The sequence below is a fragment of the Carettochelys insculpta genome, chromosome 4 (genome assembly GCF_033958435.1).
Source record: "Carettochelys insculpta isolate YL-2023 chromosome 4, ASM3395843v1, whole genome shotgun sequence".
Lineage (NCBI taxonomy): Eukaryota > Metazoa > Chordata > Testudines > Carettochelyidae > Carettochelys > Carettochelys insculpta.
The window spans coordinates 7,528,189-7,666,186 of NC_134140.1; the positions used below are offsets into that span (position 1 = coordinate 7,528,189).

Genomic DNA, 137,998 nt, shown 5'->3' on the forward strand with positions numbered 1-137,998 from the left:
TATCCTGCAACTCTTGGAGCACTCCTGTGGCGCAATGGGTGTGTCTACACTGCACATGTGTGATCCAGTGTGCATCCCGCTCCTGCTGCGATAGGGCGAACGAGGCTAACTGGATTACCTGGAGTCATCTGAGAGGAGGAGGGCCTGGGGTGACTCAGAGTGAAGCCCAGCTAGGGGAAGGGCTGAGCCAGCACCACAAAGGCAGGAGGCTGACAGCAGGAGAAGGCTGCAGGTGGAGGAGGCTGCCCTCACTCCCTGGGGGCAAGGAGGTTTTCAGGGGCAATGAAGACGTCGGGCAGAGGAAGCCCTGTGATCTCACCCTGGAGTAAGGAGTCTAGCAGAGCTAGAAAGGGGTGTAGTAGCCATGGAGAGCACAGCAGACTCGCTGGGTAACCCCAGAGAGAGGCAGGAGAAGAGGGAGAGGGTGAGGAGGAAGGAGGCCATTGAAACAGCAACAGGCAGGGGCCAGAGTGGAACTGGATTACTGGTTGTGGGGATCCCTGGGTGGGAATCTGGTATAGTGGGTGGACTCATGTTCTCTTAACAGCCACTGGTGCTGGGGCTGAACTCTGTCCAGACAAGGCTTTTGCTCAGTGTCCTCTTGGATTTTGTAACCCTGGCAAAGTGGGCCGAACAATCACCTGGCAAGGGGGCTGGAGGGCAGAGAACTTCAGAGTGAGCTGAAGAGATGTTGCCAGAGCTACTTGCCCAGCTGTAGACATGGGGAGACTCACAAGCGGGGAAAAGGGGGTCAGACAGGGGGGCCCGACTGTCGTACAGTGACAGTTTTGCAGCCAGGCCACTGCAGTGCCACAGAGTAGGCTCCTTCTACAGCGACACAAGGAGTTTGACCACGGGTGTAGGTAGTTCACCCCTCTGAGCGGTGGTTGCGAGCTTGATGGCAGAATTCTTCCATCACTATAGCTGTGACTACACCAGGGGTTAGTCCACTTAACTACAGCCCTCAATACTGCAGCTATGTCAGCCTGACTTTTAAGAAGACCAGGCCTAAATTTTGCATAGTGTTCCTAAAATACACTGACTAGAACCGCATGTAAAGGTCAAGGGTATCTTGGTGTGGGAAGGACTCCGGATGGGGAATCAGTAGGTAAGAGTCCTATTCCCACCACTGACCTGCTGGATGAATGCAGCAAAACCACTTCCTCTCTCTGGGCCTCTTTCTGCTCCTGGTTTGGAAGTTGCAGTCTCTTACTACGTGTTTCTATAGTACTTATCACAGTACTTTGAGGTATCAATCTACTGGAATAACAACAAAAAAATACATAGTTTGGAACTGTTTCTTCTCTTGTTTTAACTCTGGGCCACATGATGGGAGTTGCCCTGAGATGAATTTGATCTTTGACCCCCCCACCTGCATCTGAGAACAGGTAGTCAGGCCCCTGTCACTATTTCTGGAGTGGAGCTTTATGGATGTCTATCGTATCAGGGGTACTCAAGCAGCTATGAGCTTCTTTTGTTTTTCAGACACCTTCTAAAAGTGCTGTTTGGAAAAAAATGAAAGGCAGAAAAAGAAATAATACCAGCCTTTGTGCAACACATCACAGCTAAGGATGCTGAAAATGGCTCTCTTTTTTTTCATAGCAGCAGCGTAGGCAAAGAAAGGTTCAGAGGAAAACAATTAAAAAAATTATGAGGATGGAAAGATTGAAGTACTGCAGGAGGAAAGATGAAAAGGACTGATATGTGCAGGCTGGGGAAGCACTGGTCTATGGTGAACTGGCTGTACATAACTAACATGCCAGGGAGCAGCGCTGTTTAAAGGGCTCTAGCCAATGGGGACATAAAGGCTACGTCTACACGTGCAGCCAACATCGAAATAGTCTATTTCGATGAATAACGTCTACACGTCCTCCAGGGCCGGCAACGTCGATGTTCAACTTCGACGTTGCTCAGCCCAACATCGAAATAGGCGCAGCGAGGGAACGTCTACACGTCAAAGTAGCACACATCGAAATAGGGATGCCAGGCACAGCTGCAGACAGGGTCACAGGGCGGACTCAACAGCAAGCCGCTCCCTTAAAGGGCCCCTCCCAGACACAGTTGCACTAAACAACACAAGATCCACAGAGCTGACAACTGGTTGCAGACCCTGTGCCTGCAGCATAGATCCCCAGCTGCCGCAGAAGCAGCCAGAAGCCCTGGGCTAAGGGCTGCTGCCCACGGTGACCATAGAGCCCCGCAGGGGCTGGAGAGAGAGCATCTCTCAACCCCCCAGCTGATGGCCGCCATGGAGGACCCAGCAATTTCGACGTTGCGGGACGCGGATCGTCTACACGGTCCTTACTTCGACGTTGAACGTCGAAGTAGGGCGCTATTCCTATCTCCTCATGAGGTTAGCGACTTCGACGTCTCGCCGCCTAACGTCGAAGTTAACTTCGAAATAGCGCCCGACGTGTGTAGACGCAACGGGCGCTATTTCGAAGTTGGTGCCGCTACTTCGAAGTAGCGTGCACGTGTAGACGCAGCTAAAGTGAAATAATGAAGTGGAATTAAGATGGAGCATTTAAGATGTGGCTGGGGAGCATAATGTGGATGATAAGAGCTACCCCAGGACAGAATAGCCACCCACAGGAAGGAGAGTGGTATTGCTTGATTTGGAGCTGGCTTTTTATCAGCAGGGTGTGGGGGTCAAAATTCAGACTGGGATTGTGTTCTGTGGCATCACCTCTGCCTCCTGTCTACACTGCAAGTTGGGGTTGTGATTCCCGTGCTCAAGTAGAGACATAGACTCACACCATCTCTGTTCATGCAAAGAGCAGCATACCTGCAATAGCAGCGCCGTGTCTAGTGCAGACCCTTGGCATCTGGCAAAACCCCTGCTGCATTGTTATTTCAAGCACACTGTTGTTTCATGCAAGGGAATCATGCCCCAGCTCATAGTACCATTGGTACCTTCCTTTACCACAGTAACTGCCAATTTCTACTGTTCAGTCACACTGAATGCCTATTAGGGAAGGGCAGTCCCATTATCCCCATTTTACGGGGGGGGGAGTGAGGCCAAGAGAGAGTAGATGAGTTGCCCAAGGTCACACAGGAAGCCTGTGTCAGAGCACAGAATTGAACCTGTTTTTTCTGAGTCCTAAGCTATCACCCTATCACAGGACCATCCTTATTCCTATAATGAAATGTGTAGGAGGGAAGCCCAGGACTCTGTAACTTGCCCCTCTTTGAAGTCATGGATGTCTTATGGTGCAGGAAGTGAAATTCCCATCATACCCTTCCTGGGTGCAGCAGTTTAGTTCACAGACTGAAGCGAGAAGGTGGAAACAAAGGACAGTCCAGGGTCCTGCCTTCACAGCTCCCTGTCAGGCCTTTCCCTGCCAAGTGGAAGCCCCCCAGAGCACACCCATTCTCCTGGGATGACATCAAACATTGAAGCACTGGAATAGGTTATTGAGAGAACTGGTGGAATCACCATCCCTAGACATTTTCAAGTCCTGGCTTGACAGAGCCCTGACTAGTATGATTTAGTTGGGATTGGACCTGCTTTGAGCAGGAGGTTGGACTTGATAACCTCCTGAGATCTCTTCCAGCATTTTGATTCTATGATGTCAACAGCTCTGCCCCAACACTATGAATGAGTGATGTGCAAAGCAGGAACAAACACGGTGTAGTTGTACAGTGAGCTCAGAATACTGGTATACAATTCACAAAATCAAACCACTCTTCGAAAACAACATGCAAGCTCCACAAATGCACAAGACCTGGGCTCCCCATGTAGAGACAGTTACAGGGCCCTTTCCGGAGTTTGATTCTCCCTTTCCATCTCCAAAAATGCATATTTATTCTAATTCTCTACTGCCTGAATAGATCCTTCCGTGGGCAGGACTCCTGCTGAAGTTATTAGGAATTTAGGCCTCTGCAAGAATGGGCCTTAAACCTTCTGCTAAGATTGGGGGATTAGGACCTTGAAACTAAACTGGACCAAACAATTGAAATTAAACTGCAGTTGAGCATCGGCAGGAGTACTGACTAAATGACCCAACAGCTCTCCAACTCTAAGTCTGATGATTTTTATGAGTATTCAAATTAATGAGAGCAAAGCAAAAGGTTAGCAGTTGGCAGGAAAGATGAACTGGCTGGACTTATTCTGTCTTGCCTCTGGCTGGAGGAAGTGTTTTCAAAAGCAGCTGTTGCAGCAAATTTACTGTAAGGAGTGTATTAGTTACGGGCAGCATTGCTTTGCTAGTCAGAATGTGGAGAATAAGACTGGCCATACTGAGTCAGACCAAAGGGCAGTCTAGTCAGGAATTCCGTCTTCTGACAGTGGCCAATGCCAGATGCCCAGAGGAATGCACAGAACAATCTCTCTCCTGTCACCCATTCCCAACTTCTGACAGAGGCTTCGCACACCATTCCTACCCAGCCTGGCTCACAGCCATAGAGAGACTTGTCCTCTGTGAAGTTATCTAGCTCTTGTTTGAACCTTGTTTAAGTCCTGATGTTCATAACATCGTCTGACAAAGAGTTCCACAGGTTGACTGTTTGTTGTGTGAAAAAATACCTCCTTTTCTGTCTTTTAAACCTGTTACCCATTAATTTACCATGAATTAATTAATGGTAACCCCCTAATACTTGTGTTATGGGAACAAGTAAATAACTTTTTCTTGTTTTCTTTCTCCATGCCAGTCATGATTTTACAGACCTCTGTTATACACCCTCTTAGACTCCTCTTTTCTAGGTTGAAGAATCACAGTCTTTTTAATCTCACCTCATAAGGCACATGTTCCAAACGCCTAACAATTTTTGCTGACCTTTTCTGAACTTCTTCCAATGCCAAGATATATTTATTTTTAGATGAGGTGACTACATCTGTACACGGTATTAAAGCTGTGGGCATACCAGGGATTTATATAGAGGTGTCATGAATGAATGCCTGTAAAGGGTTAAACCCAGGGGCTGTTTCTACACATGCCACTTTCGGAGAAACAGCCAGGAGGGGAGAGGTTTCTGTGGGGGGCAGCCAGATAAGTCAATGGGAAGAGAGGGATCATTTTAGAATGGGAACAATTACAGGCTAAGGGGTTTTGGTTCTGCAGTTGGAGCAGGAATAGCCCAAAAATGCTGATGAACCCAGTAAATATTCTTACCACATTATAATCAGAGCATAGATAAGTAAATAGAAAGGAAATGTTTAGTTAGACATGATCAAGTTATTTCTCCTTGTAGACCTCACAATCTCTTAATCAGAATCTGGCTGTGCATGCAATTAGACTTAGAGTATGTCTACACTTACTGGGTTGAAGGGTCGATCTCTTGGAGTTCAATTTCATGCATAGGGTAAAGATGCACAAAATTGATCTTTCTGGGGTTCACAGTCAACCCCCTGTATCCTGCTCTTGCAAGCAGTAAGCAAGATTGATGGGAGAAATGCTCCTATTGACCTCCCTCAATGAGGACAAATCTTACAGCTGACTGCAGATATGTTGATTCTACCTATGCAATTGCATAACTAGAATTGCGTATCTGCAGTTGACTGGAAGGTCTAGTGTAGACCAAGCCTTTGGGTATGTCTACACAGCAAAATTATTTCAGGATAACCTACACAAGGCAACTGCTATTTTGAAATAATTTCAAACCAGTGGTTGGCTTATTTCAAAATAGGTAAACCTCATCGCATGAGGAATAGCACTGTTTCAAAATAGCTCTTTCAAAATGTGGGCTGTGTAGACAGGGAATAGAGCCTCTTTCATGATTAGCCATTGTGCATCCAATGGCTCCCAAAAGCCCACAGGGTTGAGGAGCTGTGATAGGGTGGACTAAGCTCTGAAGACTCCTGCTGAAGGCTTGTGGTCTTGCCAGTCCCTATCCCAGTAAACTATAGATAAGTGCTCCAATGGAAGCTGGAATATCCACAGGAGGAAGCAGCCAATCCAGTGCCAGGAAGGCCTATAAAAAGGAGCTGCAGGACAAGAGCCCGCTCAGTGCCTCTGGAGATCTCAAAGAGAGAGGACCAGGATGTGGCTGGCTGCCTGAGGGAGTGGTAGCACCACGGAGAGCTCCCAATGGAGGGCTGGTGAGAGACTGAGGACTCTAGAGATGGATACTGATTGACTGGGATAGAGCCCTGAGGAAAGGGTGAGGAAGCCGTGGAGTTACCACTCCCTGTCCAAGGGGGAACAGACTGAGACTATAGAGAGGTCACGGAAAGAGGCCCTGGGAAATGTGCGCCCCGGAAGGAGGTTTGTGCAGTTCACACAGAGTGTGCCTCAGCTGGAGGGCTGAGTAGCCGAAGAGGCCTTTGAACTGAGGTAACGCGGGCGCACACTGAACTAGATGGAGGAATGCGTGGAAAGTGAGTGCCACCCTGTTACTGGATGGAGCACAATCTTTCCAGCAGAGGGCAGTGGAGCACCCACACACCTGGGGTTGTAGACAAGCGCCTGGCATTAACACCAGAAGCAACAAATGGTCTGCCCATCACAGTCAGTGTTTTCACACACAGCCCGTCCTGCGTTAGTGATTGCAGGACGCACGCTGATTCAATTGGTCCAAGCTATAAGTGGGCTTCCTTCAGGGATACTCTTAAATCAAAACCATTCTGCGTTCCTCCCCTCGTGGGCAGAAACGTGCCATAGACACTGCCACCTCGCATGCATTCTAGCTGTTGTGGGTGACGCGTGCAGCCGCCTGCCTCTTATGAGCACTAACTGGAGTCTTGTCACATTTTTCTTTCTTCTCCTGCCTCACCGTATTTCTGAGCTCATCTGGGAGCAATAGAAACAGAACACAGTGAGAGCGTCTGCTCTCAGGGTACCTCTCGTCTGGGCAGCCATGGAAGTGGCCCGATCATTTCATTTACATAAGAGATTCACGCAGGCACTGGGAGTGGACTTCCAGATATTTCTGACTGTGAGGCTCATCAATACGAACCAGCTTTGATTCCTATGAATACTATTTGAGCACATGATCATCTTTAAAGTATTTATCCACACAACACCCTGTGAGTTAGGGCAGTGCTGTTATTCCCATTTTACAGGAAGGGAGCTGAGTCACAGAGAGATCAGATGAATTGCCAAAGGTCTTCTGAGTCCCAGCTTTCACCCAAATCACCGGACCCATCTTCCTCTCCTTATCTCGGATACATTGATTTCCAGCTGTCCAGCAGAGGGCATTCCACTGATAAACAGTGCAGTCCTACAACGAAGAGAACCACTTTCCTCAATCACAGAACAATAGAGCTGGAAGAGACCTAAAAAAGCCATCGAGTCCAGCCCCCTGCTCTAAGCAGGACCAAACCCATAAGATCAGCCCCACCAGGGCTTTGTTGAGCCAACACTTAAACACCTCCAGGGATGAAGACTCAACTACTTCCCTGGGTAGACCATTCCAATGCTTCACCACCCTCCAAGTGAAAAAGTTTTTCCTAATGTTCAACCTGGACCTTTCCAACCGCAACTTGAGACCATTGTTCAAGATCATATGAATCTATAAGGCTCTAGGCCAACAGTTTTGTAGGGAGTAGAACTAGTCAGGAATACTCAGAGGCTATGTCTACACAAGAAGCCACCATCAACACATGTCACTGTTGGAAGGGATTTCCCGGAAAGACTTTTGTTGACAGATTGCGTCTGCACATAAAAGCAGATTGAAAGAGCAATCTGGTCTGTCAACAGAGCAGCCAGACTGTCTGGCCCTCTCTGAACATTGGTAGCTATGCAGACAGGGCTGTTGGGTGAACCAGAAGCCATGCCTGTTGACAAAAAGGCCCCGGAGCGGCTACACAGCTGTTTTCTCAACACAACACTGTTGAGAGAGGTTTTGTCGACAAACTGTTGCCAAAGCACATTTTGCATGTAGACGCTCCGTAGTTTTTCTCAACAAAAGCCCAAGTTTTCTGGGAAAAGCCTCTTGTGCAGACATAGCCAGATTGATTGCTTTCTATAAGAACATGTAAAATCATCAAAAGCAAAATATTTTGGCAATATCTTGTCCATTTTGATTAAACTTTTCTGGGGAGAAAAAGGGAATAGGGGTGTATGATTTTCTCCATTTCAGAAAGTCTTTTTATTTTGCATTGTATAGACTATAATGTAAAATTAAAATAAAAATTGGCAGGAAATGTCATGACTTTGTCAAAATGAAACATTTTGGTTGACCCCAAATGAGGTTTCTTTCCCCAGAACTTTTTTATGGGAAATAAATTCTTTTGTTTCCTTCTGAACATGCAAGTTTTTCCAGTTGTGAACTTTCCCACAAAAATGGAAAATCCAGTTCTTGCCTTGCTCTAACAGAGATCTTAGCTGTACAACCATCACTAAACATTACTGGCAAATTAATCTATGGCATAATATGCTACAGTCAGTGGAATTACACCAGGCATGAAGTAAAAATCCAACAGCATGTTTCTGGAATTTTCTGACACCTGTCCAATGTAATTGTACATCTGGAGAACTGATGAGCATTTTAAGTGGAGAGAAGGCAGACAGAAAGGAGACTGAAATAAAGCTGCAGACTTGGAGCTGCAGAAGTGTGGCTGTCACACTGCGAAGAGGGACTCCTCATCTGATAGCAGGGCTAATAAAGGTGTATTGTGATTGAACTACTAGGAGGAGGCATAATAAAGGAAGACAATTTGTGTGTATTTGTAAAGGTTGCCTTTTCAATAAGTTTCTGGTTTTTTTCCCACTGACAAAACAGTTCAATTTACTGAGCAAAGATAAGAGTCTTCTTTTTATAATGAACTAATCACAAAGGGCCCAATCCTGCTCTTATTTGAGGCAATAACAAATGTCCCATAGATGTGACTGAGAGCAGGACCCAGACCTGACACATGAATATGTGTCTTAACTGAATGGATCATGCATAGTGCTCAAAATGACTAGCTAATTACAATTGGCGGTGATTTTCTTTGTATGTTGCCTCTAGTTAGCTGTACCATTCATACAGTGCCACTGGAGAGCCATTTATTAACCTATCAAATTTGGTTTTCCTCTTTTCCATTTTGGAAGAATGGGCCACATTTCCTCAGTTATAAGTGTGAAGGTTTTTTTTTTGTTTTGGTTAGGTTTTCATTTTTAACCCCCCTGACCTAGGAGAATGCCCAGTGAAAACTCAGACATGGGCCAGCTCTAGAACAATTTACATCAGTCTCTCATCTAAAACCTCTCCTAAATTGCAGGTAAGAATCTGAGATGTGGTGGAGTCCTGGAGTCTGTGGTCCTGGATTCCCGTAGCAAAAGCCAATGTTATGCAAGCAAAGCAGCTGTAGCTCCCTCTGCATTCGTGCCTGAGCGGGTGGAGTGTATTGATTGGTGGTTGCATCTGATGAAGCGGGTCGTTGCCCACAAAAGCTCATGCTCCAAAATATCTGTTAGTCTATAAGGTGCCACAAGGCTTCTTGTTGTTCTCGAAGCTACAGACTAACACAGCCACCTCTCTGATACGCAACACGTTGTTCTCTGCTCTTCAGGAGCAATCTTTGCTCTGGGTTTCTAAAAGGATGCTGGCGCAGATGCAGGGAGAGGGAAAGCAGAAGGAACATTGCTGGGGCCAGACGCAGCACTTGTAACATCAGTGCAAAGCCCCCTTCATTGTCACAACCATTGGGGTGACTCAAAGGAGGGATACAAAGGGGGTTGCCAGCTAAATGGGGGCACGTGACCTCCCCACGCTGCCCCATCTTCAACCAATGGTCTCTTCACTATCACCATCCCTTCCCTATCCCATGTTACTGGGGGAGGGGATCTGTCCTCCAGCTGCACCAGGTCCCCCTGCGTGTTTGGGGGCTCTTCCTGACAACCAGGCCCTGGAGCCAATCCCGGATGCTGCCCGGTGCAGCACAGCAGATGCCTGGGAGAATGCCAGGCATGCAGCTGGAAGAGGAGAAGCTCTGTCCCTGTCGCTGGCCCCACCTCTGCCTTCACCCAGGCCAGCAGGGACACTTGACTCTGTAGAGGTCACTTAACCTTTTGTGTCCTTTCTCACAGGGAATTCCTCTGTTTTGTTCATTTTTCTTTTTCTTTTTTGTTTTGTTTTATTTTGATCTTTTTCCCCCCACTCCCTGTGGCTCAATGCCAGCTGCTTCAGGGTCTGCTCAGCTGATAGCAAAGAGTGTCTCCTGTTACCTAGATTTGCACTAGTGAGCCCACGCCAGGGATATCCTCAGATGCATGTTGTGAAATGCCGCTGCTGGATTGAAGGAAAAAGGGGAACTAGCTTTGGAGCACACACCCCTCCCTGCCTGCACTCCTACGCGTACACAGGTGAACTCACGCCGGTGAAGAATTGCATAAGGACAGCAGAGGAAGCCAAGGCACGGCGGGTCCAGTGTGTCCGACTGCAGTCATGAATCTGGGGTGGTGAGTTGATGGTATGACCCCCACCCCCCATGTCAGCTTGTGCTCTCTTGTCAGTGTAGTACTCAGGAGCAGTCAGCACCAACCCTTCTGGGGAGAGGGGGAGGTGCCCAGGGCCTGGGTCTCCTTCTCCCTCCCCAGCCAGCCAAAACTAACTCCTGCAGAGAGGCGATGGCAAGTAGAACTCCCCTGTAGCTTTTGCACCCAACTATTTTATGTTTCAGTCTATAGTCCTTGTCCTGCCCTCCTGTTCCAGGACCCTGTATGACCAAGAGTCATCAGCTAACAGTGATGGGGCTTTTTGGTCTTGATGGGGCCTCTGTCCCTTTCTCGGGTGGGTTCTTTTGCAGGGCTCAGCTCCTATTATTCTCTGGCCATCAAGGTGCTGCTGGCACCTGATTGTCCAGACAGGCTGGCTTCAGGAACTGATTCCATTGCACAGGCACACACATTCATATGTCTAAATACACACCTCACCTTCTAACAGCCAAGATTTCTTCCAGACTTATGGTATCTATAGTAGGTAGTCTGTCGTGTCCGACGATGATGTCTTGAGCTTGCACAGGCTCATCGGTTGCATGTGGCTGAGGAGTCCAAGCTTTGAACTGTATGGGCGTGCAGAGTGGGGGCAAGGAAAATGTCCTGGCTCTGTTGGTGCAGCTACTGCTGTTGCTTTCTTCCTCTCACAAGCATCAATGAGGTGTACACGTCGCAGCTCTTCAAAGTTGCTATAGCGTGTCGTACGAGAGCACTCCAGCCTGTTAGGTCTTTTGCATGCTGCTCTAGCTGATCTGGTTTTAAACCAGCATGAGCAATGTTGGCCTTCACACCGTCTTTATATCCGTTGCCCCCATTAGCTGCGTCTACACGTGCACGCTACTTCGAAGTAGCGGCAGTAACTTCGAAATAGCGCCCGTCACGTCTACACGTGTTGGGCGCTATTTCGAAGTTGAAATCGACGTTAGGCGGCGAGACGTCGAAGTCGCTAACCCCATGAGGGGATGGGAATAGCGCCCTACTTCGACGTTCAACATCGAAGTAGGGACGTGTAGACGATCCGCGTCCCGCAACATCGAAATAGCGGGGTCCTCCATGGCGGCCATCAGCTGGGGGGTTGAGAGATACTCTCTCTCCAGCCCTTGCGGGGCTCTGTGGTCACCGTGGGCAGCAGCCCTTAGCCCAGGGCTTCTGGCTGCTGCTGCTGCAGCTGGGGGTCCGTGCTGCATATACAGGGTCTGCAACTAGTTGTTGGCTCTGTGTATCTTGCACTGTTTAATGAAAGTGTGTCTGGGAGGGGCCCTTTAAGGGAGCGACTTGCTGTTGAGTCCGCCCCGTGACCCTGTCTGCAGCTGTGCCTGGCACCCTTATTTCGATGTGTGCTACTTTGCCGTGTAGACGTTCCCTCGCTGTGCCTATTTCGATGTTGGGCTGAGCAACGTCGAAGTTGAACATCGACGTTGCCAGCCCTGGAGGACGTGTAGACGTTATTCATCGAAATAGCCTATTTCGATGTCGCAACATCGAAATAAGCTATTTCGAAGTTGGGTGCACGTGTAGACGTAGCCATTGTGGCCGCCCATGCCATTCAAAGCTTGGACTCCTCAGCCACATGCAAGTCCACAACCGATGAGCCTGTGCAAGCTCAAGACATCATCGTCGGACACGACAGACTACCTACTATAGATACCATAAGTCTGGGAGAAATCCTGACTGCTAGAAAGTGAGGTGTGTCTGCAATTGCATTTAGACATATGAATTTGTGTGTCTGTGTGATGGAATCAGTTCCTGAAGCCAGTCCTCACTTTCTAACAGCCAGGATTTCTTCCAGACTTCTGGTATCTATAAACAATTGCTTACTAACTTGAAATACTTTATATAGACCTAGCAGCTGCTACAAAACAAAAAGTATGAAACAAAATATTACCATATAGAACAAAGCTACATCTACAAAACAAAGCCACTGTTCCAAAGTTTCTAGAAAGTTACAAGACTTAACACCAATGGTGACTGAAAGTGACAGAACTTACATCTGCATTGTACTGGACTAAGCAGCAGGTTTATACAGCCTCTCCTGTCCAGGACCAGCTGACCTAGCCCCAGGCTGGCTGCAGCTCCCTCCACCCTTAGTATAATTGACAGGGTGGGAGTTGGAACCAACTCAATTAAGCAGCTGTCTGACTTTCAGTTACAGAACAGAGTCATTATCAGCAACTGCCAAGGATGGCTAATGACATTGGAATTTCTTAGCATTCAGAAAGTTGAACTATTTTACCTACCACTCCTGGGTTAGACACTGATGGTGCTTTCAAACCACAAGTCATATTGAAGCTGTGTAGGCTATTTATTATGCCGGCATGGGTCACTGTAGGTCCCACACATTGTTTGGGGGCGGGTGTGATCCAAAGTGCTCCCTGGTGCCAACTGGCAAAGAGTGAACCTCATGGATGGTTGTCAGAATAGCTATCAGAGTTTTGTAAGGTGTCCGATCAGAGTGGGTGATATGCTGGTTATTTACATTCCTGTGTGACCTATGTACAGATGGGGTGTGAACAGTTACTTGAATGTGCTGGGAATGCGTTCCTGAAATTTGTATTTGGGAGCTATCTTGATAAACAACTTTGTCCTAGACAAAGCAGCGTTATTCTGCCCAGTCACCCAGGTCTCCAGTGTAAACTGAGCAAAGTGACATCAGAGACTATGGACATTCAATTTGTGTGCAACTCAACAGGGTAGAGGAAGTTAACAGGAAGGGTCACACCATGGGGGCAAAGTATTCTGTCTGGGGATACACTTTAGAAGAACGCCTTTCAATGGTCCACCGGATTATAAAAAACCGGGAGAGAACCCTGACCTGACCATCACTGAGGGGCCTGATTCTGTGCATTATGGACCCTCCTGCTGGCAGGACTGGCCATGCTGGTAGCCTGATGAAAGAGAATTTTATAGGCAAAGACTCGCTTGCTAACATTAAATCTTCAATGTTAGAAAGGCTGTTTTGTTGGCAACCATTTTTCTGTTTCTTTCTCTTGACTTACTTGACTTACACCCTTGAACTCTGGGTGAAGCACAGGTCGTCTACAAGTCTCCTCCACTTCACTCTGTTTCATCTCCACGTTGTCCGAGGTCTTCCTCTTTTGTGTTTTCATTGCGGGTTTCATTTGAAAGCTTGACAGACTCTGCTGGATGATGGTTTTCTGAGAGTGTGGCCCAGCCATCCCCACTCTCTTCTCTTGATTTGAACGTCAAATGGTTCTTGTCCTGCCTTGTTCCAAAGCTCCTCATTTCTGACCAAGTCTTGCCATTTGATGTGAGGGATGTACCTCAGGCATCTGTTTCTGAATACCTGTACTTGTGATTTGAAGATTCTTTAGTATTCCAGGTCACACATCCATACAAGAGCACACTCTTCCCATTTGTGCTGAAGATCTGCAGTTTCATCTTCGCAGATATTATTTGTGAACTCAATCAAGGACGTTTAAATCTTTGCTTTTTATTAATAAATGAATCTTAGTTCTGCTATCCGATAATCTCAGTGCTACGTATGAAAATAAAGTGTGAATCCTCCATTAAACTGCTGTACTAATGAAAGCACTGTCTCTTTGAGGACAGTGGACATGATTTCTGTAACTGTCCAGCAACAGGGAGCAAGCAATGCAGCGGTGGCTCTGGAGAGCTTGGGAGCTGGAGTTCCCTGAATGTTACCAGCCAGGCAAAATTAAGACTGGCAATGCCTCAGAGAGTTTGCTAATGAGGCTGACAGAACAGGTGTGGTAAGGAGCGGCTACAATTCAAGGCCCAGCAAAGGTCCCCTTGCTGAGGCAGAGATAACAATAGCCTATAGCTCTGGGTGCCTCCCAAAATTTAGTGTCAGCACAGCCAGCTCCCATGACTAGACAATGCCCGTCCTGCTCTCTGGAGACCCCTTTGTTCCCTTGCCTCTGCAGATGGCCAGTCTTGTCTGCTGAGTAACTGGGTCAGCTATAAATAGGACATCACAGCCCAGCACAGAAAGGTTGTGGCTCAGCAGAGCCAGCGTGTAGCTGGCTATGACACTACCTGTCCTTTCACCAGAGGTGCCCGCCAGGCCCTGGAGCAAGGGGAGCGTGGGGGGCCTGGGTCCACGCCCAGAAAGGGCAGGGCCAAGAGCAGAAGGGGTGGGGTGAAGGTCAGTCAGCCCTCAGTGCCACCAATAGTCTATCATGCCCACCCTCATCCTGCTGACAGCCATGGGCAGCTGGTGCAGCACAGCCACAGCATTTCAAAGGGGCCTGGAGCTCCAGCCACCACCACTGCTGAAGTAGCTTGTGTGACTGCCCCCTTTGTCACCCCCCATCCTTGGGCCTGGGAACCATCGTAATAATGCTGTAGCTCCTGTTGTGCAGGACACTAGAGCTACGTCTACACGTGCACCCTACATCGAAGTAGCTTATTTCGATGTTGCGACATCGAAATAGGCTATTTCGATGAATAACGTCTACACGTCCTCCAGGGCCGGCGACGTCGACGTTCAACTTCGACGTTGCGCAGCCCGACATCAAAATAGGCGCAGCGAGGGAACGTCTACACGCCAAAGTAGCACACATCGAAATAAGGGTGCCAGGCACAGCTGCAGACAGGGTCAACGGGCGGACTAGCGCTTCCGGGGCAACAGCTAGTCGCTCCTTTAAAGGGCCCCTCCCACATACACTCAGCCTGCACAGCACGCGGTCTGACGAGCCATATAGGCACACAGACCCCGAGCGCCGCAGTCATGGACCCCCAGCAGCAGCAGCAGCAGCAGCAGCTAGAGGTCCACCCAGCCCTCCCGGCAGGAGCAGGGCTTGCCCTGGCTCTTGCCATGTTGGGGGCAGCTGAGCACCTTCTTGCCCCAGGGGAGGACATGCCCCCAGGGCAGCAGGGCTCAGCCCCTACCCTTGCAGCACCCCGCTCCACCCCCCGCCTCACACGCCGGCGGCTGTGGAGCTACCCCACCAGCACCGACTGGTGGGAGCGGCTGGTGCTTGGGGAGTGGGATGACAACCACTGGGTCCGCCACTTCAGGATGACCCGACAGACATTCCTGGAGCTGTGCCAGTGGCTCAGCCCCGCACTCAGGCACCGGGACACTGCCATGCGGCGTGCCCTCCCTGTGGAGAAACGGGTCGGCATCGCTGTCTGGAAGCTGGCCACTCCGGACAGCTACCGATCCGTGGGCCAGCAGTTTGGTGTCGGAAAGGCCACCGTCGGGGCTGTCTTCATGGAGGTAAGAGAACCCACAGGGGCAGGCCAGGGGGGCCAGGGCAGAGCAGGGGGGCCAGGGCAGGGCAGGGCAGGGCAGGGTAGGGGAGCCAGGGCAGGGGAGCCAGGCCAGGGGGGCCAGGGCAGAGCAGGGGGGCCAGGGCAGGGCAGGGCAGGGCTGGGCAGGGCAGAGCAGGCCAGGGGGGCCAGGGCAGGGGAGCCAGGGCAGGGGGGCCAGGGCAGAGCAGGGCAGGGGGGCCAGGGCAGGGCAGGGCAGGGCAGGGGAGCCAGGGCAGGGCAGGCCAGGGGGGCCAGGGCAGGGCAGGGGAGGGTAGGGGGGCCAGGGCAGGGCAGGGCAGGGCAGAGCAGGCCAGGGGGGCCAGGGCAGAGCAGGCCAGGGGGGCCAGGGCAGGGCAGGGCAGGGCCATGCACACCCTGCTCACCCCTCATTGGGGCTGTCCCATGTGCTTTCTCTGCAGGTCGTGCGTGCCATCAACTCCATGCTCCTGCACAGGCTCGTGAGGCTGGGGGACCCACGTGCCACTGTCGCCGCCTTTGCCACCCTGGGCTTCCCCAACTGCTTCGGGGCTCTGGATGGGACTCACATCCCCATCCGCGCCCCGGACCACAGTGGAGGCCGATACGTCAATCGGAAGGGCTACCATTCAGTCGTCCTGCAGGCCTTGGTGGACAGCCGGGGACGGTTCCAGGACATTTACGTGGGCTGGCCTGGCAGCACCCACGACGCCCGGGTGTTCCGCAACTCGGGCCTGTGCCGCTGGCTGGAGGCGGGGACCTACATCCCCCAGCAGGAGATCCCTCTGGGGGACACCACCATGCCCTTCTGCATCATCGCGGATGCGGCCTACCCCCTCCGGCCGTGGCTCATGCGCCCCTACACGGGCCACCTCTCCGCCAGCCAGGAGCGCTTCAACCAGCGCCTGAACCGTGCGCGCCAGGTGGTGGAGCGCTCATTTGGCCGCCTCAAGGGACGATGGCGATGTCTCCTCACCCGCCTGGATGCCAGCCCCAACAACATCCCCCCAGATTGTGGGTGCCTGCTGCGCCCTGCACAACCTCGTGGAGAGCAAGGGGGAGAGCTTTCTTCAGGGCTGGGCCGCCGAGGCCGGCAGGGCACACCTCCAGCCACCTGCTGCCCCCAGTCGGCAGGTGGACCCAGAGGGGACCCGGGTCCGGGAGGCCCTGCGGGCCCACTTCGACAACCAGGCCGCGGGGTGAACTGTGCCCAGGCCCCCTACTGCCCGCCCCTTCCTCCCCCACACTCCTGCCCCAACGCCCACACCACCATGGAGCACCCCACCGCCCCCCACCACTTGTCCAGGAGAAATGACAGCACGAACTTGTGGGTGAACGTAAATGTTTTTTTTGTCCTCATGATTTTTTTTTTTTTTAAATAAAAAAAAATATATATGTGAGACAGAAACCAAAAAGGAGGGACAAACATTCAACAAAACCAAGATGGGCACAAATAAAACTATGTACAACAATAAAAATGAAAGCACTGTGCGCCATCAAAAGAAAAACAAAAAGCAGGGAGGAGAACGGGGAGAACTATGTACAGGGGGGGACGGGGCAAACAGGGGAAACACCCACACCACCCACCCAGTCCCCAAAGTCTGTCCCACAACGGGGGGGGCCACGTCCCGGGCCCCTCGCCCCTACAGCCCAGCAGTGGGCGTGCCCGGCCGGGAGCTCCGCCGGGCCTGCAGTCTGGTGCGCGGCTGGGTGGGAGCGGGCTCCACCGGAAGGTAGCGGCGCCGGCGAGTCGCGGGTGGCTCCAGGGGTCACTCGGCGCGGTGGCCCTCGCGGGGAGGTGGTGGGGCGACGGCGGACGGCCCGGCGACGGCTGGAGCAGCCGGTGGTGGGGCTGCAGGAGCGGGCATGGCGGGCGGTGGCACAGCCGGCGCGGCATGGGGGGGCCAGGGAATCAATCAGCCGATTGATGGTATCCAGAAAGGCCCCCCATGCCTCTCTGCGCCAGGCCAGCGCCTGCTCCTGCAGCCGGAGGTGCTGCTCCGACACCTCCAGCTGCCGGCGGTGGATGGCCAGCAGCTGGGGGTCTGTGGCCGCCGCCGGTAGCAGGCGCGGGGTCCGCTGTCTGGCCCTCCGCGGGGCCAGTCGTTCCTCGGCCGAGGGGCTGCCCTGGAGCGAGGGTCCCGGAGGGGTCTCCGGGACGACCGATGCCTTGCCGGCGCTCTCTTCCGGTCCTTCGGATGGTGCAGGTGCAGGTGCAGGACACAGGAGAGGAGGGGGGAAAGAAGAATGGAGACAGGCGTTAGTGTGGGCCCCGAGCCGTGGCCTTTGTCCCCCCCGCCCTGTGCTGCAGGTTCCCCATCTCCGTCCCCGGGAGATGCTGCTGTGATGGATGGGGTTCAGGGGTCCCCCTGCCCTGCAGCCCGTCCCCTGGTGGGAGCGACTCTCACTTCACCCCGCAGGGTCTGAGAGCAGGAGAGCTTTCTTAGGCCACAGATGGCCAGTTTCTGGCAGGAGTGACAACACCAGCTGTCGGAAGAGACAGTCCTTCCAACCCGTCGTGGGGAGAAGACCCCAAGGGGGGCCCCTCTGGGATGCAGCTTTCCCCCTCCTCTGGCTGGCTGCCTACCAGCTCTCCCTTCCCCTAGCCTCTACCTGTGGCCCCCGTCCTCGCCCCCCAATTCCAAGCCAGCTCGGCTCCTCCCTCCTGTTTGTTCAGGGCAGAGGTGTTACCTGCCAGCTGTAGCGCCAGGATCCTCCTTTGGCCCTGGGAGCTCCTCGGCTCGGGTGGCTCATATGTAGCCTGAGTCTCCCTTTGGCACTCCCCCCACTCCATCGCATGCTGCTGCTGCGGGGTGTCCGACCCCCTCCGCCCGGGGGCCCCTCGAGGTTCCGCTCCCCCCTGGCCCGGGGATGGGGCATGGCACTGTCATGCAGGGTGGCGGGGGTCAGGGGCTGATGGCTGCAGTGCTGTGAGGACAATGGCCCTGGTGTCCTTGGGGCCATGGCCATGTGAGCGTGTGGGGGGCCCTGGACACATCTCTGTTCCCCCCGCCCCTCAAGCCCCGGGGTGTCCACCAGAGAGGGGTACCTATCTGTGGGTCCGCTCCCATGGTCCGGAGATCCCCGGGGGTCGGAGGCCCTGCTGCTGCTCCGGGATGGCAGGAGGAGGATCTGCAGGCTGGAATCGGTGGAGGAGGAGCCCCCCTCCTCCTCCTCCTCCTCCTCCTGCCGCGATGTCCCGGGGATGGCCTCCGGGGGGGGCCCCCGGGGTGCGGGGCTTACCTCCGGGGCGGAGCCCGGCTGCAGGGCCTGCTCGGGCTCGTCAGCCGAGGTGTCAAGGGTGGCCGGAGGGGAGGAGGTGTGCCGGGAGCCCAGGATGTCCCTGAGCTCCCTGTAAAAGGGGCAAGTGACGGGGGCGGCCCCAGATCGGCTGGCCGCATCCCGGGCCCGGGCATAACCCTGCCGCAGCTCCTTGACCTTACTCCGGACATGGTCCGGAGTGCGGGCAGGGTGACCCCGGGCAGCCAGGCCATCGGCCAGCCGAGCGAACGCATCCGCATTCCACCTCTTGCTCCCCATTACCTGGAGTACCTCCTCCTCGCTCCAGAGCCCCAGCAGGTCCCGCATCTCGGCCTCCGTCCAAGAGGGGCCCCGCTGCTGCTTCCCAGACTGCGTGGTCCTCTGGCTGCCCTGGCTGCTGTGGCTCCTCTTGGGGGGGGTCCCCTGGGGGCGCTGGGGGGGCTGCTGGGCAGCCATGGCTGCTGTCAGGGGCTGAGGGCTGTGCAGGCTCGCCGCCGCGTGTACAGGCAGGAGCCTGCACGTTGTCTCAGCCTCCTGCAGTCAGGGCGGGGGAGGGGACCTTTAAGGGGCCGCTCCACACGGCCACCAGTGAGCTGCGGGGCTGGAGAGAGCGTCTCTCAACCCCCCAGCTGATGGCCGCCATGGAGGACCCGTCAATTTCGACGTTGCGGGACGCGGATCATCTACACTGTCCCTACTTCGACGTTGAACGTCGAAGTAGGGCGCTATTCCTATCTCCTCATGAGGTTAGCGACTTCGACGTCTCGCCGCCTAACGTCGAAGTTAACTTCGAAATAGCGCCCGACGCGTGTAGACGTGACAGGCGCTATTTCGAAGTTGGTGCCGCTACTTCGAAGTAGCGTGCACGTGTAGACGCAGCTTGTGTGTGCCCATAGTAACGGACAGTCACTACCTGGGAGAGGTCACAAATGAGGTAGATGGGAGAGATTCAAAAGGTGTGAAGAAAGATATATTAGTCGCCACATTTTACAGATGGGGAACTGAGGCATAGAGATTAAGACAGTCAGAGATATTAAGGCCTGTTTTACACTTAAAAACTCAATTGACCTAACCATGTCATTTGGGGCTACGAAAAATTTCATGCCGAGTGCATGATTAGGTCAGCAAAACCCCAGGTGCACAGGTAGCAAGGTTGACAAAAGAATTCTTTTATCGGAGATTAACTATATCAGCAATGCCCCCATCCCCCGCCCTCATACAACTGCCACGTGTCTATATCGGAAGTACCTACACTATGGTATTACACTGAGATGTTTCAGCTACCAAAAAACTGAGTAAATGAAAAGTGTTGGGAATAGTTTCCAAAAAGAAAAGATAACAAATTTTTAAAAACCTGCTGCTTTCTCACTACTTTTAATGGAAAAAAAATCTAGCTTTTGGGCACAGCGTGAGAAGAGGAAAAGATACCTTTCAGCGATAAAATATTTGGGCAAAAAATAGACAGCCAGCAGAGCACCAAATCCATCCACTCATCATAGGAGAATACTTTGTATGAACAGAATGAAGCAGAAGAATGAAGGCTGGACAACACCAGGGTTAGAGAGTAAGGGGAAAAAATGTTGCTCCAAGAGGGGATATCTGCTCACTCTGGGCACTCTGTGGCAATTTTTACCTGAATTCTGCATCCAGATTCTGATGCAGCAGCTTCTGTCTATTAAACATTGGTGTTTCATCAAAGAAAAAGTATATAACTAGGATTGAAAAGGTGAGGGTTTATTTTTATCAGTAAATGTCAATTTCACCCTGCAAACAAAAACTGACCAAAAATATTTTGATCAATCATGATCACCTTTACAATAGGGAAAGTAAGAAAAGTGTGCTGGAGAACAGCTTGATTTGAGGATATTTACTTTGTGTATTTTGAGAGATTATGTTGACAGTTTCTGTTTCAATGATTATTATAAAGCTCTAACTTTTTGTATCTCAATGCCCACTGTCATTAAATAATAATTTGATCTCACCCCCACCATGATTTCCTGCAATTGTGAAGGTATAAATAGATCATAATAAAAACTTTTAAAATAAAACTTTGATGTTATCCACTGAAATTATAAAAAAATTGAATTCTACCAAACCCATATATAAAGTGATTCCCCAGGCTAGGTTAGTGGTAGCCAGGATTGAATTCCAGATCCCTTGATTTAAAATCATGAGCCTCTATTACCTGAGCTAAGAGCTTCACCTCTGTTAATTGTGGGCAGAAGAGCCATTCAGAAACCTCTATATCATCCAGAATTGTCACCTCATATAACCGTGGGTTCTAAGTTGCAATCAAATAGATCACTAAATTTTGAAGACCCTTTGTCTTATTTGCTGTTGAATTCAATTTATTGTACCTTATCCCAACCTTTTCAGGTTCTTGGTATGTTGTGCATTTTGTATCAGTGCATAAATGTATTTTAGATGTTGCTAGGAAGTGAATGCTTCAAGATTTAATAGCTGATTTAGAGATGGTTTTCAGCTTCTAGGAAGAGATTGGAGACGCTTGGGGGTTGTGGAATATATGCTATGGCTGAATGTTTCCAGTATAAGGATCAGCACAGAAACAGTCAATGGTGTTGACATATAAACTGCCCTGCTTAGGTTCCAGAGTTATCAACCAATGCAATAAAAAATACAGTTCTATTTTTTCAGGCTCTTGACAAACTCATGGAGACAACACTGTATTAGTAACATAGGAGTAACATTTTCAAGTTTTATTCACAACCATAGGAACAGATTTTTTTTAAAAAAAGTAAAGATAATTCTGAGTCAAAGGGTAGATTCTATGGCTACCGAATGCACAGGGTCTTTATTTTGGCTAGTGCAGCATGATTAAGTCAGTGACCTACAGACAGTCAATCATCTGCTTAGTAATTGGTTTTCTTTTCAGATATGAGGGAGGGAAAAAAACTCTTTGTACAAATGATTGTTTGGAGAAAGGTCACAGCAATTTGTACATGCTAATCAGCATGCACACATCAGTCATATTTTCTTTTTAATAGTTTCTGTGTCTAGCAAATGCACCGAAGCTGAGAGGACACCCCCAGAGAAATCATAAGCCAAGCTGGATTTGTCTTTTGGGATGACTCTGCCCAACAATTTTTCCTGGAACTTTGCCAGCACTGGTCAAAACAACACAAATCTCTGGGAATCTCTCTGGGTCATTTTGAATCTGTTTATAATTTTCTTGGGGTATCTGATAAGTCCATCTGTATGAGGGTGTGCTAGGTCAGGAGCTGACTTAGCACCCCGTCACTCAAGTCCCCCGGTGGACCTTAACTGGGATCATGCAAATGGCCATTTCGAAGTTTACTAATGAAGAGCTGAAACACATATTCAGCACCTCATTAGAATGCGGACGGCCATGGCACTTCAAAATTGACACGGCTTGTCCAGATGGGGCTCCTTTTCAAAAGGACCCCGGGAACTTCGAAATCCCCTTATTCCTATCTGCTCAGAGGAATAAGGGGATTTCAAAGTTCCTGGGGTCCTTTTAAAAAGGAGCCCCGTCTGGAAGAGCCGCGCGGTGGCAAGCCACGTCAATTTCAAAGTGCCACGGCCACCCGCATTCTAATGAGGCGCTGAATATGTATTTCAGCGCTTCATTAGTAAACTTGAAAATGGCCATTTGCATGGCCATTTCAAAGTTTTGGCTTGAGTAGATGTAGCCTTAGTTAATGACAATTAACTGCATAGACATGCAGCTGAGGAGCTAACTGGATGCAAGGAAGTTCACTGCTGTGACTACATGAGCAGACAGGAAAGAGGTGCAAGGGATTAGGGTGTCCTGGAAAGAAGTGTGGCTGGAAAAGACTCTTGGGGACCACAACCTGGTGTTTGCTGCACCAGTGTGAAAACAAAAAATAAGTTTTTATCTGCCTCAGGATATGAAATACCTTTGAGCACCATCTGTAATGTGGCTCTGACCATACAAGTGGCCACAAGTCATATCAAGGGAGAAGGGCCCCAATTTTCAGCTGTGGGCTCTGATTTTGGTGGCTTAGTTCTTCAGTGCTCATCCTGGGATGCACTCAATGAGACTGATCTGCGAGAACACTGGCATTTCCAGCTGACTTCCACGGCCTGTCCTGATGCCTCTGAATCCAGCCCCCAGGCTGACAAGTTGAAGAAACTGAGAAAATTCTTGGATTCTTCTGGGCCACAGGTGGGGCTACCTGACAGTTTCCCCTGATGGCTAGTGCATTTTCCTAGTAGTTTCACTAGGAGTTGAGCTGGCTGCTGCAGCACTGACCCACAGCTCAAGACAGGAAGTGAAAGAAACAGAGGACCCTTTGCAGAAGTTAGTGGTGTCAGTGCTGCTGCCCATGTGGAGTCCTTGCGTCCCATTCCAACCACGGGCCATCCATGTGCAGGGGGCAAAACACAGAGAGGGGTGCCAGGCCCCTTTTTCTCCTTTCCATGGAGGAGATACAATCCGGCTGTTAATCTTCATTGGAACCAAAACAGTGGTCTAGGTTCGGTGTCCTGTTCTAAACTGGACACGGCAGCTGAACCAAAAGAAATGAGATGGAACCAGATATTTTCACCTGAATGTTTTACGTGGTCTGTATCTGACAGCTGACCTCCTCATGGGCCTTTCCAAGCTAATATTTCTCATGGGAAGCCAGGCAGGCAGTGTGAGATTCCCCTAGATTTCACCTGTGGGATGAAAACCATGGGAAACATTTGTTTACTAATTCAGAACCAGATCAGAGAGCTCATTGAAGGATTCGGGAGCCAGGTCTGGCTTTGCAGGGACGGCAGGCGGTGAAAAACATACGGGGAATCAGGAAAGATGGCTGGAGTTGAAAAAAGAAGGATATTTAAGGAATGTTTCAGAGGCCATGGAGTTCAGAAGGGTAAGCACGGGCCTGACGTTCTATACCTTGAGGGAGCCCTTGTACCCCGTTTATTCCTCACCTGCATATAACTGTGCCAGGTTAGGTATCCGGAAAAAGGTTATGATTGGCTGAAGGCAGTGTTCCCTGTAAGCTGGGTATTTGTGTGGCTGCTCAGGAGAGATTCAAATGCTGCCCAGTTGGTTAGCAGAATGCCCATGGCTAGTTTTTTTTTTTGTCTCTCTGGGTGGTGCACATTGGCACACACCTTGGTGCACATAAAACTTATTCTGCACATGGATGTTAAAAATCCACCCCATGATGGAAAAGAGTAAAGGCAACATTGGCTGAAGGTCACTGTTCTTTCTAAATATGTCTTTTTAGTGCATATGAAGTTATGAGATAGTGTTTTGGTTGTCAGTAAAATATTCGGTAAATTGGAAAACCAGCCAGATGTTAGCTTCTCAGAGACAACAGCAAGGAAAGTGACTGGTGCCTGGTGAGGTGTAAAACAACCATCAAGAGCTATTGTTCAGCTAGAGAGTTGCCATTCAGTGATTCACCTCCATAAAGCCACCACTGAGGAATTGCTGAGCCAAGCCTGGATCTGTGATTTACGGCCAGATGGTACTGAGAGTATAAAACAGAACCTGGAGGGGCTGCTTGGCCTTTCTCCTGCCCCCACCTAGGCTGCAAGGAACAAGGATGCTGAGAAGATTGAAGACTCCAATAGAGGAGACTGACCCTGGCTTAAGGGATAAACCTGCACATTAAGGGCTGGGATATCCAGTGTGCTGGGAAAATCTGCTTAGCTCAGTTGTTGCCCTGTTTAATAGGGCTGAGAAGTTAGACTGTGTGCTTGCATATAGCTTCTTTTGATAACTAACTCTGACTTTTAACCTATTGTTTATGGTTACTGAAAATCTGTGGTTTTTGGTTTTTTTTTTTGTAGTCAAGACCTTTAACTGTTTATCTTTACCAGTGAGTTTGCCTGATAAATTTATAAGTTTATAAGATAAGTTTATCTGGTAAATTGCTCGGGTTTGCACGGGCTGGTGTGTATTTACTTTCCTCTGATGAAAAGGTGAAACAATGAATACATTTGCCCTGATCATCGTATGTGCTTGAGGTACAGTGATGGGCGCTGGGAGGCGGGATTTGGCTGGTGCCTTTCTCTGAGTGATTCAGGAGTGGCTCTGGGAGCTTTCAAGCAATCTAGCTGGGTCTGTCACTCAACATGCTGTTGTGTTGAGTGATCACAGTGCCTGGAAGGGGTTGCTGCTTCTCACTGGTGATGCACTGTGAGAGACAGCCCAGGATGGAGAGTTAAGGGGACCCAGTGGTCTGACAGTCCCAGGCTGTCCCTTGGGGATTCTGTCACAATGGGTTGAGCAGCCAGGAGCTTATCTTGTTATCTACAGCCATGGTGTCCAACCCCTTCTGAAGTAGTGCCACTATTGTGGCGCAGTCATTCAGAAGTCACCACAGTGTGGTGTCCGGACAGGTATCCTGCTCCATCAGTGGGGATAACCTTTCATTCGTGTGCGTATGTGGATCTGGATGTGGATACCTGTGGATGTAAAGTGGCTAGCAGCAAATCTGTAGAGTTCTAGATATAAAATTATTATTTCCATCCCTGTCTGGAAAAAAAAAAACAACCAAAAACGAGCTGTAGAGATCCCCATTGACATCCATGCAGATTTGCAGGGCTCTATCTATAACATGTCATGACATTTGTAAAAGTGCTGAAGAACTTGCCCTGGTTCGAGCAAGGGAGCCACTGGGATCTAGCTCTCTGGCACGGTAGGCTTCCTGCAGATATTTACGAACAGCTCGATCAACTTTTCAGGGATGTCGTACATTCTCATAACTTGCAGTATATCACACCAGCCCTGCTCCGATGGCTACTGCGATAGGCTTCAAGAGAGCCCCCAAAGACCACGAAATCAGATAAGGATGAAGGTGCCCAAGCCAGGTTGATTGTGGAATGAGATACAGTAACAGTTGTCAGCAGCCTCCACTGAACCACTTCACATATGTACCCCAACAATGGTCCAGCTCAGTCAGGGCCAGGATAGGGACACGGCCTCCAAGCCCAGACAAAGAATTGAGCTGAGGTACCCCGACGTTTCAAGACTGAGACAAGCAATCTGCTCCGTGCCTGGCGTATCACTTTACACATTAATGACACGTTTGTTGCCTCCCTTCATCCTTTCCTCCTGGCGTTTCAGACGAATTGATCCTATTCACCACCTGTTCTTGAGCTTTCAGGCCTGATGTTTTAGACACTGTCACTCTTGTCAAACTGTTACCGTGTGCTAGGTAGGGATGTCCCTTATACCCTGTGTCTACACGATGAGCGTGTTCGAAAGATGCTAACACCAGGTAGGAAGAAGAGGCTGGGGGGTCCTTTCGGAAGGTCCCCGTCTCCACGAGCGGCGCGCTATTCTAAAAGCCGCACTTTCGAATCGCCGCAGCTGCAATAATGCTAATGAGGCACTGCATATTCATGGCAGCACCTCATTAGCATCTTTTGAACCCACTCCTTAACATGCCCCTTCCGAAAGGAGGGGGCTTGTGTAGACCCAGCCGTACTGACCTGGTGGGAGGTATTGACATGTTCCATATCTTTTAGCGCTGCTAGTAGTTCATGTCCTGGACACTGACTTGCAGGCAACCATCTGCTATTGACAGGGCCTGCTTGTTCCTCACAGTACAATCTTTCTACCTTTGTTTCAGGCCTCCAGACTTCCACCAGGCCCAGGCTTCTGGTTCTGTCTCCAAGTGGCTACTGTTCAAGTGTACTAGCCACATTATTCTGAAAAGATATTTATTAGCCAAGCCAATGACCCACGCTCCACCAGCCAAATAGCCACAGAGCTGCTGGGAGATATGTAGGGGTAGAGAGATGCAGGCTAGCTGAATCCAGCTAGCATGCTAAAAATCACAGCATGGCCCAGGCAGCAGTGGCTTGGGCTACCTATGCGAGCACAGTGCTACCCAATGCTCTGAATACATATTTGTGCAGCAAGCCTGTTCTGTCACTCCTGCCACCGCACCCCAGGGCTGATTTTAGGGTTAGCTGAAGCAGCCTTAACCCACCTCTGTCTACACCTCCCAGCTACTCTCTAGAAGTTCCGTAAGTGACCCTCTGTGTCATGCTGGGCAAATCTCTCTACTTTTTGCTTTCCTCAGTTCCCCCTTGCTGTAAAACAGGAGTAAATGCTGCCTACTCCCCTGACCAGGGTGCAGCAAGGGGTTGTGAGCCATATCCTGTGAGCTGCTGAGTCTTACACTGAGATCAATGGAAGCTGGTGGTGCTCAGCTCCAGGTGCCCAGCATGAGGGCTTGGGCCTGGATCTGACCAGTGACTGTAAAGCAAGCTGCAGCAGTGCTCGTGTGTATGAGAACTACCCCACTAGTGTCTGCAAAGAGCTTTGATACCTTCTTTTGGTGTCCCAGATTTATTAGCCTTGGTAGGCATTTGCATTACCGTTTGCAATAGGAAAGGGCGTGGGCAATGAATGTGCACATTGGTATTGTTAATGTTCGATCCTGTTCCAGCAGCACCTTTCTGTGAGTGTCAGGCATTGTCTGCTCTGCAGCTAGGGACTGTTTGCATTCTACAGCTCCTCTGCACCAGCACCCACCACACCCCAGGCTGTTTTTGTCACATCGACAAGCTGGAGTTGTCATCAGCTGATCACACCATCAGCGAAAGACTATGAGAATTCCCCCCGAGAGAGCAAGCAAGGGGAAATTATGCTCAAGTAATTGTGCTCTGCTACATCTGGAGATGGTCTAAGGAGGCAGTTAGAATGATAATGCCAATACTTACTGACGGGATGAATAAATTTCATCACATTTCCTTGCCATTATCTCCTGTGTGAGTATCACAGAAGAATAGACAATTTATTGTCAAATGCCTAACTGTACACATAACGTAAAGCTATACGGATGTCTATTTGTGGTGGGCAAAGCACTGGGCTGGTTGACCTCTCTCCACCCGAAAGGAAGAGGGCAATGTGACCTCCCAGGAGAGTCTGAGGGATTTGGGTTTGTTTAGTTTGCAGAAGAGAAGTGAGAGGTGATTTGATAGCAGCCTTCAACTTCCTGAAGGTGGAGCTCTGAAGAGGATGGAGAGGGGCTGTTCTCAGTAGGGATGGATGGCAGAACAAGGAGCAATGGTCTCAAGTTACAGAGCAGGAGGTGTAGGTTGGATACTAGGAAAAACTGTTTCACCAGGAGAGTGGTGAAGCACTGGACTGAGTTACCTAGAGAGGTAGTGGAGTCTCCATGCCTAGAAGTTTTTAAGTCCTGGCTTGACAAAGTCCTGGCTGGGATGATTTAGTTGGGGTTGATCCAGCTTTGGGCAGGGAGCTGGACTTAATGACCTCCTGAGGTCTGTTCCAGCCCTAGGCTTCTATTAAAATTCCCACAGCTCAGCCCAGTCAGGAGCTAGCAGTGGGTGACATCAAGAGGCTGTCTTGAGAGGCAGACAGGTGTTCTGATCTCCAGCTGAAATAGTTTGGTCAGGAAAACAGACCATTAAACACTCAGGTGATGTGCAGAACTGTGAGATAGGAGAGCTCAGTTGAGGAACTCTTCCAGGGAAAGCTTCCTTAGAAGACGAGCAATGAGATCTTAATGGTTCCTTCCCCACCAGAAGTAGCCAGCAACACAGTAGCATCCTCTCAGGTAATCTTTTGGTTTTTTCCATACAACTTTGCCTGTAGCAGAGAGTCACTATGGTGCCAGTCCTAAAGGCTGTTGACATGCAGAGGCTCTCCTTTAGCTCAAGTAGTAAACTCCAGTGTGGAGCTGAAGACCTATAGTGCCAGTTCTGACTGCCCAGTCGTACATGTGCATCTGATTTATCCACCGTATAGTGCAGCCTGTGACTTTACTGTGCTTTGGGAAATTTAGGCCATGATTTTGCTTCCTCAAACCTGACAGCTGTTTAATGAGGGTCCTATATAGCACAACTGAAATATTTGGGTCATCTTTGTGTAGGCCAGAGGCACTGAGCTCACTAACAAGGGAGAGTAAGAGCCAGGTGGCTTTTAGCTCACATTATAGAGGAATATGTATTTAAACCCTAAGGTCACAGGGTCAGTTCCTCCTGCTGGTGATGAGGGTCTGTCAGCCTTTCATTTGGAAAAAGTTGGTTTTTGCCTTGACCTTTCTGATTTTGTCCCTACCCATTTGTGTTTTTGTCTATATTCATTCTTTGTAATTGGACCTTGTTTCCACTGTTTGTAACACTCTGATGTTGAGTTTCAGATCACAGAAGATCTCCTGGATAAGCCAGCGTGGTCTCTCGCCATACTTGCTATCTTTCCTGCGCAATGAGAGAGTTTGCTCTTGTACCCTTAATAATGTCTCTGAAGAACTGCTGATTCTCTTTAACTATTTTCCCCCTTAGTCTTGCTTCCCATGAGACCCTACCTAGCAACTCAGGCTACGTCTACACTTACCGGGAATGTGGACAGCTGCTAATACAATTTTAGGTACGACAATTACGTACATAAAATTGATTTTGCAGCCATCGACATTGGTCTCTGTCCTCACTGCAGAATGTCGATGGGATTGCTCCTCCCACCGACACTTCTTAATCCTTGCAGCTCGCAAGGAGTTAAGGGGTCAACGTCGACCCCGGAATGTGCTGTTTGACACCTGCGTGAAACGGTGCCCCGGAAGATCGAACCTAAGTGTTCAATCTTCCACGGCCAGTGCAGACCTAGCCAGAGCTGGCTGAAGTTTGACTTTTTAAAATCCATTATCTTTATCATGCTGTTTGTTCACTACCACTCCTCAGAATCACAAATTCTACCATTACAGGATCACTTTCGCCTAAGCTGCCGTCCATTTTCAATCCGTTCCCCACCATTTGTCAAAATCAAATCTAGAACAGCCTCTCTCTCTACTAGCTTTCTCCATTTTCTAAACTAAGAAGTGTCTCCAATACACTCCAAGAGCACGTTGGATAATCTGCACCCTGCTGTGTGGTTTTCCCCAACAAATGTCTGGTTTGGTTGACCTAGTTACCATCGCTTGAGAAGGTGGTGTTCCTACACCAAGAGGGAAAACCCCTTCTGTCTGCACTAACGGCACTATGGCAGAATATCTATGGGACGGTCACTATGCAGCTGTGAAGCCACGGTGTAGACATGGCCTTAGGTGATAAATGCCTAGTTTGATGTGATTTCTCTGTGTGTCAGTTTCCTCATCTGAAATACAGGGATAATAATTCCTGCCATACAGGAGATGGTGTGCAAACCAAGAGATAGTAGGAGCCTTTTAAATGAAAGGTGCTATAGGAGAAAGATGCATTCTTTCTCATTATTCCAGGTTTCAGCCGTTCTACATAAGCCCCACATGGCCAAAAATAACTGCAAATCTCCCATCCAGGATGCTTTGCTTGCCAGAGAAAGGTTAGCTTGTCAGATAAAGCCTGGTTTGCTGCTGGAAAAGTCTGCCACAATGCTTCTGCGAAGGATAATAATCTGGCTTTGTGTGTCCCTGGCCTGACAGAATGCTCGGAACTGAGGGAAGTGGGACCAGTGAGAAAAAGGAGGTGCCCCGGGGAAGTTATTTGTATTGCTCATCAGATAGCAGCAGCCACACAAAAGACACATTTCTGTCCCTTGGAGAACAGAAGGAAAGAAAAAAGCAAGAGACTGTAGCAACCTGTGAGCCAACCTGCATCTGAAAGAGAGAGCAGACAGAAGGGAAGGGCTGCTTGATTTTGTAGTTTGCTACTGGGGACCACAGAGCCCGATCTGGGAGGAAAGCAGTATACCGCTTCAGGCAGGGACAGAGTGAAATGCAGAGGTGGAAAAAGTACTCAGAAAGTTCCTGGAGTAAAAGTGCACCTGCTTTCACTTCTGGATGCTTGAGTATAATCAAGATACAAGGGTGTGTGTAGTTTGATTCAAGTAGTTTTCCAGAGAGATGCTGGTGACTTGTACTTACGTACATCCCCCAAGTATCTGTACTTTTTAAAATTCAAGTACTTTTACTTTTGGGTACATTTTCCACCTCTGGAATCACACCAAGGAGACAAGTCAGATGCTCTTCTCTGGCATCTGTAAGGCCAAGGCCGCATGTCTCAAGCTTTGTCCCACAGATGCGCTAGGCAGCAGGCTTCTCCATGCTGCTACCCAGCAGCGCTCTAATCAGGTTGCAGTCCACTACCCACAACCCACAGGAAGTTCCGCCTCAAAGGGTCTGACAGGCAGGAGCAGCCTCATGGCTCCTGATTGGCTGTCTGCCCCTGTTACTCTTCTTGAACTTCTGGCTTTGGTCTCAACTTGATTTGGACTTTTCCTACTGACCCAGATCCCCAAACCTGCCTTGAATTCTGATCTTTTGTACTGGCCCTGGCCTGGCACTTGACTACAAACTCCGCTGCCATGCTCAGCTGCAGGCTTGACCACTATCTTACCACAAACAGAGCTTAGATGTTTCATGCATTTATCCTCATTTTAGCAAGGTTGGAGGCTGCCTATAGATCAAAGCCAAAGCCATACTTGCTGTTTGACCCAGCTCCACTGGCAGAAGAGTATGAGTCTTGCCACATCCTTGTTTTCATTCTCTGGGCAATATTTGCAATTGTGCATTCCACAAGGGTATCTGGGAAAAGTACTTGAGTGGGGAGAAGGTTTCTGTTAGCAGAGGGGTGGGGCAGGGGGGGGTTGGCATGCAAGAGGGTGCTCCTGGCTGGGACGGAGGGGGTTGAAGGAAGAGAGGGGGATCAGGGCTGTGGTGTGAGGGTTCCAGCAGGAGGAGGGGCTGGAGCTGAAGGGTGTGGGATGCAGGAGGGAGCTATGGACTGGGATCAAAGGGTCTGGAGGGCGGGGCGGGGGGGTTAAGGCTGGGATGGAAGATATGCAGTGGTGCAGGTTTGGGGCAACTCTTACATCAAAAGCTCCTGGAAGCAGCAGCATGTCCAGTTCCAAGGTGGGGGTGTAGCCAGGTGGCTCTGCATGTTGCCCCAGCTGCAGGTGCTGCCCCGGCAGCTCCCATTGGCTGCAGTTCCCAGCCAATGGGAACTGCAGAGCTGGCACTTGGGGTGGCAGCAGCGGAGTCCCCTGGCTGTCCCTATGCCTAGGAGCCACAGAGAGGACATGTCTCAGCTACTGCTAGCTAGATGGTGGTGTGGACCAGAGCTGCCAGGGTCCCTTTTCCAGACAGGCTGGTCAAAAACCTGACACTTGGCAGCCAGTATTCCCTGGAAGCTGGGCACTTGTGCGGGTGCCCAGGAGAGATTCAAAAGCTGCCCGGCTGCTTAGCACAGCACCACCTCTAGGTTTTGTGTTTCTACTGGTCATGCCGTGGTGCACATAACAAAATTGATTCCGAACATGGTCAGAACAAAAACAGCACATGGATGGAAAAGATTAGAGGGAACATTGCTGGCAAACATAAGGCCAGTTTTATGTAGGGGGTCAAACTAGATAACCAGACCTTCGGCCAGTTAAATTCCTGTAAAACTTGTCTATGTCTCATCTGGAAAGATTACACTGACTGAGTCCGTCTCTCATTAGTGGCTTGCTAGCCAGAGCAAAAGCAAATGCCTACAACTAAGACCTAATTGGCTTCCTCCTTGAACTCCAGAAGGGAAGCTTCAGCTTTTGATGCTGAAGGACATAATAAGACAGGTCATACTGGGTCAGAACCAGTGTCCCTCTAATCTTTTCCATCCACGTAGGGATTTTTCCATCCATGTGCAGAGTAAATGTTTATGTGCTCCATGGCAAGTGTGAATACGCACCACCAGTGGAAACAAAATCTCAGCTAGGGGCTCAGCTTACAAGGAACATTGGTAAGAAAATGATCCATCTAGCTCAATCCCCTGTTGTCGGACAGTGAGCAGTGCCCAGGCCCCTCCCACTCCCCACCCGTGCTCTGCCCATGCCCCCTGCCACTCCTGCTCTGACCCCACCTGCCTCCTCCTGCTTCCATTGAGTGCAGGGGCAGTCTCCCATCCCTGGGAGAGCACGGCCTGAGAGCAGCACAAGCTAGGAAAATGCCACTCCGGGAAAGAGGCAGAACTGCCCCCTCGCTCACCAGAAGCAGCACGGCGCTGACAATGAGTACACGGGGGGCCAAAGCGGGGGGGTGGGGAATGACCCCCACATACATGCTTCCCCCGCATCACCTCTGTTCCTAAGGGTTGCTGATGTTCTGTTAGCTTCCTTGCTGCTGCACACTGAGTGGATGTGTTCAGAGAACTATCCACAGTGACTCCAAAACCTTTGACAAATGGTAACAGAGCTGATCATGTTCTTCAATGTGCATTGATGTGCCTTTACCAACACTGCATTTCATTTGCCATTTTGTTGCCTAGTTGCCCAGTTTGAGGAGATCCCTTTGTAATACTCTTTGCAGTCTGTTTTAGACTTACAAAATTACAAGATAGTTGTCAGCTGCAAACTTTGCTGCTTCATTGTTTACCACATTCTCCAGATCGTTTATGAATACGTTGAACAGTACTGGTCCCAGTATGAGCATGAAGGCCAACATTGCTCATGGTGGTTTAAAACCAGATCAGCTAGAGCAGCGTGCAAAAGACCGAACAGGCTGGCGTGGTCTCATACGACACGCGTATGACAACTTTGAAGAGCTGTGACGCGTATGCCTCATTGATGCTCGTGAGAGGAAGAAAGCAGCAGCAGCAGCCACACCAACAGAGCCAGGACAATTCCCTTGCCCCCCCTGTGAACGCCCATGCCGTTCAAAGCTTGGACTCCTCAGCTACATGCGAGTCCACAGCCGATGAGCCTGTGCAAGCTCAAGATGTCATTGTCAGACATGACGGACTACCTACTACTGGTCCCAGTACAGGTCCTTGGTGGACCCAGCTATTTACCAGTATTATTCAAATGATCATAGGCTTGGGAACCCTGATATGCACCGTTGCAACACTCACATTATGGGAACTCTTCTATATTTACAAATAGCTTATTAACACATTTAGTACACCCCAACTCAATAAGGTGTATAGAGATACTACAGAATGTGCACATTCATATACTCACACTATCCCTTAAAATACAACCAGAAAGATTAGCCATCATCTTTCTAATGACCATCTTCTTTCCTCTCATCCCTTTCTCCCTCTGCCTAGAAACTGGGGTGTATCTTTGAGAATAGGTTATGCTGAGGCCACTAGATCTAATGCTCTTCCTTATCTGTATTTCCTCATCATATTAAGGCTGAGGTGTCCTCCTCTGGGCTGTTATATTAATTATTTCAACTTATTATGAGATAACATCAATTCATTGCAATGACACTCTCGTGGTTGGATGTTTTTTCCAAAAGCTGATGGTAGCTCATGTTTCCATGGTTGCTGATGTCACTAGGAACAACGTTCCCTCTTGTGATCTATTTCCAGTTCTCCAAAACTAAGGGGTTACCCTTGGGCCAATGTTCACACGCCTTCAGTCCTATGCTAATGCTAAAACCACTGCCTTGCATGAAACAGGCCTGAAGGTTCCTTGAATTATTGCTGACTATAATAAAGGCTGAACAGAACGAAGGCAAGGCAGTGAACATAATGAAGGCAAGCTGGCCTGGAAGAGTTCCAGAAGTCAGAACGTTGGATCCTTCAACCAAGGAAGCTGACGTTGTTAGGATTGGAGATTAGGTGAGAGAGATGCTTAAACGGTTAATAAATTGTTGAAATTCTTTTAGGCTTAGGCAAGGTCTACACTGCTGCAGTAAATCAACCGAAGGCACACAAGTCCAGCTATGTGAATAAGGTAGATGGAGTTGACATGCCTTCGGCTGAGTTACTGCTGGGTCTACGCTGCTGGGGGTTACTGGGAGAAAGTCTTCCATCAGCTTACCCTACTCTCCTTGTAGAGGATAAAGTACATGGGTTGACTGGAGAGTGATCTGTGGTTGATTTGGAGGGTCTTTACTAGACCCATTAAATCAACTGCTGGTGCATGGATCTCAGAGCCTTGATCCTGGCTGTGGTGGAGATCTAGCCTTACAAGTGTACTTTTTAACTCTTGTTTGCTTGTAAACCTTTCAGTATCTACTCCTTGACTTGAGATCAGGTCTAACCCTCGAGCCCCATCAGATGAAAAGACTAGCAGACAAACAATCACATCACATACAACCCTGTACCTTTAAATTTAATCCAGTATTGTGTGTTGTTTCTGACCTGAAGGGTGTGTGGGTGTGTGCGCCATTCACATGCCGTGCTGGACAAGAAGAATTAAAGGGAAAGGGGATCTCTTCTACTTGCATGTCTCTGAAAGAAGGAAGTCATCCTGTTACAGACTCACTTATTCAGCCCTGTTCTCCTACCAGTCTTCTTTGCTCACAGACCCCTGCATCCGTCCTTCCTCACTCTGCAAACCAGGACATGACATTTCAAGTTTAAATAAAACAGCCCAATTTCACCCTTCTTAAACACTGCAATTACCACAGCTGCTGTCTTCCGGAATGTGACATATTAATAATCAGGAGCTGTATTTTCCTGTCTGCTGGGATTTTTAGTAGATGTGAGTCCAAGACCTGATATCATCACATCTGAATCCCCTGGACCCAAACAAACCACACTTAAAGTGGATAAAGTTTTTTTTTAACCTTGACCCCTCTCTGAATAACCAGTCAGGACTACTCCGCAGAAAAACCACCGTCATCAGCAGAGTGTGACTGGGAGTCTTAACCCATCGGGCCGTAAGTGATTTGGGATTGGACAAGATCTATTTTTTTTATTTAATTTTTTTAATGTTTGACCCTTTGGCTAATCACTAAGAGAGGCCCTGGACAAAGTTTGGCTCTAATCCAAATTATCCTCACATGTGGAGGGTCATATCTGGGATTGGGGGCAAGGCTCATGATGCTGCCTCCCTCTGACCTGTCAAAACAGAACAAAGCTGGTTCTGTGGGAGGTGAAAAGGATTTTGACTTGGCTGTTTTAATTACTCTTGTAAATCCATTTCCACACGCACAAGAGACCATCTGAGGCCCGTTTCATACAATTTGAGACTGACTGTAACTAGCAGAAAGGAGAACAAAGCAAGCAGTCCTGTAGCTCCTTAAAGACTAACAATTTTATTTATGAGGTAATAAGCTTTCATAGGAAAGACCCACTTCTTCAGATTTTGGAGCAGAACAGGGTGTGCATGGGATGAGACCGAATACAGATTGCACCTCTTTAGTCTGGTACCCTCAGCATCCGACTGGTGCCAGATGAGAGAATATGCTGGGCCATGGGACGTCAATATTGTCTAGCAGCATTACCAACACTTCTACTGCTTCCTGGGCTCTTAAAATACATTTAGGAGTAAATTACAGTTAAATAACAGCACAGAACACTGACAGCCAGGCCTGGTGGATGGAAACAAACGATGGGATAGTAGGAAACTTGGCCACACCCATGATAAGTGGTTGTCCAGCTAACTAAAATCATGCTGGATTATGGATGTTGCTGGATGAGAGCGTGCTGGATGAGAGAGATTCAAGCTCTATTGGTATGCCCCAGTCTATGAGCTGACCATGGTGGGATATGATGCATGCTGTACTTTGTACTGTTTCATTGTATACTATAATAGTGTAAGCACAGAACATAAATAATTTTAAATACATGATTTTCATTCCCCTCAGGAGCTTGATAGCCTAGTGATTGCATTCTTCCAATGTCAACGAACAAGTGCCTCTCTGTATTGATCCTTAAGTACCTGCCAACCAGGGCTTGTTAGCTCCTCTATCAGCTAGCTGCTGGGTTAAATACAGTGGCAACGTAGCAAAAGGATGATTTGAACAGCACTGCGTAATTGATGGTTAAATATTAGAAATACCATTGGTGTTCTCCTAGAACTGAATGTGGATTCCTTTGCTACGGGTTGCCACGTTGCAGCATTGGACAGGGTGAAGTTAGCCACTAACCACAAGCGAAATGTGCTTTCCATCCTGGGAAACTTGTTAGCTCATCACTGCAAGTGATTTGATCTCTCAGAACAGCGTTAGTTGTTAGCTTTGCTGGTCTCTGCTAATGAATTATTTCGTTCTAGACTTGGGCACTTTGGTTCACATAAAAGAAAAAACTCCACATCATTGCCTGGAACTAGATCAGAGCAACTGGAGTTAGGTAAGTGCCCTCTGAGATACTTCCTAGGAGCCCCCAGGGTGGGTCGTTAGCCTGAGGTAGCTTTATCTGTGCCTGCCGGGATCTGTTTCTGCTTGGCTACTCCCATCCCATTTATTGCAGCTGAGACCATGAAGTAGCCACTGTGACTTCCTACCTTCTCCATGGGCTTTCTGTTGTCTTGGTCAGGTTCATGCTCTTGACGTCCACCATCCAGCTCCAACCTATGTCTGATCTTCTCTCCTGCCTCCCTTTTTACTCTTCCACTTACACTTCCATCCCTTTCTCCCACGTTCAACTCCATGCTTCCTTTTGTGCTCTCCCTTGTTCCTGAAATGCCCTCCTCATCCTGGTGCGCCAGCCCTACCATCCTACGTCAAACGGCTTCTGAGACCTTGCTTCTTTCTTTAGGGTCTTCCATGCCAACCACTTCCATAAAGTGCCTTTTCCAACTCACTGTAATAACCACTGCAAGCTGAGAACCACCCTTGACTTGCCCATCATGTCTGATTGGTGTCATTTGTCTAGCAACACTGACAATTCATCAGGACAGCTGCCCTATTTTCTACTTTGCCTTGCACTCCAGGAATAAGAGCAGTTGGAAGCCGATGTGCCGGGATAACATGAGTTCTCAGCGGATTCGGGCTGACAGGGAAGAAAATAGCAGAAATCCCAGGAGAGAACCTGTTCTTTCAAGGCTTCCTTCCCAACAGGGCAGACTCAAGGGGCTGAGTTATGCAAGCATCCAAACTTCAGAGCACTTAACTGAGCTACTGAATGTTATGATGCTTGCCTGCCTTCAACCTGGAGGTCTGAGGAAACCAGCTGAACATGTTCCATATGTAAAACCAATGCACAGGTATCACGGAGTAATGACCAATTCCTGCTTCTTCAAGGGAAAATCTGAGAGAAGAGAGGCCTTACACCATGCCCCAATGGTTGACCAGGGCTGCCAATTGGGGTGGGGGATGGGGAAAGGGAATAGTTACCCCGGGATGTGGTGATTTAAAAGACCTCTAGGTCACCACCCCTGCTATTGTGGCAGCAGTGGTGCCCAGAGCTCTGGGCCCTTTAAATTGTCACCAGACCCCACGCAGTACATCCTAGGCATGCTGAAGGAAGCACAGCATGGTCTGCTAGGAACTGAGAGCTGGCTGCCCCAGCCATACCCTTTCCACACAAGGCCCCACTCCTTCCAGGGGACCTGGAGTGGAGCCTCCCCCCATTGCCCAAGGCCCTGAAAAGTCTGTCACCAGCCCTGTGATTGACTGACTTTATTCCAGCCACATTCAGTGCTGGGGTAAGCAGGTACCACTGTGCTAATGTTAATAGAGATGCACCCATTTACACCAATGTCAAGGCTGGGCCCAACTTTGTTAGTTCTGCAGGAATGCAAGTTACCAACCTGAAAGCGCTTCATTGAGAAAAGCCCTCCCCCAGCTCACAGATTCTCCAACTCTTGATACCCTTGGTTCAAGATTGGCTGCCTCTTTTGGAATTTATACATCAACCAAACACAAGTATGGTAAAAGCTTTTCTTTTCCAGCATGTTGGAGGAATGGGGATTTGGGGGTTAATCAAACATTCCAGTTAGCTCAGAGGTTTCCTGGCCATTGGAATAATATATAATAAAACGAATAAAGTACAGGTTGAACCTCTCTAGTTTGCCCTACAAAAGCTCATCGCCTAATAAATTAAGACGAAAAAGCAGTCCAGTTGCACTTTGAAGACTAACAAAATAATTTATTAGGTGATGAGCTTTTGTGGGACAGACCCACTTCTTCAAAGTGCAACTGGACTACTTTTTTGTTTTGATAGAATACAGACTAACATGGCTATTTCTCTGTCACTATTCACCTAATAAATTATTTTGTTAGTTTTCAAAGTGCTACAGGACTGCATTTTTGTTTTGTGAAGATACAAAATAACAGGACCACCTCTCTCTGACCAGACCAGAGAGGTTCAATCTGTATAAACTATTACACTAGTACTCATCAACCCAGTAGCAGTGATGCAATGTAGAGTGGTTGGTTTCTTGAACCACTTAGGTGTTCACAGGTAAAGTTCTCTGTAGAGTAGGCTATATTATGACACTCCATAGCTGCGTCTACACGTGCACGCTACTTTGAAGTAGCGGCACCAACTTCGAAATAGCGCCCGTCGCATCTCCATGCGTCGGGCGCTATTTCGAAGTTAACTTCGACGTTAGGCGGCAAGACGTCAAAGTCGCTAACCTCATGAGGAGATAGGAATAGTGCCCTACTTCGACGTTCAACGTCGAAGTAGGGACCGTGTAGACGATCCGCGTCCCGCAACGTCGAAATTGCTGGGTCCTCCATGGCGGCCATCAGCTGGGGGGTTGAGAGATGCTCTCTCTCCAGCCCCTGCGGGGCTCTATGGTCACCGTGGGCAGCAGCCCTTAGCCCAGGGCTTCTGGCTGCTTCTGCGGCAGCTGGGGATCTATGCTGCAGGCACAGGGTCTGCAACCAGTTGTCAGCTCTGTGGATCTTGTGTTGTTTAGTGCAACTGTGTCTGGGAGGGGCCCTTTAAGGGAGCGGCTTGCTGTTGAGTCCACCCTGTGACCCTGTCTGCAGCTGTGCCTGGCATCCCTATTTCGATGTGTGCTACTTTGACGTGTAGACGTTCCCTCGCTGCGCCTGTTTCGATGTTGGGCTGAGCAACATCGAAGTTGAACATCGACGTTGCTGGCCCTGGAGGACGTGTAGACGTTATTCATCGAAATAGACTATTTCGATGTTGGCTGCACGTGTAGACGTAGCCCATATCATTACAGGCAGTGCATGGAGTACACTAAAAATACACTTACCACTAAAACTAGGTGGAACATAATGTAATCTTTCTTTGATGATTCAGAAGGCAGCTCAAGATCTTACAGTGCCTCAGAGCCATCATTATCAGCGTCAGCCGTCATTTTAGGTGTATAGAAGGGGTAGGCGATTGGGCTGAATCTGCATGGGCCCTGTGACACACGCTAGAACCTGCTTTTTTGAACAAATTCCTGATATCAGGTTCTTTACCTATCTTCTGCCCTCTTTTTGCATAAAAGTAGATGACAGAATGTGCAATTGTAATATACTAGATTTGTATTGGTCGGCAAAGCCAGTTAACAGATTTCTGGTTGGTAAGGTGCTAGATAACAGGGCTTTTACTGTATTCGGCTCAATATGGAGGAACTAGATGAAATTTAATAGCTTGTGGTATGCTGGTGGACAGATTTAGGTGGCCTAATGGTCCTGTCTGGTCAGAACCACTGTGAGCCTATGAATAGTCAGACCTCAGGACTGATGGCAAGAGCTTCTCAAAGGTCCTGGCTAGAGAGGTGTCATGCTGCAATGTGGGAGGGACTATGTTAATGGGATGAGAAGATGCCCTATGCATCTGTAGTGAGGACTTGGGCAACAGCGCTCTCCAATTAGACAGCCTTTAGCATGTTCATTCACCAGCCCACTGGATGCAAGAGAGAGCGTGGCTATCTCTCTGTGGGACACAGTCCTGTATCTTCTAGAGCAGCGGTTCCCAAACTTTTCAGCACCAGGCCCCCGTTTTGATTTATGAGAAACCGATACACCCCCCAACATCTTCTTCACCATCAGGCAGCCCCCCTTCAACAAAAAAATTCAATTTGTAACTTAAAATAAACACAAAACCTTGATATAAAAATGTTATTTAACATTAAAAATAAGCACAAATAGTTTTTCTTGGCCCCTTGCGGGTGTCTGGTGCAGCCTCAGCTGACCAGCAGCCTGAGCCCCATACCAGCCACCAGAGCTACCTGCCCCAGCTGCCCACCCGCCTGAGCCCTGTGCTTCCAGAGCCACCTGCCCAAGCCCTGCGCCACTGGGACCAGCCACCTGCCCACCCACCAGCAGCCCGAGCCCCACATTGCTGGGACCAGCCACCTGCCTGCCAGCCCAAGCCACCGAAGCCCAACGCTGCTGGGGCCAGCTGCCTGAGCCCTGCACTTCTGGATCCAGCTGCCTGCCCACCAGCTCGAGCTGCCTGAGCCCCACGCTGCTGGGGCCAGCCGCCCAAGCCCTGGGAGTCCCACAAGCTGGCCAGCTGCCCGAGTCCCATGAGCTGCCCATCCAAGCCCCTCCCCTCCCACAAAACCAGGCACTACCAGCTCCCCGCTCTTACTCGATCCCCATCCCCATCCCCCTCACCCGAGCCAGGCACCCCCAGACTCCCATCTAACCCCATCCTCCTCCTCCTTCCCTCCACCCACACTCACTCACCTTCACAGAAGGCTCCACGTGGGTCTTTGCCAGCTGCCGGCTTTTTATAGCAGCTGCACCGGGTCGCCCATGTAAAACGGCAGGGGCTGAGAGCCAGAAGCAAAGGCTGGATCTTTCTTTGAGGGGGGAGCGATGGGGAGGCTGGATCACCTCACGTCCCCCTGGAATTTCTTCATGCTCCCCCAGGGGGGCACACCTTGCAGTTTGGGAAAGTATGTTTTAGAACATTTGAACAGCCACACTGGGTTAGACCAAAGGTCCATCTAAACCAGCATCCTGTGTTCCAACAGCAAGTGGCTAGTGCCAGACAGAACAGGCAAGCATCAAACCATCCATGTCCTGTCACCTGCTCCCAGCTTCTGGCAAACAGGGACACCATCCCTGCCCATCCTGACTAATAGCCATTGACAGACCTATCTGCCATGAACTTATCTAGTTCTTTGTTGAACTATGTTCTAGGCTTGGCTTTCACAACATCCTCTGGCAAAGAGTTCCACAGGTTCACTGTGCGTTATGTGAAGAGATACTTCCTTTTGTTTGCTTTACACCTCGTGCCTATTCATTTCTAGGGATCTCTAGTTATGTTACAAGAAGGAGTAAATAACACTTCCTTACTTGTATTTAGTTTGGTGAGATCGGTCATGATTTTTACAGACCCCTATCACATAACCCCTTAGTCATCTCTTTGCAAGATGTCTCAGTCTTATTAATCTCTCCTGATATGGAAACTGTTCCAGACCCTTAACCATTCTTTGCCCTTTTCCAAACCTTTTCCAATTCCAGCATATCTTTTTCTGAGATGAGGTGACCACATCTGCATGCAGTATTCCAGATGTTCGTGTACTGCCGATTTATATAGCGCCTATATGACATTTTCTGTCTTGTACGGAGGGTGTCAGATTTTACACTCAATCAAACCAGGGCAAATCTGAATAACTCTATTAACGTCACTTATCTCAAATGCATACCAGTGTGACTGAGACTAGGCCACTCTGGGGCTGGGGAGAGGGGTTGCGAGTTTAGACACAATCCATATATGGGCTCCTTTCAGATGAAATCTTTTCTATTAAGTCTGGGCTTTGGCTGTGGTGTCTGCTCAGAGCAAAGGAAAAACAGCAACAAGATTCTGTTTTCTTTTAACCATTGAGACAGCTTGAATGACGATTGAAATACACCAGACAGAGATAGTATCAGAACCTTTAGACACCCTTGCAATGTGCTTTGGAAATATGAGTGACAAAAAGAATTTCCAGACTGCAGGAGAAAACAACAACTTGGCCATCACTGCAAACAAAAACCCAGAGCTCTTCCCCATGTCTCTGGAACAAGAGATAACTTTCTCATCTTGGCAGGACATTTTCTCTTTTCTTTATCCACACATGTTAAAGAAACTCAGCTCTGCCATCTCTCGGCCTTGGAAATGAGCCAAATCCTGCTCTGTCAACCTCCTGGAGTTTCATGAGTCCTTCACCGGTGTGAGCTGGAGGGACTCAGTTCTTAGTGTGAATCTGGAAGGAAGCTGATGTAAACGATGGTACAATGCTGGAAGACACTGTTTCATGAGCGCTAGCTGGGGCCAGGCAGTATATTATTGCATATGAGAACATTTACCCAGCGTAACTTGGGTCCTTTGCTCCATTGATTTTTATTTGTCTTTATTTAAATCATTACTCTGGGATGGGGATGGGGTTGGGGGATTCAGTACACAGGCTGTCCTGGGGAGGGAAGCCTACCCCAGCCTTCTCTCACCGTAGCAGCTTGGGGCCAGGTGAGAAGTGCCATTCCCTGGCTACTGCAGCTCCAGTGGGCACAGCTGGGAGAGGGATGCATGTCCCCTGATTGGGGTACATGCAGACAAACTCTCTGAAATGTGTAGTAGATAGCTGTCCCTTTCCCCCACCCTATACCCCTGTTGTCCCAAAAAGGTTACAGCTGTCCTGGTCCCCCATCTCTGGCTCCCTGCTGCCCTCCAGTGGTCTTTATATAGTATAACTGTCTCTCCGTTCCATCCCAAATCCCCCACTGCCTCCCATGTGGTCATTAGAGTACAGATTTCTCTTTCCATTTCACGAGAAACAGCCAAACTCCAGGCACATCCCATCATCCTGGCCCAGCCCAACCCTGACCTTGCTTTAAGGTGTGATAAGAGGAAGCTGTACACCAAATTTGGCAGTCCTCACTCTTACCGTTTAGGAGTTTTTCAAGAACCACATCAACGGACAGACATGCAAACGCAGACACCATCAGACAAGCGCTTTCAAACAAATACTCTGTGTCTACACATGCCCCTTCCTTTTGGAAAGGGCATGTTAATGAGTGGGTTTGAAAGATGCTAATGAGGTGCTGCAATGAATATGCAGCACCTCATTAGCATAATGGCAGCCGTGGCAATTCGAAAGTGTGGCTTTTCCAATCGGGCACAGCCCGTGGAGACACGACCTTCTGAAAGGATGCCCCAGTTTTCGAAAGCCCCTTCTTCCGATCACCAGTGGAGCTTTTCAAATTGCCTCGGCTGCCATTATGCTAATGAGGCACTGCATATTTGTTGCAGCGCCTCATTAGCATCTTTCGAACCCGCTCATTTACATGCCCCTTTTGAAAGGAAGGGGCACGTGTAGACCAAGCCATACTGTCTGTTCTTTATGTAACAAAAATGATATGAAGAAACACTATGCCCAGTCCCTGGTATCTGTGTTTCCTAACTCGCCATGACCATAAGCAGCCTCCTCACACAGATGCTGCTGGTTTGCTTGGTCGTTGCAGGTGCCTTGAAAAATTGAGGGGCTCACAGGTTCCTGAAAGGGACTCTACCCTATTTTTATATACTACTATGTAGAACCTGGGAAGATGTGTATTTTAAAGCCAGGGGAGCACTGTGGTTATCAGCTGCTCTAACCTCCTGTATAACACAGAGCATAGGATGTCCCCAAATCAATTCTAGCTTCCTGTTGTTATTCATGAGGGCAGTTGTGGGAGGATGGGGTGGGAAGTGGGACAAGCAGAGGCAAGGGATGGGAGTGTGCAAGGGTCACAAGCACCTCCCAGCATAGCCACCACTGCAGTCTCCATCAATGCAGCACACTCACCTTTGCGCCACTTCCTGGCTCGCGCCACTCTCGGACTGCACTGTTCTGGTGGAAGTGGGGACTTCCGCTGCACCCACTGGTAGAGGAGCAGCACTTCTGCAGGAAGAGGTGGGCAAGGCAGAAGGGGGGTGTGAGTGGAGCAGAGGTGGGGAGACTGGGCTGTGGGCAGAGCAGAGGTGGGGCATGGGAGGAGCATAGGTGGGAAGGAGGCGGGGCATGAGCTGAGCAAGAGGCGGGCAGGGCAGGGGCTTGTGGCTGGTGCCTGCCCTTGCATCCCTGCACTGGTGGCCTCGGGGGGGCTGGTGTGTTTGGGGGGTGCACAGACATGCTTTCCCACAGATGTTTCTGATGCCGATCACTGTCAGAGATTAAATGAACCCTTGCTCTGGTCTGGGATAAATTGTATGATCCTAAATGATCCTCAGAACTGAAATGCCAAACATCCGTGCACTACCCAGAGCTGTCCCGTACCTTTATCTGGCCCTGGTGAGTTCACATCTGGAGTAGTGCACCCAGTTCCGGGCCCCCCAGTATAGAAAGGATGCGGATGTGTTGGAGCAGGTCCAGCAGAGGGTAGCCAAAATGATGAGGGGGCTGGAGCACATGACCTGCGAGGAGAGGCTGAGAGATCTGGGTTTGTTTAGTGTGCAGAAGAGAAGAGCGAGGGGTGATTTGATAGCAGCCTTCAACGTCCTGAAGGGGGGCTGTAAAGACGACGGAGAGGGGCTGTTCTCAGTAGTGACGGATGGCAGAACAAGAAGCAATGGTCTCAAGTTACACTGCAGGAGGTCTAGGACGGACAGTGGGAAAAGCTATTTCACCAGGAGGGTGGTGAAGCACTGGAATGTATTGCCAAGAGAGGTGGTGGAATCTCCATCCCTAGAGGCTTTTAAGTCCCATTTTGACAAAGTCCTGGCTGGCATGATTTAGTTGTGGTTGGTCCTGCTTTGGTCAGGAGGCTGGACACAATGACCTCCTGAGGTCTCTTCCAGCCCTAGAATTCAGCTCTCTGCCTCCTGCAGCAAACACTTCTCCAATAAAACTCTTTACCTCTGGCCGTGTGATGGACTGTGTGGAAGACAGCACATAAAATGATTTGAAGAGATTTACTCCACTGGGTTAATTTCTCCACTGGGTTAATTTCCACATGTCTGGGTGTAATCGAGAGAGTTGTCCCCTGACGCTTGGATATTTTCAGGCCTGCACATCAATATTAATGCAAACTTTTTACTCAGCATCATTTTTAACCACAGCAATAAAAGGCAGTATCATTAATTACAGAGGCTGCTTCTAATCACAAACCACACATGACAGGCTGAAGACCGCTATGCTGCTGCTGAATGTAAATACAGCAAATTAGGAGAGGCTGTTTGTCAGATAGTAATCAGTGATGAAAACGTACGTCTTCCTAGCATGAAAAGGGCCAGGTTGGCCTTTGTAACTGATAGCAAGATAGGTTTACAGATATCAACTCCATAACAAATTGTTGTAGGAAATGTCGCCTCCTTCTCTTTGGGGCTGCACTAAGTAATCCCAAAATGCCAATAGAGTTGATAGCGACATAGTACAGAGCTTGTAAGACTCACTGTTATATCCTGCTTTTTTGCAGTACTTTACAAAGGAGTGAAATATCATTTTCCCCATTTTACAAATTGGGAAACTGAGGCACAGACTGGGGAGGTGATTTGTTCCAGTGTCACCCGGCAGGCTTGTGTCGAAGCTGGAATGGTAATTCAGGTATCCTGAGTATCACTGCTATGTTCTATCCCCGAGGCCGCACTACCCACCTCTAATATGCCCTTTCTACCTAAATCTTACTATATGCTTTAGAAACGGGCTCCAATACGTCCATCCATCTGTGAGTCCGTTTGTTCAAGAACTCCTCCTAAACAGTAAGAGCTAGGATCACCGAAGTTGGTATGCGTCTTCCTCTTATCACAACTTAAAGCAAGGTAAGGATCTGGTTGTGCCAGGACAATGGGATGTCCCTGGAATTCAATTGTTTCTCATAATACAGAAAGGGAGGGAGTCTGGGAGGAGGGACAGTCATACTGTAGAATGAGCACAGAGGGAGCAAAGAGTCAGAAACGGGGACCAGGACAACTATAAACCCATTAGGCCAACAGAGGTCAGAGGTGGAGAAAGGGGCAGATATCTCCTATATATTTCAGAGAGTATCTCTGCCCTTTGGGTGGACCTGTAACCCCCTATCTCAGTACCTGCAAATGGGACACACCATCAGTGTTCCCTCTAACATGTCCATCCATGTTCAGAATAAATTTTATGAGCACTGAGGCATGTGCAGGTGTGCACCACCCATAGAAACCCACTCTGCTGGCTTTGGGAAGCTGCGAGTGCTCTGGTAATCGACTGGGCAGCATGGGAATCTCTCCTGGTGGCTTCTCAAGCACTCAGTTTACCGGGAATACCACAGCCTGTCTCAGTCCAGCGACAAATGAGGCAGGGATCCCACGGACTGCAGCCTCCCTCATTACAGAACCTTATTTCATCCACAGAGCAGCTCCGTCCTACATACTGAGTGAGGCAGGGTCCTGTTGTAAAAACAGGACAGGGTCATGCATGTACTTAATCATCATACTGTAATGCTTACCGCCAAAGGAGCTGAGTTCAGCTGGCATTGGACACCTTCATTCTGGGTTTTCCTAACTCCTAAGTGTTCCACGATGCAACTTGAATAATGCTTTTTCCACATAGGCCTTTTTTCTATTTACCCTGGATGGTGAATTCCTCAGGGCAGAGGATTAGATCGTACACCTGGAGGGTCTTGTGCACACCTGTGTCAAATTACATTAAGACAACAGGTGTCAGCCCAAAACACTTCATTCAAGCTCCCAGACTGAGGGTCAAATTATACCCCACTGGAATATAAATCTGGACAAAATCTGGTTTTGTGACCATCCGTTCCATTTTGGCTGGGACAGCCCCTTATTTTGGGTGCCAGGAAGGCATCCCAATTTATTTTAACAAAGGGGCTAATTGTCCCATATTCACACAGGGGAATGGCTGCCACCCCATTCCCAGCTCCTCACGGTGGCTTGGGGAAGCCGGGAGTAGCACCCGCATGGGGAGGTCCCCAGTGGGGCTGCAGCCTTATTCCTGGTGCCCCAAGGCCTGGGACAGCCAGGAGCCACAGTTGCCCCCTGCAGCCAGAGAGCACCTCCCCTCCACCAGGAGAATGGTGACCCCCCAGGGCAGCCACCGCCTGAGTACGCTGACCATCCATCCCATTTTGGCTGGGACAGTCCACTATTTCAGGCACCAGGAAGGCATCATCCCCCACACCTTAGAACGTCCCTTATTTAGTCTAGGGAAGTATGGTCACCCTAAGACAGGTAGCAAATGCAGAAAGCAAAAAAAAAGGCACAGAGTCTAGAGAAAGTTTCCCTGAATATAGGATGTGAACAATAGCAAGGACAAGGTGCCACCTGCAGCCGACACTTTCCTGGCTTGTTTCATCTTAAAACTGACAAGGTACCTGCACATCATGTAAATATAACTGGTGAGCTTCAGAGCACTAGCATTATTGCCCTCCTCCATTTATAGGCTGACAGGAAATACTTAGCAACACCGTTCCCCCGACAATCCACATCCCATTTTTGCCATCTGCCTTTGCAGTGAGGAACAGTGCAGTGAGCACGTGCGCCTCTGATGTGACTGTCTAGTTGTCCCTTGTGTCTGAGCAGGTTTGTGCGAGTTCTTGCAAGTAAATAGGTTCTCTTCTCTCCTGGTATCTGCAGTGTTTCCTGGAGCATTGTATCATGGCGGCTTGACAGGTCTGTCTCAAACTCTGGTTTAGCCCAGCTTTCTGTTTACAGACCGACTCTAATTGCTCTAAAAATCCACGCTGCATATATTTGGGACACGAGTGCAGTTTGCTCAGCAGACACATTTGGGGGTAAACACCTCACTTATTCAGCTTGTTCATGGAAAGCAAACAGCCAAGCAAAAAAACAGGGATGTATCAGTGCCAGATGGTAGAGTGGTTTGGTACTCATGCTGTGTGGGAGCATATTCCAGTGTAAGGATGTATAGCTGCAGAGACCAAAAGTCATCTGCCGTTTTGGAGGAAGGGTGGTGTTTGCAGTGTTGCCAGCTTTTATTATTTTTCTTGTGAGAAGATGCAGGTTTTTAAAGCCCCTGCTCCTGGAGTCATGTTATTTTGAGATTGTTAAAAGTTTCCAGCCCTGGTGGTTGTGAAGAAAGCATTGAAAACGTGACCACCCCAGTGTAACCTCAAGGTTCAAACATCAGAGCCAGGCAATTAAAAAGAACCACACCTATAATTTTTAAAATTCTCCCTGAGGTCAGGAGTCCCTGACTCATGGTTTTTGAGCCCTTGGAGTTGGCAATACTGGCTCTGGGCAGCTGGGGACAGAACATCATCATAGGTTGCAGTTTTTGCTGTAGATTCTTGTTGCTGTGTCACCAGCAACAACAGTCAAATAAGAATCAGAGAGGTGGCCGTGTCAGTCTCTATCTTTGAGAACAACAAGAAGTCCTGTGGCACCTTATAGACTAACAGATGTTTTGGAGCATAAGCTTTCGTGGCCCAAGACCTGCTTCATCAGATGCATTAGTCAAATAAGAGTTCTCCTTGTCTTAAGAGCAACTCAGACCCCACAATGCTGGGCAGCCTTAAAAATAGAGGCAGACAGACAAGATTCCTGGGTTCTGCTTTGGCTCTATTGCTGCCTGGGTGAGCTTGGCCTATATCTGTAACTGCTCTCTGCCTCTCTTTGCCACCTCCAGACCAAGTGCTATAATCCTCACAGGCAGGACCATCTGGGGGTGTGATGAGAGTTTAATGATTGTGAAGAAGCTCTGGGGAGTATCATGCTGATGCTCTTTTAACACAAGCTACAGTAGCTGGCCTGACCACCGTAGCCCATAGAGCCCTGTAATTAATTGAATTAAATGAGTCATCCCTTAGAGAATCAGGCCACACCTGGCATCAAAATAAACTGCGAGCTTTGCAAGATGGGGTTGGAGTGTAAGTGGACAGCACCTTGAGTCCATCTACACTGCAAACATGACAAGTACAGCACCGGTAGGCATACCCATGGCTAGTTTTCACCTACCTATCACAGCTAACAATAGCAATAGAGCTGTCACAGTCCTGAGTCCAGCCTCGCTTAGCAACCACAGCACCTATTCAGGGTCCCCGGCCGACTCGTATTGCAGGGTCCCCAGCTGGCTCGTACCTACGCTGACGTCGGTCCCACCACGTCGATGCTGCCAGGTCTCTCCTTGTGACGCTGGGTGCCCTATGCAGCCCAAGCTCCCTCCCCGCTGGGGAACTGGGCAGCGGCTCTGCAGGGCGGGGGCTGTGGGGGTAGGATGGGGCAGAATGGGGAGGGAAAGGGTAGAATGGGGAGCAGTGCAGCCCATCAGTGCTCTGGGTTGGGAGGTAGGGCAGGGGGCGAAGAGATTAGGGCCACCAGAGCAAGGTGTGGGAGAGGGCTGAGGGATTCAGCTGCTGGGGCTGGGAGGCAGATCAGGATGGCTGAGGGGCCGGGGCTTTGGGCTGGGGGGCTGGGAGGCGGAGTGAGGGGCATGGAGGAGCCAGGGGATTGTGTGGCTTCATCCAGGAGGCAGAGCACAGGCCAGGGCATTGGCGCTGCCTGAGGCTCTGCTGTCCTCCAGATGTGCTAGGAACACACAGGCACTACTTAACTTGGGGCGAAGTGGGGCCCTACACAGCTGTGCACTCTGCTCCTCCTGGGGAGAGCCCCTGCCGTGCTGTTGTTCCCCTCCCTTGCTCGGCAAGGGTTAGCCTGGCTACCTAATCACATCCCAACGTAGCGTGTCCATGAGCCCCGGCGGGAAACGGCCGTCGCAATAATGAGCTGATGGAAAGCAGACGGGTCAGCCGCGCAACAGCCCCCACCGCAGCACCGTGCTGAAGGCCCCTCCGTGGGCTGCTCCATGGCCTTGCAAGCTGTGGACCGTGGAGAATTGTGGGATTAAAAAGGAAACCAAAACACGCCGCAAGGGCTTGGCCCCACCGGGATGCTGAGGGCTTGTCTGCACAATTCGTCCGCAGCAGGCGGGGTGCGAAGCTGCTGCGCATGTCGGGTGTGTCTCAGCGTGACTAGAAACCCGCTGCTGGCACTTGCGCGCTGACAGAGCCGTCCCATCCAAAGGACGAGGTGGGGCGGCTGCTGGGGCCCTGCGGTGGCCGCACCGGTTGTCCTACGAATGGGAGAGGAGAGGATTACCGGGGCAGGGTGCAAGTCGGGGCAGACAGCAGCAGCAACAGGGGGTCACACAAGCAGCTACCTCCACCACAGCCTCTCAACCCTCTGTGCCTGGCATGTCCGTGGCAGCGGGAAGCAGCCTCCGTTCCCAGCCGCCCACGGACAAGAGGGGCTCAGTGGGCCGGGAGGGCACAGCAAAGCGTAGCAGGCTGCCATTGGTGCTGCGTGGTGAGGCCACGCTGGTTGGGGAGGGAGTCAGGGTGGAGCAGGGAAGGGCCAAGGCCTGCAGTGTGGTAGGGGGGTTGGCCGGGGCCTTGCCTGCCTCCTCGGGACAGCCTGGCACACAGAATGGTTCATTGCAACATAGGCTTCTCCACAGGAAAGGATAGCTCAGTGGTTAGAGCATTGGCCTTATAAAACCAGGGTTGTGAGCTCAGTCCTTTACGAGGCCACCGAGGGGTCTGGGACAAAGAAAAAAATATCTACCAGGGATGGTGTTATGGGTCTTGCTGTGAGCGCAGGTGACTTAATGATCCTTCCGTCTCTGTGAGACAGGTATATCTCCATATAAATACACACGGATGCAGCTGAGCTCTGGGACTTCCTGCCTCACAGGGTCCTACAGCCTGGCCTCTAGCTAGGGTTGCCAGATGTCCTGCAATGCATGGGACTGACCTGAATTGTTCTGCATCCCCATTTATGCAAAAAATGTCCAGCACGACATTTTTGCATAAATGGGTGCTGCAGGACTTGCTGGGAATTCCCTGCCCTAGCCAGGTTCCCATGGCTGGGGCTGCCAACAGAGGCCACTGGGGATCCCATACCTCGTCCTCATAAGTTTTCCAAGAATCTGGCAACCCTACATCCAACCTAAGTCCAGAACACTGCATTGCAATGAAGCAGACCTGTATGGGGTGTCTATTTGCAGTGTAGACACACCCAGAGCCTGCCAAGGGCTAGTACTTTGGCAAACTATAAATTTAAAAGGGAGCAGTTCCACCACAATAACACCCTTTGTGGATGCGTTTATTTATAGTGAGAGTGGCACTCATTTGGTTGATCATGATATACTATGGAAGTGATTTAAGCCATGTTCACTCTGAATATGAGTACGTCTACACTGCCAAAAGAATCCCGCCAGCGTGATTCTCAGAGGCTGGGTTAATGGACTTGGGGCTAAAAATAGCAAGGCAAATGCTCCTGGTGAAACTGGAGCCTGGGCTCTGATGTCCACCCCGCCTCCCCGGCACCAGGTGTAGAGTGGCCACACAGGGGTTGAATTCAGTTAATCCGGATTATTTTTTCTCAGCATCCCTAATAGCTACAAACTGGCACTTCAAGCAGCATCGCACCTACATTGTGATGCTACCAACAAGGACTTTGTCCCAAGGTATAATGGCCAGGCGGGACTTCCTGAACTGCTCGTTGAGACGGTCTCCATCAGGAGATGGGTGAATTTCTGACTGCATCCTTTAAAACATAGAAATCACCACACTTTTCATCACTCTACTGAATTTAATTAACATTTAAAGAAACCTAGAAGATCCCTTCTTCACATGAAGGCATGAATAATTGGCTGCTGTCTTTCTACCTGGCAGAGCAGATCTCTGATGCAATACAGAGATGCACTAATTTGTTTTTCATTTTATCGTCACCCCTAGGACAGTAGTGGGCAGCCTGTGGGTTCCACCTGCTGCTCACAGACAGACCCCATCTGCCCCCTCCCTCACACGCCTCTTGCACACTTGTGCACTGGAGCCCCACACTTCTTGCTCTGCCCGCCCCCCACCCCCGGCACTTTGAGCACACTCTGTCTTCAGTCCTGCCCCTCCCTTCCAGAGCTTGAGCACTGCAAATCAGCTGTTCACAGTGCTCCAAAAGTGCTGGGAGAGAGGGAGGGCAATCAGTTCCCCTGTGCACAAGAAGCATGTGGGGGAGGGGGGCAGACAGGGGGGTCCACAGGCCACAAGTGGAACCCCAGGGGGCCACAGACAGCAGGTTGCCCACCTGCAGCCTACTGAGACAAAGGCCACTCAAGCACCTCACTCATGTCTTGGTTGCCCGTTACTGCTCCAGGAGGGCCAGTCACAGACCAAGATCCCATTGTGCTAAGGGCTGTAAGACACAGACCAAAAAGCCAGTCCCTGTCCCCAGGAGTTTGCCATCTAGGAACAAGATCGGAGCCAACAGCTGGATGTAGACAGATGGGGGAGTACAAGCAAACAAGGGGATGACACTCATCCATGTGATGGGCCATGGGCCCAGCCCAGCAGCAGTGTGCATGTTGTCAAGAGTTTGACAGGCATGACAGCGGAGCAGAGTGCTGAGGAAGGACTGGTGGGTGGGTAATGAGGTGGTGCTGTGGGTGACTACAGGGGGCTCCTCCCCAGCATGCAGCCTGGCAGGAGGTGGGAGCCCATAGCTGTTTGGAAATGTAACCAGTGGGCGACAGAAGCTGTATCATGGGCTCTATGGTGAACGAGAGTCGATAGGCAGATGATAGCTGGGAGCACATTTCCCACCACTCTCACTCTCCTCCGCCCTCGCCCATGACCTCTGCTTAGAGACACAGCATTGGAAGAGACTCAGGAGGTCATCGACTCCAGCCCCCTGCTCAAAGCAGGACCAATCCCAACGAAATCAACCCAGCCAGGGCTGCATCCAGCCAGGACTTAAAAACCTCTAGAGACGGAGATTCCACCACCTCTCCAGGCAACGCAACCCAGTGCTTCACCACCCTCCTGGTGAAATAGCTTTTCCTAATATCCAACCTTGACCTCCCCCACCACAATTTGAGACCATTCCTCCTCCTTCTGTCATCTGTCACCACTACATACACGCTCTCTCCATCCTCTTTAGAACCCCCCTGCAGGAAGTTGAAGGCTGCTATCAAATGCCCACTCACTCTTCTCTTCCCTATACTATATAAGCCCAAGCTCCTCAGTTTCTCCTCAGGCTTGTCTACACTAGCCCCTCCTTCTAAGGGGACCTGTAAACGAGCCAGATCAATGAATAGCAATGAGGTGCTGCGCTGTATAAGCAGCACCTGATTAGCAAACTTCGCTGGTGCTGACTTCAAAGTACTGGCAAGCCCTGTAGCTGTGGACACTGCAGAGTACCCGTGCTACTTCGAAATTCCCTTACTCCCAAAACGTTTAGTGTAGACGAGCCCCTCTTGAGTCTTGTGCTCCAGCCCCCTAATCATTTTTGTCACCCTCCGCTGGACTATCTCCAGTGCATCCACTTCCTTTTTCTAATGGGGGCCCAGAATTGGACACAATATTCCAGATGCAGCCTCACCAGTGCCAAAGAAAGGGGAATAATCACTTCTCTAGCTCTGCTGGCAGGGCTCCTCCTAATATACCCCAATATGCAATTCGCTTCTTGGATACAAAAGCACATTGTTGGCTCCTGTCTAGTTTCTCATCCACTGTAATCCCCAGGTCCTTTTCTGCACAAACGCTGCTTAGCTAGTCAGTCCCCAGCCTGCAGCAGTGCATTGAATTTTTCCATCCCAAGTGCAGGACTCTCTGCTTGTCAAACCTCATCAGATATACGTTAGACCAGTCCTCCAATTTGTCTAGGTCTTCCTGGTCCCCATCCCTACCCTCCACTGTCTCTTTCTTCCCACAGTTTAGTGTCATCTGCAAATATGCTGATGGTGCAATACACTCCCTCAGCTAGGTCACGAATAAAGATGTTAAAGAAAACCAACCCCAGGACCGAGCATTGAGGCACTCTGCTTGATATCAATGGCCAACCAGACATCAAGCCATTGAACCCGGCAATCTAGCCAGCTTCCGGTCCACCTTACAGTCCATTTAGCCAACCCACACTTCTTTGACTTGCTGGTAAGAATACTCCTGGAGACCATACCAAAGGCTTTTCTAACGTCAAGGTATAACAGGTGCACTGCCTTCCCCATAAAGGTTGACTTGCTCTTGGTAAATCCATGCTGACTATTCCTGATCACTTTCCTCTCCTCCAAGGCGGTGTCTACCCTAGCTCCCATCTTCGAAGGGAGGATGGTAGGTAGGGTGTCGGGAGCTTATTAATGAAGTGCTGTGGTTCGTATGTAGCACTTCATTAAGCTAATTCTCCCCTGCAGCAATTTCAAAGTGTTAAACTTTGAAGTGCCGGGTTGAGTGTAGCTGCAGCTAACCCGCCAGTACTTCCAAGTGCCCAGATGACTTCAAAGTCCCTTTACTCCTCAAAATTTACCACTTCGAAGTTGCCACGGGGGAGAATTAGCTTAATGAAGTGCTGCATATGCACCACAGCACTTCATTAATAGTCTCCCAACACCCTAATTACCAACCTCCCTTCGAAGTTGGGAGCTAGTGTAGACACAGCCCAAGTGATTCAAAATGGATTCCTCATGATTTTTCTGGGATTGTCCCTTTCCCCTGCCACTATACTACTATCTTTTCTGGCTCCTGCCTCAGGTCCAGGCATGTCTCCCCCTTGCTGTTTCTCCCCCATCTCCTCCCATTGCTTTTACCTGCTAATGCCCCATTTTGCCCTCCCCGCGATTCCCCTCCCACACCCCATATTTTCCTCTTACTTTGTTCTTGGGAAATAGCTGAACTGTTTTAGCTGCAAGTCCTCAACCAAATTCATCCCAAAGCAGGCAGCCAGCATGGGAACTCTTGCCCTAACCAGGGTTACATTTGGCAAAGTTGGAACCCAAGGAAAATAAGGGTTCATAATGGGAGATTTAGAACAATTTTAATCATAGGTTTGTATTGCCTGCAGTCAGGCCAGCCAAGTGCAGGAGGGCAGGGGAGCGAAGGAGGCAAGTGCCTGGGAGTCCAGTGATTCAAAGGGGCACAGGGCTGTGCCTGCCACTGTTACTGCCATGGCAGCCTTTAAATCGCCACCAGTGCCCTGTGTGGCACACTGCAGAGCCCTGGGTGGTGCTGTCCGATGGTGCTTGGGATGAGCGGCATAGTCTGGGTGGCACTGGGGGCCAGTTGTCTGGCCCTGCCTCTTCTGAGACCCCACCCCTCCTGGGAGTACAGAACTGCGCCCTCCACCTACAAGCCTGGGTGGGCTCACCTGCCTCTAGCTGTGCAACCTGCTCAGAAAAGGCACACTCAGCTCTGACTTGGGGGAAGCTTACACATCCATCAGGGGTGGTCTAGATCGTGCTTGGTCCTTCTTTGAAAGCAGAGGCCTGGACTCGATGACTTCTGGAGGTCCCTTCCAGTTCTACGATTCTGTGCAGTGCAAAGGCAGCCCAAGTACATTTAAAACAAAACAAAACTGAAATCGAAGCCATCTGAGCTCCGGAACTCCCTCAGCACCATGCGTCGGAGAGGGAGCCTCTGGGTCGCTTCCAAATGGACTTGACATGCTAAAATGGAGCTAGACAGGCCCCTGGAGAACAGGGAGGTGAAGCATCACAAACATCCCACCGGCTGCCACTGAATTTTGACAAGTCTCATGCATTACGGATGAAGGCAGTTACATAAGGGCCTCTCTGCTGTTCACCTGAGGCCCACCTGCCAAGCATGGGGGCCGTTAATTCAGAGCACGGTACGCTTTTGGCCGGGCCCTCGCTGCAAATGGCTGTTGTGTTATTCTTTCTCTGGACAGGCCATTGTTCTTCTCGAGAGCCAGGCTGTGGCATTTTGTTTGGGCTTTGAGGAGAGAGGCCCTGGCCTCACTGCTCCGTTTTAAAGCCTGTAAACAAAAAATGCATTTGCAATGAATCTTTTAAGGTGAATAAGCCAGTGAACTCTCCTGGAGGTTTTAAGGAGGCCAGCACTCTGGCTATGAATTAACTTGCCATTGAAAGGGAAGGAGTCATCTGACAGTGCAAGCCACCTTACAGTTTCTGATCACCTGTCACCCGAGATTGATTAACTCGCTAAGCACAGCGAGCCCGACTCCTCGTTTCTCAGCTCTTTCAGTGGGATTCAATTAATTCTGGTGAACCCTGTGACTAGATGCTTGGATCTGTCCAGAGATGAAATATGTCTTATTGGCTGCAGTTTAATTAGCAAGGTATTAGTAATACAATGACTAAGCAGAGCTTACTGGATGGCTCATTGCTGGCTTTCATTCTCTGGGATGGACTGGACTGGCACATAGAGATACATATGCTTGTTAAGATTCAGGGCTTATTAACTCTTTCCAGGCCTCTGCCTCAGCTGTCCATCTTGGTGTATTTCCAGAGATTCATTCCCTCTTGTATGGTAAGAACAAAGGGGTAAGTGTGCTCATTACGGAGGGACAGCTGATGTAATAGCTGATATTTCATCCAAGGAGTATCATTTCACCCACTACTGCATTATAGCTCCTACTCCTGATGCCATAACACATGCACGCCAGAAAGTGAGAAGAATGCAGAGCCTAAGTGGAACTTCAGTGATAACAGACATAACATAATTATCCTGTAACCTCAAAGCCAACCCCTCCCCCACCAGCTCTTGCAGGAAGTGCTGCATAATTACAGCTGTGCAGTACCTCCATTCAGGAGGTTGGGAAACAGAGGGCCAGAGAGGGAAAGTGATGTGACCAAGGATATATAGTGAGTCTTTGTCAGAGCTCTCAACTCCCTGGATGCCAAGTTCAGCCCTGCCATTATATTCCAATCCAGCAAAGCACTTAGGCATATGAAATCAGTGGGATTACTCCAGGGTCTTAAAGTTAAGTATCTGCTTAAATGCACTTCTGGAACAGGGCCTGAGCAAACACAACTTCCATTGGCATCAGCCACTTACATCAGGGCTGCATCTGAACCACTTCCCTTAACGTCCAATTTAACAGGCCAGGTCTGGTCATCTTATTGTTTGGTAGAGCCTTGCAGCACATACCTTGCTCCTCTGCCAGTCATCATTGCCCTGGTTGAGCCCTTTCCATGGCTGAGCTCTCCAAGGTGCAGTGACTCAAACTCAACTTGTTGCTCAAGGTGATGCCGCCCTGTCCATTTATCCAGGGACACCGCGTTCTCTCAGCAGGTTAGTCACTGCCCTGAAAGCTCCTGAGAAACAAGCTGACATCTGTCTGTGATAACAGCTCGTTTTGCTGGAGAGACTGGGACTACTTCAGAAATGATCAGTGTGTATAGACAGAATAAATGGCTCCGTTCAGCAGTTCTTACCCTGTGATCAGCAGACTCTGTCATCAGGCTTAGCCCCGGTGCGTCTCCCATCCTGCTTGAGCTCGCCAGGTGCTACCGTAGTACAAGCAGTAACTAACCATCCCGTCATGCTGATTTTTCTGGGTTGGTTGAACTCAAAGCTGGACTCTCTAGCTCTGAATGCACAAACTCTACTGCCTCAGGAAAACTATCCGGCGCTGTAGCAGGTGCATCAACCTCTGCATGGCCGAGCCACCACTAGAGGGGGACAGAGGGCCAAACTGAGCAGGCGTGCAGGAGATTTACCATTAAACACGAAGCGTGGTGGTGCAGGGCCTCATCGACAGGAGGGCCCAAACTGCAGCAGTGCGGCAGGGCTCAGGCAGGCTGTATGCCACGGCCAGTGACCCCATGCCTCTTCTGGCTGCTGGCATGTCTCTGCGCATCCTGGTGGGAAGTCGGTGGCTCCGCCTGCTGCCGCCAACTCAGGTAGCGCATGGAGACCTGCTGTCCCCCTCCCTGCAAGGAGTGTGCGGAGACGTGCCAGCAGCAGTGAGGTTAAGGTGGCCCCTGCCTGCTCTGGCTCCCCTCATGCTGCACTGCTCCTGGAAGCAGACCTCACGTCTCTGCGGCACTGGGGCAGGAATGCTGTCCCACCCCCCAAGCACTGACTCCACAGCTCCTATTGGCCAGGGCCTGTAGCCAATGGAAGCTGCAGGGAGCAGTGCCTGTGTGCAGCAGTGCCCAGAGACCCTCTCTTCCCACCGGGAGCCACTGCCAGGTGATGCCTGAGGTAAGAGCTGCCCTCCTGACCCCCACACACTCTCCAACCCACTGCCCCAGCCTAGAGCCCACACCCAAATCCCTCATGGACCCCAGTCCCCACCCCATGTGCCCCAACCGGCCCCATCCAGGCGTCTCACTTCATTTTCATTTGCTTCCCACTAATTACAAGTGGAGGAAGAAGAAAAACAGAATGAAAAATGCAGGGGGGCTGGGGGCGAGGCTGCGAGAATGTTCTTTGTCTGGGCTGGGTCCGAGGGTGGGGAAGCACAAACGAAGCTCCACACAGGACCCCAATAACTCTAAATCCATTACTGCTGGCCTGGCTCACGCGTGGCAAACAGAGTCTGTGATCAGAAGGAACGTCTGGGCCTTCTCTCAGTTTTCAGCTCAGGTACCTTTTTTAGCCTTGGCTCTTTAGGTGGAGTAAAGCCTAACTTCTCTGGGGGCTGACCAGCTGCCTGCCAGCTCGGCCAGGTCAAGCAATTGTAAAAGCCAACAAGTGGCTCAGGTGGGGGAGAACTGCAGGAGGCCAATAGCTCCTGTGGCTGGCAATAGGGCAGGGGCAGACAGGCCTGGGAACAGGTCTCCAGGGCTCTGCAGAAGTCCTTACCTAACAGGGGTGGAGGGAACCAAGTGGATGTGTGGCATGAACGTGACTTGTTTTACTGCGTCTGAAGAATAAATTGTGGTCGGAACAGAGCATGAGCCCAGCATCTGTCTTTACTGGGCCAGGGCTCCAGGCTTGGAGCCCCTCAACCATCATGCGGTGTCCAAGCCCCAGCACACATCAGTATTAACCTGTTCTGCATTCAGCCACTTATTTCTTCTGTCGCTGAACCACTTTTTTCCCACTGGCGAGTTCTTGTTTCAGAATTTTAGCACTTGCTGCTCTTTATCATGATATCCTGGGCTATTTCCACCTCAAAATTTAGCTTAGGCACCTTAATCCCCATGTTGTGCCGTTTCTTCCAAAGAGTCTGTTCTGCCCTCAGCTCCCCAGCAAACTGTGTCTTCACAATTCAGTGCCTCTGTTTTTGCCATCTCCAAAATGAGGCTAACAGCACTTATCGACTTTTGTGAAGGGGTTTCCACCCTGCCATGATAGGGGCTCGAAAGGTACAAGCCTTGTTCATTGCAGGCCGGGGGAGACTCATTCTTGAGCTCTACGTAGCACTCACAACGCCTGTAGGAGGAGCATTTTGGGAAGAAAAAGAGAGGTTGGTGTTCCCCTCTATTCAGCACTGGTGAGGCCACATCTGGAGTATTGTGTCCAGTTTTGGGCCCCCCAGTATAGAAAGGATGTGGATGTGCTGCAGCAGGGTCAGCAGAGGGCAACGAAAATGATTAAGGGGCTGGAGCACATGACCTATGAGGAGAGGCTGAGGGATTTGGGCTTATTTAGTTTACAGAAGAGAAGACTGAGGGGTGAATTAATAGCAGCTTTCATCTTCCTGAAGGGGAGCTCTAAAAGGGATGGAAAGAAACTGTTCCCAGTGGTGACAGACAGCAGAACAAGCGGTAATGGTCTGGAGTTACAGAAGGAGAGAAGTAAGTTGGATATTAGGAAAAACTATTTCACCAGGAGGCTGGTGAAGCACTGGGATGTGTTGCCTAGGGAGGTGGTGGAATCTCCATCTCTAGAGGTTTTTAAGTCCTGGCTTGACATAGTCATGGCTGGGATGACTTAGTTGGGGTTGATCCTGCTTGGGGCAGGGGCCTGGACTTGATGATCTCTTGAGGTCCCTTCCAGCTCTGTGGTTCTATCATTCTATGGTTCTATCATTAGGAAAAACTTCCTAACTGTATGGGTAGTTGTACTCTGCCACAGGCTTCCAAGGCAGGTTGTGGAATCCCTGTGACTGGAGGTGATTAAGAACACATTGGAAAAAACACTGGTCAGAGACTGTCTAGGGTTAGCTGCCCCATTCTCAGAACAAGAGGCTGGTCTCGATCTCTCCAGGTTCCTTCCGGAACATTTCTGGGCTGACGCAGTTGTGGGTCTGTGCGTGCATGAGACAGATGAGGAGGAGAGTTACGACAAGGGCTGCTGCTACACTACCATTCTCCCATTGGAGGTGCCACGGTAATGAGGCAATTCAAAGCAAGCTAATGAGGTGCTAATGTGCATATTCCGCACCTCATTAACATAATGGCAGCTGTGCAAACAGACCTTGAATTGCAGATTGACAGTGAAGATGGGGACAGTGTGGGGCCTGGGCAGCCTGGCCTGACAGGCGGGCAGCTGGCCCTGGCAATGTGGGGCTTGGCAGGCAGCTGGGATGGCTGGTGGGTGGGTGGCTGGTCCCAGCAGCATGGGGTTCAGGTGGCTTGGGCTGGCAGGTGGGCAGCTGGCCCAGGCAACGTGGGGTTCGGGCAGGTGGCTGGGGTGGCTGGCAGGTGGGCAGCTGGCCCCAGCAGTGCAGATCCCCGGTGGCTGGCGGGCAGGCAGACGGCTGGCCCCAGTGGCACAGAGCTCGGGCAGGCAGCTCTAGCATTGCAGGGCTCAGGTGGGCGGGCATCTGGCAATGGCAGCTCTGGCAGCTGGCACAGGGCTTGAGCAGCTGGCACTGAGCTCGGGCAGCTGGCCAGCTGGGGCTGCACCCAGCACCCGCAAGGGGCCAAGAAAAACTATTTGTGCTTATTTTTCATTTCAAATAACATTTTTATATCAAGTTTTGGTGTTTATTTTAAATTAGGAATTGAATTTTTTGTTAAAATGGGGGTGGATGATGGTGAAGAAGAGGTGGGGGGGCATGAGGGGTCCTCAAAAATCAAAAGGGGGGCATGATTCTGAAAAGTTTAGGAACCGCTGATCTAGATGGTGCTGGTGCTGTTGTGAAGGCAGGAGACTGGATTTGATGACCTCTTGAGGTCCCTTCCAATTTTACTTTTCCATGATTCTGTGATTTTGGTCTATAAGTGTATGAACTGCTAAAGGTTCCCGAGCTTTCTTCCTTCTTCTGCCACTGGGAACTGTGTGACACCCTGGGCTCGTCACTTAACTGCCTCTTGACTCGGTGAACAGATTAGTAAAATGGCTGCAGATTACTCCTTAGCTCCGCAGGGTATAAACATGAGAAATAGCCTCCTAGTCGTTTAGGATATTTCAAACTAGACTGCACAGAGCCATTAGGATACATTTCCAGTGGGAACAATCTAATGCCACTTCGAAAAGCACCTGGATGAACTCACAGATCATCTGCATTTCTAACTTCTCTCTCTGTCAGAATAAGGAATGACCCTTCCCATATCTTTGTTACCAAAGAAGACATATTAATTTCATTTGCCCACTTTATCAATCAGTGGGTGGGCGACATGGTGTCCAGGGTTTCACTCAGATACTTGAGGGGCTATACTGGGTAAGAGAAAGGCTGCAATAGGGTCCTAATCTTGTATGCCAGCAAGGGAGACCTGAGGGTGAAGGATCAGCTGTCCTCAAGTTAATGAGGAGGAGACCAGGCTAGCCACAGGGGAGAGGCTGCATCTCATCGTGAAATGTGTTGACCCCATGGACATTTCCTTCCTGGAGGGATGCTTGTCTGGAAAGGCAGATTACGGCCTCTTGCTTGCAGCAGAAGGTTCATCATCTGTCTGGTGGGTGGCAGTGAACCCGGCGTGTTTGCTCCTAGGTGGCAAAACTGCCATGGGCAAGACTAAAAATAAAGGTGAGTGGCTTCTGGGGGCTGGGATGCTGGCAGGGGAAAGAGCAGCTTGCTTGTCAGAACATGGACAACACTTAATTTCTTCTGGTCAGACAGTGGCAAATCACAGATCTGCCCCTGTAGTCCAAACCTGTCTCCTGTCCAAACTAAAGCACCCTCTTGTATCCCTCATGGACAGTCACAGAAAGGCAGGGATGGAAGGGACCTCACAAGGTCATCTAGTCCCATTCCCTGCACTGAGGCCGGGCTAAACAGGCCTCTGGTTTTCAACCTGTTTATTATTCTGGGCCACATGTTAAGAACCACTGAGCGCCTCCCCAGAAAACTGCTCGCAGTCCCAAAGCACAAAGCCACCCCTCCCCACACCAACGTTCTCTGTAATCTTTTCCCTCCATGGGCAGGTTTTTCCAACCATGTGCAGAATAAATTTGTAAGCGTGCCGAGGCATGTGCAGTGTGTACCACCCACAGAAACACAAAAACCAGCTGTGGGCACTCTGCTAACCAGCTAGGTGGCATCTGAATTTCTCCTGAGAGCCCAGGTTACAGGAAACACTGCCCCACACCTCCAGCAGGGCCAGGAGTGGAGCCCTGGGTGTGGGCTGGGCAGCAGGCAGGCAGCAGCTACGCAGCCAGTCCCAGTCTCCACCTTTGCCAGTGGGTGTCTGGACCTCGATCCCATCATGGAGGGCCAGCTAGCCAGGATCTGAGCACCATGATGTACAGATGCAGCCAAGACCCCTGGCACCAGGTCAGGAATGGAACACTCGGTGGGTGCCAGGAGCCAGACCCAAGAAGCGGGGCCAGGAAAGTATCCACACCTGAACCTGTAGTGCAGCAACATCCCCTGCAAAATCCATTTCCAGTGTCCCTCACCCCCACACTGCCCAAAGTTCCCCCCCAGAATGTACCCACAGACCCACTCTCCCAGCTTCTGCCCTCCTGTGGCAGTCACCACTCCCCTGCTCACAGGAGTTTTGAGGCAGGCTGCCAGACGCTGTCTCCATTTCACCCAGCCCCACTGCGGCCAGAGCAGCAAATCTGGAATTATTTTTAGCACACAGCTGTGCGCTCACTGGGCTGCGGGTTGTACACTGCTGACCTAGACCATCCCAGACAAGCAATTGTCTCACTTGTTCTTAAAAACCTCCCATGATGGAAATTCCACAACCTCCCTAAGTAGTTTGTTCCCGCACTTAACTGCCTTATGGTTCAGAAGTTTTTCTTAATGTCCAACCTAAATCTTCAATGTTGCAATTTAAGTGCAAGACTTCTTGTCCTGAGCTCAGTGGATACGGAGAACAGTTTCCACCCTCCCTTTTTTAACAATCATTTATGTACCTGAAGACTGCTGTGTCTCTCTTCCCTATTTCTCTTCTCTAGAGTAAACAAGCCTATTTTTCCCAAAACAAAATAGCAGTCCAGTAGCACTTTAAAGAGTAACAGAATAATTTATTAGGTGATGAGCTTTCGTGAGACAGACCCACTTTTTCAGATCAACTGATCTGAAGAAGTGGGTCTGTCCCACGAAAGCTCATCACCTAATAAATTATTTTGTTGGTCCTTAAAGTGCTACTGGACTGCTATTTTGTTTTGATAGAACACAGACTAACAAGGCTATCCCTCTGTCACTATTTCTTCTCAATCATCCCTTAGTCTTAGGTCATGTTTTCTAGACCTTTAATCATTTTTGCTGCTCATATCTGGATTTTTTCCAATTTGTCCATGTCTTCCCTGAAACGTGACACCCAGAACTGGCCAGATACCCTATGGGAGGTCTACTCAATATGGGAGTAGAGCAGAAGAATTAGTCCTTGTGTCTTGCTTACAGCATTCTTGCTAATACACCTCAGAATGATGATGTTCACTTTGTTTGCAGCCATATCACACTGCTGACTCATAATTAGCTTGTGATCCACTATAACTCCCAGATCCTTTTTTACAGTACTGCTTCCTAAGCAGTCCTTTCCCTTTTTGTATTTATGCAGTTGATTATTCCATTGTGTTTGCATTTGTCCTCATTGAATTTTATCTTATTTATTTCTGACCACTCCCTCCATTTGTCAAGACCTTTTTGAATTGTCATCCTGTCCTCCAAAGCACTTGCAATCCTTCCCAGGTTAGTATCATTGTGATAGGACGGGGTTTCTGGGCACAGCTAGAGAAATCAATCCAGGGCACCTTTGCTTAAAAACCGGGCTACTTACAGCCCCAGGCTGGGATTTCCTTTTCACCAAGGCATATCCAACCAGCCACCACAGTACCTCTGCCAGCCAGAAGTCACACAAACAAACCCACAGACTTCTTAGCTGCTGTACGAGCCCAGACCAACAACCCGGAAATTCAGGTGAGAGGCTCTTAAGCCTGTTTCACCAACTCCACACAGATTCTTCTAAGCCCCAAAAGCCCCCACCCCAGTTCCTGGTCAATATATACTTGGATCTTACCCAACTCACCATGCAAAAGCCAGATCCTTAGATCTAATATCTCAGGGTTTATTAATAAAAAAGAAAGAACAGGGTTAGAGAGAAGAATTGTTAAAGCCATACCTTACATATATCAGTCATAAGCACTAATGCGGGCCAGCAGGGTCATTTGGTAATTCTTGAAAGCCCCTGAAAGTTCTTTTCAAGTTACATAGATTCAGTTATTGGAGCATTGTAGATCGGGCCCAATGGGGTCCACATGCTAGGAACCGATCCTTGGAGACCAAGAAACAAAAGATCAAAGATGGATCCTGCAACATCCACACCATGATTCTCTCTTGCTGTTCTCTCTTCAGGGACCAAGCCCCATCTTTTTCCCAAAGACCCTTAAGGGTCCACCCCCACCTGGCTCAGGTGGGCTGTTGTGGCAAGCTGCCATTGGATGAATCCCAGGAGACAGTCTCAAATTTCTGAAATGGACCTGTTCCTTTGTCTCAGTTCAGGTCACTTGACCAGTGAGCTGCATTCCATTGCTAAGTCCCAAGCCTCTAGGATGTGGGCATCTACTTGTTTATAACAGCAACGAAGGGTCCTGTGGCACCTTATAGACTAACAGAAAAGTTTTGAGCATGAGCTTTCGTGAGCACAGACTCACTTCATCGGATGCTCATGATGCATCTGATGAAGTGAGTCTGTGCTCACGAAAGCTCATGCTCAAAACTTTTCTGTTAGTCTATAAGGTGCCACAGGACCCTTCATTGCTGTTACAGATCCAGACTACCCCTCCCATTCTTGTTTATAGTCCATTCATCCTGGCTGGGGCTGAATTCACACCTCCATTCTGAAGCTTAGCACTCAAACATTTTCTAACACAGCTACATAGCTAAAATTGATAACTTTACCTACATGCATGACACAGACACATAACGAGCACACCTAGATTCAGGGCATCATCAGCTTTCATTAGACACCTCACACGCACCCCCAGTACAATATTTGGGACCACCAGCCACACTGGGCATTAAAATGGTTTCCAGGCCCACCATAAAAATCCAGTCACGTGACAATCATCCACAAACTTTATGAGTGTATTCTCTGTGCCATTATCCAGCTCATATATGGAGCTCCTGCCTTCCCCCAAAAGAGTACAATCTTGGTGTAAGAAAACCATTGGACGGATAATAACAACTATAAAGACAAGTAGTCAAACTGGTGCAAGAGTTAATTAAACAAAAGGATGGCAGACTATGGGGAGCAGGTGTGAGCAATGAATTGTAGAATGACAATAAAAAGGTTAAAGAAAGTGCCCCCCCATGGGTTAAAGCAATTTTGGCAGCCAATTAAAAAAGCCCATGTCTTTATGGGGTTTGGCGTGACACAGAACAGACATTCTAGGTTTCCAAAAATGAGGTAGGTAATTTAAAAATAGTAGGCAGTAGTAGTCATCCTTCAGTCTGCATAGACTATGGATCGCGCCCTTTAAAGTTTCAACTGAGGACTTCATTTACAGTGACTATGAAGACCCGCACAAGAGTGACAGTCCTTGCTGCATCTCTTGCAGATGTGGTAGGTGTCTGGCAAGTCCTTAGTGTGCTTTCTGTGCGCTCGCTTCTCCTCTGCTAGCTGTCTGATCCTCATCTCACCCTTCTGAAGGCCCTTGTGAAACCCCTGCCTCCATCTGCTGCGGTCGTCTGCTAGATCTTCCCAGTTGTCCAGCTCGATGTATACCTCTCTGAGGTCTCTCTTGCAGACATCTTTTCAGCGCAACTGGGGGCGTCCGGGAGGTCTTTTGCCAGAGGCTAGCTTACCATACAGGATGTCTTTTAGAATCCTTCCATCATTCATCCTGTGGACGTGGCCAAGCCAGCGGAGCCGACGCTGCCTGAGGAGGGTGTGAATGGTTGGGATTCCAGCTTGCTCGAGGACGGCGGTGTTGGTCACTCTGTCCTTCCATGATATTCCAAGGATGCGCCTGAGGCAGCGCAAGTGGAAGATGTTCAGCCTCTTTTCCTGGCGGGCATACAGGGTCCAAATCTTGCTGCCATAAAGGAGGGTGCTGAGGATGCAGGCTCTGTAGACTTGCATTTTGGTGTGAGTGTACAGCTTGTTGTTATTCCACACTCTCTTGCTGAGTCTGGACAGCGTTGTGGCCACTTTTCCGATCCTCCTATTTAGCTCAGTGTCCAACGACAGGGTGTCAGTGATGGTGGACCCGAGGTAAACAAACTCGTGGACGACCTCTAACGTATAAGCTGTGTCTACACGTGCACGCTACTTCGAAGTAGCGGCACTAACTTCGAAATAGCGCCCGTCGCGGCTACACGCATTGGGTGCTATTTCGAAGTTAACTTCGACGTTAGGCGGCGAGACGTCGAAGTCGCTAACCTCATGAGGGGATCGGAATAGCGCCCTACTTCGATGTTCAACGTCGAAGTAGGGACCGTGTAGACGATCCGCGTCCCGCAACGTCGAAATTGCCGGGTCCTCCATGGCGGCCATCAGCTGGGGGGTTGAGAGATGCTCTCTCTCCAGCCCCTGCGGGGCTCTATGGTCACTGTGGGCAGCAGCCCTTAGCCCAGGGCTTCTGGCTGCTGCTGCTGCAGCTGGGGATCCATGCTGCAGGCACAGGGTCTGCAACCAGTTGTCGGCGCTGTGTATCTTGTGTTGTTTAGTGCAACTGTGTCTGGGAGGGGCCCTTTAAGGGAGCGGCTTGCTGTTGAGTCCGCCCTGTGACCCTGTCTGCAGCTGTGCCTGGCACCCTTATTTCGATGTGTGCTACTTTGGCGTGTAGACTTACCCTCGCAGCGCCTATTTCGATGTGGTGCCACGCAACTTCGAAGTTGAACATCGACGTTGCCAGCCCTGGAGGACGTGTAGACGTTATTCATCGAAATAGCCTATTTCGATGTTGGCTTCATGTGTAGACGTAGCCATAGTTGTCAATGCTGATTGATGGGGATTCAGCAACATCCTGACCGAGTACGTTTGTCTTCTTTAGGCTGATGGTAAGCCCAAAGTCCTTGCACGCTTTGGAGAACTGATCCAGCAGTTTTTGAAGCTGGTCTTCTGTGTGAGACACTACAGCAGCATCGTCTCTGATGAGGACTTCCCACACCTTAGACTTAGCTTTCAGCCTTGCAAGATTAAACAGTTTCCCATCAGATCCTGTGTGCAGCAAGATGCCCTCTGTTGAAGATCCAAAGGCATGCTTCAGGAGAAGTGCGAAGAAGATCCCGAACAATGTTGGAGCAAGCACGCATCCTTGTTTGACGCCGCTCCTGATTCTGAAAGCATCCGATAATGCGCCGTCATATTGGATGTTTCCTCTTATGTCTTCGTGGAATGATTGGATCATCTTGAGTAACCGTGGAGGACAGCCTATCTTGTGGAGCAGTTTGAACAGACCATCCCTGCTGACCAAGTCAAAGGCCTTGGTCAGGTCGATGAAGGCTATGTAGAGTGGCTTCCTCTGCTCCCTGCACTTCTCCTGCAGCTGCCTTAGAGAGAAGACCATGTCAACGGTAGACCTCTCTGCGTGAAATCTGCACTGCGATTCGGGGTACACCCTCTCAGCAATCTTCTGGAGTCTGCCAAGGATGACGCGAGCGAACAGTTTACCAGTGACGCTTAGGAGGGAGATTCCACGGTAGTTGTTGCAGTCGCTTCTGTCTCCTTTGTTCTTATACAACGTTACAATGTTAGCGTCGTGCATATCCTGTGGAACCTCACCCTCTTTCCAGCACAGGCACAGTAGCTCATGTAGGGGTTCCAGGAGTGTGTCCGCGGCACACTTGATTACCTCTGGTGGTATACCATCCTGGCCAGGGGCCTTTCCTGCTGCAATGCTGTCGATGGCTCTCTTCAGTTCATCCACAGTCGGTTCCTGATCCAGTTCATCCATTACTGGTAGCAGCTCAACGGCATCGAGGGCTGCGTCAACCACAACGTTCTCGCGTGAGTACAGCTCGGAGTAGCGCTCAACCCAGCGCTCCCTCTGTTCGGCTTTGTCAGCAATGACTTCACCAGATTTGGATTTCAGAGGTGCCATCTTGTTCTGGGTGGGTCCTAATGCCTTCTTCATACCCTCGTACATTCCTCTGAGATTACCAAAGTCAGCACAGGTCTGGATGCTGCTGCATAGCTGGAGCCAGTGGTTGTTGGCACAGCGCCTGGCTGTCTGCTGTACTGTTCTTCTGGCCTCTCTAAGTGCTTGCTGGGTACTCTGGCTCGGTGAGCGTTTGTGCTCCAGGAGTGCAGCGCGCTTCTTTTCAATGACTGGAATCATCTCATCGGAGTTTGCTTCAAACCAGTCATTCGTGTTTCTAGCTCTTCTTCCAAACACCTACAAGGCCGTGTTGTAAACTGTATCCCTCAGATGTTGCCATCTGGATGTCACATAAGCACCCCCAGGGCCACTGCGCAGATTTTCCTGGAGGGTCTCTCTGAACTTTTCAGCTTTCTCCGAGTTAGCTGTATTTCTGGCGTCAATGCGGAGCCTTCCAGCAGGTTTAGAGCGGTGCAGCTTCTTGGGTCTCAGCTTGAGCTTGGAGCAAACTAGCGAGTGATCTGTATCACAGTCAGCACTATGATAGCTGCGTGTCAGAAGGACGTTCCTGAGATTATTACGCCTAGTGATGACCACGTCTAGTTGATGCCAGTGCTTCGAGCGTGGGCGTCTCCAGGACACTCTGTGCTGTGGCTTCGTTCGGAAGAATGTGTTTGTGATGCACAGATTGTGGTATGTGCACAGTTCCAGGAGACGCTGTCCATTGTCATTCATTTTTCCCACACCGAAGTGTCCTAAGCAGGAAGGCCATTAGGCCCAATCAGCTCCAACTCCTGCATTGAAGTCACCCTAGATGTACAGTTGTTCACGAGCAGGTATTTGCGCTACAGCGGCACGAAGTCTCACTAAGTCCTTTGTCTTAGCCACTGGAGGCCTGAATACTCTGGGAAGCTAATTAAAAGAGAGAGTCGGGGGAGGGGTCCAACTGCAGTGGGGAAATTACAAAAAAAAAGAGTCAGGGAATGATTTTCCTAATGGCTGTGCATCGTTAGCTGAGCCCTCGAGACGATAATGAAATAATTGATTGTGAGGTTTGTGGATGCTTTGAGAAAAGGGCTGTGTCTTCCCTGCAAGAAGAGGTGTGTTTTTACATTCACTCCCCTCTCTCCATAGACCAGCACAGGTAATTTCTATCTCAATCTGCCGACAGCCACGCCAGGCCCCTGGCCAGGTGTACAAGGGGCCGGCTGACTCGGCACTGCTACCTGCACAAAGTTCTCTGTCCTACACACAGTAAGGGCATCCCCCATTAATCCATTCCTGGGGTTCAGAAGTAATCTTGTCAATGTAGCCATCTACCCCCTCCCTTCAGTGGCTGAGGCATAACCTTACATTCTGCAGGTTTGTGGGGTCTTTTACCAGAGACAGAGCCTTACACAGCAATATACTACTTAAACTCTATTAACAATCATAAACAACTGAACACACTAGGCATCCCGTGCTCCCCACTCCCAATGGGAGAGACGAACTTGTCTTACCGCCCAGCCAGGATCGGGTCCATCCAGGGGACCCCAGTCTCTACATGGTGTCAGTGGCACAGGGTTGAGGTCTGGCTGCTCTGCTCTTGGAGACATGTCCTAGAGTTGGTTCCCAAAGACCTTCCTTTTGGACCCCAGTTTATATAAAAACAAGAAGTCCTGTGGCACCTTATAGACTAATACATTTTTGCAGCGTAAGCTTTGCCCACGAAAGCTTATGCTCCAAAAACGCTGGTAGTCTATGAGGTGCCACAGGACTTCTGGTTGTATTTTCTGGTACAGACTGACCCAGCTACCCCTCTAATACAGTTTATATAGTGAAACGTAAGTCCTGCTTAGCTACATCTTAATCAATTATTTTACTCAGGTTTTACTAACAATCCTAACATTCTGTAACAGAATTGCCTAACCAATCTTAACCCCATACCTTGCTGCAGCTCTGTATCCATACCTCTGTAGTCACTTAGTGAGACAGCCTGAAGCCCAGTGTACGCACCGATATAGTTTATATTTTCAGCATACACACAGAAACTCTCCCATCGGTCTTCTTCAGTAAGGATGGCCAAGTAAGCCAAGTGCAGATAAGTCAATTCTACCTACGCAATTGCTGTAGCTAGACTTACGTACCAGCAGTGGACTTCCTCTGCTTAGTGTAGACATAACTTTACAGTAAGCTGGTCTGGGGAGGTGCACCTCTCCCAGCAGTGCCTGCAGAATCCAAATGTCAGCGTCCTAAGAACTGTAATGCTCCTCCACACATGAATACTTCTCAGAAAACCCTCCCCTAGACCATGGAGGTTGAAGAGGTTAGTCTGGACATGAAGCAAAACCGTGCTGATCACACAGATCAATGCATGTTTTAAGGACTAAAAGTTGCTCTCTCCCCACACCTGCCACCAAGACTCACAGCCCCCCAGGGAGCAGAGCTGTTATGGTTCTGCAGGGGAATTTGGCATGGAGGTGAGCGTTGTTGGAGTGGCAGGGCAGGTTCAAGGCTTTCTACACCTGTGTAGAAAAAAACAGGGTCCCTAGCTGATACTGTGGACTGCACTAATGATAGTGAAGCTGGTACATAACTGGTCTGCACCAAGCTGCTGGGTTGGGGGAAAGGAAGGATTCTTTTCCCCCTTCATGCCTTCTCCTAGAACACGTGGGGAAAGACCCTACACTCGGAGATTGTGCTGGGGGCAGAATCTGATCTCACGAGGGTGGTGTACTTTCTCATTCACCTTAACCTGGGTTAACTCTGGAGGCTAATAATGTATTTTTTTCAATGCCAAGTTCCACTGCCTCCCTATGGAGCATCTTTGAGGAAGCATCCAGCTATGATAAAACTCTGGGTGGTGGATGCCTAAGTCCCTCAACCCTGACCCTGATAACATACCTCTCAGTTTCATGTTGAGGCATGTTGCCTTGTCCCTGGCAAGGAGGCTGTATCTTTAACAGCAACGTGAGCCCTTCTGCTGAATAACACTTGCATGCTAAATGCACAATATGACGTGATGATAGGGCAAGTGAAGGGTCTAGTTAAGGAAGGCCCTTTGCTACCCTGAGCCGCTGCACCACTGATCCAAGCTTTTAATGTGATCAGCTGATATCACAAAGCCAACAATTACGGTGCACACGTCAGACCTGGAGTTGGCTCCATCCCAGATGTGCCTGCTGTCCTTCCGTGGCTTACCAGTGCCCAAGGATGCTGCCACAGCAGCTGGGTGCTGATGTTAAAACACTTTTGAGATCCCGGGCAGTGTTTGCAGCTGTTCCAGTTCCTTCTTTTTACTCCAGCAAGCAACGCTGGGTCAGGAAGATGCCAGGATAGGAGATCGCCAAGGAGACAAAGGGGGCTGCAGGCGGCGATGCTGGTCACTGAACAGTGGTTGCTCTTCCCTGTGGCTTTGTAATGTAGCAAGGGCCTGGCATAGGGAGACAAAGCCCTGTGGTGTGCTTGTTGTCTGAGACGTAAAAGCGGAGGTCCTGAGCTCTTTTGTGATCAACATTTTTTTTTTTTTAGCTTTTTACAAGCATATTCGCCCTTTCTGCTGCCCGCACTGTGAGAGGTGATCTCAGTTTGCTTACTTAGGCTGTGTCTACACGTGCACGCTACTTCGAAGTAGCGGCACTAACTTCGAAATAGCGCCCATCGCGGCTACACGCGTCGGGCGCTATTTTGAAGTTAACTTCGACGTTAGGCGGCGAGACGTCGAAGTCGCTAACCTCATGAGGGGATCGGAATAGCGCCCTACTTCGACGTTCAACGTCGAAGTAGGGACCGTGTAGACGATCCGCGTCCCGCAACGTCGAAATTGTGGGGTCCTCCATGGCAGCCATCAGCTGGGGGGCTGAGAGACGCTGTCTCTCCAGCCCTTGCGGGGCTCTATGGTCACCGTGTGCAGCAGCCTTTAGCCCAGGGCTTCTGGCTGCTGCTGCTGCAGCTGGGGATTCATGCTGCATGCACAGGGTCTGCAACTCGTTGTCGGCTCTGTGGATCTTGTGCTGTTTAGTGCAAGTGTGTCCGGGAGGGGCCCTTTAAGGGAGCGGCTGGCTGTTGAGTCCGCCCTGTGACCCTGGCTGCAGCTGTGCCTGGCACCCTTATTTCGATGTGTGCTACTGTGGCGTGTAGACGTTCCCTCGCAGCACCTATTTCGATGTGGTGCTGCGCAACGTCGATGTTGAATGTCGACGTTGCCAGCCCTGGAGGACGTGTAGACGTTATTCATCGAAATAGCCTATTTCGATGTCGCCACATCGAAATAGGCTACTTCAATGTAGGCTTCACGTGTAGACATAGCCTTAAAGCCCTCCATCGCTTTCATTTTGTACAGTGTTCTGTACTTCTTATGGGCAATCCTCTACTCTGGCATGCACTGGTCATGACCCGCCCCAGAGGTGGATGCATTCCAGCAGGGGAGAAGTCAGTTCTGCATGCCTAGCATTGGTAATGTGCTTTGAGTGCTTTCTGTGAGATCCCAGCATGTTGGAAGTGAAAGCCAGTGTGTAAGGGCCTGGAGCTGGGCAGCCCCATACAATTAACCCAGCCAGCCGTGGGTAGAATAGGGGGTGGGGTTTAAGGAGGAGAACAGCTGGGTATGAAGGAGGGGATTATCGCATAAAGAGCAGCAGGGAGAAACAAGGGGAGTGCAGCTGGAGAGAAATCTGCAGGGATGTGCCAAGGCAGGGTGAGTGCTGGAAGTGAGTAGGTCTCAGCAGGGAATCATGAGCAACCAGGTAGGAAATTAGAATCAGAGACTGTTTAGGAGTGAGGGTTCAGTCAGGAACCTGAATCGTCAGGGAAAAAACTCTATGCAGGAAAGGCCTGGAAAAAAGGAAGACTGAAGAGGTCAGAAATGGATTGGGGAGTGCGGTTGATTTTTTGTTCTATTAATAAATCCAGCTCCCAGGAGACTGAAGCAAACTAGAATTTGCTGGGGGAGCCTCATTTGAGAGAGCCCCTGACCAGTGCGTAAACTGAGGCAGGGCTCTGGCAGGGCACGCAGGACATGAGGGAAGTGCTTGGGAGGCCCCTAAGCCTGAAGACCCATTATTACAAAGCTCCCCTGTTGTTTCGTAGCTCCTTCCTCTGCTGCCTTTCTGTGTGTGCTATCGCCCAGGTGAGATCTGAAACGCTCCTGTGTTATGGCCTGTGGCAGGGAATGCTTTCCTGTATCCTCCTGGGTTTGCAGTTCCCTCTGTCTGAACTCCTTCGGAGCGCAGTAAGGTAATGAAGCACAGCACATCCAGCAGATGGGGAATGACAGATCGGAGCAGCGGAGCTGAAACTAAAATATTTATTGGCCACAGGTTAAGCAAACAAACCAACCACCCCCACACACCCCTTTTCTGTTTGATACTTTGTGCCCGGCGCTGATGAAACCTGCGCCACTGAATTACATAAATGCTTATGTAATTACATAAATGCTTATGTAATTACAAGAAGCTGGAAGCCGTTCTCTGCAGCAAAACCAGCCGCTGCTTTGGCAGAGGATCCGAGCTTTCCTCCTCGTGTGCCAAGGAAAGGCATTTCCTGGCTGCCCAGCTCTTGTGTTTTCAGAGGGGAACAAACCCCTCCACGTCGAAGGCAGAAAAGAGATGCCAAGTGCCAGGGCTCTCGAATTTGATTCTTCTGTCCCACCCCCAGTTCTCTCTCTCTCTCCTTTCTTCAGCCTGGCTCAGGCTGGCCTGCGAGCCCACTGACCTCTCCTCCTGCAGAACCTTCAGGAAACCCCACGTCTGCCACGGTGCACGTAAGAAATCTGCACAGATGGGGATGGAGGGGGCAGCTGGCTCGGGAGCTGTGCCTGACCCACACACACTACAGCTGTGCCGTGTGGCTAATGAATAAGGTGACCATGTTCCCATAGGCTAAATACAGAACACCTGGGTGGGGCAGAATGATGCCTTAATAGGGAGCTGTCCCGGCCAAAATGGGACAGATGGTTGCCCTGAGTCAGGCAGTGGCTGCCCTGTGGGGGCTGCCACCCTACGGGGGGGGGGGTGCTCCTGGCTGCAGGGGGAGGGGCAGCTGCAGCTCCCAGCTGCCCCATGCTTTGGGGCACCAGGAATGGGCTGCAGCCCCATGGGTGACCTCCCCATGCTGGTGCTCCTCCCAGCTCCCCCAGCTGGGTGGAGCTGGGAGCCAGCCACACTGGGTCTGACTCCTGGCTCCCCGAGGCTGCAGAAGCGAGTCGTACCCGCCCCAGTCCAGGTCCCAGCTGCTGACTCCCGTGAGTGGCAGAGAGCCAGGCGCAGCTGCACTAGTCCAGTTCCCGGCTCCCACAAGCGGTGGGGAGCTGGGACTCACGTGCAGCCCGGTGTGGCTCCCCCAAACTGCAGGGACCCAGGAACCAGGCAACAGCTGTACCCTACTCTCCCGGCTCCGGGTAGCCACACAAATGCGGGACAGTTGGCCCCTTTGTTAAAATAAATCAGGTGCTTTCTTGGTGGCCAAAATACAGGGCTGTCCTGCTCAAAATGGAACGGACGATCACCCTATGGATGAACCCCAAGATGCAAATCCTCCTGCAGCCACTGAAGGTCTCCTCCTGCTTGGGAGTTGCTCCAGTCCCAAGGGGCTCCAGCATGCACAGCTGGCACCAGAGGGCTGCAGGCAGCAGAGGGGGCATGCAGAGAGCAGGAGCGCCGGCTTCTGTAGAGCTGCGTTAAGTCAGTCCCACAGAGATTGTCTTATCAGCTCTGTGCTCCTGCTTCCTCCCCGGTCTGCTTCATCTGTTGTGTGTCTTTCAGAGTCTTTGGAGCAGGAATCATATTCCAGGCTATGCCTGTACCACACCTAGCATGTTGTGGGCCCTGCCGTGGTATGAATAATAATGGCACACTGAAAGCCAGGAAGATGAATGCAGTGAAGGTAATTTGCACATGGAGCTGTTTTCTGGTCAGATGAGAACTGGGTCATTGGTGCTGATGAACCATCAGTCCAGCCCAGCCCCCTGTCTTTGAGCATTCTACGCAGTGAACACCCAGCGGTCATAAGTCATGTCCTGGTAGGTGTGACACCATGATCAGCAATGAGGATGCAACCTGGGGTCCACACAGGCGAAAACGCAGGCCTCCGCTCCATGAGTTAAAGGAGAATTCCTTGAATCATGGATGAGTAGCAGGCTGTTATATCACTGGGACCAGCCACTAGAGGGGTGCATGATTACATACACTAAGCCAATATATTAGGCATATAGTAATCTTCACTCTGCAATTTGTGGCTCTCAGAAGGGCGATCCTTAGGATTCATGGATCCCTACAGCACTGATATGAAAACATGGGAGAAAAGTTTTCAACACCAGACAAAACTGCTTCAGTGACTGGACTGAGCATCAACAAGAGAGAGACCAAGATAATGAGGATCAACCAGTCCAACAACACCACCTTCACACTGGGAGGGGATGACCTGAAAGATGTGAAGCAGTTCACCTATTTGGGGAGTATTATGGGTGGAGATGGAGGAACAGACAAGGATATCAGTGCCAGGACAGGGAAAGCCACAGCTGCCTTCCAGACTCTCCATCCCATAAGGAGTTCACAAATAATATCTGCGAAGACAAAACTGCAGCTCTTCAACACAAACGGGAAGAGTGAGCTCTTGTACAGATTCGAGACCTGGCGTAGTAAGAGGTCTTCAAATCACAAGCTACAGATATTCATAACAGGTGCCTGAGGTACATCCTTCACATCAAGTGGCAAAACTGGGTCACAAACAAGGAGCTTTGGAACAGGTTAGGACAAAAACCACTTGACATTCGAAGCAAGAGAAGATAGTGGGGATGGGTAGGTCACACTCTCAGGAAACCATCATCCGGCAGAGCACGTCAAGCTCTCACATGGAACCTACAAGGAAAACACAAAAGGGGAAGACCTCGGACAATGTGGAGAAGATCTACTGAGATTGAAAGACAACTGGGGTAACTCCTGGAGCCAGCTAGAAGTTTCGTCCTGTGACAGAGCGAAGTGGAGGCAACTTGTAGATGAACAATGCTCCACTCGGAGTACAGGTCACACCCGTGGTCGCTGTAAGCTGAGTGCTTGAGCAGCCACCCAGGAGAGACTCAGGTCCCACCCAGCCAATTACCAGAGAACCCCCAATGGGCAGCATGTATTCCTATTGGTTGGTACAGCTAACAAAATGTATTCTGATCATGGATGTTAAAGCATTAGAGGGAACATTGCCCCATACAGAACTATTTAACTGGTGCCCTATTTAACAGCCGTCATGGGGGATGGGGTGGTGACAGTTTTTTAGAAATGTGATTTTTATAATCTTCACCAACATACTCCTGAAATATTTTAAAGCAAATTTTAATCCAGAGTCCTGTCAATTAACTCTGTAACTTCAGAAACTGACAGCATATCCCTGTTACAAAGCTTCCCTACCACTCCAGAGGCTGTTTCACAGGTTCAATGTTCTGCTAACAGGCAGCTGGGATAATTTTTCACTTTTAGGCTAACCAGATCAGCTCTAGAAGGAGACGCACCAGGCTGCAGCAGCCACAGAACAGGCCAGGAAGAGGTGTATAGACTTTAAGACCCAGTGATTCCCCAAATATTCGGGTGCCCTGCCCAGTTGTGTATTCTGCATTATTGCTAAGGACAGCCCCTGGCACTCGGCTACCATTCACCCCAGCTCATGTGCTGTAACTCTCTGACCCATTAATGATCCCTGCTGCCTCACCTGCTTCCCTGACCTTTCCACACACAATCTACCCTCTCCCCTCACAAAATACTCTGCCAAGAATCCACCACTCCAGGAAGGGGCTGGTGGTCAGAGCCACGGTTGTGACAGGTAGCCGTGGAGTTACAGACGTGTGGTAATGCTAAAGCAGATGGAGGAGCAGAAGATCTGTATTTGCTGGATGCTTTCTCTTTTCATTTCCTCGCCTTTAAGTCTGTGTCACGTTCACTGTGTGTAGCATCTTGAAGGGCCTCACAGCAAAGGTGTTTTGGTGCATTAGTTGTTGAGTGTTCCATTGGCCTTGTCACTAGGCAGGTGCACCGTGGTTTGACTGTCTCAGACACTCCTCACGGTGCTCTTCTGAGCCTAGAGGATTATTAGCGGCTGGTTAATGGATTGGAGCCACCGTGCTCTGTCTGAGTGGAGATGGCTTTAACAGCATGTTTCTAATTCTGTTCCTTTGCCTTATCAAATGCAATCTGTCCAGGAGGGGCCCACTAGGAAGCTGGCAGGGCTGAGCAAGGTGCCCTACTGAGTTCATTACCCATCTGTCCACCTACAGTGCTGTCATGCGAGTGTGATGGGGAGAGAGACTGTGGCTGTTCTCAGCTCTTAGCAGATTTAAATGTCAGATTGAAGTGTGATATATCAGCCTGCCGGGGGTGAGAGAGATGGTTCACCAGCTTCTCTTTGGTTCACAATCTTTTTTGTGTGTGTGAGTCTCTAAATAGTGCCCAGAATAAAGTTCAGGGTTCTGTCCTCACACAAATGCCCCCTGGCTTGCACTGAACTGGGACCTTTAGTGTCTGTATCACAGGGATGGAATTATGATTGGCTAAGCTGCAGAGTGCTGGTTAGCTTCATTCTCACCCCCCCCGCACACACCTTGTGGTTCCCTTTTGGTCTGGGAGACCCAGTTTGAGAGAGGCTGCACTTGGGGTTGCCCCAGTGACACTGAGGTCCAACTCCAGCTCACTCTTCTTTAGCTGCCCTACCAGTCTGCTTCCAGCCCTTGGACCCTCCCAGCAGACTTCCCACAGCTTCCGCTCAATAGGCCACAGATTCTCAGGCAGTTTTTGCCCCATAGGGATCTGCGCTTGCTGTGAGGATCCATCAGAATGGTCTGGCCATGTGACAAACACCAAAAGGAGGTCTTCAATTCATTGTATTTACAGTTTCTTTTCACACCAGCATCACATATTAAGGGGCTGGCAGCCCAAGTGCAGGTTCTGGTGATCGGGCATGAAGAGGCAGCCCTCTTGGGGTCTTTTCATCTTCAATAGGTTCATAAGGTACAGCCTTTGTCTCGTTTCTCTCCTCTGCATGGTGGATTTCATCATCAGCTGCCCTTGACCTGTTTATAACCTTCAATGACTCTTGCCACTTGGTCAGCAGTTTTGACTTCAAGGTTGGCAGCAACAACAAAACCTCTCACTGGGTTTAAATTTTCACATTCTGGCCCATTGTTCTTGGTCTGTTCCTGGTTCTGAGATTTCAGCAGGTTCCCCTGCAACAAAGCCTGCAGGGGCTCCAAGTTTTCCCTTGGCAGAACATGTATCACGTTGATTGTTCCTGGTCCTGGCTCCTCCCATGACTGGTGGAAAAGATCTAGGTTCCTGTGGGACAAGTGCCACTGGGACAGGAGGAGTCATAGGATCAGTCCAGCTCATTGACAGGTATCTGAAGCTTGGCCTCCAGCCAGTTCACCAAGTCCCAGATTACAGAGTGCAACAAAATGTACGGTCCAATGTCATCACAAAGGAAAGAGTCTGCAGCCCCTTCTGGTTCCCGTGAGTGGCTCAGGCTCATCACGTCTTGCCCCTCTCCTCTTCCCTAAAGGAGGGAAAAGAGGTCTGGGTCCCCACTCCATGAAATGGGGGGTTAGCACGAAAGTCTCAGCCCCTCCCTCTCCACTGGGCTTATGGCCACATGCCTCCCCCATGACTCTCCAGATGTTGAAGCAAAGGGGTCCTGCAGTCTGAGGCAAAGCCTGGCCCCTGTTCTCAGGCCTGGGGCAGCTGCTGGTGGCAGAATCTCTCCTGCAGCCAGGACTCCCGCTGCACCTTCTTCCGCATCCCTCCGGCGAGTCTCTTGCTCTCTGTTGTCTCGCCCCTGTTGGGGCTGCCTGGCTCTGTGAGGTGATGTGTCTGGGATGCATCCCATAGACAAACAAGGCAGCAGGAGGGAGGAGAGGCTCCAGGTTGCTCAGCTCAGTGGGTCAGATGAGTCAGTCCACTCTCCATGCCCAGGGGTCTGGAAACCCACTCTGTGCTCAGGTCCCTAAAGAGGTTTGGTCTTGGCCTCTTCACCTCTTTCTGGGGTGTTGTCCCTGGACAGCTCTCTAGCAGTCTGCTGACCAGAGTCAGGCCCACCAGCAGGGGCATGGGGTGGAGGCAAAGGGGGCAGCTGCCCCAGGGCTCAGTCGTTCAAAGGGGCCCACATCTCCGGCCAGGACTTCTCACAGCACTGCGCTGCCACAGTGTGTGCATCTCTGAGGGAGCATGGAGGGGTCCCAGACTGACTAGCCTAAGCCCCGCCCTTCGGGGCCCCCCCTCCTACCTCGCCTCTAAGGAACACGGTGGCTGTTGGTGCTGCTGACTGAGTTCCTTTCTCCTGCCAGCTCACTCCTCTTTAGCTGCCCCACCAGTCTGCTTCCAGCCCTCGGACCCTCCCAGCAGCTCTGTCTGTGGGAACATACGCCCCGGGACAGGCTCCCATTGAAACTCTTCCAGGGGGAGCACGTTCTGCAGGGCCGGTTGGGTGGGTTCCCAGCAGCCCAGGCCTGTTTTCTAACCCCTCATGGACGAGAGTGGAGGTCTGCGCCCATCAGAAGCACCCTAACACGCAAAGTCCCTGCAGAGCCTTGGGCACCAGGTGGAAGGGTGGCTTGAAGGGGAGTTGGCACATTACCTTGTCCATGATGTCCTCCTGTCTCAGGACAACAAGGCCCTATCAGAGACTTGGATGCTCTCAGCAATCAAAGAGGATTAATGGCTACTGGCACCCTGGGCTGAACTCTTCTTCTTGCGCTTATTGGACTTCTCTCGTGACCTGAAGTCCCAGGCACACCCCCACCCCATTGTAGGAGAAGCTCCTGCCTCCAATCCCCATCTGCCTAAGACAGCTCATCCTTTGCAGATTCTCTTTGGCAGGTTTCTCAGTCTGGTTTTGGTGGCTCTTCTTCCATTCCCATTGGATTGCATCCCTAGCCCAACAGGATAGCAGAGCTCCCTTGGTGCTGGGGTTGGGGGAAAAGAGACAGACATCCTTCAGCTGGGGCCAATGGGAGGGGGATCATTTTGTTAGGGGTCCCATTGCCTGTTTCCTGGCCATGCCACTTTTCTATTGAGTTCTATTTCCCAGCTGGGTTTCCCTACCTGTAGGGTAGTAGCAGTTTGTACAGCCATCAAACCCCCACCTCTGGCCAGCCAACGGATGGGCTTGGCTGGGTCATTGATGGACAATCACAGCTAAGTCACCAACTTCTCTGTGGTGGGGAACTGGGCTGCGTGCTAATGGGAGGGAAGGAAAAGGGGCTCCATCAGCATTCTCCTGTCAGCTCCCAGTCTCCCCGTGGGACAGGAGTCTTTCTCCCCCGTAGTTTAGTTCCTCATGGGAGACTTTGGGGAGGAGGAGCTGGAGCTAAACCCTCAGCTCCTTCTGCTGCCCCTCCCTCAAGGAGGGTGAGGGTAGAGATCTCCATAAGGACCTGCAGCTCCAGCTGCTCCAGGAAAAGAAGAAGGGACCCATGGCCAGGGGCTAGAACAAGGTCCCCTGAAAGGCTCTGGGTCGCCACTGAAGCAGGAGAAGATGAACTTAGCTCATGTCTATTTTATTCCTTCCTGTGCCTTTGCCTCCCCAAGGGGCACATTCCCAACCCCCAGCCCCTGCAACTGCAGGTTCTGCAGCCTGTCAGAGCCTTTCCGCCTATGCCTGGAGCTGGGCTCTGCGGTCGCTTACATCAAATTCAGGGAGGACAATTGTCAATCAGAACAAGACTCTGCTCGGCTTTGACTGTCTCCTTGGGCACTCTTGAGCTGATGCAGAAGTTGACACGCTGTGGGAGAAGGAGGCTGCTCAGGGTTCAAACGAGCCCACGCCCATTCCCCGGGCTAAGACACTGGGTTCAGGATGAGATATCTGATTCTTTGATCCTGGAGCTTAAGGAGGGGATTGTCACAATGTGCCTGTCTCTCTAGACAAGGACAATGTTCAGTGTCTGGGCTGGTCCCGTCCTTTCTGAACTGATTCATTGACAGTAACAGAGAGGTAGCCATGTTAGTCTGCACTCCAACAAAACAAAGCAGCAGAAATGTAGCACTTTAAAGACTAACAAAATGATTTATTTGGTGAGGAGCTTTCATGGAAGTGGGTCTGTCCCATGAAAGCTCATCACCAAATAAATCATTTTGTTAGTCTTTAAAGTGCTACCTTTCTGCTGCTTTGTTTTGATTCATTGACAGCTCAGAAGGATGCAGATAGTCCCCTTACCCCTTCTTGACTCGAAGCCCCTTCCCCGGATAGAAGGAATGACTGTGAGAACTGTTACTGGCACAAGTTTCTTTATCCCTTCCACATTTCAGGGACACACACACCTCTATCCATCCCTAGGCCTCAAGGCGTGACCCCGTTAACTTAAACTCCCTCCCCTTCCCCAATTCCTTGGGCTCAGGGTGTACCTGTGGGGATGGAGGATCTGTAGCACTGAAAAAGCCTACACAGTAATATTCTTAGTCTCTATTTATTGATAATTACCAAGCAAGCAGAGAACATGCTAAGCACTCAGGGTCCATGCTCACCAGTCCTGATAGAGGCAGGCAGACTTCTCCTCTTGGCCAGACAAAGTCAGTGTCTCTGGATGCTGGTTGCTGCACCTCAGGGTCTGGCAGCTTTGGTCTTGAGAGGTGAGTTCTTGTTCAGGTGTTTTCCCTTCTTCCTCTTTTTCTTGCTGTTTTCCTTCCTTCCTTCCTCTTTCCTGCCATACTTTCTTGGACCCCTGTTTAAGTCGTGAAACTTGAATCCTGCTTAGCTATACTTTGATCAATTATTTTGGTATAATTTTATTAACCAGAAGTAACCAACAGTAACAGAATTACCTAACCACTCATATCCACCAACTTAATTTGATTTAACACCTAGCAAAATTAATTATACAGCAGACAGAAACCATTACAAACCAGACAGAGATCAGACAGAAAATAGTAGCCAAGTGAGGACAATCATCAAAGAATGAGGATTCCACAACCTCAATTATTGAGAAGTAGTTTCTTGCCAGACAAAATATGCTAACTAAGTTTTCTTTACCCATCTTGAGATCTGCTTTATCAGGTAACAGTGGACGGCATTAGGATATTGCCAGTCTGGTGCCACACTATTGTAATGAAATTTAGATGGGATGGATGTGACTTCTAGCTTCACAATTAATGGCTGCTGCTTTCTATTCTGGCTGGAGAGGAACGCTTCAGAAGAACCATATTTGATATAGTGTTACAAGGACAAGTCCCTTCCTCCCCTGCTCTTCTGAGTCTCAGTGGTGGCAGGAGAGAAAAACTGACTCTCTTTGGGCCTTCCTGGACCTCTAGGTAGGCGACTGACTCTGCTGTGAGTACCATCTCCTGGACCTCATGTAGGGAGGAGAGGAAGGTTTGAGTCTCTCACTCCCAAAGCCAGCCAGGGCCCTGACTTGAAGCTCCAAGTCCTTCCCTTTTCCTGAAGGAGGAAGGGACCCTGACTGCCCTGACCAAGGATGGCCCCCTGGGGTGCAAGGTAGAATCACAGACTGGAAAATGCATTTCCAGTCTTTCCTTTCCAGTCCTCCCCAGTGCTAATGTAAAACTGCGCTCTGCCCCATCTGCCCATGCTCACCTCCAAGATGTATTGGAGCCTGTTCTGTGTCTGGAGACTCTGCCAGCAGGGTCCGCGCCCTGGCATGCCTGAGGTCAGACAAGGCCTTGTGCAGAGCTGCAAAGGAAGGGACAGCCAGGGGCCACAGCTGGAAAACTGGGGGAACTTCTCAGTGAGGTTTCACCAGACATCCCACATGACCCAGGTGGCCACCAGCAGGGCTCAGACTCAGAGCACTATTTCAGCCCACCTTTTTGGGATGGCCCCCCACAAAGCCAGAAAGGTGGGGGGGTCTCCGAAGTTGCCCCCGTCTTGCATCACTGTCCTGCCTAGCTTGTCAGGGTCTCTCTGTGAGGTCACCACCTTCCCACCACTGTCCTCCAATAGGCTGAGGTCCTGCAACAGGCCTTTATGATGTCACTGCCACACCCACCCCTCCCCTTCAAGGCTGATGTCCTGCCACCAGCCAGGCTCTTGGGACACATTGACCAATCAAAATAACATGCTCTCAAAAGAGCTACAGACCAACAAGTGTTCATAGTGATCATTCACCGAGACATTGAGAAGGACTGGAACGTTAGAGGGAATCAGGAACTTTGCAGAGCAATAATTGCACAGAAGCAGCACAATGAACCATGATTGCTCGTGACTTATTCGTTTGGTCTTAAAAGGAACGGACTGGAGTCTTCCCTACCAGTAGTCACCGTCAATCAGCATTGACCTACCAGTACTCACCAGCCCATCAGTACTGAGCCCCTGAGAGATGGGCGGTGGAGGGGTCTCAGCAGATGTCCTGGAAGATGGTCCAGGACACCCCCAGAGAGGGTCAGTCTCAGAGTAATGTCAGCCCCACTTCTTTGTGAGGGGCTCCCACAATGACAGCAACCCCTTTTCCCTCTCCCCCCACCAACACACAAACACACCCCTCCTTCGTGAAGGGAAGGAAGAAAGGAAAAGGGAAACCTCAAAGAACAAACTCCCACTGGCCCGAGTAATTCCACAGGACAGAGTCCTTGGCAAGAAATCAGATGGTCTTACCTGAGTGACTTTTATGCCTTGAATTCAGCTGGTACCAGAGGGTCAGACAGAACAGGCTCCAAAGCTCTCTGAGGCTCTTACCTGCTAAACACGGACTACAAAATCAGTGGTAGGGAAGGAGAGAATGCTGAGAAGGTTCCTCCTCATGCTTACGTGGATTAATCCTAGTTCTCAGTCAGGCCCCTGGGAGAGACCTGGAGGAGGAGCCTTGCTGCTGCAGGGCCAAGTGGGTGTCTGAGGTTGCCCCTGCCTTGAACTTTCATTTAACCTGTCTGATGTCAGGGTCTCTCTGTGAGGTCGTCATCTCCCCACCACTGTCCTCCAATAGGCTGAGGCCCTGCAACAGGCCTCTGTGATGTCACTGCCACACCCACCCATCCCACGCAAGGCTGGTGTCCTGACCTTGACCAGTCTGTTTGAATGGTTGAGTGGCTTTCTCTGTATCATCCCATTTTACTGATAGCCGAGTCTGGGGATCAAACCGACTGCACAGCAAAGCACCAGAGACTGCTTCCCTAGGCCACACTCAGTTTTTTGTTAATTAGTAGACTTTAAAAGGGACCATTAGAGCATTAAATCTGACCCCGCACAGCCCAGCCCTCCAGAATATCACAGTAGCAAAGTTTTGATCATAGCACTTACCAGAAAGGCATCTAGTCTTCATTAGAAAACGTCTAGAAATGGAGAATCCATCACTTGCTATGGTAGTTTGTTCCAGTGGTGAAGTATTCTCACTGTGAGCTATTTGTGCTTTATTTCTCATATGAACGTGGCTGGTTTCACCTTCCAGACACTAGTCTCACTCTGCCTTTCTCTGCCACAGTGAACAGCTCTTTAATGCCTGGCACTGTCTCCCCAGGAAGGCTCTGAGATACCTCAGTGAAGTTACCTCTCAGCCTCTTTTGCAGCAGCTAAACACATTACTCTTCTTTCTTTTAGATCAATTTTTTGTCACTGCCCAGGCCTCCGCCTTATTTACCATCTGCTTAGGACATTGTCTTCCACACATGGTACCAGCCATGATTTTATATTGGCTTCCAGTTCATTGATAACAATTATTTAACCTATAAGTTCTTGAGAACCTCTTCAGAGCACCTTTCAGTGCAGCCATCCCACCCCAGCTCTTACACAGGGGCTCAGCACAGAACACATGGTTAGGAGCTGTGTTATCCATAGGCTCTGGACAACACGTGGGTGTCAGAACTTACAAATGCACAACAGTCCTCTAGTGCTGGCCTGTCCCAACTGCGTCTTAGTCTCCCACCTTGCAGAAGGAGGACAATAATTGACACCAGAATTGTCTCTGCTTTATGGGTCGAGAAACAGGCACACAGTGGGGAAGGGACTTGCTCTTGGTCACAAAGCCAGGCAGGGCTTCTGATTGCTGACCCTGGGCCCCAGCTCACATTATCCTGGCCTCTCAGCTCTAACTTCAGTCTCAGCCCAACAAGAGGGTTTCATCTTCTCTGTGTGTGCCTCTGCTCCATGTCACTGCAGAAAATAGATTTTCTGTAGCCTTCTGGCTTGAATGCATGTGGATGGTTCCCGAAGCCACTCTCTGGCTCCATCACATGGGCTTGGGTTGACAGAGGAACCCCATAGCTGGGGTTGAGAAGGAATTTTCCCGTGGAGAAGATTTGCAGAGCCCTTGGGGGTGAGGGGCAGGGGAAGTTTGCCTTCTTCTACAGCATGGGGCATTGGTCACTTCCTGGTTTCAACAAATGTAAATGGTGGATTCTCCATAACTTTAAGTCTTTGAGTCATCATTTGAGGACTTCAGTATCCTAGCCAGGGACTGTGGATTGCATCTTAGCCAGGAATGGATGGCTGAAGTTCTGTGGCCTGCAACATGCAGGAGGTCAGATCAGATGATCGTGACAGTCCCTTCTACCCTTAAAGTCTAAGGCCACCAACCTTCCTTACTTCTCGCATCTTGTGAGGCGTGCAGAGGTTGACTGCCGACCTCGACAGATTGATTTCACACTTCCTTACCGACACACAAAATCAAACCCTGGAAAATTGACCCTAAGCAGGTTGATCTCCCAGGGTAGTGTAGACATAGCCTAAGCCTATGAGATCTGCCTTTCAGCTAGCTCTTGGTCTCATGCCTAAGCTAAAAGGCTTTGTCTGTGGACATGGTGATGTTATGCCAACAGAAACTCTCCTTTTGTGTGTGTCAGCTGCATCTTAGCTAGTGGGCTGTGCTGTCATAGTCTTGTCACCATAAGCTCACCCTCAGCTTTCATGTAAAAAGTATTTCAAGTCTTCAGGCTTGCAGAGAAAAAGCTGAAAGCATGCCCGAGTGTGACCTCAGGGCTCAGAAAGACCCCTAGTACATTATCTATCTGTCTCTCTTTAATCTCATCATGTTTAGCAAGGCTCATGTTTGTTTGTTTGTTTGTTTTAATTTGGCTCATGGTGCTTGGTGCACCAGAGGTTGGCCGTGCTCCCAGGATGAAGAAATGTGCACTGACATAGCATCTATCAAAGGCTAAGTTTCAATTCTGCTGTTCCAGGAAATTAAGGGAGAGGCAGTGGCTGGCAAGAGACCACAGAATTAAGAGAAGGTTATATATAGTTGTGATGGAGTAGGGGGTGCATTTGAGACTCAGGCTGGATGTGTGTGTGAGACAGGCAGAGCAGCTCACAGTGGCTATGGATGACCCCTGGGGCTGTAACCTAAACTGGCAGGTAACACCTCTGTCCTGAACAAAGAGCAGGGAGGAGCTGAGCAGGCTTTGAATCGGAGGCGGTGGTGAGAAGCTGGGGGGAGAGGGAGTTGGAAGGCAGCCAGCCTGGCTAGGGGGAAAGCTATACCCAGAGGGGCATCCCTCAGGCTCCTCTCCCCAGGATGGGTTGGAATGACTGTCTCTGATTGCTGCACTGACTGTTCTGTAAGACACTGGGCCTCTGTCACCTAATAAACTTCCTGTTCTACCTTCTGAGTGAGAGTCACTCCTGCCTGCGGATGGGATGCAGTGCTTGGGGACCCCTGAACCCCATCACAATAGTCATTTGTCTTAACTACAGTTATGCATACTTTGGACATAGGTGGTAACATTTAGGCTACTTCTGGCTGGTGCAAGCAGCATGTAGACATGCTATTTTTGCTCTTGGCTAAGTGATGGGTTTCTTTACGGGTTAAGGTCTCCAGATTTTTCAGGGCTTAAAGGCGACTGTTGCTAATGAGCTTCTTGTATAAAAAGGACCTACTCCAAGATCTCTTTATGAAGAGTTCAGCTAATTTAGACCCCATCATTTTGTGTGTATATTTGGGATTATATTTTGCCATGTGCATTTCTTTGTATTTGTGAACACTGAATTTCATCTGCCCTTGTGTTGCCCAGTCACCCAATTTTGGGAGATCCCTTTGCAACACTTTGCAGTCAGCTTTGAGCTTAATGATCTTGAATACATTTTGAATCATCTGCAAATTCTGCCAACTCACTCTTTACCCTTTTCCCTTTTCACAGAATCACAGAATCATAGGGCTGGAAGGGACCTCAGGAGGTCATCTAGTGCAGCCCCCTGCTTCAAGCAGGATCAACCCCTACGGAGTCATCCCAGCCAGGACCTTGTCCAGCCGGGACTTGAAAACCTCAAGGGATGGAGAATCCACCACCTCTCTAGGCAACGCATTCCAGTGCTTCACCACCCGCCTGGTGAAGCAGTTTTTCCTAGTATCTAACCTACGCCTTTCCCTCTTCAACTTCTGACCATTACTCCTTGTTCTGCCATCTGACACCACTGAGAACAATTTCTCACCCTCTGTTTTAGAGCTCCCCTTCAGGAAGTTGAAGGCTGCTATTAAATCACCTCTCAGTCTTCTCTTCTGTAAACTAAACAAGCCCAAATCCCTCAGCCTCTCCTCATAGGTCTTGTGCTCCAGACCCTTAATCATTTTTGCTGCCCTTCACTGAACCTGCTCCAGCAAATCCACATCCTTTTTATACTGGGGGGCCCAAAACTGGACACAATGTTCCAGATGTGGCCTCACCAGTGCCAAATAAAGAGGAACAACTACTTCTCTTTTCTTTACTCTTTACCCTATTATGAATGTATTGGACATCATTGGTCCCAGTACAGACCGCTGCTCACTAACTTGTAAATTATCAGCCCAGAAACTATGGTTTTTGAGGTGCCTAAATAGCCCCTGGAATCATAGTTAAATGGTAGCCCAGTGAGGAAACAGCATGGAGTCACGGACCACCTTCCTGCCCTGGATGACTAAGGAGCCCCAGAGGTGTGGAAACAAGAAGCGGGGGCTGCTCTCAGGCCCTTGCAGTCTGGGCAGGTTGAGGGTGTGCTGTAGCTCCCCATGTCTGTGGGGGCTCCCCAGCCAGGCTCCATGCTGGAGTGTTGGGTGGTGAGGCCTTCAGGGGAAGAGGCAGGGAAGGGGGCAGGATCTGCCCCAGCCAGCTCCAGCTAAAGAGTTTGAAGGGCCCAAGGTGGCACACTGACAGCAGGGCCCAGCCAGTGAGTGGTGTATATTATATTCAGTTGGCGTGAGGGGCCTTGAAGGAAGGGGGCCCAAGGCAACCGCCTTGCTCCCATTATTCTAAGGCTGGCCCCAGCAAAAACTGAATGGGCCATGCCTACCCCTGTCCCAGTGCCATGGACCTCAGGTTTATCCAAGTTAGACAGGAGGGATAGGTCAGTGGTTTGAGCATTGGCCTAATAAGCCTAGGATTGTGGGTTGGGCCCTTAAGTGGGGCCTTTCCAGGGCCTAGGTAAGGTTAGATTTACTTTTTTTTTTTTGGTGGCAGGGGGAGGGATAGCTCAGTGGTTCAAGCATAGCCCTGCTAAACCCAGGGTTATGAGCTCAGCCCTGGAGGGGGCCATTTAGGGATGTGGGGCACATAGATTAAAAAAAGGGGGGTGCTTGGAGGCTGGACTCTATGACCTCCCAAGGACCCTTCCAGCTCTACAACACATGCATGTGAAAGAAGTGATTTTTGTGGAGGGTTCTCTTAAAAAAAAATAACCAGTTACTCAAATATCCAGAAGTAAAGGAAGGGGAACTCATTTATCTAGATATTTGGAAGAAAGGGAATATTGTCTGTTTGACAACAACCAGAAGTCCTGTGGCACCTTGTAGACTAACAGACATTTTGGAGTATGAGCTTTTGTGGCCAAAGACCCACTTCGTCATGCATCTGACAAAGAGGGTCTTTGCCCACGAAAGCTTATGATCCAAAATATCTGTCAGTCTATAAGTGCCACAGGCCTTCTTGTTGTTTTTGAAGATACAGACTAACTCAGCTATTCCTCTGATACGTGTCACTTGGTTTTCTTCAACAGGGGATTGAAAGGAGAAAGATTACAGCAAGGGTGGACAAAAAGGCTGGGAAGACTTTGGAAGAAAGTTTTTTACTATAGTAAATAATATTAACACATCAAAACAAAAAAGCAGTCAAGTAGCACTTTAAAGACTAACAAAATAATATATTAGATGAGCTTCTGTGGGACAGACTCACTTCTTCAGACCATAGCCAGACCAGAACAGACTCAATATTTAAGGCACAGAGAACCAAAAACAGTAATCAAGGTTGACGAATCAGAAAAAAATTATCAAGATGAGCACATCAGAGAGCAGAGGGGTGGGGTGGGGGGACTCAAGAATTAGATTAAGCCAAGTATGCAAAAGAGCCCCTATAGTGCCCCAGAAAATTTGCATCCCGGTTCAAACCACGTGTTAATGTGTCAAATTTGAATATGAACTTGAATTATGAATATCAAATTCGACACATTAACATGTGGTTTGAACCGGGATGCAAATTTTCTGGGGCACTATAGGGGCTCTTTTGCATACTTGGCTTAATCTAATTCTTGAGTTCCCCCACCCCTCTGCTCTCTGATGTGCTCACCTTGATAATTTTTTCTGATTTGTCAACCTTGATTACTGTTTTTGGTTCTCTGTGCCTTAAATATTGAGTCTGTTCTGGTCTGGCTACGGTCTGAAGAAGTGGGTCTGTCCCACGAAAGCTCATCTAATATATTATTTTGTTAGTCTTTAAAGTGCTACTTGACTGCTTTTTTGTTTTGATAGTGTACAGACTAGCACGGCTTTCTCTCTGTTTCTAATATTAAAACATGTATTTTAGATACGGGTGGTCTTCTGAAGAATTTATTTTAAGAAATTAGGTGTCTGAAGATCCAAGCATCTAAGGCTAAAGAGGAATACCCAGAATGTGCATCTAAAAATCTGTACAAGGCTATTTTTAGAGATACGATTTTATGATCCTAAGCAACAGACTAATTAAATATGTAAAGCTAATTTCAACCTAAGAGACTGTAGGCATTACAGTAATATACAACAATTTTTGTCCATAAATTCAGAAGCCCTCCATGTTGGCACATGCTTCTTAAATGGCTTCATTACCACTTAACAGCTTTCACCAGTTCAATGTAATGCTAATAGGTCTAGCAGGCTGGAAGGCTTTTCACTTTTCAGTTACTAGATCTGCTCCAGGGGAAGACTCACCAGGCTGCAACAGCCTGTTGTGGGAGCCTGCAAGAAGGGTCAGAATGAGATAGGAAGAGGGGGCGTGTTGAGTACCAAGACCCAGGAAAGGTAATGTCTCCCCTTGCTTCTTACACCCACTGCCCATACCTGGGGTGTAGGCTAAACCTAAAACCTGAGTGAGGCCTTCACTCAAGTTAGTTGCAGCGAGGATGCAGGTTTTGCCACTGTGGTGTGGATGGGCCTCCAATGCCCTCCCACAATTTGTCTGCTCAGAAGGGCAGATGAATTCTCCCACAAGTCGCTGGTAAAGACCGATAGAGCAGCTCAGTGCACCACAGCCCAAAGACCCATGTGTCATGCCCTGAGAAGTCCTAATGGCACACCCAGCAGAGGGCAGCACCTGGCACAGCACCTGCCACCTGGCAGTGCAGCTGGGCTAGGCTAACCTGGGGGCTCAGACCACAGTGCTACTCACCTGAGTTAACTCTGCACTGGGCCTACTGATGGGGTGGGAAAGGCAGTTGCACCAGGGGCCAAGCATTGCAAAGGTGCCCAGAGGTCAGCTGCCGTCACTGATCAGGGCTCCTTTGAAAAGCCGCAGCAGGACTGCTCCTCGTGGCTGTGAGGGATGGGGGGAAAGCCACAGCACTAAGGGCTGGGCAGCATTAAGGACTGACCACCCTAGGCCCCACCCTTTCCAGGGCACAAGACCTGGTCTCCCTTCCACTTTGCCACAGGGCCTTCAGTGGTCACCAGCCCTGCTGCTCTGTACCTTAGTGACTACATAGAAAATGAAGGCCAAAGCCAATTAAGTATCAGAGAGGTAGCCATGTTAGTCTGCATCTGCAAAACCAATGAGAAGTCCTGTGGCACCTTGTAGACTAACAGATTTATCGGCACATAAGCTTTTGTGGGCAAAGACCCGCTTTGTCAGGTGCATGTGATGCCCATGAAAGCTTACGCTCTGATTAAATCTGTTAGTCTCTAAGGTGCCACAGGACTTATCATTATTTTAGAGCCTAAGTGACTTTCCATGCACCAAGGGCAAGCTGAGGCTGCTCAAATAACTTCTAACATTTTGCTGATATCATTCATCTCCCATCAGCAATTCAAGCCTTTGAAAGACTGTCTCTTGACACCAGCCCAGCAAAACACTTGCTTATCAGCTTCATTGCCTCTTGCAGTATGACGGTGTTATTCCAGGACTTTTCCAGGAGGATTTATATAAAATCCGCTCCAGCTTGCTGGGCTTCTTCTGTTTCCAAAACAGTTTAAAAGTAAGTTTTAGCCTACATGATATTCACCAAGCTTACTGTATCCTGAACACCCTTTGTAAAGGATTATTTAAAATCCAATCACATAAAAGAGGCAGTTGGTCACAAAATCCCCACAGCACTCATCCTTTGTTCACAGCTTTTAGCTGAAATGAGCTCTTTGAAAGCTGGAGAACTTTGGCCCCATTTTATAGCAGGGAAAACTGAGGCAAGGAGTGGTTAAAGTAATTTGACTCCTTGTTTTTAATGTAAGCCATTGGTAAAAGCTGATCTTGGAGTGAAAACAAATCTAGTTTTCAGAGTCACTGACAGGACCCTGATTCCAAATCCCTCAAGCTTGACTTATAAGGAGAAGTTGATGGATTTAGGTTTATTTAGTCTACAGAAGAGAAGAGTGTTGGCAGGGCTGGGAGGGGTGGATTTGATAGCAGCCTTCGACTTTCTGAAGGGGGATTGCAAAGAGGATGGAGAGAAGCTGTGTTCCATGATGACAGATGAGAGAATGAGAAGCCCAGATCTCAAGTTGCAGTGGGAGAGGTCTAGGCTGGATATTAGGAAAAACTATTTCACCAGAAGGGTGGAGAAGCACGGGAATGCATTACCTAAGGAGGTGGTGGAATCTAGAGTGTTTTAAGTCCCGGCTTGACAAAGCCCTGACTGGGATGATTTAGTTGGGACTGGTCCTGATTTGAGGAAGGGGTTGGACTTGGTGACCTCCTGAGGTCTCTTCCAACCCTATGATCCTATGTGTAGTACCCAGAGGCACTGAGACCTCATCTGGGGTGAGTGAAGTCTTTGCTGTACAGCCTTAGCTGGGAGTCAGCTGTCCTTTAGCTCATGTGGTAGAGTGCAGGGCTTTAGACTCTATGCTGGCAGGTTCTATCCCTGGTGCCAGCAACCTGGGTTTGTTGCTGTTACAACTGGTTCATTGGCTGGGAACAACTACTGGAAGGTCTCAGAAGCTCAGGATGTACTTCCTCAGTACAGGGAAGCATGTAGTACCCAGAGGTGCTGAGACCTCATCTGGGGGGGAGTGAATTCTCTGCTCTACAGCCTGAGCTGAGAGCCAGCTGGCCTTTAGCTCATGTGGTAGAGTGCAGGGCTTTAGACCCTACACTCAACAGGTTCTATCCCTGGGGCCGGCAACCTGGGTCTGTTGGCATTATATAAAAATTAGAGAAATTTGGAGAAATAGTCTGAAATTCAATATGAACAAATGCAAAGTTCTCCTTATAGGAAGGAACAATCAGTGGCACATGCTCTCCTTCCTAGGCAGCTATTTCTCATTTTGTAATGCTGAATGTGATCTGGGAGGTCAAAGGGGATCACACGCTAAATATGGGTCAACGGTGTAACACTGCTGCAATAAAAGCAAGCATCCTTCTGGGATGTATTAGCAGAAGTGTTGTAAGCAAAGCAGAAGAAGTAATTCATCTGCTCTACCCTGTGCTGATTAGGTAGGCTTCAGACATCATATTGTGTCCACTTCTGCACCCCACTTTTCAGAAAAGATGTGGAGAAACTGGAGAAAGTCCAGAGAGAAACAAACAAAAAACCAGTAAAAAACATGATCTGTGAGGGAAGATCGACCCCTGTGTGGCCAGAATGCTTCTCCGGTGGCACCCCGCTATGTGTTTATTCCTGTGTAGCATCTCAGGAGGGCCTTGTGCCTCAGTTTCACTTCTGACACTCACTGGAATCAGCATCCAATGCGGGATTCTTGAATTCTCCACTGCATACCGAAGCCAGAGTGGCTATGGTGAGATCTAGACCTCGGGCTTCTTTTCTGTCTTTCCTCTATGCGCTGGAGGGCCACCTGTGTGTTTGAGGTGAGAGCAGAGATTCTTCACAGGGCAGCCTGGGTCTCCCTCCCCTCATTCAAGAGGGAGACCATGCCGTCCCCCTATCCCCCGGGAGCAAATGGCACCTGTGCATTAAACAGAATGAGAATGACTGGAGTGTGTTCACATCACTTGGGGAACCATTATGGCTCCACTTCCCACACTCTAGAGGTATCCATCAGAGCAGGTCAAAGAGTGAGGCAAGTCCAGCTGGCAAACAGATGACGATAAGTGGCAAGAGACTCATCCCAGCTACAATCTGCACATATGGTTCAGCCAGTTCTGGTATAAATTTGCATCCTTAACATTCAAGTAAGGCAGCTTTCTCCGTGGAGAACGAAGGAATGAAAGTGAATTTTGAGCTTTATAGGGAACATAATGAAGTACTTGGCATTTTTGTTTCGAAAATGGGCCATTGCTCCCTAAAGATGCAAGATTTCAACCCTCGCAAACTTCGGTGATTATTTTTATGAGTGAGCTCTGTAAAAAGTGGCAGAGCCGTACATTTGTGTCATTGTTTGATGGAGAGCGGCTCGTTCCTCAGAGGTCAGCTCCCTGCTCCCCATCGTTTTCCCTTCTGCAAGTTTTTGACACATCTTAGGAGTCATAAATCAGGAAGAGCTGTAAATACCTGCCCAGATTATTAATATTCGATTACATCAGTCTTGTAGCCAGCTTGTGATTTATTTTACAGCTGGAGTACTGGAAATGGAAGTGACTAACTCAAGGTCACCCATGAAGACTTTGGTGGAATTGGACACAGATCTCCTTGGTTGACTCTGTAGCCAACTCCTGCAACTCCTTAGTCCTTCACCTACCCCACAGGCAGCGGGTATCATAGGCTGGGAGCAATGTTGCAAAACAGGCAGGTTCAGCTCTGCCCGTGCTTTGTCTTCTTCCCTTCCCCCAGCTTCCCACTTTCTGGTGCCTCCTAGGCTGTAGTTGTAATGCCCACACTCTGGTGCCCTGGGACTGGAGCTGGGGCCATGCAACCTTCCCTCCCAGTGCTTTGGGGCAAGGTGGGGCTGGAGGCACTCTTGGTCTAGGGGTGCTGGCCTGGGGGAGGGTCTGGCGGCCATGCTGGAAGGGGGGCTCTGTTCCCTTCTTCTCTGCACTCAGTCAGCTCCTTTGTGATTGGGAAACAAAATGACAAATAGCAATGAAGGGTCCTGTGGCACCTTATAGACTAACAGAAAAGTTTTGAGCATGAACTTTCGTGAGCACAGACTCACTTCATCAGATGCTCCAACGCTCATGCTCAAAACTTTTCTGTTAGTCTATAAGGTGCCACAGGACCCTTCTTTGCTGTTAGAGATCCAGACTAACACGGCTACCCCTCCGATAAAATGACAAATGAATTTTAACGTTGATAAATGTAAAGTAATACACATTGAAAAAAACAATCCCAACCATACATACAAAATGATGGGTACTAATTTAGCTATAACCACTCAAGAGACAGATCTTGGAGTCATTGTGAATAGTTCTCTGAAAACATCCACTCAGTGTGCTGCAGCAGTCAAAACAGGAAACAAGATGCTTGGAATCATTAAAAGAGGGATAGAGAATAAGACAGAGTATCTTATTGCCGCTATATAAATCCGTGGCACGCCCCCATCTTGAATACTGTATGCAGATGTTGTCACCTCGTCTCAAAAAAGACACCTTGGCACTGGAAAAGGTTCAGAAAAGGGGAACAGAAACGATGAGGGGTTTGGAGCGGGTGCTGTGAAAAGAAAAGCTGAAAAGTCCCAGTTTTTTCAGTCTAGAAAAGAGGAGACTGAGCAGGGATATGATAGAGGTCTATAAAATCATGACAGGTGTGGAGAAAGTGAACAAGGAAAGGTTATTTTTTGTTCCCATAACAAAAGGACCACGGGGCACCGAATGAAATGAACAGGCAGCAGGTTTACAACTAATAAAAGGGAGCTTTTCTTCACGCAGCGAATGGTTGGCTGGTGGAACTCCGTGCCAGAGGAGGCTGTGAAGACCAAGACTTTAACAGGGTTCCAAAAAGAACTACATAAATTCATGGCGGTTCGGTCCGTCTGTGCCTATTAGCCAGGCTGGGTGGGAATGGTGCCCCTCGCCTTTGTGTGTCAGAGGTTGGAAGTGGGTATCAGGAAAGGGATCACTTTCATGATCACTGTTCTGTTCACTCCCACTGGGGCATCAGGCATTGTCCTCTGAGGGTGACCATCCATCCCATTTTAGCCAGGGCTGTGCCTTTTTTAGCTCCCTGGAGAGCATCCAGACTTTTTGTCCCATATGTTGCAAAGCAAGGACCTGAATTTTAAAGAGACCGCTCCCGAGGCAGCAGGGGCTGTCTGTTTAAAGCACTGCCTGCGGGAGGTGTGTAGTCTCTTTAAGCAGATTGTTTAAGCAGCAGCCCCAGGGGTGATGTGGGAATGGAAGGGGGGCAGATCCAGCCTTGTGGCTGCTGTGCACACTGCTCATGTTGCCTGAGAAAGGCAGAAGAGACTGTCTCAGACGGTTCTCTCCCCACTCGCACTGCTGGCTAATAGGATGGGGATAGGGATAGGGCAGGGCCCTATGGCAGGAAACGGGGGCAGCCGCTTGCAGGAAAGCGGGGAGAGCTGCTGCGGGTTGCACTTAGCTTGGTAGCCCACAGGCAGCGCAAACAGGCAAGTCTATGGAGCAAAGGGCATTGGGGCCCAGGCCAGGGGTTACAGGGGGGATCAAGGGTTTGGAGGAGTCCCATGAAGGGTGAGGGACAGGGCTCACAAGGGAGCAGAGACAGGAAGAAGGGGACGAGGAAGGTGAATCATGGAGAAGGGCTGGTGGGGCTGGATTAACTCCTCTGGCGGCCAGGGCTGTTAGATTTTGTGGGGCCCTCTAGGATCTGGGGTGAGCACAAAAAACAGGAGTTCAGAGTATGGGAGAGGGGCTTCAGGCTGGGCCAGAAGGGTGGGGTTGGAGAGGGGGTGAGAGTTCTCCAGCTAGGAGGCTGTGTTCTGAGGTAGAGCCTGGGATGAAGGGTTTGGGGTGTAGCAGAAGGGAGCTCCAGGCTGCGGCCCAGGGGTTGGAATATGGGAGGAGGCTCAGCCTGGCCCACTGACAGATGGGGGCACAGGGGTAAGTGCTCAAGACCCCAGGCTATTTAAAATGGCCTGGAAGCCCCAGACCATTTTGTATTGTTCAGACAGGTGGAATCCCCCACCACGCACACGCTTTGGGAAGACTAACGCCCCCTCCCCGCTCCATTCTTTCTGCCTGTATCATCCCTCAAAGACCAGAGCCACAACCCCTGACCCTCCGGGAGGAGGTGGAGATAGGTGAGGTGATGGGAGAAATCGGATGGGGGTAGGCAGCTTGACTGCTCCACTTTGCAAAGTTGCATAGGGAAAAAATTCTTTTTACAGCATAATTCATTAGGAGTTTTGTAGCTATCTGAATCTGATCAATAATTTTCAAAAAATATCCTGTGTTACTTTACTTTCCATCGAGTTTTAGCATTTGTTTGGGGAGGGGTATTTGAACCATTAGGCTGCAGCCTAATGTATACCTTAAAGCATCCTTAATCTGGTCTTGCCCTGGGGAAAGAGGGAGCTAGCTAGGGCAGGACTGCAGATGCGGGGAGAGTCTCAGAGAGGTTGCCATGTTAGCCTGTGTTATCACAAAGCAAAAAAGCAGTCCTGTAGCACCTTAACGTCTACCAATATTAGGTTATTCGATTTTGTGGGACAAACCCACTTCTTGGAAGGGGTGGCCCACAGGCCACAACTAGGAAAGAAACAGGCACCAAGTAGCCTGGGCATCCCTGGACTGGAGAGGGGCAGCTGGGCCTAGGGGTTAGATGAGAGGTCAAGTCACTGTTTGGGGGAGATAACTGCATGATGAGGGATTTCAGTGGGAGGCAGCAGGAGGCAGCTTCAGTGTAAAGTCTGAGGATTTGCAAGTTCTCTCATGGGGTCTTATGAGCTACAAGCTCTGAAAAATCCTGTTTACAGATGGTGCATCTACACTTGCATTCCTCTTTTGAAAGAAGTATGGAAATGAGATAAATTAAAAATGCAAATGAGGTATAAATTTGCACATTTGTGCCCTTATTTGCATATTCTGATTTCGAAAGAGCTCCTTTCGAAAGAAGAAAGCCAGTGTAGACAATGCTCTTTCGAAAGTAAACCCATCTTCAAAAGACTCCTTCTTCCCTTTCAATGAATATATATATTTTACCTACTTTTGTTATAACAACACTATATTTTTTAAATGGGTACCAAGTCAACCTAACATTATTTTGAATGTTTGTACCTCATCGTTCTCATGGATTGCCATTGAACTCGCTTAACTCCAAGCAATTTAGCAGGTGCCTCCGTGTTTCACATAAGGAAATATGGTCATTCCACCTCTCTCAGAAGACAGGACACTGGGCTAGATGGACCTTTGGTCTGACTCAGTGAAGCCGTTATTATATTCCTCAAAGAGAACTGACTTCCCTCCAATACCATCTCTCCACCCTCCCCTTCAAAGAGCCTCCCCTCCTCCTCCCAGTACCTAAGACTGGGAAATCTTCCTAAGAGTCTCATCTTCCATGCCCGCTCTCTGGGCCCAAACCAGCCTGCCTCTCTCCTCCCCCCGCCACCGCATACAAGCATGTCACAACCTATCTCACCCTTCAAACCACCCCGAGGCCTGCTCCTCTCCCATCACCAGCCAGTCTTGCTCCTCAAGCGGAGTTGGAACTTTACCACTGTGTCAACTGCCTCTCTTCAGTCTCACTGCTGGATCCTACACCACACTCTGCACTCATGGGATGCTGATCTTACTTGACTCTCCAGTCACCTCTTCCTGGCCACATCTCAAAAACTCTTCTTTCTTCTCAGCCTTGCTGCTGCCTTCCAAACCACTGTTCACTCCTCCCTCTAACAAGGGGCAATGGTCTCAAGTTACAGAGGGAGAGAACTAGGTTGGATATTAGGGAGAACTATTTCACAAGGAGGGTGGTGAAGCACAGGAATGTGTTACCCAGAGAGGTGGTGGAATCTCCATCCCCAGAGGTTTTTAAGTCCTGGCTTGAGATACACACACCTCCTAGAACTGGAACGGACCTTGGGAGGTCATCTAGTCCAGTCCCCTGTCCTCTTGGCAGGACCAAGCACCATCCCTAACATCTATTTGCCTCAGTCCCTAAATGGCCTCCTCAAGGCTCAAACTCACAACTGTGGGTTTAGCAGGCCAAGGCTCAAACCTCCAAGCTGATTTAGTTGGGGTTGAGCCTCCACTGGGCAGTGGGCTGGACTCGATGACCTCCTGAGGTCCCTTCCAGCCCAAAGGTTCTATGATTCTATCCTGCCTTGCCTTGGCTTCCATGAAACTATCCTGTCCTAGCCTGGTTCTCCTCTTACCTGTCTGGCTACTCTTTCAGCATCTCTTCTTGTTCCCCACTTTGGAAACTGTTGGGGTCTCGCACCCACGTTTGTGAGGGCGAGCGGTCAGCATCTTTGGGTGTTGTTAACTAACAGAGAGACATACCACCTCCTGAGTCATCAACACTGCTTCCCAGTGGCAGCTGACTTTCCTCAGAGGTCTCCTACTACCCCACAGTTGAGTAGGATTGCTCCTGTTTAGCTAGGTAAGATCACAGGCAAGGCAGCACAGCTAGGGATTGCAGTGTGTGGGGAGTGGGAGTTAGTGTAGCAGGGGCAGGGAGTTGAGGAGGGCCTGACTAGGAAATAAACCCCTCTCTCCCCTCTGCAGCTTTGACTTTGAAAACCTTTTCTGTGCGTAGCCGTCAGCACGTGTCACTCCTCGCCCACGCAGCTCCGAAGAGAAAAGCAAATCGTCCAGATCTTATTGAAAAGCAATTGCTCCGCTTTCGGAGGCTGATAAATTAAAAGCTCCTTGGCCTTCGAGTGCAGGGAAGTTTTCCCACACAATAGCTCCGATCACATTAAAGCAATGACAAGCAGCCACTTTGTGCTCCGCTTAAAATTTAGCCGGGAGCAAAAACGTTACTTAGGGTGGAGGAGGAAACTGCCTTTAATTGGAACTTGCTCCGTGCTGAACTGCTGCTGACAATTAGTTTTCAATTAGCTGTTCTATAGGTTTGGATTCAGCTCAAGAAGTCAGCCCATAAAGTGAAAATCAAAACTTTTAGCCAATCTAAGAGGCAATCAACTGGATTAAATTTGCTATTACTGAATTTAAAAATATCAGTGGTTTCTCTTTCCCCCAGCCTTCTTCCCACTAGGATCGCAAAGCTTTTTACAATGCTTGGCCAACAAAGCCTGACAAATACCCCTTTGAGATAGGTAAGGAATATCAGGCAATAATCAGATCACTTAACCTGCAGCTAAAGTGCATCCACTTCTGGAGTAGAAGGTAAAGCTGTTCAACAGCTCACCACAACATTGCACAACGGTTTAGGCCATAAAGTAAAGAAACGAGCAAAACCACAGGAGGAACATAATGAGGCCAGATGTGTGCAGACCAAGCCCGCTGACAGAAGGGCAAAGGAAGGGAGATGTCCCTAGGCTCCTTTGAAGTGCTGCTGTGTGGCTCTGAGGAAATGGGGTGGGAGGGATAATATCGTGATTCCAGCAGTGCCCGAGGCCCTGCCCCTTCCAGGGCATGGAGCTACCCCTCACACTTTACCTCAGTGCCCATGGTGGCTGTTGGCCCTGCTGGTGTAGACTCAGACCAGGTCTACATGACAGCAGCTATGGTGGCACAGTTATGGTTTGGTTGCTGTAGCCCTGAAATGTAAATTTTTTCCCCCCTACATTGACAGAAGGGGCTTTCTATTAATGCAAGTAACTCACCTCTTTGAGAGTCAGTAGATAGGTCCATGACAGAGATTTTCCATCAGCCTTGCTGATTTTACAGTAGGATTAGGCTAGGGTTTCCACATGTCTTGATATTCAGGTCATGACCTCACTTGTTTATTTATTTATTTATTTATTGTCCTTCAATCTCCATCCATGCAGATGTTTTGAAATATGAACAAATGTCCCCCACTTTTCCTTGGCTGTCCTTTTCACAACATCGACTCTGGCAGAATGTCAATTCCTGACATGCCCTGATAGCAACATGCGTGTTTACCAGTTTGTCACCCTTACTTCTGCACAGCTGCTGGCAGTGGTGCTGCCTTCAGAGCTGGGCAGCTGAAGAGCAGCAGCTGCTGGTTGGCCGTCCATCTCTGAAATCAGTCCCACCACCAGCCACGGCGCAGAAGTATGGATGATATGGCGTTGACTGTTGAGTCCCTGAAGTGTAGCTTGCTCGTACGGGACAAGTTTAGGCACCTGTTCTGCAAAGGGTTTTATGACTAGTTGATAATCAATCAACCACTTCTGAGAAAGCTCTGATCTGTGGTCAGAAGTCGCCGGTGTGGTGTCCAACTGGTATTTTGCTCTACCCAATGATGATAACCGTTTGGCTTCATGCAGGTGCTCTCTCTGTTTGCTGCCCTATCTCTGCGCAGAGAGCCAGCACAGCAGCCTCTGAAAGAGCTCCCAGATATCACCAGATCTGATAGGGGATGAAGTCACCCAGCCATGTTTTTTGTCAATGAAGCATAGCCCTAGTATCCAGCAGACGCTACTGAGTCACTAACACCAATATGTCTGTCGCAATGGATGAGTGCCTCACAATGGATATGACTTCCTGCTGTCCCTTAGGCCGGACGAGGACAACCCCCTTAGGATACATGTTCATACATAGGTACACACAAATTATATGTCACTCCTCACATACTTGGTTGCCTCTCTCTGAAGTTATCTCGATACCACCTTGTACATACTGGTTTGATCAAAACTTTGCTGTCCATCATGCTGGACCCTACCCTGAACCTGGGTCAGTATGTCCCTATTATCTGTGGGGAGTGTGTTAGCATGCCAGCGGCCGCGACTCTTTGAAATTGCCGCATCTCGCTGCCGCGCGGCTCATCCACACGGGACTCCTTTTCGAAAGGACCCCGGGAACTTCAAAATCCCCTTATTCCTATCTGCTGATACACCGCCGGCTTGCTAATGAGAAACTGAATATGTATTTCAGTGCCTCATTAGTAATCTCTGACATGGCCATTTGCATGGCCATTTCGAAGATTTGGGCTAGTGTAGACATAGCCAGTATGTCCCCTCTGTCTTCTTCAGACTAAACAACACCATTTTTTCAGTCTTCTCCCCTAAGTCATGTTTTCCAGACCTTTAATCAGTTTTGTTGTTCTCCAGTTCATCCACATCTTTCCTGAAATGTGATGCGCAGAACGGAATGGAACACTCCATTTGAGGTTTTATCAGTGCTGAGTAGCGAGGAAGAATTACATGTTGCTCACAGCCCTTCTGCTAATACTTCCTAGAACGACGTTCTGTTTTCTTGCAACAGTGTCAGGCTCTGGGCTCATATTTAGCTTGCGGTCCACTATGACCCCCAATCCCCTTCCACAGTACTCCTTCCTAGACAGTCTCTCCCATTTTGCATGGGACGAACAAGGCCCCACAGCCACTTTTCTGAATTGCGTGTGGGGGCAGGGCAAGCAGGGAGCCATCCTGAGGGCGCTTGCTGTGTGTGCAAGCTGGATCTGGCACTTTGGTCGGTTGTTTTGCTTGGCTCTGCATCACGCATTTCCAGCTTGACGGTGAACCACTGAGAACTGCTCTCTGGGAACAGTTTTCCAACTAGTTTTACACCCACCTTATAAAAGCCCGATCTAGCAAGAGGGAGTTTGGATGAGGACAGGGACTCACTGGCGGGGGTGCAGACTCTGGGAGGGAATTATAGTGTGCGGGGGGTGGGGTTCAGATCTGGGGCAGGAGACTGGGGTGTGGAAACAGGCTTAGGGTTCAGTCTCCAGCCAAGTGGACGCTTACCTCAGGCTACTCCAGTCGGCAACATGATACAGCTAAGACTGACTGTGCCTATCCTAGCTCTGAACTGCTCCCAGATGTGCCTGCCATTTCGGGGCTGGGAAGTTATACCACTAATTCAAAGGAAAAAAGTATTGGTTACGATAAACATAACTAGCAGATTTTCCTGGCGTTGCTCAGGTCCTTTACTCAATTTTATTTTTTTTTAGATAGAAGGAAAGTGTACATGCTTTAATTAAATGATTGCATTTTTCAAAAATACAGTGTCATTTTTATGAAATTCATTTTTGTTTTGAAACAAAAAAGCAGTCCAGTAGCACTTTAAAGACTAACAAAATAATTTATTAAAGTGCTACTGGACTGTTTTTTTGTTTTGATAGTATATAGACTAGATCAGCTTTCTCTCTCTTTCTATTTTTATTTTGGATTTCTTTAAAAAAGAATTGTTAAAATTTGTCTACTATTTTTAGTATTATCTTTAAAATGGGAATTCCATTAAATGTTTTTTTTTCTTCATCCCTGTAAACTCTTATCATTTGCTTTGTTTGAACAAAAAGGAAGTAGTCAGTTTGGTTTCCAGGAACATTTTCTTCCAGTTTTCTAACCTGAAACATTGATTTTACTGGGCCAAAACATCACTTCAGATTTCTCCATTTTGTCTCTCATCTGTAAGGTTTATTGAGACACAATCCTATTGCAGGTTCAGCCTATTTTTCAGGTTCATTTGATTCAGTCACTTCCATTGTCTGCACCATTATGTCAGTTTTGAGACCTGTACTTGATCTGGTGATTCTGTCTTTTTTCTGTTCAGTTTTTGGAGAAGCAATCCCATTCCAGGCACATTCCATTTTCCTGGCACAACCAAACCCTTACATTGCTTTGAGTTATGATACAAGGAAGCTGTATACCAAATTTCTTCATCCTAGCTCTTACAATTTAGGAGGAGTTCTTGATCAAACAGACAAACTCTCTAAAATATATAGCAGATTAACTGTGTCTTCCATTTGAAGGCGTATCATAAATTAGTAAAGTTATTTTCAGAACCATTCGCTGTAATTATCCTGCTTTGTTCACATGCTGCTTTTAATACCGCATATTTTGTTAGTTTCTTGCCTGTCTGCTTATTTCTATCACACATCTTTCATTATTCCTTCTGCTATATTTTATTCAGTTATTTTTACAGCTTATCTTCTCTTTGTCCTTGGTACCTGAGGCTACAATCACAAAGTGGAGAAATTTCTGTGGAGATCAAAATACTAATATATGAATACTTCTCTGAATGGACCCAAAGTCCTCGTGTCTGCAAAGCTGAGCAGCTTCTGGACAAACTGGAAACCTCCTTGGAACAGAATGTCTCCTTGTATCAGTACTTTTATCCTGGCAGTGACAGGTTTAAAAATGAAAGAAAAATAACAGATACAGCTATGTGGGATTCAGAGATCCATAAATTCCAAGGCCTGCAGGGACCTTTGTGATCACATAGTCCGGCTGCCTGTATAGCACAGCCCAAACAGTTTGTTATGTTCTGGTGGTTGCTTGGGATCCCATGGTGCTGGGCCACACACAAGCAGAGATGGAACCCTCTTAAATAGATACAACCATAATGAAGGTTCATTATCTCCATTTTACAGGTGGGGAACTGTGACACAGAGAGGCTACAGGCCAGATTATCCAGTTGATGCCACAAAGTAGTGCAGAGCTCTTTTGACAATCTGACCAAAGGAGACTTGACCAGGGTCACATGAGGACTCTGTGTGAGAGCCCAGAATGGACCTCAGTCAGTGCCTCAGCCAGAAAACCACCCTTCCTTTCAAACTTTGCAAAAGTAGCTCCCCTTTGACGAATGCGTGAAGCTTTACCTTGGCTTAATTAGAATCTGCCTGGCCTGCAGTAAGTCCTGGGGCTTACAACACATGTGGCTTCTAGCTCATGCACTAGAGGCTAATACACTAAGCCTCAGAGGTCCCTGGTTTGGTTCTTCCTACTGCCAACAGCAGCCTTACACATAAACTTTGGAAACAAATAATTGCCAACTTCACATGGGTTTTATGAGACTTAAATAATGTAAGGAAAGCTCTTTGGCAGGCAGATGGCCGACACTATAGAAGACAAAAAAATTGTTGTCCTGCTCTAACGCTCCAGGAGCACAGCTGTTTGAGAGGCTAGCGCTAGCCAGGCAGTGGTTTATAGCGGTTTTCGTTAGTTTAATCAACAAGCCTTTCCAATCTCTGCACAGAGGAGACTTTGGGCTGGCCCCATAAATATTTTAGGGCCATGTAAGCCACTGTAGCACCACTGACTTCAAAGAAGCAGTGCCGATGGAATAGGCTCTCTGACAGGGGTCAGCAACCTCCAGCACAGGTGCGAAGAGTGGCACGCGAGCTGATTTTCATTGGCACGCGAGGTGGGAGCTCGGTCTTACCCCTCCTACCCCAGGCAGTCGGCAGCTTGCTCAAAGCCATGCCGCTTGTGGGCTAACAAAAGACCAGCTAATGCTACCAACCACCGCCTAATGGAGCTGTAGTCAGAAGGACTAGTGACTTTAAAAAGTATCCCTGGCACTCGGACCATCCCTAGAGGTCAAAAGGTCAAATTTCAGCACTCTGCCTTGGAAAGGTTGCTGACCCCCCGCCCTATAGACTTCCAGATCAAAGCATCCCAGGGCTTCCTTTTGAAATTGCTCTCGTGTTTATTTTAAAAAGCGAACTGGAAAGTGAAGTCCAATTTCTCGGCTGAATTGCCCTTTCAGAGAAGCTGCTTGATGAGTAGGAGCTGGGCTTTTCTTATCTTCTCTGCAGTGCTGAGAGGACACTGACCTGCACCTGTGCAGTCGGCAGAGGCCTAGCATGAAACAACCTTGAGCCTCCCTTTCAGCGGGCTCACGCTGACCTTTCAGAGGAGGAAAGTTGTTTAAGAAAACATTTGGCCTAAAATCGTGTCTCGTTTCCTGTCCCCCTCCCAACACCTCACCCACACAATACCAGCAAGAGCCTATTTTTAGCGTATGACATCGGGCACTGGATTCACCCCTCTTGCAATGCAAAGGACGACGGTAGGGAAGGGAGAGCGGAGATGGATTTGGCCCCAGCAGAGCAATGCACGTGCCCTTCCAAGACCAAAGCCATGCAACCAAGTGCTGCCAGGGCAAGCTGTCCATGTAGCACTGGGCTCCAGCGATGAATTGATCTGCAATAATCCCGTTATCAGGCATGGACAGTCAGACCCGTTGGGGTTTCACCTAAAGCATTTTTTATTCCCTCCACCATCCCAGCCTGCTGCCAGCCCTCACCCCCTTCACTGATGCAAATCCTGATAGAAGTGATGGGCTGTGGCACAGTGGCAGACTTTCCCCTGCTAGAAGTCAGCTCTGGTTCCTGCAGTGCCACACACAGTCAGACTCAGGCTCAGTTTACTGCAGGGCTCAAAGATCAGAAACTGTTGCACAGGGGTGTCCGAGATTATGCACCCACTCCAGGAAAGCTGGAGGATGCAGTGGGCGGGGCTTCTACAGGCCCCTCCCTCCACTGCCGCCAGAATCACTGTACTCACAGCCATGGAGTTGGAGCCAGCTTTGTCCCTCTGTAGACAAGACACAGCCTGGGCCTCAGGAGATGTGGGTTGCTTTCTCAGCGCTGCCCTTAACCCGTTGGGTACTCAGGTCCAGACTTTAGACTCCTTTGTTTAATGGTCCAAATCACCCTTCAATGTTCCCACTCTTCAATAGGGGTTCAGCCCAAATCCACATTTTGCAGCCCACATTTATTTCATGTTTTGGGGGGGGTGGGAACAATGTGGTGCATGAAACACTACGGGGGGGTAATAATTTGGTAGTAATAAAATCATGCATTTATATGCAGCGTCTTTTATCTAGAGCACTGCATGAATGGGAAAGCGTAACACTTGTAAAATACCTTCCTAGCATTGTTCACAGACTCGTGAGGCTGAATTCCCAAAATGGCTTGCCAGACAGGGGAAATATCACCACTCCCTTTTTAGAGATGGGGAAATGGAGGCACAAAGCTTAAGTGACTGGGCTGAGTTCACACAGGAGATTAGCATCAAGGGCAGAAATAGAATGAGGGAGGAGCCCTTTGGAAAAACATAGTGGGTGACCATGTAATTAAAGCCACATTGTAATGCAGATGAGCAAGGGAAGGGCAAGGGTGATCTTAATTCTGGCATTTTGAATGCTTGACTCTGTAACCTTCCTAATGCTGTTTGAGATAGGACTTGGAGGGGGTTTGAATGGAACTTCCTAATTAAAAAAAACCCCATAAATGTCATCGTGTTCAGCCCTATAGACTCTGTTGTGGGTCACTGCCAGGGTTCAGATCCTTAGCTTCCCAGCATGGACCTTTGCCACTCAAAGCCAACAGAGTAACTGGTAACAGTAGCAGGCTGTCATCTTCTGCATAGAGCAGGGAAACAGAGACTCAGTTTCCCAGAAATTTGCAGCAGCAGAAGAATGCTGAGTCACAAGGGTTCTCCTGGGTCCCTTCCAGGTTGTGGAGGGACTGTGCTCTAGTGGGTGGAAAGTACTTTTCCCCATACTGTGCCCATCCCATAGATCATAGAGGGAAATGGGAATTTTTTTTCTTTTGGTCTTGATTCTGGGTCCATCCAGCTCTTGTGGGAACTGGAGGGGAAACAGTCCGTTAGTTTTCTAACCTGTTGAAGTTTATAGTAGCAGTAGTTGCACTAGAGAGCCTGTTGGTTTTAAAGCAGCATACATGGAAAACCTATGGCCAGGGTTACACTGCATGTGAGGATCAAAGGGGCTTTCGCTTTTATTAATCTGGTCCAGAGCCTCTACTACTTGTGGCTAGTGTGTTAGAACAGTTGACTTGGAAGCAGGTCTCCAAGCGTCCCAACCTTTCACTTGTCCCAGGTTACACAGGACTTTCCTGCTTTGGACTGCCCCCACCCCGAGCACTCTGTACCAGCTGCAGAGACCATCTCCCTCATTCAGGGTTACCTCGGTGGAGGCAGTTTGCCCTAGGCTCCCCTGCTAGAGGGGGTCCCCAAACGGAGAGGTATTGCTACCTGGCACATGCGGTCAAAGCGCTACTCAGATTTGACCTGGCCACTCCTTGGGCAACAAAAAACAAAATGTGGTGCTACATCAGCTGCATGAAACATTGGGAGGTCCGTAACTCTCCTTTGTGCCACCGTTCACGTGGGTGGGAGCAATTGTATGAAGGGGAGGTAGAAAATGTTATTAGATCCCAACAGCAGCACCAACAGCCACTTTGCTGTGGTATAAACGATTGCACAAGAGTCACGGCAAAGGAGAGTCCAGCTCCTAGTTTCTGTCCCCACCTGCGTCACTGACCTGCATGTGATACTGAGACAATTGCTCATTCTTTCTGTGCTTCAGTTTCCTTAACCAATAACAAGGATTACGGCTTAGGTCACCGGAATTGCAAAGCTTCATTGATACCTGCAAAGCCCTTGAATGAAAGGTGCTTTGAGATCAGAGACTTACGGGTAGATATGATCAGCTTTCTGCTTTGACCACAGATGCAAAATGTGCCTATGGGCATCAAACTGAAATTTGTTCCTGTGATCCTGAGAACGTTCCTTACAGCTCCATCTTTTAGGCCCTAACCCATTCCCCCACAGTAAATAAGATTGATCGAATGCAACTGTCAAAGACCTTCTAGCTTCACTTGGAGTTCTCAGCGTGACTGATGCTTTCCTTCAACCAGCAAAAAAATAAATGTGATTGAATTTTGTTTAATTTCCCTGACAAAATGGAAGATAGGAACAAGAAAACTGCTAGTTTAAGGGACTTTGGGAGAAGTATTTGTAGACCAAGAGCACAATATACATGGGACACTTGTCTTTCGAAAACCTGGGGCCTTGATCCTGCCAAAACTTAGACAGATATTAAGCTGTGCACTTGTGACTAGTTCTCTTGAAGTGAATGGGTTTCTCGGGTGTTTGAAGTGAAGCACCTGCTTAAGTTAAAAAAAAAAAACCCACAAGCAGTCCTGTAGCACCTTAAAGACTAAGGCTACATCTACACTACAGAGATCTTCTGAAAGAAGCCCTTCTGGGTGACCTCTTCCAAAAGAACTTCTTTCAAAAGAGTGTGTCCACACACAAAAGAGTGGATCAAAAGAGTGAGCACCACATTCTTTCGATTTACTTTCGAAAGAACTTTTTTTTTGTGTGTAGACGTTCTGTGGGATCTTTTGAAAGAGCCCCCTTCTTTCAAACATTTTGGACAGAACTTGCTAGTGTAGACGCAGCTGAACAAACAGTTTTATTTATTAGGTAATGAGCTTTCGTGGGTAACTCTTTGAGACCACCTGACTAAGTGGTTGCACCATCACAGTTACAACTACAATGATATTTTGCAGAGTAGGTAGCTAGATCATAGACAGAGCCGATGTGTCTCACATGTGAAATAACAGGAAGTGAAAAAAAAAAGTAGAAAACAATGTACAATGAAAAATTCACCCCACCACAGTATCTTCTGTCCCTTGGGGAGATGAGCCCATCTCCCTGCTCCAGGAGTTGTGGTCACAGCAGCCTTCACTCAAATTTGACCCAGCCCTTTGTCTGTCATCATGTGAGAGGGGCAGAGAGGTCAGACCCAAGAGGACCTGTAACCTAGGTCCTAGGTCACAACACCCGGAGCAGGGAGCCAGGCTGCCAGGTCCAGTCCTGTGAGATGGGAGCTGCCATTGTAAAGCAGGTGTGGGGTGGGGTCCCCCTGGGGCAGGACCCAATTCTCCCCTCTCAGAGCATTTCCCCTCCCCCCAGATTTTGTGAACGTGCCAGCTTTGGTGTTCTACTTATTCGCCGCCTTCCTTTTGAGCCTTTGGGGTGCACTGGGATCACATGCAGGAATTTTTTGCACAGCCACGAGGTCTAGAAACATATTTCTTCTTTACAAATGAAGGCTGAAATCCTCATAGAGTCACTTGACTCCAGGAGCTGGGCCTTTCATGGAAATAATCACTCATGAGACTCATAACAAGATTATGAGTGTTGGCAACATTGGGGTTAGTGAGGAAGGGAGAATATAACAATATATAAGAGGGGATGTCTGGCAGTACCTGGGGAGCTGTGATGCTAGGGTCTCAAGGAGGGAGGGGATATATTTAACAAGTACTGTTTCAATACCATAGAATAATGCCTAATAAAATGATGTTATTAATGGTTCACAGTCATGCTGGAAGAGAACAACAAGTGGGGCTCCAGAGGAATCAGTTTTGGGCCAGTTCTGTTCAATATCTTTCTCAACAATTTAGATAATGGCATAGAGAGCATGTTTACAGAGTTTGCAGGTGATACCAAGCTGGGAGGGGTTGCAAGTGGTTTGCAGGATAGGGTCATAATTCAAAATGATCTGGACAAACTGGAGAAATGATCTGAGGAAAACAGGATGAAGATCATAGAATCATAGAACAATAGAGCTGGAAGAGACCTAAAAAAGCCATCGAGTCCATCCCCCTGCTCTAAGCAGGACCAAACCCATCAGATCAGCTCCGCCAGGGCTTTGTCAACACTAAGCTAGGGGGAGAGGACAAATGCAAAGTACTGCACTTAGGGAGGAACAAGCAGTTTCACGTATACAAAATGGGAAGGGACTCCCTAGAATGGAGTACTGCAGAAAGGGACCTAGGGTCGTAGTGGACCACACGCTGAGTATCAGTCAACTGTGTTACACAGTTCCAGAAAAAGTAAATATGATTCTGGGATGCATGAACAGGAGTGTTGTGAGCAAGACATGAGAAGTAATTCTTCCACTCTGTGATGATTAGGCCTCTACTGAATTACTGTGTCCAGTTCTGGGCACCACAGTTTAGGAAGGATGTGGAGATATTGGAGAGGGTCCAGAGAAGAGTGACTCAAATGATTAAAGGTCTAGAAAATATGACCCATGAGAGAAGATAGAAAGAACTGGATTTTTAAGTTTGGAAAAGAGAAGGCTGAGAGGGGCTTGACATAGTCCTGGCTGGGATGGTTTAGTTGGGGATGATCCTGCTTTAGGCCCCTTCCAGCCCTAGAATCCTATGGTTCTGTGATATGATAGCAACTTTCAAGTACCTAAAGGGTGTTACAAGGAAGAGAGAGGAAAAAATTATTCTCCTTAAATTCTGATAATGGGACAAGAAGCTCAACTTGCACCAAGAGAGGTTTAGTTGGACATTAGGAAGAATTTCCTAATAGTCATGATGGTTAAGTACTGGAATAAATTACCTAGGACTGGTTGTAGAATCTCCATCATTGGAGATATTTAAGAACAGGTCAGATAAATATCTAACAGGGAGGATATAGATGGTGCTTGGACCTGCTGTGAGGCAGGAGACTGGACTTGATCTCTCGAGGACCCTTCCAGTTCTAGGACTCTAGGATTCTCTGTCTTACAGATAAATATATATGCATGTATATATAAAGTAGTTTAAGGTATTTATTAGCGTAAATGCACTGAAAAGAAACAGAACAAAATTGCAATGGGTAATAACAAGAAATACCCCCAAAATAAAACAAAAAATGATAGAAAATAAAGAAGTTCTCAGGGGCGCACTCCTCACAGAGAAGCCACCTCCATTGATGAGCTTGTTGGCATTATGTAACTTGCTAGAGTCTCCTGGGAGCTCAGTACTTTCCAAACACAAAGGCCAGCACAATGCCCACCTGGCTAAGGGTCTAAGGCAGGGGTGGGCAATAATTTTTGATGGGGGCACTCCAAGACTTGGGTAAGTGGTGAAGGGGCTGCATGTTTCCATGGAGGGGGCGTGAGGTTTGGGATAGAGACTGAGTGCAGGAGGGAGCCCAGGGCAGGAAACTGGGGTGCAGGAGAGAGTGGGGGTCAGAGAGGAAGTTTGGGTGAAAGAGGGGGTTGTGGCCAGGGACAGAGTATTGGGCTGTAGGGTACAGGAGAGGGTATGGGTGCAGAAAAGGATTCTGGCCTGTGGGAGGGATGTAGGAGGCGGTGCAGGGTCTAGGAGAGGGCTGGGGTGCAGTACCAGAGGCAGGCTCTGGCCAGGAGGTGCTTACCTAAGCAGCTCCACATCAACAGCACTCTCAAGAGACGCTTTCCTGCCATCCAGTGGCCCCAGCCCATTGGACATGCCGCGCTGTCTGCATTGCAGGGAGGGCCTTATATGCTGTCCCTGCTGCCAGAAAAATCTCTCAGTTCCTATTGGCTAGATATCAGCCAATGGGAGTAAAGAAATTGTGCTGCTCTGCCCCCATCCCTGGCAAAATCTTTTAGTTCCCATTGGTTGATTTCTGGCCAACAGGACCTAAGAGATTTTGCTGGAGATGGGGGCAGCATGCAAAGCTCTCCCTGCTCCACAGTGCAGAAAGCCACAGGGAGCAGCCAGCCGCTTTGAGTGACCCTTTTTGGTGCCACAGGGGCAGGCTGCAGGCCAGATTAAAATGCTTGCTGGCCAGATCCGGCCTGCCAGCTATCTCTTGCCCATTCCGGGCCTACAGGCTTGTCTTCCCTGTGCATTTGTACCCCAGGATAACTAATGCCCAAACACCGTGATGACAAGATGCTTTTCTGTGAGCAGGATAGGCCAGATCAACCACAGGAAGCAAGGCAGAGCCCTGAGTTTGATTTGCCATCTCATGGTAAAAACTAGGGTTGCCAACTCTCTCAGGCTGGATGGACCAGATGCTTCTGCTGCCAATGGCATCTGGTCAAGCCAGTCAGGAGGGCTGGCAACTGTAAAAACTACAGGTACTGTGCCTTCAGCAGGATTTTACAGTGAGATAACTACCCTGGTTTGCTCTCTTTCTGTATCCAACCACCTTGATAATCCCTGATCTGATAACTTCATGAGATCCCTTCCTCTTCTGTGACACGCATGTAACCCCCGCTGCAGTGTGCTCATGTCATCACTCCGTGCCTTGATTTCCCCATCTGCTGAATGGCAGTAATGGGATTCACCTTCTTTTGTGAAGCATCTGAGTTCTGCGGATGAAAAGCTTCCTATCAAAGGCAAAGCACGGTTATTATTTTAAAAACCCTGCCGAGCTCATGTGCATTGTAATGAGAAACGACTGCCTGAGCAAATCGTCCCAGATCTTAGTTGATGAGAAGAGAAAGAGGCCGTTATTTGCCAGCCACTCTCACTGTGTGAAACCCAGACAAAGAGGAACTGTACAGACACAAGTGCTCATGAGACCTGCTCCTTAAATGAGCTCTGGTAGCAAAGGGCACAGCAGGCTGCAGCCTCCGACTTCTCCCGAGGATGTTAACCTTCTCAGTACATTCCGATTCAAACTCTACAACTTTTATTTTTGTTTTATTATTTTGGTCCCAAAAGGTCAATAGGAATTGCTGCCAGTTTGGTGGGCAATTTATTTTACGGGTTACAATAACATTTCCATGGATCATAAAGGACAAAATCCGAGGCGGAGTGTCTGCACGCACCCGGAGGCTATTTGTGTCTTTTGTAATAAAGGCTTTTCGCTGTGCCAGCCCCTCCAGGCTCCTCACTTTAATATGTTATCAGGCAGCCTAGCAGGAGATAAAGTGGAGCTTTATCTTTGAAGTGTGTGAAGGAGACTTGTGGGGAGCTGGTTGGCTGGTTGTTTGGCTGTCCTCCGAAAAAGCAGTATTTGTTTGTCCAGCCTTCCAGAAGGGGCCGTTGAAGTTCACTGGTGACAGACAGTTATAAATGTTAATACTTGGTATTGAACTTGCTGTTCTTAGAATTTGTCATTTCTCAGCCTGTGGGGAGGTCTAGAGATCAGCGTGGGGGTTTTGGCATTCGCACATGGGTGTGCTATTCTTAGTGTTGTCACTGCCTGAGCTTGGGAGCAGGTCTGGAGATTCACCGTGCACTAGTACCTGGCTCTGTGAATAATGCCGTCTGGAGACTCAGGTGCTACTCACCTGTTACCTGCACAAATTACCATATCCCTTCCACACTTCAGAGACACACTCTACCCAATCCCTACGGCTCAAGGTGTGACCCTGATCATTCAAACATCCACCTTTCCCCAGTTCCTAGGACTCAGGGCATAACTTCCAGCGGGTCTGCAGGAGCTGAGCCACTGAAAAAGCCTCCAACGGTAATATTCTTATTCACTAGTTATTGACAGTTACCAAGCAAGCAGAACACATGCTAAAAGCACAGTGTCATGCCCACCAATCTTGATAGAGGCAGGCAGACGTGTCCTGTTGGCCAGATAAATTCAAGTGTCTCTGGATGCTACTTGCTGCACCTCACAGTCACACAGAGAAGTCCTAGCCACTCTGGTCTTAGGCTGTGTCTTGGAGGTGAGTTCTTCTCCCAGGTCTTTTCTCTTCTTTTTCTTACTGTTTCTTTCCCTTTCCTTCCTTCTGTTTTGCTTCTTGGACCCCACTTCAAGTAGTGAAACTTGAGTCCTGTGTAATTATACCTTGACCAAATATTTTAATATAATTCTACTGACCAATCATAACATACTTAATGTGACAGACTTTCCAAACCAATCATACCTCACCACCTTAGTTGATTTACACCTAGCAAAATTAATTATACTGCAGACAGAAACAATTACAAACCAGCCAGAGATCAGACAGCCAGTAGGAAAGCGAGGACAATCCTCATGGAATGAGGATTCCACAATCTCAGCCATGAATAAGTGGTTTCTTGCCAGACAAAATGCTGTTAACTAAGTTTTCTTTACCCATATTGAGATCTGTGACAGTGGATGACTTATTACAGCTCTCCTTCTAGCAGCCTGGTGTGGCCCTATTGTAATGACATTTAGGCCATGTCTACCCTAGGCCGCCCCACCACCTTTCAAAAGGGGGATGCTAATGAGACACTTTGGGATATGCTAATGAGGTGCTGCAATGAATATGCAGTGCCTCATTAGCATCATGGCGGACATAGCACTTCAAAAGTGCCACTTTTGACCGTGCACAGCTCATCTTCATGGGGTCCTTTAAAGGACTCCGCACACTTTGAAATCCCTTTATTCACATAACCAAATAGGAGTAAGAAGATTTCAAAGTGTGTGGGGTCCCCATGTAGATAAGCCGCACGCAATCGAAAGCAGCACTTTTGAAGCGCCGCAGCCACCGTGATGCTAATGAGGCGCTGCATATTCATTGCAGCACCTCATTAGCATATCCCAAAGTGTCTCATTAGCATCCCCCTTTCGAGGGGGGGGGCTAGTGTAGACATAGCCTTAGGTGGAGTGTGAGTGACTCCCAGCATTACAGCTAATGGCTGCTGCTCTTAATTCTGACCTCAGAGGAAGGCTTTAGGCCTTTCACTGTGGTTACTAAAAAACCGTACTCTTATACTGTTACTCACCAGCAGGGAAAGTTACAAGAGTCTGGCCTCTCACCTTGATTTACCCATCTGTAAAATCTGTGCTGTATTTCTCTGCGGTGGTGCGAGGCTGAGGCAACGCTATTGACGAGTGTTCCCTGTAGGCTGAGCCCTTGGGCGGCCCACGAAAGAGTCAGCTGCTGCCCACCTGATTAGCAGAGCACCCCCAGCGGGCAGCGTGTGTTTCTATTGGCGGCACGCAGCTGCACGTGCTTTGATGCCAGTGAAAAAAATGACTCCGCCCACGGATGGAAGAAATTAGAGGGAACAGTGGTGACCAGCTTCATTGTTCCTTCCGACTACGGCGCCATTAAGTGAGAGAAAGGGGTGCTTTAGGGATTAGGGCAGAGCATCTCCAGCTTTTTTTGCTGGGCCCCTCTTTGAAAATATTTCAGGCTGCGATGACCCCTCCAACCCACCCGACCAAAAAGTGACACCCCACCCCTTTCTGTGCCACCCTGACTCCTGTGCTGGTGGGCAGCAGCAGTGGCGCTATCTTCAGATCCGGGCGCCCAGACAGCAGCCGCCACAGTTCAGCTGCCTAGCTCTGAAGACAGCCCAGGGCAACCCTTCCCACAATGCCGCAAGCCCTCCCACAAGAGCCTCGCCATCCCCATTTGGATCAGGCCCCCCAGTTTGTGAAATGCTGGATTAGCTGTGAGCCTGGGGCTTGGACTTCATGTCTCTGCTCCTGCACGACCTTGAGTCATTTAGGCCCAGATCCTCAAAGGTATCAAGGTGCCCAGCTCCCATGGGCTTCAGGGTCTGGGACTGGGCTGCTCTGTGCTTCGTCTGGGGCTGCCAGCCAGAGGTGGAAAAAGTACCTCAAAAGTTACTTGAGTAAAAGTGCAGTTGCTTGGGGAGTGGAATACACTTAAGTACAAGTTACTGGTGTCCCTCTGGAAAACTACTTGACTAGATGCGCTTGTGCACACACACACACACATGCAGAGAACGCACATGTCGATTGTAGTCAAGTACCCAGGAGTGACAGCAGCTGCACTTTACCTCAAGTGACTTTTTGGGTAATTATTTCCACTCCGCTGCCAGCCCTCCTCAGGAGCACAGGGCATTTGCCGCACAGATTGTACAGCGCTCAGACTCCGCAGCACAGAGGCCATACTAGTTCCTGACGATGTGCCGACCTACTCCGGGTCCCGTGGGTGCACGTGGGGTGTGATACAGCGGGGGGAGTCGGGTGGCCCAGGACCAACCACCCCACCTTTATAGCAGCCTGATATAGTGTAGCAGCAATATGTGATTCAGTGTATTTACTTTAAAACCTAGGTTTCCACAGTATTATGAGTACCAGGAACAATAACACTCCGATTGTGAACACCACAATGCCCTGTGGCTGTTCTAAGTCCCAATAATTCTCTATACAGACCCAGCTAGACCAGCTAGTGGTATTTACCAATAGTGATTTATTCATTTATTTGTAACTACAATTACTTAACACTTGTTATATATATAGATAGATAGATAGATAGATAGATAGATAGTTATTTATTTGGCATAAGCTAAATACTAGGTTATATATAACTATATATAATTACATGTGACTTACCAATAACATCCAATGCTCCCACATCTCACCAATAACTACGTTACAGCGGCCCTTCAAGTCAGAGATACGGCTTGGTTGGGACCTTTCGTGGTGGTGACGTCCGGGTGATCAGGCCGGGGTCTGCTGTCTGGACTGGAAGTTGCTAGCCTCCGCCTTGTGTCCAGGAGCCCACACCCTTATTCCTGCTAAATCACCTTTTATACTGTTTCTTACTTGGGAGTTCAATACCTGGCCAATTAAAGCGTTTGTTACCTAATTTGGGCTTTCTATCCTCCCGGCCTGTTAGAACCTGTTACAAGATTTCCTCTGTCCTTGGTCTTTTTCTGAACCTCCCCTGGGACCCTCTGATGTTGTACAACCAAGATGTTCTCTTTGGGGGCTTACTATCTGCTTGTCAGGATGTTCTCTTTGGGGACTCTCCAACTACTTGTCAACTTTCTGATTTCTTTCTCCTGGCCTGACTTCAGACCTTCCCGCTGCTGTATGATAGCATTCCAAGATGGAGTGTATGGTCATTCTGCCTTGCGAGTGAGGCCCGGCCACCAGGTGCTCGTGCTCCCACAGTTCCTTGCACAGACGTTAGCTTGTGTGCTGCTTTTTCCACTTTGGGTGTCATTTTCAAACAGCCATACAGCCACTCCATGCCCCAGCAGAGCTCCCAGGGAGGGATTTCCAGCACAAATCCCCCATCAATAACCACTTCACCACAGCCCCCCCACTCTAACCCCCTGTTTCACTTACCTAAGCAGAATATGGGCCCTGGAGCAGCTGGGGAAGGTCAGCAGTCCTGCACTAACCTGAGCCAAGGGCAGAGGCTTGTTCAACAGCAGAGGGCCCCTCAGAAGAAGGCTCTGCAGCACACCCCCTCCAGCTGACTCCAGCTGTGCACAATGAATGTTTGGGCAACTTAGGCCAACGGTTTGTTTCCTTTTAATGCCCAAACCAGGGGTCAGCAACCCCAGCACGGGTGCCAAGAGTAGCATGCAAGCTGATTTTCACCAGCACACAAGACAGGAGCTCAGCCCTACCCCTCCTCCCCCATGAAGCCGGAAGCTGGCTCAAAGCCATGCTGCCTGTGGATTAACAAAAGGCAAGGTAGTGCTACCAACCAGGACCTAAACAGTAAAGCTCTGCATCTTAATTAATTTAGTAGTGAAGTTACTGTTAGTAGGACTATTAGGCTACATCTACACCACAGAGACCTTTCAAAAGAAGTCCTTCTGGACGATCTCTTCTGAAAGAACTTCTTTCAAAAGGGAGCATCCACATGCAAAAAAGCAGCTCAAAAGAGTGAGCTGCTCTTTCGAAAGAGAGAGTCCACACAGCCCTTGTTCTTTTGAAAGACCAGGCCAGGGACCGAAAAATCAGGCTTCATGAGAACTGCTCTTTCGGAAGAAAAAGGGCCATGGAGTGTCTGCAGACGCTTTCTTTCGAAAGAAGGTGCTGTTCCTGAAACGGGAGTGGGAGAGCGCTTTCAAAAGGAGTGCCACATTCTTTCGATTTTCGAAAGCCTGCTTTTTGTGTGTAGCTGCTCTGCTGCGTATTTCAGAAGAGCCCCTTCTTTCGAAAAATATTTCAAAAGAACTTGCCGATGTAGACGCGGCCTTAGTGACTTTCAAAAGTATCACCAGCAGTTGGACAATACTCAGAGGTGAAAAGGTCACATTTGGGCACTCTGCCTTGGAAAGGTTGCTGACTCCTGGCCTAGACCACCTAGATGGGTTTATGAGTCTGCTGCTGCCTCCAGATTCCCATGCTTTGTCCTTTAGCATAAGCCCCTTTCATGTGTTGAGGTCCCAAATTCACTTCCAGCAGCTGCTCCATCCACGGGGTCATTTACCCGTTATTTAGTGTGGGCTGTACATCCCTTTCTGACCACCAAGGGTTTGTAGTGGTCCAGCTGGTCAGCTCAGCCGGTCCCTGCATCAAACCCTTGTATTGGCCAAGATGGCAGCTCCAATGATTATCTTTCTGACATGCTGTGAGATTATTAATAATTGTTGTTATTTGCACAATGTGATCAGTCACTTGACCATCCGTCCCTTATTAGGCGGGATGGTCCTGTACCTGGGGAGCCAAAAAGGCAGCCTGACTTATTTTTTAAATGGGACCAACTGTCTCGTATTTGCCCCTCCCCAGTGACCTTTCCCTGTGCTGGCTGGAGACTCGCAGGGCTTTTTTTCTGGCCACCACCATTTTAAAATGTAGCTCCCTGCCTGCTGCACCACTGGGGCGCCACTGCCAGCCCCAGCCTTGCTCAGCAGGTGCCTGGTTGGGCTGGGGACGGAGCTGGGGGTGGGAAAATGGGGGCTGGAGCCACAGAGCTGGGACTGTTGCAGTGCAGGTCTGGGGCCATCACCGGAGCCCCCTGTACCCCTAGTCCTTGCCGCAGGGCTGGGTTGGAGCCAGAGCCCCACTGCGGCCGGAACCCTGCACAGTGCAGGGGCAAAGCCTCCCGCAACCCGTGCTACATCACGGGATCAGGGCTGGAGCCCTGATTGGTGTGGGGCCAAGGTCCCCCTGGACCTCTTGCGGGGCCTGAGCCCCCCTCCCAGAGTCCCACCACAGGGCTGGGGTGGAGCTGGGGCTGGAGCCCTGCCAGGGCAGCCCCTGCTGCAGACCTGGGGCCAGGTCTCTGCATGGTGTGAAGGCGGAGCCACCCCACCACCCGGCCCTCGCCCCGTCACAGGCCAGGGCTGGAGCCTTGTACTGTGTGGGGCTGGAGTGCCCCCTGCCCCAGAGTCCTGTGCGCTATGGGGCTGGGGCTGGGGCCAGAAGAACCTGCTGCAGGCTTGTCTCTCTGGTGGCGGGGGTTCTGGCTGGGAGGGAGGGCGCAGGAGCAGCTGGGGTTTGGGTGGGAGGTAAGGTGCACCAGTGGGTGGGGGGTTCAGGAGCGGGCTGGAGGTGCGGTGGGAAGACGGGTGCAGCCATTGCCAATTCAAGGTGACCATCGGTCCTGTTTTACCTGGGACAATCCCCGCCCCGAGGGTGTCCCGTATTTAGCCTAGAGGAATATGACACTAGTCGTCGGGGTCTACAGGCTCAAAAATGAGCAGGTCCCACCGTGGGAGTCCTATACTAGACAAGACAAATAAGGGCACATACAGAAAGGTGGCTATGGAAGGAGAAGGGCTACAAGGGAGTAAGATCACAAGATGTGTTTAACGTACAGATTCATCCGGCTAACTCCACTCAGGATATTTCTACCATCAGGATCAATATGGGTTAACTTTGCTTAACATCCTGGAGTTTGTATCCAGAATGAGTGGTGAAGGTAACAGAGATAAGACACTTGCAAAGTCAAATGCAAATCTAAGCACTGGTCCACAGTTGCAATTAAATGCTGTGCTCCTTGATGAGAGGCCAGCCCTGTGGTTAAAGGAGCTGTAAGGTGGGGGTCCTGTTCCTGGCCTTGCCACGAAGTGTGGTTTGTACTTTGGTTATTCAGTTTGCACCTCTGCATTTCTGCAGGAATATTGCAGTTCCTCTAGACAATGTCAGACCACAGCTGCTCCTGCATTCTGCTGCTCCTGTACCTCTGGGATTTCTGCTGCCAGTAAAAGTTTATTTTTAATGCCCTTAAACTAGAGATAATGGCAAACAATTGCGGGAGTTCTGACACCAGTCAATGAGCCTTTATCCGTCAGCCCGTGGGTGGACTAGACAATTTAATGGTGGCTGCTAATGCACCAGCACTACTCTGCAGCTGAGATTGTTTCATCAGATCTGTGTTAGACCTCCTTATTTTAAAGAGCTGAGATCCAGAACTGTGCATTGAACGGAAACTAGTGTGGCTCACATCATGGTCTCCTTTACAAGGCACCTTTGTGTTCATGGGCTCCATTCTGCTGACTGACTTGGCATTGGGCGCCTTTCACCCAGGAGCAAAGGGCGCTTGGGAAACTCTCTTTTGTCCAACAGGGACTGTTAATTTTACAGCACCCAAAAGTGTGTGAGGTGTAGCGTCCTCCAGGGGGTCTAGCTTCCACTCTACTGGCTAGCCTGCATGAGGGCTGAGTCTGTTAATTGTTCCCCCTTTGCAGGCTTCGTCCCCTAGCTCAAAGCGTAAAAGCTTGTGCTTCATTTGCTAAAAGGGCTCAGGTTCTACCCTGTGGTTGACCCCAAAGGGACAGTTATGTGCCAGTTGTATTGAAAGCAATAGAAATATCTGGCCCATGCTTCCCCGAGCTGCCTGTCTCCCCCTGAGGTGTGATGGGTGAGGATAATAAATGGGATGGGGAGGCTGTGATGAGGTAAGTTTGCAATCTTCTGCGGAAATTTCCCAGGATTAGTGGCCAAACTTTGGGCATGGCAGGAGGCCTCGGAGCAAAGTTTCAGTCACTTCTAGCCTCACACCAGGGCTTTGCCCTCACACTGTTGGGTTGCCTTTTCCCTGGTTCTGAACAGTGTTCTGACTTCGATCCAACAGGGAACCAGCCAGAAGTGCCACAACGCACGCCTGTGTCTGTCCTCTGAGGTAATAACCACACACCTGAAACCTGTGCTACCTACGACCACCTTATTACAGTCTCAACTGCCTCCTTTGCCTTATTCCTCCTGGTGCAGAGTGCCCCTGCTGTGCTCTGGGTAGGGAATGAAAAGCCAAGAGCTCACCAGAGCAGGGCTATGGGCAGAGTGGGAACCACAGGCTGTCAGCCTTCCACCCTGCCCCTCTGAAGTCGGCAGAAGTGCTTCTGGTGAGGATGCACACCACGGACAGGAGGGCACCACGGACGTGAACCACCACAGTCATTACTGCAGTGGTTGAAGGTCAATCTAACAGAGGTCAGCTTAAATTTGTAGTAGACATGCCCTTAATCTTGCCACTGAGGAGAAAGGACTTGCTGGCAATGTTCAGATAATCACCTGTTTCTTCCTAAAAAGCCTTATGAATTTCTGCATATTTATTCTTTCACAGATTCAGACCAAAAGACCATTATTTGATCTCTGCTGTTCATTTGCTGCTTTCCTGGGTCTAGGTTTCCGTTTCCCAATTCAGGGGCAGGGATAACACCATATCCGAGGGTAGTTGGCCTGGTCAGGGGCTCAGCCTGCTCTGACAGGCTCCACAAAGGGGAAATGAGACACTCACTGAGTGGGGGGCAGTTACCTGCAAGGCCCTAGGCATGATGAGGTTAAGGACTGAGGAGGAAAAAATGGTCCCACAGTGGGGAGTTCCCAGGGAGCCTGAGCTAGTCCAGGCGAGTAGGCCTGGGGAGGCCCAACTTTCACGGGCTGGACATCAGTACCCAGACTTTTGCAGTAAGCCAGAAACCAAACTAATCTTGTTTCAAAGCCAGTCCAAAACGAGCTAATCACTAAAGAACCTCAATCCTTTATGTGACCACACCCTTCCCACACATGCACTCTGGGTTCTGGGACTGTGCTGGGCCTGTTATGGGCCCCAAACTCTCCTTCCCTTGCCTCTATTTGCCCCCATTACCCATCCTTGCCAGGAGCCAATAAAAACAGGAAGCAACACCCTGCAAGCCAAGAACAAGCCACCAAGCTCACAAGCCAATTAAGTCAGAAACAAGCCCAATTTCTGCCTTTTTAAGTGGTTTTGGCTGTTTAAGGGCAGGCCACAGCAGAGCTACACACAGCTGCAAGAAAGGTGGCTGGTATCATTTAGGGGTTTAGTTAGTCTGATAGGTTGAGTTACTTGCAGTGATTTTTGCAGCGATGAAGGCCTGCCAAATTGAATCCCAGGTTGAAAGTGGCAATGGGCAAATCAGAGATTTGGTCAAACATCCAAAAGTCTGTAGGCCGACCTGGCCCTTCTGAGCCTCTGGGGTCTGCAGATCTGTCTCTTTAACACATTTCATGCAGCATTTCAGCTTGCAATCCCCGCGAAAACAAGCAGCCCAGGAATGAATAGGACTGGATCTTATGAAAGACTGCTTCACTAGGAGAGTGATGAAGCACTTGAATGGGCTGCCTATGGAGGGGCTGGAATCTCCATCCCTAGATGTTTTTATAACCAGATCCAACAAAGCCCAGGCTGGGATGATTTAGTTTGGATTCATCCTGCTTTGGGTAGGGGGTTGGACTAGTGGACCTCTCCCCCCTAGTCTTTTCTGATAAGGTCAGATCTGAGCCCTGGAGTAGGCCCATCCACAGAGGAGTTTACCTGCATCCTGGGCAAATTCCAGAGTCAGGTAAGGCTGCAACGTACTAGCTTTTTGTGAATGAGCAGGCCATCTAAGCTGCGTCTACACGTGCACGCTACTTCGAAGTAGCGGCAGTAACTTCGAAATAGCGCCCGTCACGTCTACACGTGTTGGGCGCTATTTCGAAGTTGAAATCGACGTTAGGCGGCGAGACGTCGAAGTCGCTAACCCCATGAGGGGATGGGAATAGCGCCCTACTTCAACGTTCAACATCGAAGTAGGGACGTGTAGACGATCCGTGTCCCGCAACATCGAAATAGCGGGGTCCTCCATGGCGGCCATCAGCTGGGGGGTTGAGAGATACTCTCTCTCCAGCCCTTGCGGGGCTCTGTGGTCACCGTGGGCAGCAGCCCTTAGCCCAGGGCTTCTGGCTGCTGCTGCTGCAGCTGGGGGTCCGTGCTGCATATACAGGGTCTGCAACTAGTTGTTGGCTCTGTGTATCTTGCACTGTTTAATGAAAGTGTGTCTGGGAGGGGCCCTTTAAGGGAGCGACTTGCTGTTGAGTCCGCCCCGTGACCCTGTCTGCAGCTGTGCCTGGCTCCCTTATTTCGATGTGTGCTACTTTGCCGTGTAGACGTTCCCCCGCTGTGCCTATTTCGATGTTGGGCTGAGCAACGTCGAAGTTGAACATCGACGTTGCCAGCCCTGGAGGACGTGTAGACGTTATTCATCGAAATAGCCTATTTCGATGTCGCAACATCGAAATAAGCTATTTCGAAGTTGGGTGCACGTGTAGACGTAGCCCTAGTGGCCAGCCTGCAGAGGACTTTCTTTCTGTGTAATACGAAAAAGCAGACATGTAGCACTTTAAAGACTAACAAACTATTTATTAGGTGATGAGCTGAAAGCTCATCACCTAATAAATAGTTTGTTAGTCTTTAAAGAGCTGAAAGCTCATCACCTAATAAATTATTTTGTTAGTCTTTAAAGACTACATGTCCGCTTTTTGTTTTGTTTTTTTTAGGATACAGACTAACAGCGCTACCTCCCTGTCACGTGTCTGTGCGATAGCTATCAGCCACTGACCTCAGTGGTGCTGTATCTACAGACAGAGCTGACCCTGTGTCCTTAGAGCTGAAGGATGCAAGGTCCAAGCCCAGCTCTGTGTGAGTGATTTTGAGCCATGGCAGAGCACTGGTCCACACAGGATGATGGCGCTACCAGCAGGGTATGCGCATGCAGAATTTGTTGAGAACCCTGGCAGGCCTTGATAAAAAGGAAGGAACGGGGATGCTCATTGGTGGGCACCTCTTAGCTGACCTCAGATGTGCTGCTGGCAACGATGCTCTTGGCTACATCCACCGAGGTGAACGAGCTCCGCTCATTCGCCCTGCAAGAGCTGCATTGGGCTGGGTGGCTCAGTCAGCTAAGTAGGCTGCAAACAGGGGAGCCTTATGCTGGAGGCAGCTGGATGGAGAGAGGCCCCACCTGTTTCTGCACAGGTGAGGTTATCCTGCCCAGGAACAGACCACACTGCTGCTGAGACAGGACACGGGGACCCTGGCAGGAGTGTTTTGGAGCTGCTGGAAGAGGCTGTAGGGAAGCATGCAGCAGCTACGCTGGGGGCAAGAGGGTTCTTGGACCTGGTACCCCCAAACCAAGAAGGGGAGCCAGAGAGTAGGAAGAAGTCCAGTGCAGGATCGGGAGGGCTAATGTAGCTGGGAATAAAGGGCAGGTCAGGGTTCCCCTACCAGCCGCTGAAGGAGCGGCCTCAGAGAAGTGAATGGGAAGACCACCTGGGACCACTGGTGGACTGGACTGAACCCTGCTACAGTGACCTCGCCATTTTCTGGAGGGCTGCCTGGTCACTGTCCACTGAAATTGACATCTCAGGGGTGTCTATGCTTCACTGTCAGCTCAAATACCAGCCTCAGCTTGATTGTGCTCAGGTAGGTGGTGCCTGGGCCTGCCAGCCCAGGCCTGAGCATCTACGCCTAGTTGTAACCCAAGTTAACAATTGTTGAACCCTGGGTCCCTGTCTGGGGCTCCAGTGTCTACCCTGCATTACGTGGCCTGAGTCCGACCGCCGTATCCCACTTCCTACTGCCCACCCAAAAGGTGGCCACTCCGCCACTTTGTTTGTGACGCAGTGTGGGAAAATGTGGCCGTACACCAAACCTGACCAGAGATGACCCATGGGCAGGGGGTGCACAAGAGGTCTCACACACTCCTGCACTCACCAGCAGTGTGAAAAAGTGCAGCAAGGTAGCCCCAGCCTGTGCTGCTCTCCAGCTGGGCCACACTGCTTCCAGTGACTGCGGGAACAGCACACACACACACCCCGCTCCACTGGAATGGCGCAGCCCAAGAGCAGTGAGAGCTAGAGCTGCCTTGCTCTAGTTCATGCTGCACTAGAGCTGCACCACTCCAAGGGAGTGGCGGGACCACCCCTGCACTCACTGGAAGCGGTATGGCACAGCCAGAGGAAGAGGCAGGTGGGCACAGGGATGGATGGGGCATGGGCCACAGGCAGGGTTATCCTGGCCCTTCCCTGGGCTGGGGGGAGTGCACATGGCTGGTGCCCACACTGCAGCCCCCCTTCACCAGTCACCTTTAGCTCTGCGCAGAGAACAAAGAAAGCTGATCCAGGAGAGTGTGGGATTCTTTTGGCAGACTCCCAAGCACAAGCCCAATGGTGGCATGTCCATCCTGCAAAGCAGCAGGGCTTGAATCCTGGGTTGACTTTCTCTCAGATCCTCCCAAGGGGTCCCGAAACCAAACCCTTTAGCGCAGCATGATATGTGTGGAGATGAAAGGAGGATTAATCCTGAGCAGTTGCAAACTAATTCATCCCCACAGCATCCCTATTAGGCAGAAAGTGTTATTTCTTCTGGGAAACTGAAGTGCCCGGTGCTGATGATGATACACCCCGACGTATAGAAGTCCATGTCAGGGTGGGATTAGACTTCAGGGGTTTGGTTGCCCCCTTCCTACAGTCAGCACACTAGATCCAATATGCAGGGCATGTTTTAAGGCATTCATGGGCCATGAATGTTTACAGGTGTGAGGAGGGAAAACTGGCAGAGAGCAGAAGACCGGACTGCTGTGGTTCCAGACCTGCAGTAATGGAGGTGCCACATAAGAACTCCCCCAGTTCTGCAATGGGTCCACTAGATGTCACTGCCGCTGGGCTCCTCGGGCTGGATTTTAAAGGTATGTGGGCGCCTAACGATGCAGACAGATGTCTAGTAGGATTTTGGAAAGCATCTCTGTTTCTCACCTGTAAAATGGGGTAATCACCCTTTCCTCCCTTTGCTCTGTCTTCCCTATGACAATCACAAACTGTGTGTGTTGTATTTCTTTGTAAGGAATTTGTACAGCACATAGCAAAGTTGGTGGGGACCTGACCCTAACTGGGGACCACAGCTAGCACAACAGTACATATTAGCGAAGTAGCTTATTAGGTGAGCTTCCGTGGGACAGACCCACTTCTTCAGACCATATCCAGACCAGAACAGACTGTTCTGGTCTGGATATGGTCTGAAGAAGTGGGTCTGTCCCACGAAATCTCACCTAATAAACTACTTTGCTAGTCTTTAAAGTGCTACTTGACTGCTTTTTGTTTTGATAGTGTATAGACTAGCACGGCTTCCTCTCTGTTACTATTCAACAATACATATGTTAGGCTACCTCTTTCGACACGTTAATGACTGGAAATGGCCAGCAGAGGGCAGCAGAATCCAAGCCTGAGAATGGGGGACCTCCAGGAAAGCTCACCTAATTAATTATTTTGCTAGTCTTTGAAGTGCTACTGCACTGCTTTTGTGTTTTCCCTATCCAGACAAGCATGAGAGAGGTAGCCGAGTTAGTCTGCACCTTCAAACACAAGAAGTCCTGTGGCACCTCACAGACTAAGTGCCTTGTATTGTGTGCTGGCAGGGGCTGCACCAGGCAGTTACAATGCAGCATTTTGGAGCTCACTGCAATTCACACTGAGGGGCCGTGTAGTCAAGCCCTTACATCACGTGGCTGCTGAGATTCATCGAGAAATGAGGTCCTTGTTGATTTCAGCGGGGGTCGTGGGCAGTGTTCCCTGTAGGCTGCTCAGGAGAGATTTAGGTGCCACCCAGCTGTTAGCAGAGCATCAGCACAGTCAGCAGCCTGTGTTTCTATCGGTGGTGCACATCAGGGCGTGTCTCAGCGCACCTAACAAAATTCATTCCGTGCACGGATTGAAAGAATTAGAGGGACATTGGTTGGAGGTGATCAGCACTTCTGCCTGTCAGGCCCCCAGACCTTTCTGCCTTCCCCTGACACCCTTGTTTCAGCTGCCCCAACCAGCAAAGCGACTTTTCAGTCCTCAGAACCACAGAAATAAAAATCAAACGTGACTGAACAGTGATTGCATAAAACCAGAATCTTCTCAGCTCTAGTGATCAGCTCCTGTAGTGCAGTAAAAGGCAGAGCTGTGGTGGTTTATACAGGTGGCTGCTGTGGAAAGATCAGGCCTGTCGGAGGCTGGAGGAATGGGAAAGGGGGCTCTAGCCCCAGGGGCCAGTGATTCAAAGAGGCCCAGGGCTCTGGCCATTGCTGCAGTAGCAGTGGGGGTGGCTGGAGCCCGGGGCCCTTTAAATCACTGCCAAAGCCCCAGGTCACATCCTCTGATCAATGCTAAGGGAAGGCTGGGAGCTCCATGCTCTGGGCAGCCATGCCCCTTCCCGGAGCAGAGAGCCAGACCACCTCTACCCCCTTGCCCCGCGGCCTGCGGAGGCTGTTGGCTCTGCCGGGAAAGATCACAGAATATCCACACATAGGAAGGAGGACATCAATGTTCCAATTGTGGCATAAGTTTAGTGCCCAATCCTGCAAAGTGCTGAGTACTTCAATGAGGAGCTGAGCTTCAGTGGTGTGGCCTAGAGAACAGCACTCTGATCAGGGTTGTTGGGTTTCTGCTCCCAGCACTGCCGCTGCCACCTGGCAGGCCTTGAGCAAGTGGGGATGGTGTTCTGTGCCTCAGTTTCTCTAGCTGTAAAATGGGACTATTGATACAACTCTCTTTTGTAAATGCTTTGAGATCTGCAGAGCCAAGAAAAACTTGAGTGAGAGCCAATTATTATTAATTGTCAATCCTCTTCCTTAGCGTGGCTCCAATGACCTGCCCCACACCCGACCATGCCATGCCTGAGGCTAACCTCCAGTAGGACTGGGGAAGAGCTGGTTGAGAAAAATAAATTCCATGGCACATTTGAGAGGCTGCACTCTTGCATAGTAAGAGACGGTCCCACCCCTACCCCCACATCCCCCCCCCAAAAGCTTTAGTTTAAATAGACAAGAGAGAGAAAAGCAAGGAGGGGGCACAGAATGGGACAAAGAGCAAAAGTGACTTGTCCAGTTACATACAGCAGGCACTAGGGAATTGGTCCTAGGTACAAGGGCAGTGGCCTGTCCACTGGACCCAATTTCTTCCAACATCCTCTCGCGCTGCCTGATTAGCCCCCTCTCTCCCTTTAGTGCAACAGATTTTTGCTCCAACAACAATGCACCTTTTCAATGTAATTCTCCCACTAGGGCTGTGGGATGGGGTGTGTAAATCCACAGAGGGGTTAAGGAGCTGCTGTGGTCGCAGGTGCCTCCACCCAATGGTGGAGCATCAAAGGCCTGGCACAGATCAGCCAGTGCAAGGGAATAGATTAGCACCAGTAGCTCCTGCAAGGACCTAGGGAGAGGCCTGCTCTGCTTTGAGGCAGGCCCCAGCTCGGAGCTGCAATCCACCACAGAAGAGATGCTAGAGCAGGGAAGGGAATCCCCTGACCCCTTGGGGGGAGATACATTGTGGGCCATAAGCCAGGTCCTCACTGTGCCTCTAGAGATGCAGGAACATGTTAAGTAGTAACACAGGGTGAGGTAGGGTGATCTCTGTCCCAAAGACAGTATATGCTAAGATGAACTTTAAGGCCTCGGCTGCAGTCTTTGGCCCTGTTCCTTGCTATAGAGAGCACAAAACTGAGTGCTGTGAGCCTGCGGATGATAACCCTGCAGCTATGCTCCCAGAACCAGGAGAACAAGACCCTTGTACGGACGCGCTCCGCAAGCCGGTCCTTCTAAAGCTCATACTTCCAGTTACAACCACATCTTGTGAACCATGGGAGAAACACCTGGCAGCCTGGTACCAAGTTCTTGGACCTTGCACTGAGCTGCAGAGCTGTTCTGCTGACTACCCAGCAGGTCAAAAGGTGCACCCTACTAGCACCTGCCTAGGAGCATGAGTGATCGAGTCTAGATGGGTGGCTGGCAAAGCTCCCTGTAAGCTGCGGGCTTGGGCGGCCACCCAGGAGGCATTCAGGTGCTGTCCAGCTGATTAGCAGAATGCTCCCAGCCAGCAGCATGTGTTTCTATTGGTGGTGCACATCCACACATGCCATGGTGCGCGTAAGAAAATTTATTCTGCCCATGGATGGAAAAAATAGAGGCAACACTGGTGGCTGCCCCAAGTGAAGACATCTCAGGAACACTCTGCCCCCCACCCATACTCCTGTCTCCCCTGTCCTCTCTTTGCTGAACACCAGAGCTTCATGGCCCATGCATGTGGGGCAGCAAGCCAGTTTCTGCCGCAGCACAGGGCAGGTCACTGTGAGGCTCGTAGTGGGAGATGTCCTCTGTATTCCACACCCCAGCACCGCTCCCTTCCTTTGCTAGCCTCAGACTTTGTCATGCCAGCTGATGGGCTTGCTGGCTTCAGCCTGATGAAAATAGTGTCTGCTCCCAAAAACTTGGGGGTCAGGACAGGACGAAAGGGGCCCCAGAGGCTTGCAGCTGTGATGCGGCAGGGAAGCCCCTTGGCTGTGGTTAGTAGCCTGGCACTACTGAGTAATTTAGGAGCCAATCTGTGTTTGTTTAATTTTATGGCAGGAAGAAATGACCATTCTGCTGCTTTGATCCATGAGGCAGGTTAGTGCAGGAGACACACTTTGTACCCACAGGTTATTGCATGCAAATCCTGAACGAAATGCCCCACAGAGGCTGGGAACTTGTATTTTAAAAATGAGGGCATGCAGGCAGTGTCTTGGCAGGGCTTCTGGTTTTCAGTTTTAACCCACGAACACAGAGAAAATGCCCCAATACGAAAAAAGTCTGTTTTTTATCTAATAAATATCAGAGATGTACTTGTCCCAAAGGGCTTATCTGCACTAAGCAATAATGTGGACTATGGGAGGTATCATTTCTGAAGGGTACTGAAGAATCACACATTAATTGGTCTGGATAAACTAAGTTGGTGCACATGAAATCTTGTCTAGTGTGTGTTAGAGCACCCAAGGGAACACTGCCTTACATGACTGAAACCCTTGTACTCTGAGTGGAGCAGAGGTCACCTACAAATCTCCTCCACTTTACTCTGCCTCAGGACAAAACTTCTAGCTGACCCCAGGAGTACCTCAGTTGTTGTTCTTCAGTCTCAGTAGATCTTCTCCACATTGTCCAAGGTCTTCCTCCTTTGCATTTTCCTTGCAGGTTCCCTTTGAGAGCTTGATGGACTGTGCTGGATGATGGTTTACTGGGAATGTGGCCTAACCACAGAGTCAGGGAGAGCAATGGCTCAGTGGCTTGAGCCTTGGCTTGCTAAACTCAGGGTTATGAGCTCAGTCACTGAGGGGGCCATTTAGGGCAAACAGATTTAAGGAAAAGCATGCTGGGGAAGGTGATAGGCCCTGCTAAGAGGGCAGGGGACTGGATCTGAAGACCTCTTCCAGTTCTAGGAAATAGGTATATCTTCATCCTCACTTTCTTCTCTTGATTTGAACATCAAGTGGTTCTTGTCCTCACCCGTTCCAAATCTCCTCATTTGTGATCGAGTCTTGCATTTGATGCAAACGATGTACCTCAGGCATCTGTTTATGAATGTCTGTAGCTTGTGATCTGAAGACTTTTTAGTACACCCAGTCTGGTATCTGAACAAGAGCTCACTCTTTACATTTGTGTTGAAATCTGCAATTTCGTCTTCATAGATATTATTTGTGAACTCGACATGGGATGAAATGTGTTGAATGCAGCAGTTGCTTTCCCTATCCCAGCACTGATATCCTTGTCTGTTCCTCCATCGCTACCCATAATACTCCTCAAGCTGGCGAACTGCTCCATGTCTTTTAGGTCATCCCCTCCCATTGTGATGGTGGTATTGCTGGACTGGTTGATCCTCACTGAAATTTGATCGTCATCAACCTGGTGGGTGGTAATTAGGCCTGCGCTTTTTTGTGGTTCCAAGCACTGCGTGCAGAGAAAGAGACAGGAGCAGATCTTGAATCAAGTGGGAATGAAAATGTTACGATGGGGTTAACAGGCTGGGCCGTCTTTGAAATGAACACATCAGGGGAAGTGCAAGGGCAGTGTGGATTATAGAACAGATGAGAAAATCCAGATGGCTTGGCCATGTGACTAGAAGATCAGAAGACTATATATAGGGAGTTAAATTTAGAAATGGACGGTAAGAGAAAAGTTGGAAGACCTGAATCTAGATGGATGGATGGATGTTGCACAATAGGATTTGATGCGCTGTGGCATTTCTGAGGAATTGCTTCAAGGCAGAATGCAGCAGAGAAGAGAGCCTCAAAGAGCTGACCCCCTATGGGGACCAAGGCTAGATGACTAAATCCCCAGTAAATGGAACCCCTAGGTATTGCTAATGGTTGGAATTTTAGGGAAAGGAGGTTTCCTCGTCCTAATTTTAAGCAAGGGACCTCTGTGGTGAAGCAGGGGAACAGAGTCAGTGTCACATATTGGGGGGTGAGCCAGACCACTGAGAGTTTGTCACCACCTGCCCTGTAACTTTGGGTGCCTTAAAATCAGGGGAACTCATAGCCTTTGGAGTTGCCTGGAGCATGCCACCCAATGCTCTGGTGCAAACTTAAAGAGCCCAGGGCTCTGGACACTGCTTCTTCCACAGTAGCTGTGGTGGTAGCTGGGATCCAGGCCCTTTTGAATCACTAGATCCCAGGGACATTTCCTCCCTGCCAGCAAGCCTGCTTAAAATGCTCTGCTGCTGCTACTGTAGCTTCCTGTGTGAGCCTGCAGAGTGTGTCTGCATGATAAGCTGCCCTGGTTCAGTAACTCTGACTCCAACAGCCTGCCTGTTCCATCACAGCCACAGTGTAATCTCCACCAGCCTGGGTTACTTTTAGCTGCCAAGTGACATCCCCGCCCCCCTCGCAGCCTTGAATTTCCCCCAAACCCCCAGCCTTCTCCTGGACTCCTCAGATAAATAGTAAAGTTTGGTAGCTCCTTTAAAGGGACAGGACCCAGCTGATTGCCACACTCCCGGAGTTAACAATCACTTCAGTTCAAACACAGCACTGAGTTGGTTTAGGTTAAAATACAACAAGTGTATTAACAGGATATAGGTTAAGTGGGGGTGGGGAACCCGCAGCCTGCAGTCCGGATCTAGACCTCAAGGCTGAAGGTTCCCCTCTATGGCATCCGGCCTGTGGAAGGGTGGAGGGTTTGCAGCCTCAAGCCTTAAGGGGCATATCAAGCAAGCTGCAGTCCAGATCCAGACATGGACTCTGCCACGGGAGGAGTGGGAAGAAGTAGCTCCAGGCTCTACCTGGAACTACCCTGAGGCTTCATACCACTACTCTGATTAGCTGGAAACAGAATAGTGCCGGTTCTCATAGACGTGTTGTTACTTAGATACCATTGTGTGCCATATCTGAGCCGGATCCGATACCCATTGAAGCCAATAGTGTGTAACCATTGAATTCAAAAGATGGAGGATTGCATTAAGACTGCACAGTCCTCACTGTCTAAATATCATGTATCAGGTCCCAAAAAGGGCAGTTCATTTTGAGACCCAGTCAACCAGTGTTTAATCCATTTAATATGGGCCATGTTAATTTTATGTCAGTCTATCTTTTAATCAACATGTCCTGAGGTACTGATCAGATGAGGTGCAGCAAGTCAGCAGCAGGTACGGCACAGGACAGAGGAAGGGCCAGGTACCTAGGAGATGGTCCTAAAGCTACTTAGGAAGGCAGATGCATAAATCAACAGTTCTGATCCTATTTTCCGTTATCCCTGTATGTCATTTTTCAGCAGTCTCTGCAGCACCTTTGTTGCAATCCACATATGGCGCAGTATGTTCTAACCATATGTTTGCCATCACATGTCTGCATTATTAATATCTCCAGGGAGGCAAGCAAACTGTAATTATGCACTGCAATTAGTATTTGCAGTTAGGTAGCCGATGGCTGGGATTGAAAGGCTATTCTCAGCTTTGACTTGGGACATCTGAGACATGGTTCCTCCTCCTTTGCTACTTGCTCCGAATAAGAACAAATTACTCCTCATCATCTAATATGTAACAGTTATTTAGAATCTTGTGTATATATATATATAGATGCAAGAGTCCTTAAAGGTTGAACCTCTCTAATCCAGAACACTCTTGTCCAGACACATTCATAATCCAGCATGATTTTAGTTAGCCAGATGACCATTTATCATTGGTGTGGACAAGGTTCCCATGGTCCCATAAAGTTTTACAGCCACCAGTCCTGGCTCTCAGTGTTCTGTGCCGTGATTAGCTCTAATTTACCCCTAAATGAAAAAACAGTCCTGTGCCACTTTGCAGACCTAACAAAATAATTTATTAGGTGATGAGCTTTTGTGGGACAGGTCCACTTCTTCACATCCGGAAAATTCTGATAAAAGTAAACTGACACGACAAGAATTTAACAGAAAGGAAAAAATTAAATGAACACAGGCGAATCAGCTACATAGGGAGCGGGAGCAGGCCATAGGATTCAAGAACTGAAAACCTGCATTTTAAACTAAGGCGAGGTCTACATTTACCTGGAAGGTCAATGGCTGCTATGCAATTTTTGGTACGACAATTGCATACCAAAAATTGACTTTGCAGCTGCTGACTTCCATGCCTGTCTTCACAACAGAAGGTTGACATGAGTGCTCCTCCCGTCGACCTTCCTTAATCCTTGTGGCTTGTGAGGTGTTCCGGCCAACGTTGACCCTGGAATACACCATTTTATGCATGAACAAAACGACACCCCAGAAGAGCGACCCAGAGCAGTTGATCTTCTACAGTAAGTGTAGATGTAGCCAAAGAATCTTTAACACCAGATTACCAGGAAGACCTCCAAATCGGAATTTGTTCTCAAGTTTGATACTTTATACCTTGGTCTCAACGAAGACATAAATTACCTTATGCATTACAAGGACAGTTTCCCCAGCTTTGATATTCGTAGTGACCTCAGGCAGCCCACCTAATAGATACTTGTAGTAAGTAATTTCCTTCTCCCTGTCCTGCCGCTGCGCCCCCACCTTTGGTCCTAGGTAGCTGATTCATCAGTTGTTATTTGATTTTCTTTCTTTCTGTTAAATTCTCATCGTGTCAGTTTACTTTTGTCAGAATTTTCCAGATCTGAAGAAGTGGGTCTTTCCCACGAAAGCTCATCACCTGATAGATCGTTTTGTTAGTCTCTAAAGTGCTACAGGACTGCATTTTGTGAAGCTACAGACTAACACAGCTGCCTCTCTGTGACTATTTACCCCCAAATGTCTTCTAAGGGACTAATAAGAAGTGGAAGTTTTGGTAATGTGCTAGACATATTGACTCCTGCGGTCCAGCAAATTCTCTTGTTCAGCACTGGTCAGGTCCCGAGGATGCCGGACAAAAGAAATTCGACCTGTACTGCATTAAGCCTCACAAGTGCCCTGTGGTGTAAGGAAGTACGGTTATGCCCTACAGAGGATACCTGGGAGAGAGCCATCAGTTCTGGGATCTTTATGGCAGGGTGGATAGGAAATGGTAGAAACCTAAAATTTCTCTTTTCATGAAAAAAGCAATGAAACATCCTGTGGCACCTTAAAGACTAAAATTTATTTGGGCGTAAGCTTTCATAGGAAGGAGTCCACTTCGTCAGATGTATGAAATGGAAACTACAGTTTGGTGGGGTGTGTATATACACATGCAAAGATGGGAGCGTTACTCTCTCTCTTCTCTTGGCAGTTACTCAATAACGAGTAGGACATCTTCATGTCACCGTCCTATCTGAGTCTGATGTCTGCTCAGCCCAGTTCTGGAGCTGCAGCTCTCATCACAAAAGAGGCAAGTGTTGGCAGCTATTGGAGGAGTGTAGGGCAGTTTTTGCTGCTCTTTTCCATCTCTCCTCATCTGCACTGTGCCAGGACCTCTCAGATTGCACCACCCCCTCATGGAGTCCTGTTCTCCACTGGGCACTGTCATGGGCAAGGTTCTCCCAAGTGTTGACACCAATGCTGCACTTTTTCATGAGTACCTTCAGCATGTTCTTAAATCACTTCCTCTGGCCCACTGTAGTGGGTCAGTATGGCCTCCTGCGGACCCAGAGGCCGGGGAAGCTATGCCAAGGCCCTGGTGGGTGGGGCCGGAGTCAGGAGACCAGAGGCCCGCCCCTCAGAGGGCGGGGCCAAGGGCTAGAAGAGCCAAAGGCGGGACTCGGGCACCATTCAGTGCTGGGCCTCCGGGCAAGGAGGACGTGCCTGCACGAGCTCCCCGGGGCCAAAGGGAGAGGGCCTGCAGCCGCCCAGCCAGGCGGGAGGAGCAGGCCCCCAGAGGCTCCACGCAACTCCGCATCCGTATGCCCCAAGGAGACTACCTGGACTTCCCGGACCTACCAGGACCTTCCCGCCGGTGGAGACCCCCTGCCGTGGAAGAGGCCCCGGGAGCAGGCTGCCTCAGAGCCCCGGCGGATCCCTATAACATTCGGACCCAGGACCGCCCTGCATCTCCTGTATTGCCACCGCCTGACTACCCTAACGACGTGGTCATGGACGATTGGCCAGGGCCCCCACAGGTGGATGACCCAGAGGAGACCGACCTAGGAGGACCCCTCGACCAGATGGACTGGGACCTGCCGCCAACAGAGGGTGAGGTAGGAAGTGGCCCGGGGAACGTCGCTCACGAACCAATGGCAGTGTGTTGCGGCCTGGATCCCCACTGCCGGGGTTGCATGTGAGCGACCCCCAGGGCCCCGGGCCGGGTCGCAGTGGAGCGGGAGGGCCTGCGACCCCCTACCCCCCTCCCTGACAGGGCCAGCCCCCGCTGAGCCTGTCTATAGTCCCTTGTGTTGCTGCCCCGCCCCAAACTGAGGGCTGGGCTGGTGTTTTTCCTTTGTGTTGCTGCCCCGCCCCAAACTGAGGGTTGGGCCGGGGCTTATCCTTGTGTTGCTGCCCCGCCCCAAACTGAGGGCTGGGCTGGTGCTTGACTCTTGTGAACTGCTGCCCCGCCCTGGACTGAGGGCTGGGCCCAGAACTATATAACTCGGGTGAACTGCCGCCCGCCCTAGACCAAGGGGCTGGGCGTCACGGGACGTGTTACACGTGGTGGAGAATGTGGATATTCGATCCCCACCCCGACGTAAGGGGTGAGGAAGTGGGCGCAGACCCACGGAGGGGAAGGTCCCTGGACAGTGAGGGCAACTGTCCGCTATCTTTTTTTTTCCTTTTTTGCGTTTTTGTCTCTCTCTCCTCTTTCCCTCTGGGCTTGTTTGGTGGGTTCTTGTATTGCTGCTAACTCTGCTTCCCCAATGGAGGTGGACAGGCTACTGCAGTATTTGGCGGAGAGCCAGCAAAAACAGCTGCCCAACTGCAGCGGCAGCAGCAATTACTCCAGCCGCTGGGAGCCCAGCAGCAGCAGCTCCTGACGGAACTGATGGCACAGAGCCAGGAGCACCAGCAACGGTGCCTGCAGCAGCTGGCAGCCCTGGTGCCGCTACCCGCCGAGCCACAGCAGGAAGCTCCAGGGGAGGGCCCAGCGTCGGCCCCACCGGTACGCCTGACGAAGATGGGCCCCGCGGATGACCCGGAGGCCTTCCTGGTCACCTTCGAGCGGGTGGCAGTGGTGGCCAGGTGGCCCCGGAGCCAGTGGGCCACATTACTGGCCCCTTATTTGACCGGGGGGGCCCAGAGAGCCTATCGGGCTTTGTCGGTGGAAGACGCCCGAGATTATGACCGGGTGAAGGCAGCCGTCCTAGACGCATTGGACGTCAGCCCGGAGACCTTTCGCCAGCGCTTCCGGTCCCTGACCTACCCTCCGGGAGCCCGGCCACGGTGTGTGGCACAAGAGTTGAGGGACGCGTGCCGGCGGTGGCTGCAGCCGGAGATGAGAACCTCCGCAGAGGTCGTGGAGCAGGTTGTGCTTGAGCAGCTCCTCTGCATCCTCCCACCTCGAGGACGGGCTTGGGTGCGGCGCCACCGCCCTGCCACCATGCAAGTTGCTGTGGGTCTTATGGAAGACTTCCTAGCGGCGGAAGAGCCAGAGGCGCCCACGGGCCTGGTACCATCGTCCTGGCCCCTGCGTCGGGGAGCTGGGAAGCCAGAGGAGCCCCGCTCCAAATCATCCGGCCAGCTGCGGGACCCACCCAAGCCGTGTCGGACGACGCCCCTGAAGCAGGACCCCGGTAAACCCCAGGGGCGGATGGAGGGGGCTACTAGCACGCGACCACCAGATCCTAAGGGGCGCCAAACCCGGGGGCGGGCCCAGCCCGCGGTAGGACCCTGCTTCAGTTGCGGTCAATGGGGGCACCTCCAACGAGACTGCCCAGAGGGCATCTGTAGCTTTGGCCGAGTGTGGGCGGCTGAAAAGAGGGCACGACCCCCTCAGGCACCCACAATTACAGTCCCAGTCCTCGTGGGAAATAAAGCCGTGATTGCTTTAGTGGACTCGGGGTGCAGCCAGACTCTAATACGACAACGTGCCGGCCTGGAGGCTGACCCCGCTCTAGGGACTATCAGGCTCCAATGTATCCATGGCGATGTGCGCCCTTACCCCAGCGCACGAGTGCCCCTGACGGTGGCAGGGGTGACCCATTATCTGGTCGTCGGCCTAGCCCCCCAACTAGCGTACCCTGTGGTGTTGGGTCGGGACTGGCCAGGCTTCACAGACATCTTCCGGCCGGCCATGGGACCCAACGAAGAGGCGGCCCCTGTTCTAGAAGGGGACACGCCCAGGGACCCACCCGAGGAGAGTGTGGAGCCGAGCCTGGAGGCCCCAGAGGAAAGACCTGCTGAAGGCCCAAAAGGGACCAGCCCCGACGACGGGGCAACCTCGGACTTTTGTCGCGATCAAAAAGACGACCCCACACTAAGTCGGGCCTATTCTCAGGTGGCGGCCATCGACGGTGTGGCGACAAACCCCCAGCTCATGACGCAATGGCCCCACTTTGAGCTACGCCAGGATCGCCTCTACCGGGTGAATCGGGACCCCCAGACCCAGGGCCAATGGGCACAGCTTTTGGTGCCGAAGTGCCACCGACGGGCCGTGATGAAGCTGGCCCATGACATCCCTGCTGCAGGCCATCTGGGCCAAGAGAAAACCGTGGCCCGAATACTATCCCGATTCTTCTGGCCCGGGGTCTACCAAGATGTGAAGGACTACTGTAGTTCCTGCCCCGCGTGCCAGCTTGCTGCGCCCCCGCGGGTCCCTAGGGCCCCCCTGGTTCCAATGCCAGTGGTGGGGACCCCGTTCGAGCGGGTGGCTATGGACCTAGTGGGCCCGCTCCCTAAGAGCGTAGCTGGCTATAAGTTTGTGTTAGTCCTCGTGGACTATGCCACTCGCTTCCCGGAGGCAATCCCACTGCGCAATATCACGGCCCGCACCATCGCAGGGGAACTAATGAAGATCTTTGCCCGGGTAGGATTACCACGGGAACTGCTTACGGACCG

The 137,998-nt window shown here is 49.8% G+C and overlaps 1 protein-coding gene across 1 annotated transcript; it reads right to left on the reverse strand.

Moving 5' to 3' along the window:
• Nucleotides 1-16,996: 16,996 nt before the first annotated feature.
• LOC142012236 (uncharacterized) lies at nt 16,997-111,403 on the reverse strand. The gene is made up of 6 exons (XM_074992087.1): nt 111,330-111,403; nt 107,634-107,695; nt 46,857-46,919; nt 44,125-44,220; nt 41,039-41,179; nt 16,997-17,764 (listed from the first exon to the last, which is right to left on the reverse strand). Exons 1-6 carry the CDS (start codon nt 111,401-111,403, stop codon nt 17,109-17,111), a joined length of 1,092 nt encoding a protein of 363 aa, XP_074848188.1. The 3' UTR covers nt 16,997-17,108.
• Between the last annotated feature and the right edge of the window lie 26,595 nt (nt 111,404-137,998).

What these genes read in the sequence shown, in the direction of transcription:
- LOC142012236 (XM_074992087.1), bottom strand. Translation starts at nt 111,403, where the DNA reads ATGTCCAATGGGCTGGGGCCACTGGATGGCAGGAAAGCGTCTCTTGAG. An exon ending in TGAGGAATTCACCATCCAGG is followed by an intron (nt 44,221 to 46,856) that starts GTAAATAGAAAA and finishes CTCTTCCTGCAG; the next exon opens with AAGTGCTGCTCCTCTACCAG. An exon ending in AGCCAGGAAGTGGCGCAAAG is followed by an intron (nt 41,180 to 44,124) that starts GTGAGTGTGCTG and finishes GAGGTGATCCAG; the next exon opens with CCTCCCCATCGCTCCCCCCT.